Consider the following 144,179-nt stretch of genomic DNA (forward strand, 5'->3'; position numbering starts at 1 on the left):
CGTAGCCCTTTCCCAAAAAGTAGGAATCTAAACCCCAGAGTCCTGATGAAGTTCCACTAGGTCAGTAAAATCTGGCTGCCTTTATGTTCCCCTTTATTTTACTAGTGAAGCAGTTTCTCTCTTCTCCACCAGACCTGCGGTGCTGTGGGGCTGCTGTGTGTCGCCCAGTTGGGGGCCGGACTTCAGTGGGTCCCTTTCTTTATGCAAAGTGCTTTGAGATCCCTCGGGATTAAGAAAGCCATACCAACACTAGAAAATCATTCCGATTAGAATTATACCATTCTACAGCTTCCTTCCCTTCCCAGAGCCCTTCCTTCAGCTGCTCATAACCAACTCAAGGTTTCCTTGGCCCTGGCACTGGCCTTGTGGCAACAATGCTAAATGGAAATATCTGCAGCCGGCAAATTTGAGTGCAGCTGACTACAGGGCCTTTGGCTTTTAGCTGATGTGACATGTAAGATAAGAGGCTGAGGAGCGTGTCTGAGGACTTCTAGGTCTCGTCCTGACATCACTCTTCCCTGGACTAGTTCCAGGTACTGCAAATAAAGAAAAAAAAAGGACAGCAACATTTGAAAATTATAATTGGAACATCAACTGCACAGCGTTTTCACAGAGGTTGGCTTCCCAGGGGAAAGCAGGGGCTCTGTGCTGATGGATTCTGACAGGCAGTGCCGTCTCACCATTGTTAGAGACACGGATGAGAACAGAGATGCTCAGTGACACAAAGCGGAGGCAGCCTTGGGGCAGATCAGGGCACCGCTTTCTGTCAAGACCGGGGAGATATCCGACTTTGCTAAGGATACTATTGCCACAGATGGGGTCACCCCCACCACAGCCCCCCCTCTCCCTCAGGGGGGAAGCCTGCTGTATCCACTTGCCTGTTGGCTGCGTTTAAGGTTTCTGAGCACATCCTTGTAAAATCTGACAGTCATTAAGCCCATTTAGCAGCAATATTCAATTAAAACCAATTAACTAGTAAAATCATACTACCTTTTGAATTTTTCATAACTGCCAGCGAAAAAAGCAGATTTTCTTTAATCAGACATTCAGTACTGTACATTTCACCATTTTTAGTCCTATATTTTAAAAAATAAATGCACTTAAATTAAACTCTCTCGCCGTTTCCATGTCCATAAAGGTTTCTCTTACCATCTCCACTCGGGCACTAAGAATTGTAAATATAAATTCGGCAGGTAAAGCACGCAGGTGGGCTGATGGGGAAACTGTCCCGAGTCTCTCTTGGAGCAACACCCCAGCACCACCCAGCCATCTTGTTCCCGAGTGCTCAGGAATAAATCAGACACTGAGAAAAGCACGTTAGTGCACTGAGGGGCGAGGGGGCCGCTTGTAGAATAGGAGATGCAGGTTAAAGGTTAGTGACTCTCTTGTCAGAGCACACTTTACAAAGAGCCCAAAAGCTGAGCATGGAATCTGAAGGGCTGGAAGAGCAAAGCCGTAATTTATACACCTGCCAACAAGAAGCACATAGAAGCAGAGGTCATGCAGCAATTTGTTCAGTCATTGGGGATGGAGACCATTAGTCTCAAGGTGCAGAATGATATCTTTTTATTTCAGTCTCCTTTTCCCCCCAGGAGAAGCAGTCAGCGAAGTTAAAAATCGGGAGACTTCATGCAGACTGCTTTTTTGGTTCACTGACAGCAAGTGTGACGAGCAACAGCATTGAACGAGTTTAATTTTGTAGCTTTTGAAGCACTTTCAATGTAAAAGTTTAAAAGCGCCTAAGAAGAGAGAAAGCAAAAATAGAAGAAATGGAAAGAAAAAAACAAAAAAGTAATGAGTCCCAGTTCAGGTCTTTAACTCTCAACAAAATGATTCCAGGATTCAGGTGTGTCTATACCTGCCTTAATACCTAATAAGATCTTGAAGTAATTCAGTTCATGTGTGTACATTATTATCTTGGAGTTTATTTTGAGGATATTATGAACAGAGCATTACATTTTGAAAATCATCTATTGCTTGATACCAACAATAATTTATAAAGCTCTTTAGTGCCCTCTGGTGTTCATGTTCCTTATGTGTAAAATGGCCACAATCTCCTGTACTTTCATTGACAACCTGTTTCATGAGGGAAGAGAGGCCAGTTTCATGTACGAACTGCAAGACGTAAGTGCGATTACACAAACTAGATTTAAACACAGAACTGTAATTCAACTCTTGATTAAAATACGAACGCAGGAGAGTTCCAGGTCACCATCCAACTTCAAAGGAATTTTTTTTTAAAATAAAAAAAGCACTGGTATGTCATTAGTGGGGAGATAAAAAGGCCACTCCGCATGCTTTTACACAGACCGTGTTAGCACGACAGCACCAGGATGGACCACACGGTTTTAACTTGGAGAAAACTCAAGGATGTGGGACACAGCAAATAACGTGTTAGCAGTTAATTTAATTTTAGACTTTTGCTGATGCACAGCAAGCATTTTATTGCTACCTGTTGCATAAAAAGCATCTGGGTTTCTCCACTGAGGCCTCAAATCATATTAAGTGAAGGGTTTGCATCCTCCCTGTGAGGAAAAGCATGCTCTGATTCACTTCCGCTGGTGGCGCTCAGATGCCTTTGAAGTGGTCTTCGCCTGTATACAGCGCCAAGCTCCCATGTCACACAGTGCGTTTGCAGATAGCCACCTGCAGACTGCTCAGGAAACTGGTTGGAATCAATTTGAAGGCTTTTTCAGACCCAGGGCTCTTTGTGATACCATCTACTGTAACTGTTTGCAAACATATTTAAAGGACGTCTAGACAGGGGTTTCCAAGAGCAGCAGCTACTCATAAGCCACATCAGCAATCAAAGGAGTCTGAGTAGATTTAAACTTGTTTTGCACATCCATAGGGCCCACACTTAAGAGCTGCAGTTCTCGTAAAACACCAAAACACACTGACACAAAGAAAAATGTTATATTTTATATTGAGTTAAGGCACTGTGAACACTCTAAATATTATTAAACACAGCAGATCATGGAAGAGAAATCATGACACAGAACTATGGGTTCTATCCCTGCGACCTTTTTCACTATGATTTTGACATCTGAGTTCTTTACAAGTCTTAAGCATGTAATGGCCTTTCACAAAAATGAGAGAAGTGACCTGAAGGAGAGAGAGCTCCCTCTGTTGGGCCATAGGCACTTCTGCGTCTTCATGAGCTCTTGAGGTTATTATGCCTCAGAGTCACCAATGAGCCAGCAGGCGATGTTAACTCGTGTATATACACGTGCATATACAAGTGCACACAAAGGGACAAGTGAAATCTGACTGTATAAGATTCCAGACCCAGGGTCCCTCAAACTTAGTGACCGCCGCCAGAAGACATGCTTTATGTCAGTCAGCTTCCCTTAGGAGCCCCAGTTATAGATGAACTTGTGCTCACGTGAGAGGCGCTGAGCTGCACAGCCAGGAACCAAGGTTAAAGTATTAAGTCTTGGGACAGACTAGCTATTAAGAATCTTTAACACAGTTTTTCAGTCAAACCCAAATAAGAAAAGAATCTGCAAAACCTAATTTCTTCCAAGTTGAAAAAGAAACCCTTAAAACGTGTTGCTTATATACAAATACACGCATGAAGTGAAGTTCGGAAACACCATGTACAGTACAAGGAATCTGGGCAGAGAAAAAAAATGTTGTTCATTCTTTTGTGCTATAATCCCATTCATGTACATCTTTGCATCCAAAAACATCTTTTGTACAAAGACTTTTGAGTAAAATTTAAAAATATCTGTACTTAACTGTGCTTAAATAAAGGATAATCTCATGATAAACTGTTCTTATCATGTACTAAGGTATTAATGACCCTGGTGTTCAGCTGCATCAGGGTTAAAGCGGCTGTATGAGGGTTTCTTCTGAACCCAGCTTCTCATGACCTGCTGGAGACTCACAATAGCGTGCGGAAGAGCTCCCACTGTTATATGCAATACCATTTACGCAGAGCGGAGCACAATAAGGAAGGCAGCACTAGGAGACCTGTCTTTATCACTTTGATTTAATCCTCTTTTTCTAAAAACAACCTCACAGTGGCAGAGAACACTGAAAAGTTTCCCAGCAGAACCTGAGCCCGCCATGTGGTCAAATAAGACAACGCAATGAGGGAATGAGAGATTACAATGATTTTAAAAAAAAGATCACAAGTTTAATTAACTCTGCACGGCACCTGAAAACACACCCTCCTGAAGATTTTGCGCTTAATGTTTTTGTGTGCACATTTCACAACTGCCAAAGCCAGCTTTAGAATAGTTGTGGTTCTGAAATCTGCACTTTTTGCGTGTTTTGCAAAAATGGCCTTAAAATGCATAGTGCAAAGTTTGCATTGCAGCTATACACATTTTGAAAAATGCAGGATAGGAGGCCCTCTGTTTTGTGCAAGAACAGCCAAGGCTATCAGGGTAGAAGCACAACAGCAACAGAGTCGTGGCTTGAGAGAAAAAACATTTTTAAAAAGTTGATACATTGTCTGAACTGCTTGTAATTAAAGTATAAAGAATAAAATGTCACTTTCACCCAACAACAATAAGCCAAGCTTATTGATTTAATATCATTCATAAGAAAAGGGAATTCAGAAGCATCACCTCCTTTTCAACTCATTAAATGAATGTTAGTAAAACTGTAACACAATGGGATCCTGTACTCTTTACTCTAATATACAGAATTGTGTTCTGCACAGTAAGCTTTGAACAAATATATTTGTATGTAGAGTGTGTTAGTCAAATCTTTCCACCACAGAGAGCCTCTTTGTTGGAGACACTTGCGTCAACTATGCTTGTCCAAGCACTCGGAGCATCTCAGATTCAGAAAAAAATATTGTCTCTGTCCCTTAATGCTTACAGAGCTTGTAATTGATTAAGATAAACCACTTAAAAATTCCTTTAATTCTGGGAGTAAAGGCTTCCCAGAATTGCTCAATCATATCTGGTGTAAACTCCAGGAGGTTTAATGAAATCATTCTTACAGTACAGCACATCCCTTACTGTATAGGGGTCAAGCAAAACAAGCCCTTGGTTCATGAGAAAGGTGTGTGCTGATTCAGAATAAGCATTTTAGACTTCCGAGAGGCTGAGCAGCCGGCCCTGGGCTGTCCAGGAGACTCTGAAGATGGATGGCATGTTTCACAAGACTCGCAGTGACTCACCTCACACCCGACTCGGGTTAGACACCACAGCTTCTCCTGCCACCTGACGAGACTCCGCTTCCTTGTGAGCAGAAAGCAGCACTGTCGAAAGGAAATAAAACCACCATGAGAACATTGTCAAGACAGAATTCAGTTGAAAAAAATAACAATCGGCTGTCACAACTATTTAGAAGGTCTGAAACAAGCCTGCATAAACACGTCATTGTGTGTGTATATATATCACGGCGTTCAGCACGGAAAGTTAATAAACAAAAACGTTTCCATAGCACAGGAAAAACATCATAAATAACAGTTTATAAATACAGACGATGACTAATGTTATTAATAATATGATAATACAATTTTATTTATGAATGCTTTAGCAAACTCAAAGTGCTGTAATTAGGCTTATTAGGCCAAATATCACACAATATATGGCCTGACTAATGCTTGCTGACAATATAAATGGCTAATATGCTGTATATAAGCATGTTATTATAAAATAATTAACACGATGGAAACGAGTAAATAAAGATTTGACCATTGATGAGAAAATGTTCTCAGATCTACAACAGATTATGATTGCATTTTTCATATTATTTAATTCATGGCAGAGCAAGCTATTGGTATCGGATGCATTTGGAAAAACACTTGAGTTGAATTTTCTGTCCTACTAACACTTATGCCCCAGAATCCCTCAAATGTGCTTTGATGTGCTCCTAAGCTTTGATGAGCAACACAAAAAGTCATAGTGACTAGTGACAGCGGGGCTGAATGAAACACTGCTTCAGACACATGTGCTGAAGCAGAGGGCAGAGGAAGAAAACTGGTCAGACCCAGCACTGCGGTGAGGCCATCCTGACTCCGACAAGAAATCTCTAAAAGCAGAGGAGCTCACAAGTGAAATCCTTCATGGCAAACTCCTAGCTGTCTGTAACCCTGATAACTGTCTTCCTCTCAGACTGTCCACAGAGAGCTTTGGACACTGCGTATCATGACAGGACTAGCACAGCAATCCCCATGAGTCCCAACCACCTCTGGCTCAGATCCAGCGCTAGAACATTTGTAAACAGACGGCATTTTGCGATCTGTGGGAACTCCGTGGCTTGTGAATGAATAGATGACTGCAGTTTTTGCATATCCCTTTCACTGTTCCGAGAATTCCACTAACTTCCTCAAGTCACAGAACGACAGTGTGACTCAATTGTCCACCTGGTTTTGTTTAGCCCTAATCAGCTTCAATGTAAAAAACAACAAAATATATAATGTGCTCTAAATACATGAAAGTATTTTCTTTTATCCATGTCCAGCTGATGGTGTAGATAATTTAGCTCCACCTACAGGACTGAACAATGGTTTCATTTACTGAATTCAGATGCAATCCTTCAAATATTCCACGTTCCAATTCAGAACATCTGACACATTTATCTGTGTCTCTCCAGCCTGCCTTAGAGTGGAGAAGAACCCATTTCTAACCTTTCTTAAGTTTTATGTGGGAGATATTGAATGTAAGATACCAATGTGTTCACGTAAGGCTGTGCTACAGGGGTGTGGACTGATAGGGTTTAGTATTTCTGCGAGGCGATATATTGTACATCACAGCAGAGCAGCAAATACAGAGCTGTAATAACCTCTGGAGGTCCGGAACTGCAAAAGATGCATGAAGGTGCACAGCCTCCCACACAGAACAGGTCAAATAAACCAGGAAAATCCTGAAAATCAGTATTTCAGTCCTGATGTCCATCTAATGGTTGCCTGATGTTTCCTTTGGTGCAGTGCAATTTTGAACTCCTGCAGGTCTGATCTGGGAAAGGAGCAATGCCAATGGAGGTCACTGCAGGGCACAGGGCTGCACATCTTTATTTATTTCCCACGGCACATTAACTGCACCGGGGCCTCTACCTGGGACGGTCACTTCTCAGGGAAGCCCCCCCACACAGGGGGCCATGCCAGACCGAACCTTCACACATCTTCAATGCACGATGATGGCACGTCCAATACTCGCCTACCTCACAAGCCCCTACCTTGCAGGCAGGTGCCCTGCTCTGAAGAATGGACCAGGAGTACGCATTTAAATAAACACATAGCAGATATACTGTAAATTAATAGGGGAATGCTATTGGATATTGAAGGTCATGTGTAACACAGTTTGTGCAATGAAGATAATATTTTCCACGAAGGGGTAATTTATAAATCCCTTGTAAGAACTGTAACACAGAGGAAGCAGATCAGGAATGTGATGTGATATAGTGTAGGTCTACACTGTGAGAACATGTTCCAACCAACCTGTTCCTGGATGATGCACTCCAGTATGTTGGCATTAATCATCTCATCACAGTTACACTTGTGTCCTCACTACAGCCCCGCACAACACACACACACTTGTGTCCTCACTACAGCCCCGCACAACACACACACACACTTGTGTCTTCACTACAGCCCCACACAACACACACCAGTCCCTCTTACATAGTACAAAACCAGTAGGATTTGGAAAGGGATCTGTAAAAGACAAATGTTGGTGTGAGCACCAAATAATCAGAATAATAAAAAAAAACGTTTCCAAAAATTATTTGGTATTTTATATTTTTTATTCAGTGATATTAGAATAACGTTTTGAGGAATATTTTGTTAAAGTTCAGAGAGGCACAATCTTCTAATACTCGAAGTCAGAACTAGTTTGCCATTTGGCGTCACAGAAGGTGCTTTTCCACCAGTTACCACAAGGTGGCGTACATGCACCGGTATATTATTGTAACTGTAATGTAAGTGTGCTGTACAAGCACTATCTTCTTCCCTCTGCGTGCACCATGTAAAAATGTTTTTAAAAAATGTCAAAAAACAAATAAATTGACCTTAGGAATAAATACCGTCATTGCTGATGCTGTTTTTAAGGTGTTCTACACACAAAAAAACGTATCTTTCCAGAGATTTTCACAGTCCTTAACAAATAAGGACCTGATACAAGTATTCAAAGTTCTCAAGGGCACACACAAAGTGAGCCCAGTGGATTCCTTCAGAAAGAACAGCAAAACAGAGCGCACAAGAAGAAATTATGTGGAAGAGTATTTAAAAACGAGAATTTGAGGCACCTGATCTGAGATACCTTGGTTTCTTTAAAGAGATGGCTGAGTGAGACCATCACATCAGTTAACTACTAATTATCCAGCAGGCTAGATGAGTGAAATGACCTTCTCTTGTTTGTACGGTAACAATTCTAATGTTCTTACGCTAGTTTTATATGTTAAAATTCTAAAGGTGTGACAGCTGATACGCTATAAGCACATCATATTCTGAACATGTGGAAAACATGCAGTGAAGGTACATATAATCTCACGGATTGTTTTCTTATTCGCAAATACTAACCAGATGGCACCACTAAAACAAAAAACACCTAATGGACAGCCAAGCTTTGAGAAAGATGTCTTCATCAGAGTGTTTGCAAAGATGCAGAAAACATCCCTCTATATCTTCTCTTCAGCAGAAACTCCTGGTAACACATCTAACATTCTGTATATCAATTCAGTTTGGTGGACACTCGATCCAATGAGCAAGTAGGAGATAACGCTGTGCACCTGTGCAATGGATCAGGTAAATGGATCTTTGTGTTCATTTTTTCTTTATTTTTGTCTGTTCCATACATGACACATACAGTAACTGAAAAGAGTTAGCAGAAAACATAACTGCTGCATCCTGATTCAGAGAGAAATCCTGCCAGTCTACACAATGGGAAGGCTCAGAAAATAAGGACCTGTATGAGCGCGTTATTTTGGAAATCAAGCTTATGGTGTCCGTGTTTGAAGATGTGCTCATCTGCTGCTTTTGAGGAGGTAAAATACAAGTAAACTTTATCATGCGTATGCAGTTGTTACAGTATATTTTTTGTTTCTAAACATCTAGCCTCTATGAGGAAAATAAAGAGAAAAAGAATAAAATTTTTGTGTTTTTATGTAAAAATAAAAAAGAAATCATTTTTAATTTAGAACCCTTTTTTTATTTCCAAAGAGTAATGATTAGTATCGGTATAATTCATTTACTTTTACTGCATTAGGGTCGGTCTGGGGGTAGTTTGCTCTTTAAAGAATGTAGGAGAAAGTCTGGAAAATCTTAAAGCTATGATCTCACAACTAAAATTAGGAGAGGCTATTAGTGTTTCTCAGCTTTCTTCTGTGACCACGCCCCACATCCCAAATCCCCCCTCAAAAGGCTGAGCTTTTTACGAACAGGTCTGAAGCTTGCTCGTTAAAATTCCTGTTTTTAGGATCTACTGGCACAGGAACAAAAAAAAGCCCTGACGTTAGTATACAAGCCTTTAAAAACAAGCATGAGAATAAAAAAACTCTATGAACAACACACATTTGAGAGCTTGGTCCTTTTGGCCTCTCCAGTTTTTTTAAACATTAATATCGGAGAACGTTAATCTCTACCTTAAAGTGATTATGGGTAGCTGTACACTTGCTGCATTGAACAGCATAGTGCTGATGAAACTTTACAAAATGTTTTGATAGTTACTAAACCTTATATATTTAATGAGCCCTTTTCTCTTTGCAGGCATTTTCTTATTGCTAGGTAATCATCCAGGGGGGAAAACACAACCAAGATTAATGAGGAGTTTAAGCATTGCATAATTTAGGCGTGTTTCCGTTCACTTTAAAAACACCATTACTGACATGGCAACAAAAAACTAATAACAGATGTGACAAGTACAGGAAAGAAGAATTCCTCAGCAGACACAATGTGGAAGATAGGGGCAATAGGTGTGATTATGAATATTATATATTTTGCAATGCACTTGTAAGGAAGTATTTTGACTACTGTGTTCAGTTAAGGACACCCTAATGAAAAAAAAAAATGCTACTCCGGAAAACCAGGTATATTCCCAGGCTCCAGCGAACCAAATCTTTTTAGCTTTGAAAACAAGGGAACCCAATTCAAGCATCCTCAAAGGCACTGACAACATACACCCACAAGACTTCTTCAGAGGCAGCAGTGGAAACCAAGAAGAGGTGTGTTTAAAACAGAGGACAGGAGGCACTTCTTCCCCTGCCATGCTGGGGAAAGCTACCTTTGAAAAAGAATCTATTTTAGCTACAGGTTGCTTGTGTTAATAAGAATTTGGGGCAACATTATTTTAATAGGTAATGTATTGCTTCACATATTAACTGTACAGTACATACATTATATAGATCACTGTAACCGATGAGCTTTTAAAATTATATTCCCCAATGCCTAGTTAATTTTATAAAGCAATCCCTTACACGAGTAACTTGATGGGTCAAATGGCCTCCTCTCATGTGTAGCCTCTTTTATTCACATGTTCTTCCATAAGCGAGTGTCACCTCCAGCTTCCATCCCATAATATGACTAAATACACAACCAGCATGCAGGTCACATTCTTACAAAACCATCACATTTAATTATGATCATGAAGAACATTGTAAGCAATTTTATAAAACGGTCATTATTGCATGATTCGCATGGGAATAAAGCAATTCTTTATTAAAATATCCATGTTACGTCCAGATTCCTTTTAAATGTGAAATATTTAACTTATTGAAGTACACAACAATAAAAACTGATTCAAGGGATTCCCAGTCCTGGCCCTGAACGAATGCTCTCTCCCCTGGGTTTAGCTCCAGTTGAGTCTTTAATCACAGGCTCATTGATTTCAGTTTTCTGCTTGGGCATATTTTGGGAATTTGTTTTCAGCTCTTAAAAACTCCCAATGACAATTTTAATTGGTATCAACCCTTAACCAATTCCTGAGTTTCAGGACTGCTCTCATTCAGGTGTGCGGCCTGATAAGAAAGCAATTGGACCTGCAGAAGAAAGAGACGCTTGAGAAACACAAGCGGCCGATATAAAGTCATCCCCACCTGCTTCTGTTCAACATTGATTGATCAATTAGTAACAGCTGCTTAAGCAGACATAACACCAAGCCGTTTGAGAAAAAGCCGTGTAAAGTTATAAATACCCAACTTCAAGGGTACACGTAACACTCAGAAACAAATTATCTAAAAAATCTAAACAAGAAAGCAGATTGATTAAGACATTTTAAGCCTGCAGAGACGGTCCTGCTCCTTCAGGACCAGGGACGGGAACTTTTCACTTTTATTTAGCGAGTCATTTAATACATGCCATTGTCGCAGTATTCCGCCAGATGTCGCCGTTTCTAATTAAATTAACTGTTTTAGTTTTCAGCATTTCTTTCCAAAGCAAGTATTGGGAGAGATTTGTAACGTAGGAGTCAGTCCTCACTTGTAACTTTGACTTTGTTTGTCGCTGTTGTGTTATCTTTAGGAAAATGAACAGACAGTAAAATCGGTTAAGAAAGGTTCAACCACTGAAACTAAGGAAAAACACGAATAGATGAGCATCGCAGTATCGCAACAAAGTGAGGAAACCATATCAACAGGGTTTATTGAACACCATTATGAGCTACTGCGCGAATTTAATTTTGGAATACATTAATCACTCCTCTAAAAGCTCGGAACAGTCCTCATTTCTCCGAACAGGTTTCTAGCACACAGAAAAAAGCGGAGCCACCATAGTTAATTTGATCAATTAACTTGTTAAACGAGAACATACAATTTCATACATTAGACTATAGCTTACATTTAGAATGTAAAAGTCTATAGTGTAGGAATTTGTTTTTTTTCCCCAGTTCTAAAGAAACCATACCTTTTTATTCATACATTTAGGCTTTTGATATTCTTTTCAGACGTTCTGCTTGAACGACCAGTGAAGTTCGCAGAACGAACATTTAATCCTATATTTTAAAATTTACATTTGCTTGAGTTATTATTATGCTGAATTATACACAGACATAAAAATGCTGTAACAACTAAATAAATGACTTCAGAAACACAAACTGTTAACTGTTAGTTCTTAAAACAAAAAATATTTCGTTTCACTCTGGCTTGTGAATTTGCACTTTTGCCTTTTTTTCCCCCAACCAAAGTGGGGGAAAAAATCGTCTCTCATTTTCTCATTGTGAACATTTTAACTTACGTAAAACTGCGTTTCACCTTAACCGCTTTACAGCATTGCACTGCAATAAAACGATGTTATACCGTTTAATGAATTCAGTTTTAGTTAGGAATTATGCAAAGCAAAAGCGAATAAAAAATTGTAAGAATGACGTTTTCCTATATTCAGATATCCGTGCTATTATTACTACACAGGCAATCCTACAAATCTAATGTTTTTTTTTACTCGTAATCATTTCGTCCACTTCCCTACATACTTTGGAATGTAGTAATTAAAGGAAGCGGTCTCAGCAAGGACTTGGTCAAAACAACAGAGCCTAGCAGGTCCCCGCACTAGGCATTTGTGTATTTGAAAATTTGGCTTGACAATGAACAGAAGGTTAAAATTATCAATGCAATCTTGTTGCAATGTGGAATCCGGAAATAGTTGTGCTATAAATTGCATTATTGTAGCATGTATACTGTAGCTACACAGTCGTTTTTTTTTTTCAGGGTATCGGTTCTAAATTTCACTAAACGTGACGGAAAACGGAGTTGCTTCACCATTAAACATGCTTGAAATAGCTCTGTTGTTTTTTTGAAGACGAGCCACCCTTCAGGACGGGGGCATCGCGTTCCCGTTTGCTTTTCTTTTTTTGTGTGTGGAAAAATAAGAACAATAAAAACTTTCCTCTAACTTCACTGCATGATTCAGCAAGCCCATCCCATCTGGTGTAGCAAATGGTGGAACTCACCAGGGAAGTAGAGAGGAGTGAGATAGAGAGAGGGAGAGAGGGGGTCAGACTGAAAACAGATCGGGCTGGGGATTTCTGTAGTGGAACTCGTGTGAGAACAAGCGACAGACAGAAGTCGTCTCCGATACAGATTGCTCCATATTTTATAGCCTGTAAAACATACAACGCGAAGCCTTGTTTTTAAAGAAAAGGATTAGAAAACTTTGCCGAGTCGAGATGATGGACTGTGGAATGTAACAGCAGTACTCTTCTCCCTTAACTTTATGAATAATCCTGAGAAGCAAAGTTACACTGAACTTTCTCCAATCTTTCTTTCACCTTATCCCGAGTCCCCCTATGTTCTGATATGAGGTAGATGGATTTTCTCAGCACCTTAAACGGGACTTGCATCTTGTTACTTTCTGACCTACAAAGTATCCCGTAAAAGTAACTACTCGATCGCATTTAGACTGAAGATTTAATTGGACAAACTTAATTCTGCGACACCGGGGTCAAATCACCACCGACATTACACACCATCCTTGAGGTAGGTAAATGTAACGATTTCCTCTTGGTTTTACTAACGTTAATAGTTTAACATTTAAAAATTACCAACTAGTCTAAACTTGTTTTCATGTGGTATATTTTTAAAAGTTAAATGTAATCAAAAGTAATGTAAAGGGTGTGCTTGTCTAAGTGTATGCGAGGTGTCTCGTGTTGTCCTTTCAGCAATTGTATCCACATTTTCTGCAGTTCTACAGTTACTGTTGTTTGTATTCAACAAAAATGCATCAACAAAACACGAAAGGCGAGATGGCACCGACGTTACTTTTCAAATCTTATTTGCACTGTCCACTTATTTGGCACTGGAATCTCAAAAATGCGCTCTAGCAATGCAACCCATATGTGAAGTGATTTGATCAAAAACGTCTTGGGCGCCAATCTCATTAGCGGTTCGTACTACAGAAGTTTTCAGAGCGATCAGATGGATTCAGACCTTCTCGTAAGTAATCGCGAAACTAAAACAAACGCTCCTCTTAGAAATCTTTCCTCGATTTCCTTTTAATTTCCCATATATCCGGTGCACACAGCGTGTAGAGATAAAGTATCGGTAACTCCGGCTGCTCTGATAGAGATCACATGGTGCTTCAGTGTGCAGCGCGTTTGCATGTTTGTCCTACCTGTTCGGAATCAAGCCCGCTTGCCCGCGCACACCAGTTTCAAATCCAACACAGAGGACCTGCCCGGTTAGCTCTTAAGAAGATGTTGAAGCGCAACTTTCAAACAGCCTTAAAGTGCATCGTAATTAACTGAAATTAGCCGTTTTTGCATCGACAGGCTTGAAAAAAACAACAACAACAACAACAACAACACATTTGGCATTTCACATTAATCGTTGCAGAAAACGTTTTGCATTTCTGATTTCGTTAAAGACTTTCTTTGGATTAATGTACTGGTCTCCTGTTGCAGTTTCTTACACTTTAAATACCAGATAAACGTCCCGTAACCACCACATCGCAATTTAAGCATTATTTAACAAGACATGTTTATGCCTTCTACAGGGCATGTGGAGGGAGCCGTGTACTTGCTGAATATGATAGGGGAGACCAGGATAGTGTTTGACCACTTGCGGAATAAAGACTGACACAATTACGCCTGAAGTACTGCAGTTAAGGCCAATAAAAGCCGTCCGCTAAATCTCTCAGGTCAGGAAGATAGCAGGCTGATTGTTGAAAGTTGTTGAGCTTGCTGCTGGTTTGCTGTTTGCATTCCAGACCGTAAAACCAACAAACACTCGTGCGTTTTGTGTCGTTCAAGCACTGCCCTGTTTACTGAAGGTTTATTTTTTTCAAAACAGAGTAATGAATTGTAATGATTATACCCTTGAGAAGAGTAACGAAGTTTAGCCACCCTTTAGCCCGGTACAGACCTCCAGAAGACAGCCGGAGAGGTATCATTTGAATGTGGAGACGCTCAGTTTATTTTCATTTAACTTTTATTTGTGGGAGGGGTGACTGAATGGGACTGGCTAATGAAGCACTTCAGGGCACTAATGCTGAAATTTCCAACATCCTGCTTTCATGTGCCAATTTTGTAAACCAAGTTACAAGAGCTCTGGGTCATTAAAACTAGTGTACGTATGAATTATTAAAGAATTGCAAGTAGCCACAAGCTTGTTACTGCAAATGTTAGGAATAAAACCTATTTCGTTAAGATTTCTTCAGAAAAAAAGGGGACATCTCTTGAGCATAAACAGAGGTTTCAAAGATAAAAAAATGCGGAGAAAAGTTCTAAATGGCCAATTTAAGTCCTCAAGAAAGCTAGCTGGTGGGAAGTGTGTTTTTTTATGTCAGGGCCTGATTGCAGTGATTAGCATAAGAAAAAAAAGTTTTAGTGCATTTACTATTGTGCTCTATGAAGAGTTCCAGCAGTCAGGCAGAAGAGACTGAAAAGACGCAAAGAAATGATGGGCTATTCAGATTATTCAGCAGGCCAGATCTGGTCATCAGACTCCCGGATCTGTGATTAGGATGTTGCTTTCATCTCCCCAACCACCATTCTGCTGCGTTTTTCACACGTTCCTTTTTACTCGGGGGTGTATTGATTGGGTTTTCTTCTGTGGAAATCTGTGGAAAATTTAATGAACCAAATGCTGTAAAAGAGACTTTTTAAAACGTGTCAGAAAAACCGTGTAATACCGATGAAATCTGGCATGCATAAGGAGCCTCCGGGAGGTTTGAATGAAAACTGAGTAGAACTCCCCACTGGGTCAATTCAAAAGTTAAGACAAGAACCGGACTATTTTACCAGACAGACATGAACACAGTACCAATTAAGCTATTTAACATTAGATGTCATTTTTGGCATCCTCCCAAAATGAAATTCCTTGCTGGCCAGACCTGAGCTGGCCAGACTAGCCGACACTGAGTTTATTAAAAGTGCAGGCTGATGACTAGAGTTGCACTTAAGAATTTTCCAAAATAGCAGCTGATACATGATTAATCTGAAAGAAATGCCCCAAAGCTTTTACGTGCATAGCAATTTGTCTATAGTATAAACTCTCATTGTTTCCTACAACTGGAACAGTATAAATGCCAGTATACAGTATGTCAGTATTGAAATATTAAGAAGGCTAGATATATTATGACACATATTGCAAAACAAGAATGTATTTGCTATATTTATGTGCATAGCTTTTTTGTTTACTGCCCCAATTAGCTGTATTTTTTAATTTCTGAGGAATATCAGAAATCATAAATCAAATCACAAAATTTAACACACTCATCACTTATTAGATTGGAACCGTGCTCGAGATTTGGATGACAGTATTAATACTGTTCCTCTGTTTTGCACTGATTTGAAAAACCATATAATTAGGTAACTTAATGTTATACTTTCTCTTGATTTAACTGTTTGGAGAGACTTCTGTAAAAGAAACACCCTTAACTGGGGTAACATATTTCTCTAGATAATAGCAGTCTGTCTAACTGTTGCCACCTGAAAGCTGCTTTAAATTACGATGCTGCAGTGCCATCCTAAAATTGACCACATTCTCTCCAGGACCTCATTTATTATTTACTGCATCAGAATGAGAGACACTTGGTGTTCTGAAGGTTGCATGCAGAACTTCTGAGCAATCCCCCTTTCCCCTCCATCCCTTCTCTGGCGCAAGTTCGGCTTTGAAGCCCAGCTTTACGGCCTCTATAAAACAATGCCCCATTCAGCATTAATTTCACGTTTAATGAGAGGAACCTCTTCTTCAAATCAAAAGAGTCCCAGATCCACAGACAAAAAAAAAAATAGAGAAGAAAATGATCCCACTCCCGTGTCCCATTCATCTCATTCCTGAGCCTTAACGAACACTGAAGACAACACACCCGTAATAAAAAGCTTCTTGAAACAAGAGCCCCGCAGCAACTCGATTCTGTATGTACTGTAGAGGACGCAGGAGGACTGATACTGTAGAGGGAAAAGAGCATCATTCCTGAAGTGCACAGTAACCTCTTCATAGGGCTCATCTGCAGTGGCTCTTTGTGTGGCAAACAATGCAATATGTCAGACGGGACCTTTGTGTCTCTGTCCATGAAGAACTGTAAGAGCGACTGAAGTACACTTGTGTTAGGTTGAATTGATTGAAATTTAATGGCTATTAGGGATTGTGAAAGGCAGCGATGTTCAGGCTTGTCTTGGGGTGTTCTAGCAGCGTGCTCAACTTGAGTAAAACCCAGCAGTGGCAGTGGCTGTGCTCTTCTGCAGTTTCAAAGGTTGCTGTTTGAGACGCGTCTCCTCTGTGACTAGAAACGATTCCTGCGTTTCCCATCTAGTGCTGCATACTCCGGCTATCCTTTTCATTCTCACTGCAGCCTTTGAGGTTAATCAGAAGCACTTCACATTTGGTTCAGAAAAGCTTTTGGACAGAAGAAAAAAAAAACAATCTCATTTTTATCTTATTATAGACTGGATGTAGTTTTTGGAAAGGAAGTTGTGTCATAGGGGTAATATTAATGCCTCTGCAAACCAAGACAATGTGAATTTTATTGAGGTAAACAGAGATGAATATTAAATTAAAAAGAAATTTAAAAAAATACACCCGTATCGCAAGAGTGATTATAGACTTGACTTCTGATCTCATTAGTCCTTAGAGCCCTCACGAGCCCAAGCTCACTAAAAAAACAATGCGATTAAGAAAAAAATCTGCCAATCAGCTTCTCAAGAGGAGTTGCGTTACAGTTTGTTTTTCCTTCAAGGAGAAAATGTTATTGTTAATCTCATTCAAGATGAATATTTCCTTCAGAATTAAAAAGTACACCGTAGTCTGCTCATGAAGCAAAAAGATCTTTACTTACTTGGGTATCCTTCAGAGCACTAATATTTTTGTTTTCTGATAACTTCCCAAATCCCACCACTGACTGACTCCACGCTGAGAATATTTTCTTAAGACGTTGTGCACAGCTGCACTTTCTAAGAACATGTGCTGACAGTGATGTACAATTACAAGCTGACCATCACAACTCAAGTATAAACAGCTCCATTTTCAAACCAAACATTATAGTTCAAAGATCTTTTATATCATAATATTATAATTCTGTAGTGCAGATTTTTGTTACAGATGTAACATTAAATTGCGAAGTTTGAAAAAATGTGGAACAAAAACGTTTGTTACATCTTCTAACTCAATTGTTTGGTTGGCCTTAGGTACCTTGAGGTGTTAACAGCAGCTAATAAGTTATGTATCAGTAATTCACAGTAGGAAGCCCAATAATGGTCTGATAAGATAACAGGCATGTTTCTAACATTCTGTCAATAAAATAAAACCAAGTTTTGGGACTTTTTATTTAGGTAAAGATAAATTATTTTAGAGCTGGCTTTTTTAAAGCTAATTCTTCTTTTTAAAATAGCTTCCACATTTACATTTTAAAATTGATTTGTCTGTTTGGATTCAATCACCATGAAATGCAGTAGCAGGTTTACAGATTTAGGTTAAAGAAAGGGTTAGAGGCGACAGGCCCCACAGAGAACAATTAAAACTGAATCTACTCTATAAAGTCTTTCTTTTGAATCCAAACTAGTATGCACTAATTGTAACAGACATAACTCTCTTCAGGCACGTGAAGGTACTCCAAATCTAGAACAACATCTTTTGACTTGTAACTTGAATTAAAATCGAAAGATTTTCATAGCTTCTCTTTATAGGGGCAGCAGTTGATCATAGAAAAAACAACAACAACATTAAAATCACTTAATGGGGAAAAGGCATTTCCATTTCAGTATTCTTTGCCTCCTGTTAAACTGCCCTCTGTCAGAATTTTATCCTCAATTTTAGAAGTTCATTCCTTCCAAGACAATTGCTATACATGGGAGTGTTTTCTTTCATTCTGATCAGTGTCCTGCCAAAATAGGAATCTTTTTAATGACTAGAAACATGATGGTGAACAGAAGCAGCACCTGAACCAAATCTCAGGTTTCATTCTCAGATATAGGGCAGCGGTATGCAGATGCTTGTGTTTGTGAAGGAAGTGCAATTATTTATGTTAATCTCAAGAACTGTAGGCAAGGCAAGGGCCATGTGATTCATGGACAGATTAGAATCGAGAGCCATATCTCTACAGTGTGGAGAAAAGCAGATGGCGGGGAAAAAGATGATCAGGGTGTTTCTTGTCAACCTACATTCACTTTGTGTTTGGCTGATGCCAAAAATTTGGCCAAGGCTCAGGACTCACTGTGTTAGTCCCTCAATTTTTCAAATTCATGTAAACTGTAGTGAAACATTTTTAGCTAAGTCTGAAACACTGCAGCTTAGGTTGGAAGTAAAATAAAAATGAATGGTCCTTTTTCATTCCAGCTATTGAGAAAACTCATTTTTTAACTTTTGATTTTATAAAGGATTATAAAGAGTTGTTATTGACAGGGTTAAGGGATGCTTCTGGCTTAGGCAAATGTCTTTTGAAACACTTAGAAAAAAGTAATTCTGTTTGTGATTGTAACTATAGTATTTTCCTAATGATGCAATTTTCTGATGATGGGACAAACAGTGTGTTAGTCAAGGAAACTGTAGACTGTGGACAGTGAATGCCTGTGGAGAGGCTATTGTAATCTGGTAAAGTTTGTATGGTGAGGTCACAAAGGCACAAAGTGGATTTATATTAAATATAGTAATATTTAATATAATATTTAAATATAGTAATATTTAATATAATATGCAACTTCCATCTAAGAAAAAAATTAAATATGCTCAAACAGTAAGACACATGTACAGTACAAGCTGATACATTCTGTGAACAAAGCACACCTACAGTATCTGCTTTTTATGGATTGCATGCATTCAGCAGGAGTGTACTGTTCTACAAAATCTAAGTACTGTACATTTTGTAAAGATTTTGTAAAGAGAATGTAAAGCCATTCTCTTTGATAACAAAAGTTTTCTTTTACAGGGATACTGAGTTAATTTTCTTATGATCTCTCATGCAAATAACTATTAATGTGATTTATATTATATTTAGGTGATTTATATTGCATAATTGGCAGTCTTGTGATGCATTAAGAAAATAATCACATTGTATAGATTACTAACACACTGTATTTCTGGCCTCCTGCAAAAATTAGAAATACATTTCCAAATGCCTTCTCATAAAATCATGTTTTCCAGTTCCTCATAACTGTTGCTGAATATTTCATGCATTAATGGAAATAACAGCTTAGTTGCTATTGGTCCTGGATAGTAAAATAAGGGAAAGAGACTGAAGAGGAAGAATTTGAGATGTGAAAATCTAACATCGAACATCTAATATCTTTGGCACAGAAATGGTTAGATTCAGATAAACCTAGAACAAAAAAACCTGAAGCGTCTGGCTGGGAAGCAGAAATACCTGCTCTAGATCTTACCCATCCTCCCGGGAAAAGAAAATTAAAATTAAATGGATGTAATCTTGTACAGAGTTCACACAGTGTATAGTAGGTTTAATTGGTGAATTTAGCCACAATCCAATACACTGGTGTCAGAGTTCCACAATACTTGTCTTTAACAGTGATTTATAAGGTCATGGGGTTATAAGAACAGTTCATTGAGCGTAGACTTGGGTTTATTTCATTCGCTAATCTAAAATAAACAATGGCTAGCATTCCAGCGCGTTTTTCTCCCCCACTACAGAAGAGGAGTTGCAGATGTCCGCTCAGTGGACTAAACCTAAATGCCTTAGTGGTGACTGTGAAACCACAAGGCTGTGTCCTCGGCCACGTTTCTGCATCTCTACAGCAGACATCAGGCTCTGCTGTCGTACAGTCTACGTTAAAGTACAGTCAAGTTAGGCTCCCAATCCAGATCAATAAATAAAGCATGAATTATGGAGCTAGTCTCTGCTCTTGCCTCACATTATACTTTATATAGCGCCGAGTAAGTAAATACGATCAAGACCTCAGAGTTAGAAAATCAGACACTTAGAGAATCCAAGATTAGGTGTCTGCAAAATTGCTTTCAGCTGATAGGAAAAGACAGGGAAAGAGTGAGAGACCTATCTACTGTAGCATCATAAAGTAGAAAGGAACCTAGACTTGGCTTATAGGTACACTACTTGGAGTCTGTTAGATGTGCCCTTCAGAGGCTCAAAGGTCTGTTCCGTTTTGCTCTACTGCAGCAAACTGTCAGTCAAGGGTCCTCAGTTTTGGCCTCAGAGGGCCTGTGTGCCTGCAGGTTTTCTACAGTGGGCCTCTTTAGAGCACGAGCACCTGGAGAGGAGAGACGTGCTGAACTGGGGCAGTGAACAGTGAGACCTGAGTTGACGTGAAATCTGCCCTGCCGAATGGTTTATGGTCACTTTCAGCAGTCTGAGACTTGATATTGAATTCATCTCCTGAAGGCCTTCCTCACACTTTAATTCAGTGATCCACAATCGCATCTCAAGAGTAATGTGAGGGTAAAAATTATTTCCCTTATTGTGACTTTTAACTCTAAAAGTAATCACAGCCTTATTTTCATCAGTAATGAATTATAGACAGTTTTTTTTTAATTCCAGTGTTTGTTCCATTCTTCCTAGTTTAACAATTGTTTATTACTGACACCCTTTGATGGGCAGAAATGCAATTGCTGAGAATGCAATAAATAGATAAATAACCAATCACAGTAATGAAATATTTACATGTTTAAGACCTAACTATTGGTAGGGAAACCTCAGCAATGAAACGGTACTTTCTGAGCTGTAACAGGCCTCGCGTACTCGGAGAAGAATCATATGGTCCTGTTGCATTGTGCTTGTTCTGAGAGATATGTTCTTCATTATGTCCATACGTTATGATGAAATTGAAAAGCAGTGAAATGCTGCCAGACCACAGACTCCTTACTGACAGACTAGAAGACGAGCCTAACATGTGGTACTCCAGCACCATGTGTTAGTCTTTAGCAATCAACCCCCCCACACACCCCATCAACAGAACAGCCTACACAGAACACACTACAGGTCAGAGCACTGACGAAGCCAGTTCTGCACTCTTCACTCAGTGCAAAGTAGGGGGATTATTAGCTGTGATTGCAGTCTTCATTTTCTAGTCCATCAGAGTTTTCTGGTACCTTATAACTCAAGCTCATAACCCCAGAAGGTTTTCTACAATGTCTGCTCCCATTAGTACTTCCTTTAAGGAAAATTAAAGTCAGCTGCTGTTTGACAGTTCAGTTTGGTAAACTTGAGAAGTGGTAATGACAGGGGCAGAAAGGCTTTTAAAACGCAATCCTTTTGGAAGTACATTTCAGAGTACCTTCCCTTAATAGTGATGACAAAAGGAGATTAATTGATAGGTTAGGTTTAGCATAAAATGGAAAGATCAGGATGCTTTTGTCATCAAGTTGGAAGACTAATTATAATTTCCCGATGAACAGCTAAACACCTTTTCTACATGTATTGTAGCCTCTGGCTGTCAAGTGCTTCACGCGTAAAGAGGTGTTATTTAGAACATCCTAAATTATTCCATTTCCCTCGCTAAAGCACACTTCACAGAGGCCTGGGATTCGGGCCTTACTCCATTGTCACCACTATGGCTGCTGATCTGGTGCAGGAAGCAACTGACACAGACCTGACTAATGTAATTGACCGCTTACTGCTAGTCAAATGCTACTTGGAAGCTTAGCTCAGGTTAATAAAAAAGCTGGCAAATGGTGTTGAGTGCAAAGGACATGCAGCAAGTAAGCTCTTGTTGAGACCAGGGGTAACAGGAAAGGCATCCAAACTCCATTTTCACTCTCTGGGATAGTACAGTATTGAATGAATTCAGAAAGTATGGTTTTGCTTAATATACAAGATAACTCATTCACCTACCTACCTTCTGGACTTTACTGTGGGAGGATGACTTCTAGTATGATTACATGTAAGAATTCTGTAAAATAGCTTGATAGTAAGCAACTCATTAATTTCAATAGGAATTTAATCAAACTCCATGAAAGTCACAGATGAAAGTAGAATAAATCAAACACAAAGTTTACAGGCAGGGAATGGTGTAACTGAAATGTTGTGGGAATGGCTGATTCAGTGGTAAAATGAATAAAAGATCCACATCTTTTGTATATGAAATGTGTAAGCTTATTTTGATTACCATTGTAAACTAGTCTTAAACTGACAGAACTACAGTACTAGAAAAAAAATAGTCTTTTAAGGACATTTTAGTGTAAAACACAAATTTAAAAGTCAGTAATTAGAAATAAAACAGCTTTGAAAATATTGCAATTGTAAACTTCCAGCAAAGTAATTAGTTATTTTTGTTGCAGTTGGCTTTTGGAGCTGGTGGTACAGATATCAGTTTTCAGTCTCTGAAAGGGTTTAGTGACACCTATCCTTTCTGTGGGACTAAAGCATCATTCCACTCCTAAGAGCCAATGATCATAAGAAGGAGCTGTGTTCTAGGCACCATCATACAGCTTTGTTTTTAAGAACCTTGTCACCCTGCTTGCAGAAACTTTTTTCAGGTTTTCTTTAACCTGAAACTGAAATAGAATAGATCTCTCACGCTGGGCAGGGCGCAAGAAAGGCTGCAAACAAGAGGAGCCCATTTTGGTAGTTAGTATGGATTTGGTAGTTAGCTTATCGATCAGAGGATCGGGTCTAGCTGTTTCCTGAAAGAAGCCAAGGTGTCGGCTTTAACAACATGGCTGGGTAATTTGTTCCAGCCTCCCACTGCCCTTTTGGGTAAAGAAGTGCTTCTTGCTCTCCGTTTTAAATACTCTTCCCTGTAGTTTGTGATTCCGTCCTCCTATTTGTCTTTCACTTATTCTTTCTCGAGTACTCCACCGGGTTGAATCTGTCGGTGCCTTTGAGGATTTAGAACACTGGTTCCGGGACCCCTTGTAGTCTTCCGTGTTTGGACAAAGGTATTTTTAAAAACCTCCGCACGGCAGGAGGCGAGTCCGGAGAAGTGATTCTTCTTCCATGCCCACACATTTTGTATATAATGAAGCCAGGTTTTCTTACAAGACTGTTTGGCTACTTGTTCCAGCCAAATGGTATCATTAGCCACCCAGAAAACTAGTCTGTGCACCTTGGAGTTTGCCTTTGAAATAAGCACCACTGGAGAGTCAGTATCCAGCAGCTCCCCAATATTTTGTAACGATATAATTTTGGGGTAGGGTTATGTCCTTTATTTTTAACAGTGCATTTCAGTTTAGTTTGGTCTGACAAGCCAGTTGGCCCATATTTAAAGTAGTTATTGTGCTGGTTTATTCAGGGAGACGGAGTAAATCCAACTGCAAGGGATTTCATTCCACCACTATGGTGAAAACTGTGAACTTAACATCTGTTTGACATTCGCAGGGCCTGAGGAGATCACCCACAGGATATTACTTGCAGGGGGTGAGCTCATATCCATCGGGCTCCGCCTGCCCTTTACAAACTCCCCTCCTTTCTCATAGAAGCCTGTAAAGCTCGGCCTTCAGGCCTCTCTGGCCTGCTCATCTGGAAAGAAAACCCTAGCGTCTCTTGTCCTGTGGCCTCTCACTTTCATTTAAACTCCAGTGCATTCTTTTCAAAGCCTGGATATAGAATACTATGGTTTCTTTATGAATGCACCATTTAAGTATTAGTGTGTTCATTTGGTTGAATATCAGGAGCTTTATCGCCAACAAGTTGAGCTTTGGATGTTTCTTTGCTGATGCCAAACCACTGACTAATCAGGCCTTAGTTTTGCTTCCAGAAACGTAATTCCCTGCAAACACAGAAATTCAGTAATGTAGCATGACAAGACTAACGTTTCATAAAACTAATCACTGCTGGCCACACAGTGTCACTCAGGCTGCAGCTAGCATGCTCTGAGAATCTGCCTGATGTTAAGTGGAGGGCCTGCGTGTTGGCAAGGCCTGTAACCAGAGTATTCTATATTCAGAGGAGGATGGCCGGTTCTCAGGAAATTTTGCCGGTTTTTGTACTTCGAAACAAATTATATACGACCTTGTTGTTCTTGTTAAACCACTTGAAGGAAAGGGTGCATGTCGTATTTAGTTAGGCCAAAATTGAAGGGAAACACGATGAATAAGTGCCTGAAACTTAACTGTGGTTTTAACTATGTAAAGCACTGCAATCCATTCAAAATACTCCTGTCGACAAAAGGCAGAGGTTGCACTGTTCAACAACATGCGGCTCATATTGTCTTTCTCTGCCGGGAGAGGTACTGTACGTGTAAGAGTTACACACTTATACAAGTTTAGTTTAACATTGGAGGCATCAGCTAGATGTATCTGGAATACTGCTAAGTTAAAAAAAAATGGTTTGTTTTATTGATTTAATTTAAGAAGATCTTAAAAATACTCAGCAGTGTGATATATTCTTTGGCACGAGGAGCTGAACCTCAGTGTAAATTGAAAGAAGATGTTCACATTGAATACCAGTTCTGAGAATGTTCAGTCTTATTGCAGTCTAATACAGTGACAGGCCAAGCCCATGTAATGATTATTTATTAGCAAAGTAAACATAAAATGGTCAACAAGCCAAAAACTTTTTTTCTTATGACTTATGAATATACATTTATGTGAAATGAATACTCCTATGCCTGAAAAGATGTTAGCGCTGTTGTCTCTTAGCCAGACATATCATAGCGTGTCAAAGTGATCCAGGTATCTGATAGATTGTGCTACTGTTTGATATGCTGTAGGATTTACTCATTCATCTTTTTTTGATTGGCTGCATCCTTGTCTTCCAAAGTAACTTGGAAAGTGAAAATGCCTCATCAAGTAAAGGACATAACATTAGAGCTGGAAAAAACAATCTTCTGTGATGTGTTTATTTTTACTTAAGAAAATGGACAGGTTAACATATTTCTCTAATTTTACTTAAAGAGTAGGTATTAATTTATACAGAATTACACTGTCATTCTGGATCATTTTTTGCAAAATGATAACTTGCCCATTATTGTGACACAACATTTCCTAGGGACAAATGTCATTAATAAATTCTTAAGCGGTTTCGTTAGTTGAAAAAAAGTGAAGCAAAAATAAAATCTTGTAAGTAAAATTAAAGGTTTGCATGGTACTCTTAAAATCTGCAGAGGAAGTCTACATTGGTAAAGCCACAGTGGTAAACCTGGCTTTTTGAAACCAGCTGCGTTTTGTCTGAATGGACTTGTTGCTTTTTATACAGGAAATGGGTTGGACTGTGGCTAGTTGAATAGTTCCACTTACTCACACAGCACTGTCTTTAGGGGTATGTGATGGGGAATATCACAGTCCAGCAGATGTCCACCTGCAAATTAAACAGCAGTGACCTTATAATTTTCTATGTGGGGAGTGACTAATAGCCTTTAAAAACATTTTTGTTTTTGCCCAGCGAAGCATTTTTCACCATATATACTTCAAAGTTAAGACACAGTTTTTCAGGGCTGTATGTGAATGATTTGTAATCCAGATTGTAAATCTTTGCTGTGATGGCTAATTTTTCACCTCAGTTGTACATGCAACTGAAAAATTCAAGAAATGTACAGCACAGTTTGTATGAACTGCTTTTTTTAAATATTTGAAGCAAAATATGCCAACAACAGGAACACTTTCTATTTTGTTGCCTGCTCTTTTTTTCTAAATGTAATTTTCATTTTGTTCTCTTGCTGCTGTTTTGGTTTGCCCAACATTGCACAGCTTCCAGAGAGGAAGAAAACAAACTGAAAATAAAAAGGACTGGTAATTTCTGGCTCCCCTGCTGTTTATTTGCATCAAACACATGAAACCCAACGCAATGTGCGTTCTCTATTTTTTAAGCACCAAAGACACTGCTGCACCAGTAGGGCTGGTTGAAGACATTTAAGAGTCACACAAAGAGAGCATGGTTGCTTGGGAATGCTCCCCAGAGCTTTATCTCCAGTACATTGCCCAACTAAATCAAGCCTATTGAACAGCTTCCTGGACTGTATAGGATCATCATTGTGGTCCAGTCATGCGTTTAGGGCTCGTTTGGTAATTGTTGCAGTTTCCAACCACTTCTCAAAGAATGTGGCATTCCTTGCAATACCCTTTTCCTTTCACCCTGTCTAGCAGACACTAGCTGCTCCAACTGCTGCTGTTTCAGCTTGTAGTGGGCTAACACTGTCAGTATGCTGCAATGTTTGATGGAACTCTAAGTTACAGAGAACGCACAACCAGGTCAACTTTCGTCATGGATAAATCCCTAAGAATGATTTTTCCCCTAACAATTTTGAAAAGGCATGACACAGCGGGACATTGACATGTCGGAGAACTGCACAGCATATGCTGCTGGTCATGAAAAGGGGATTAGTCATACATCGATCAGTGTGAATATTTGCACTATACCCCCGTCAATAATGAAGCACGTGGAAACTTCCAGGCAAGTGTTTCCTGTGAATTCTTGCTTTTTCAAAGAGATGGATCCTGAAAAAAGTGAATGTATGTGGTGTACGATAAGCAAAAACATCAGATTGTTCCTTACAGAATTCTTTAATGTAGCGAGGGTCCACTAATGCTTGTGCAATCTTTAATTCCTGTTAGATCTCCACTAGAGATGATGAGGTTCTCTCCGGATTTCATGACCTAAAAAGTGCTCCATCTCAATCAAATTTACTAAGTTGCTTTTTCATTTCTGAAATGCAAACAGGATATCATAACTGCACAATCAAAATGTTTGATATGTGATCTATTACAACAAAGGACGAAATGTCTTGTGAAGCTGATCTAGTGGCTACAACAAGGTTGCCATCGAGTGTAAGTATCTTGATTGTTAGCTTTGTGTTTAAGGGACACAGGGGGATTTGAAACTTTACCTTTAGGAAACTACAGGGGCTAAGAAAGAATAGACACAGGGAGGCTGAACATCTTCAAACAAGAAGACCCTTTGATATCTGTTTGCATTCCTCAGCTCTGCTGAAAGGCAAGCTGAGGAACAGGATTGGAGGATCCCTTACAATGAAACAAAGTAGCAAAACAAACACGTTTCTTTTCAAATCTGAAGATGAGCAGAGAAGCAGTCTGAAGGGATGCCCTCAAAAATTGTTTCATGAAGCATTTTGATGTCTGAATGCAAGGTGCTGGCATGCTCAATTTAAACACCATTCATCTTCATAATGATAATGATGGCTTTCTTTAAATTATTCTGATTAAAGGTCATCCCTCAGCAAAGGTTAATCAACATTGGAAAGTACTAGAAATCTCAAGGAAAAAAAAGAAAATGAACTTTTTAAAGAAAAGCAAATTGAAAAAGAAAAGAAAGAAAATGTAACTTCTTTGAAACACACTGCATATTTTGCAGAGCTGTTAACACTTCCACACTTAAAGGTGCTCAGAACGGTGTATTGTTTCAGCATGCATTCATATCCAACTTATTATTGCATTTCAGATTCTCTTGATAAATGAACAGGAGAATGACATTATTGTTTTTGTTAGATTGACCTTATTATTAATGTCTTCCAATGCAAGCCTAGGATTAACTAGAGCTAACTGATAAAAGTGGTTATCCAGATGTAAATAAACAACGTTCATGAAAGTCATCTACACAGAATGTGTTTCTGAAACCAGTTTGAAAGATGGGCTGAAAGAAATGTAGTAGATTTGTCATGCATCTATTCTTAAAGCAGTTTTTCACTTTTAAACCATTCTAATTATATTTCCCCTTAAAAAGACCCTTTGCCGCACTGATCAGCAGTTACACAAGATCATCAAAAAAGCAGAGCAGATTATTCACCAAATAATGCTGTAGCCTAGTTTATCATCTTGATCCATTTCTCAAGTCATACACTTCAGGAAGGGTCACCAAAATCCACAGGAACCAAAGGGTGAGTGAAAATCTCACTGGTTAAAATGACTGAAGCCTTTAAGTAACATTTCTTTCTCTCCTCTGAAATGGTACTATAATATTAAATTAAATTGCCTGTACCACTTAGGTGTGTTTAACCAACTCATACTTGTCAAAGAAATGAGGAGTAAACACCCCATTTGCTGAACTGTTTGCTTTGGGAGCCTACATTTAACAAAAAACACCAGAGTGAGAGTTCCAGATAACGTATCAGATGAACACAGAAGATAAAGTTTCTCGGCCTCACTGATACTACAAAATAAACAGCTTTGCAAAACAAAAGTCTTTGTTCACCTGCACCCGTGAGGATAGGAATAGGTTTGATTGATCTGCAATGATTTTGTCTCTAATAAATCTGGAAAAATAACTTGAAAATTGCCTATATCGGCTATTCTGATTTTCTCAAAAGAGATCACGCGTATTTCAGAGTCAGACAGAGGTTTTACTTGAAGGGAAATGGGCTTGAATTGAACTACGGTCACATGCTGCATTTATCAAATTTGAAGAAGTGTGGATAATTGCTCTCACACCTGTTGTGTCACTCTCTTCAAAGTAATTACTACAATAAAGAAAACACTCAAAGCTGTCATGCATTCATATCCCAAACCTTTCTTGAAGAGCAGGTTTACTGGAAGGACCCAGAGTTAATATTTTACAAACTCACGTTCTTGGTGATTTCATGCTGCATTTATGAGTTAATGCTAGAAAAATGTAATCATATTTCACCAGGCAAAAATGCCTTGTTGATTAGTCAAAGAAGAGCATGTTAAGAGTTGTAAGGGGAGACATTACAAGAGGCGAAAGGATATTTATAAAAATAAATGGCCTTAATGCACGGAAAAAGGTTGAAACATCTGATTCCAATTTTGTAGAGTATAATTACTCTATCTTTGTGCAGAAAGCAGGGATAGGGGAACCGCTTGGAAAGAGAGGCTTATTTTTCACCTCATATGCATGTCTGTGCAAGGATCTGATTTTTATCTTGAAAATGAGATTTGGCTGTCTGTACTCAGTCTTTTAAGTCTGTCTCTTCTTGTATTTGAAGGTATGCGTTCTGCGTGCAGTATAAAAGCTCATTCATCTGCCATCTTCGAATCGGAGAGGGTGTCAAGTTTGTGTGCCGGTCGGGGTGTGTGCGTCTGTAGGGGGGGTCGCAGGGGGTATTTGTCTAAACCAGCATCTTAACTAAACTTTTCTTTTGAGAACAAAGCCAGGGTGTAATTACTGTTTTGCCAAGATGATCTGATGCAGAAATTGTCCTTGGATATTTTACGACTTCAAAACCTTTTGCAAGAAAAGAATTAGACTCAAGTCCTGAAGTGTAACTGGAGGAGGGAGGAACAGAGCTGTGCGCGGGGGCAGGAGCTCAATTTCCTTTAATAGCTGCCAGACCTCCGTTTTTTCTTCATTGTTATTCATCCACTAACTTCAAACATTACAGCACTTTACTGTACGAAACGTCTTGAAATCGACTGTGCCAGAAATGTTTTGATTAAGCCTTGTTTAAGTAGAGCCTTCATGTTTATTTACTGAGACTTTCCAGGGGCAGTCTACAGCATCTGCACCTGTCTGTAGTTTCATTTCTCTCCTGGTAAACAACCATTATCTGCGCTCTGCTGCCGTTCTGCGGAGAAACATGTCTGCCATACTGGCTGATTGGACATCCCTACAAAATAAAACAGCTCCTAGGAAGCATCCTAAAAGCATGTACTGTATAGGGGACATTAAGTAGTCTTGCATCATGTAGAAAGTCCATAACTGAAAATTAAGGTCTTTATCCCATATAAAACTAAAATAGCCCTCTACTTCATTTCCCCTTCTGTTGGAGAAAGCTTTTGGGTTTTTTTTAAAAAAAGCAGCTTTGTGAGTCATTAATTTGATTCCCTTGTCCATTTCCTGGCAATCAGCTTTGAAATTTGAGTCTCTTAAAAAGCTATTTTTAATGGAATAGTTACTTACCATGGCAATAATCTATGAAAAAAAACACAAAGCCTCACAGTGCACATAAGAGATGAAATAACAGCGAAGCACAGATATACTCTTCTGCTTTCATACCATTGATTTAAGATTTACAGACAATGGGCAAGACTGCATGACAAGGAAAACAGATACATCATGAAAGCAGGATGGTTTCTTTAAAGGCATTTTTGCATCTTTTAAACGGGTGTCTGTCCATAAGCATCATGTTTATTCTCACTTTCACAGAATTACATTTTTTTTTAAGGATGGACTTCAGATAAGCACAAGAGTGGAGTAAATGCAATGTAACTTGCGAATTTGTGTTTGCATTCTCAGTGCAACAACAAAGGAACTAAATTCTCATTTGAAAAAAAAACACCAAATCGTGGCTGAAGACAGAGCTTCCAAGAGCAATTAGTGGCAAAGGACACCTACTGGAAGTCACCATCCGATTTCGCCTTTTTAATCTTGGTTTTGGACACGTGAACTCTTGACTATGCCCCTCGGTGAGGGAAAGCACACCGGAGCTAGGAGCAGTGGGGATTATCCCGAGAATTTGCCTTGTTCTTCCTCCGAGTCACGTGATCCGGAGACTGATCCCATTCATGCGCCATGCTTGGCAGCGCCGCCGAATGGAGTGCAAAAGTCCTCTCTTGTTGTTTTGTTTGCTTTCTCTACCATCTGTTTGGTGAGCTCCTTGACACCTGTACTGTTCCATCAGTCCCCGGCTCCCTTGTCACCGGCCAGCCTGTCCAGCGTCTTTGAGAGCACATTTGTGGCTGTCCCTCGGAGAGGCGTGGGGGGGGGGCTGGTTCTGTCACACACAGCTTTCCTGCGCGGCTGGCTTTTCTTCGAAGGTGACTGCAGAGTGAAAGATGTCCCCCTGCCTTTGGGGGAGGAGGGGGGGGGGGTTTCAGTGAACTTCCTAAACAAATACAGCTGTTGCAACACCTGAAGGTTTTACTGACGAGTCCTGAGGTTATTTCAACCAAATGCTTAGTGAGACGCTGTACCTACTGTATGTCCGAGCCACTCCTGTGGTGAAATCACCATCCCTCTCTCCATCACCAATGTAACTAATGCAGAGGCAATCTGTAATGTGTGGTGTGCTCTAGGCAGTAGCCCTGGGGCTTGGATGAAATGAAGGCAAAGAGGCTGTATTTTAGTGTTAGTGAGCCAAGCTGTAATTTAAATATTGTAATTTTAAGTGCTTTTTAAATTGCAAATAGGATTTCCAACCAATAAGTCAACAAGATGGCTCTTTTGAAGGTAAAAACCATGCGGCATTGGCTTTTTACATGTCGCAGTGCTTGTGGTTTACACCACGTTTCCTTGATAAAAGACGTTTTATGTACAGTACTGTGACAGATTCTGTCAAAAAGTTCATAACAATTACAGGAAACGATCCAGCCTTGCTAAAACAGACTGTGATGTAGATGTCGGAGTTGGAATCTGTAAAAGAACAAGCAGGGGTTAATTCCGTGCTGAGTGGTAGAAAGAAAGAATCACAATATTTTCTTGTTTCTTTCTCCTTTCTAGCAAGGGAATTAACCTCTACTTGCGACTTGGAGCATTAACAACACAACACAAACTGGGGCCTGTTTTGTGACCTGATACAAACGGGGCTTCAGGAGGAGCCTAACTAAATCATAATGACTTCGAAATGCTCAGAGGTGACCGAAGGAGACTAAGTGTTTTGTCGAAAAGCAGTCTTGGTCGTCCTTGAAAAAGTACAGAAAGGGTGCGGCCACCCCTCTCCCTGTCCCAGTTCCATCTTTGTGTGAGCATCGCCGGCAGCGGTATACAGCAGAATGAAGAAGTGCTGTATGACTGTGCTGTGTAACATAAGGGAAGAGTTCGAGGTGTTTCAGCCCCTTTTCTTAGCATCTTGTTTGAAGTAAATATTGCGAATTGCGTGCCAGTGACAGAATGGAAAGGACTTCAGTCTTGGCCGTGGAAAAGTGAAACAGATGCCTTCTAACCCTGTTAGCTACCCACTTCTAATCGGCTTACCTTGGCAGGAGTACGGGCGACTGGCTTCACAGAGAGGGTGTCAGGACTGCTCCTCCTCTGCGTTTCAGCCAGGCTGCAGTACTGCGTGAACAGCACATTTGGAGTATTATGGTGATAGCTTCTGCATAAATGTGTGTTCATTTGTGTGGCCATGCAACCTTGGAATGCTAAGCTTCAGGAGGGAAAATCACGCTACCATTGAAAAGCAAGTTTAGGCACAAGTTAAACGACTCTAGGGCTGTCGGGTGTTAAATGATTGTACATTATAAGTTATAATGTATTAGACATTATAATGAAAACGTATCTTTTTGTGAAAGGGACATGTTTAGAAGTGACCCAGTTACACAGTTACTTCAGTTTTTGAGAAAAAAAAACAACAAAACCATGAACACTGGACTGTTGCATGTGAAATGTTTACTTTTAAGGATTTTAAGGATTCAGTTCTTAAGTGTAAAGCAAAGCTTAACGCAAACTTTTGATATGACATACTGTATTAAACACACCTAGTCTTGTTCCACACTGATGGGTTTCCCACGCCGGTGTCCAACAGCAGAAACAGAGCAGTCCCGGCCTATGTTTAAAATAACCTTGACTTCTCTCTGGTAATGTCAATTAGCTCCTCAAACTCGCCTGCGAGCCGTCTGAAGCAGCGAATGTATTACCCTACGTCCCCAGGATTACTTATGCAAAACATCACACACCTAAAATGTCATTTAAAAAAATAAAAGGGAAATGTCTAGGAATCGTTACTTCATTCAAAACGCTCGCCTAGCACGATAAAATCCTACTGCAGTTTTGTCAGGTGTAAACTTTTTAGTTTTTCACCGCTGTAGATCTTGTCTTTTATCGTTGCGTTTCTGTCAGGCGTGAACATGGTTTGGGGAGTGTAGGTGGTTGTTGTTGTTAAAACTGCGAGCTCCCCAGCGAGTGAAAAGCTGTGCATGAAGAGTAGTTCACAGAGAAGATGCTCACAGCTGTAACGGCCCGCCGTGTAAATTAGGGTACGTCTTCGTTTTAAAAAAATGACTCCCACGTATTACGCCCTATTACGTACGACATACATACTTACCTCTGAGTTGACCAGCAAAGTTCAGTGCGGCTCTCATCTGTACGGTTGGTGCAGAGCTGTCCTGAGCCGAGATCCCCTCACCTCGCACCTCGCACCTCGCACGCTGCTCCCTCCCGTAGGTACAGGGCGCGTCTGAGGCACAACGTCCAACACACACCGCTGACCGCTGCTGCAAGTCCGCTGCCTTTGTTCAAAAAATATTGGGAAAACACGAATGAACTACGGGTTGGTGAGCGGAATACAGAACGGATAACGCGCATTTTAAAGTCTGTGTTTTCTTTTTTTTTTCCTAATTAAAAAAAAAGCAAAATGATCAGAATTATATCGACTCTGAACATATGTACTCAAAGACTTAATCGTTACAAGGTCTGGGTTCAAGGTGCAGATTCACGGAGTAAACGCTCGTGGAAAGGAATACGCTTGTAGATAAAGCTTTTAATTCATTAATTTCCTTCTGAAATATAACTGATACTGTACAGTTGGAAACCACGGGGTTTCCATTGCAAAGCTAAAACTTCACACCACAATCTTCCGCATGTCTGTCTCTGTACCTGTAGCTGTGTTTATACTTGAGGACGTTCTGTTTATCCCAACCCTTTGACAGCAATACGAGAAAAACTGAATAACCTGTCAGTTCTGTTCCTTTTACTGCGCTTTATTTCAGGTTATGATCCAAATACAAGCTGTTTTAAACACGCAAAGAGAGAGCGAGGATTCTTCTGAAGTAACAAAATAAGTTTGACTTGCTCCGTGCTGCAGTCTAAATGAAAGGGGGAGAAAACACACAAAGCTGAGAAAATCCACTTAAAGTTATATACAAAAACTAAGCCCCCTTTGAAATGAAAAGTAAACGGAGCCTGCAATGCTGGGGTAACAGAAAAGGCCCTGGAATGGAGTTTTCTTTCAGGCAAAAACCACCACTTGTTTGCGCTGCACCAAGGATAATCTTGTAGGTTCCACAAAGTTAAACAGCCGACCTGCTGCCAAGTCGGCATCTATTTAGATGAGGATGCAAACATGTTAATAGACGGAGTGGAAGATCGGCAGGCAGGGTCTTGTTCTGTTAATTGCTTTGTGGCATTTTGCACATGCCTTCTTGTTTAATTAAATACCTGGTTGGATCTGGGTTCTCTCAGATATATCACATTAAAATTGAGCAGAATCAGAGGATGTTGTTTCTCGGGTAATTTTGAATACTAAGGAGTGGGGAGCATAAAGTACTGTAGGAAGTTTCACTTAATGAAAAAATGTTATCTGTTATAAGTGTGCTGTTTTTGCCTGCAAGTTTTAGTTGGTTTTTTTTTGTCCAAAGTTATGTATAGTCTCTTTGTCTCTTTGGTCTCCTAGGGGGTATAATTGATGTTGTTCTAGTATAAGGTTTGGCAGTGTGACTTAAGGAACTGTTTCATTATCTGACTTTTAAAACTTGTACTTTTTGCATCTCCGGGATCTGATGCAGTACTGTGAAAACCGTGCAGTTTGTGGATACAATGTCCTTACTTTTCTTTTTAAAAACAATTAAAAACTTTGCAACAATAATTTGCAACAGTATTTTTACATCTGCAGTGGGCAGTACAGGTGTTATTTTGGATTTGTACAAAATATTCCTTATTATTACCGAACTCTTCTTTACTCTGGAGTGCTTACCTTTACCATGCTGTTGGTCTGTTAACATGCAGTCAGTCCCACCAGGTTCACATTGTTTTCATCACAACTGATGGTGACATTGGCAGCTCCCTCTACTGGCTCCAGTGAGCAGTTCCTCTTCTCCTCTCTCCTGTGTAACTAGTCCCAGGGACACCGGTGCTCCAAGGCCCTGTTTTCAAACTTGTTCTTTAGGCAGCATTTGAGTAAACCGATTAAAATTGCTTACTTTTAACAAACGCCGATGTCTCGCTTCCTTCTGAAGCTCATTTGCAATGCTGCAAACAAAACCTTTGAGCACTAGTTCCCACTGTTCAGCCAGCATGTGATTTATCTTCAGCTTGGCTGTTTCCTTCTGTTTTGTGCAGGTCTCTGTCACTGCTGAGGTATCGTCATCCACGATGGAGACTTCAGCACCGACTACGGCAGAGAAGAAAGATGCCAAGGGAGCAAGCATAGAAGGAAATGGCTTCCCAGAGCTGAGCAAAAAGCCCTCTCCTTCAGCCATAGCAAGAGGTAAGGTACATCGGTGTCTTAGAACTAGGACTTCTTCCTTTCCGTTTTTAACATTCTTTCCCCACTTCATTATTTGTGAGGTGTACCAAGGCTCAGAGCAGCTGACCCTTTGCCTGAAGCATGAGTGTCAGTGTCATTCACAGGAGGGGTGTGCCTCACAGCCAGCCAGCGAAGACTGTAAAAGAAACGCCAGCTTGATATGTAATGACACAACCTAAATATCTGTAAAAAATACATCCAGATCAGGATGTTCATGCTTTATCTCAGGAGACACTGGCCTGACAGTTGTGCCTTTAAGCGGATGTAGCTTACACTGCAGAACTGATGAGGATTATTATTTATATTAGGTGATAAAGTGGAGCATTGTGCTTAGATTTGCAATTTTTTTTTCCAGTCGTGCACAGGCAGTGCCACCAAATTGTTCTGTTTGTTTGCAGTTTTTCAGCGAACTATGTTCACACCACCGTTCGCTTGCTCCAGAAATTCCACCGTCCTCTGAACTACAGTACATAAAATGCAAGACTTCACAGTACCTGCCTTCTCCTGCTAATTGTACAGCTGCACTGGACTTGGTTGGGAAACCTCAGCTAAGAGTTCGGGGGGACTGTGGTGTGGAATGAATAAGTGTTTCAAACAAAAAGTTTGGAGCTGTAACATTTTTAGAGGTGTGTTTATTTTGATACCAATCAAAACTAATTGGCACTTGTCCAATAAGAGTATAAAGACAGATGTTTTATACATCTGTATATAGTTGTATCTGTTGTAGATGTTTAAGAGATGTCAGTGAGTGCATGATGAAAGAATTGTGTAATGAGATTTAAAGACCTTGTTCTTACCTCTAGAGTATAAAAAGTAATAAATTACTTAAAACAGCTAGTAGTGGAGTATGCTGTGGATGGGCACTGACACAGAGTCCTTACAAGATTGACAAAGATGCTGACTGAAGGATACCTTTGAAATGGTAATCTGACTTCTGATATCATGGCCTTTTATAGTTTAATGAAGAGCTTGGTGGCCTGCCATGATATAGTAATAGTCATTAATTGTTTATTAGAGCAGTGGGTGAAATGGGACATCTAGTACTCACACTTATTATACCCAGAAATGAATCTTTCAAAACTTTTTTTTTAACTGTTCAGTAAAATTCTGTTTTTGTTTGTACACGATCTTTTAATAAAGACAATTAATATGTATACATATTAGAACACTGAATTATTAGTCATACTTGGTGACAGATCAGAGAATCATGCAGGAAGGTCTAATTATTTTTCATTTGTGTACATGGAGGGGCATTAATTACTGCTTGCATGTCATTCTTTATCTGCATCTAATGATCACTGTTTACTTGCTTCAGGATTCCCAGCACCTCTGGATCTACATCAGTTGTAATTATACTGTATGTGTGTAGCTTTCGGACACAGTGCTCAGAAATCGGGATGCAGTGGTGCAATTGCCAAAAATTAAAAGTAATAACGAGCGGCTGTAAGCTTTGTTTTTTAAGTGCTGTTTTTTTATACAAATCTAAAGCTACGTTTCCTTTTTTCTACAGAACTTGTGCTTGTCCAGTAAGAGTAAAAAAAAAACAGAGAGAATGCATGTTTAAGAGATGTCAGTGAGTGCATGATGAAAGAATTGTATAATAGGATTTAAAGACCTTGTTCTTACCTCCAGAGTATAAAAAGTAATAAATTACTTAAAACAGCTAGTAGTGGAGTGGACTGTTGGTGAGTGACATGTAGTCCATATGAGATTGATAAAGATGCTGACTGAAGAATACCTTTGAAATGGTAATCTGACTTCTGATATCATGGACTTTTGTAGTTTAATGAAGAGCTTGGTGGCCTGCCATGATATAGTAATAGTCATTAATTGTTTATTAGAGCAGTGGGTGAAATGGGACATCTGTTACCCACACAGGCTACTTATTCCCAAACAATCTTGCAATTTTTCTGGGTGAAATATACTGAAGCGTGAATAAAATGCAACACGAATGGATTTAATCCAGTGCTATAAACATAGATTTTAAAAAGCATGACAGGAAACATGAACATAATTACAGATAAAAGAAAGACAGTAAGTTTTTAGCATTAAATAATACTTAATATCAGAATGAAAGCATTCCAAGGCTGCTATGGGGAATAATCCAGTTGATCACTGATTGTGGCCGTGTTGAAGCACAGACCTGATCAGCCTCTGGACAGACGGCTGTGGGATGTTCTGCTACTCGTCCTGTGCAGCTGCAGACAGCTGGGGAACGTTGCCCAGTCATACTTGTCCCCTCTCAGCAGCGTTAGAGAGCTGGTCCCGGGTGTTCTTGGAAGTTATGCCTCTGCCAAATCATTTCTGTAGGGTCAGAAGCGCTGTTCCACTTCACCAATGATTTGCTGAGCAGTGAGGAAACTCTCAGTCTGCAGCAAACGGACTCTTGTGGTAAAGGAGTTTTCTCTGGTTGGTTTGGACAAAGCAACAGTCAGCATTCTGTCCACAGACAACCTTCCTAAAGGTCTGCCAAGAATAAAACAGCATTGAGCTGCGAATAAAATACTCTCCTCACGTTCTCCGCTGCCACTTCCACACAACATAAACATAAGAAGGTTTACAAGTGAGAGGAGGGAGTCCTGCTCATCCAGCTCGTCTGGTGGCTAGCAGCTGAGAGCTGTGAGGATCTCTTGAAGTAGCCAGGGTTTTCACTGCAACAGCATTTCTGGAAGCTTATCCCAGAGTCCCCAAAACCTCTGGTATTCTCCGACCTGTACAAAACATTGATTTGTATCACTGAGCTCTTCATCCTCTGAGAATGTTAATGATATTTAGCGCCACCCGTAGGGGAATCCTGGTCACAGCCCACCAGGGATTTGACCCACACTCGCACCTTTTGACATCTGGATGGTAGAGCCCAGCCTCTACCAGTTGAGCCACTCAGAAGGTCCCCGTTATGTCTCCTGGGTTTCATGGTTTCTCGTGTTGTAGCTGAACATCTCATTTCTGGGCAGCTGCTCTTGCAGTCAGGCTGCCTTCAGCCCTGAAGACCGTGTCTCGTACAGGGACACCGTGTCTTTACAGTAATGCGGTTTACACCTCTTCTTATTCACTCACTCCAGACAGTTCTAACTCAATTCAGAAAGAAAACATTGAGCACCTAGCATTTAAAGAGATCCCAAGACGTGAGCTCAGTACTTCGTCGTCCTAAGGAACAATGATACTCCAACCTATTTGTTCCTTGTTTAAGATATGATATGAATATATGAATGAAGATATGAATGAATGAATGCTTTGGATATAAAAAAAGTCTGTGAAGTAATGCTTTAATTTGTTCAATAGATTTGCAAAGGTAAATGATTCTATACTCACAAGTTAATATCTGAATCAATTGTATTGAAAATGTAAGTCAGTTTTTCATTCTAACTTACAATAATGGAGATTCTTGTTGTTCTTAATAAATACCATTTTATAGGACTCAAAAAGATATTGAATGATTATTGGTTGAAATAAAGAAGTAGTTGAATGGCATGAATTATATTATTTTTAGAAAGTTAGCTTTTGTTGTGCTTAATTCTTGGGAGATTGTTTTTGTCTCAAGATATGTCAAACCATTTTCACCTGTGGAGTGTTGCAGAATTTTTTAGGGTTGTTTATTTTGCATGTTATGTTCAAGGTAACAGTTTCTCATGGGGAAAGAGAGAACTGTGGTCCACTTAGAGAGCAGTGTGCGACAATGCATGTAATAAGTGGGAAAGTTAAATAGGACGTCCTACTTTTGAATCACATTGGAGTGGCATTAATCCTTTTTAATGATGACAGTTTCCACCCAAGTCTGCAATTTCTCATAATTATCTTACTCATGAATTTCAACTATAATTATCATTTTTAATAGACAACAGGCCCCGACATCCCTGTTTTCTTGTAAATAAAATGTACTTTAATTTGAAGTTCAGAAAAAAAAAACTTAGCCAGACTGAAGTCTTGGTTTGGTGAAATAAAGGCCCTAGCAATGTGTTCTGTAATAAGGAAATGTAGGGAAGACTTCAGTGTGCTTGTTGTGCAGTGAGGCTGTGTTATGTGCATTGAGGTGTTACCGAAACATGGAATTTAAGGAAAAAAAGTTAAAATTCAGTAGGAATTATTTTTGTTGTCGTCTGTTTTAAATTCTGTATATACTGTAGCAGTTCCTTTTCGCCCAAAAGAGACTTTAATGCCGAGAAAGAAAAGCAGCTGTGAAACATTGTTTTCTCATCCCAAAGCATGTGGAAGTAACATGTTAGCTGCCATTTAAAAAAAAAGAATCCCAAAGAATGTAGGTAATCTGTGGGATTCTGCAATTGATTTACAGGAATCAGTAATATACATTCAGTGAGCTTTGCATGCTATTGCACTAATCAGAAAAAGAAAGATCAACATGTTTTAATCATATGTCTGAACATGCCAGGTGCCAAGGCTTTAAAATAGACTTTTGAACCTTCAGTGTCTGAGGAAAGAGCCCTTTATATCAGTTTCAAAACACTTAAATTTAAAAGGCTTTACTGAAAACTTTGTGCTAGTGTACTGCAGTATGATACATTTCTAGAGTGCTACTTCTTCATTGGAGTTTGACAGTCTTGCTTTAAAGTTTATGGAAGCACCTCTCCACATTCACGGCCTGCATTCCACTTCCTTATGGTTTTTACTGTCAAACTGGCAAAGGTTTTACGGTATGAAACTGTCTGTGATATAGATAGCATGGGAGTCTGTCTGTCAAGTACTCGGTGCTAAAGGCAAGCAGCCTGTTCTGTTTTTCATTACAGGGGATGTGTAGGAGACTTATGCAATTGCGTGTTGAGATGAAGGGGGTCACAGCAAACATCTGACCCAGGCCAGTTTCACCCCGGCATGTGCAGCACACCTAGGGGAGAGATTAGAGCAGAGGGTAACTTCATGTGTTTGTTTGTTTTTTAATGGAGTTTTAAAATGTCAAAAATTCTCTTTTCTTTCTGGCAAATATGTGGAAAGAACATTCAATAAACTGTATTTTTGTTTCTAAAATGTATTTTGTAAAGTGTCTTCAAAAACAATTATGTCAATGCACTGTACTCCTTCTGTAGAAGTATATCCATATTCAGAAGTACTAAACTATAGCTGACTTAACCATATATTCCAAATATATTAACTTTATTTGGAAAGATACGTACAGTCTTTTTCTTTTAGCATAAGAATTCTTACAGATGAGAGGAGGCCATTCAGCCCATGTAGTATGCAGCTTACGTAGTTAAGCAGTTAATTCATGCTGGGATTATACAGCTGTTTCTTGACAGAAACCAGGCTATCGGCTTCAACAACATGGCTGGTCTGCTTGTTCCACTCTCCCACAGCCCTTTGAGTAAAGAAGTGCCTCCTGTTCTCATTTTTAAATGCACCTCCAAATAGTTTACTTGTGCCCTCTGGTTTGTGTGGCACGTCATTCTGAAGAAATCAGTATTATTGCCCTAGAGGAATTTGAATACTTGTATAAATTAATCAGAATAATCTTTTCAATTCAAGACTAAAAAAGATCAGTTCCTTTAGCCTGTCAGTGTAAGACATTTAAGCTCTGGAATGTTTCTGGTGGCTCTTCTCCGGACTGGTAACCAAACTCATACATACCTGTAGTATTCAGAATGAGGCCTTACAAGTGCATTATACAATTTTAACATAGCATCTCTCCATTTAAATTTTGTGCTTTCAACTACAGTATATATCATAACATTTTGTTTTTAATTGCTTTGCCAACTTACTGTGTGCGTTACTTTCTTGTTCAGAGTTTCGGCTAGCAGCTGGATGATAATTGTGAACCCTTCGGCTTGTTCACACAACAGAACCTAATCATCACCATTTTAGCTCCTACTGGCTGATTGCAAAGCTGTGAAACACAATACTCTGGTAGGACAGGACATACAGTAAAAACCAGAAGGCATTTAATACGCACAGCAGTGAGTGTCGACTAATCAATATAATTTCAAGTGCAGCCTGTGTCATTTTGACAATTGATTATTTCTCTAGACAGAAAAAGAAGAAAAAAGACACCAACCAAGACCTTGCTGATGTTTATTGGAACATCACAATCTGGTTTTGTCTAACAGCATCTCCAGAAATGCACATGCACCACTTAATAACATCATCTTAATGGAAAGCGTCTGCCTGAAGATGTAGACAGTGTAATCAGTTCCTACAATAATGCGCATTATTATTCGGCTTAAGCCCGGAGATAGGTGAACATGTGGGATAGGCTGAAGGAAAATGACTGCCTGCTGAAGTGGCAAAGTCCTTGACCTCAGGAAATATGGCAGCAGGTCTAAGCTCTTCACAGCCATTGTTAATATACAGCCCTGTTAGAGTAGTTTATTGTCAGCATGTAGTTTACAATTGGCTCTGGAATTCTGTCACTTCAGTCATGCCCACCGCGGTGAAAACCAGCCTGCTCTATTAAGTCATTGCTATTTTACATTCCTGTCCACTGTTATTTATTTGCAACAATTTCCTCTCTATCAAAGGACACAGCTAATGCAGAGTTTTAATATGTTATTTACACATAAAAACAAGCTATTTACAGCTCTGTATTTGCAGAAAGGAGAATGAATGGGGTGCTGCTTCCTCCGATCTGTTATATCACAGTTTAACAATCTGGATTGCTAATAGAACCATTTATCATGGGGCAGTCATTTATTTTGTGTTAGCAGGCAGGGTCCTGTTCCCAATGGTCTATGGAAATGGAGTGCATATAATGAACTCAAGTAAGTCACTTTGTTTAAAAGTGAAAACAATGTTAGAGTCAATTAAAACGGGACCAGGTGCACGCTGTCTTCCTTTTATCTTTTACAGCTGTATGAAATCCCCCCTTTTATATATTCCGTCTTTTCCCATTGCTTTCCTTTTTTGAGGAGGGTGTGAACTGTGCCGCGGAACCGGGACCGTCTAGAACTCTTCCCTGTCGGATCGCACTGATGGGCTGCTAGCTATTTAAAGAGCAGCCAAACACACATGGACTCTCGTGGTGTTAATTAATTCAAATGGGAGCCTTTATTTCTTCTGACAGCGTGCATCTGTCTGACTGGACAGGGTGTAACTGAAAGCCTTGTGGTGGTGCACACTGATACATTTCACAGCGTAAAGGACTTACAAAAATGTTTTATTCAGCCTTTTGAAGACAAAATAAAAGGATTTGTGTTGAATGTCTGCCATTTCAGGCAATAGGGCCGTCGTGCATTTTTGTCTGAATTAAAACAATTCTGTCAACTGCAAAAGTACCTGGGAAGCAGAATATATTTTTATCTAAACTTCTCAATGTCCAGGCCTCTTGCAGAGGCAGCATCACAGCTGTGCAGGTAGCAATATTATCACTTATATTTCCCCTGTGTTTTTAAATAGGTGATTTCCAGGAGATCAAGAAGGAAAAGGAACAGTAACATGTATACAGTATTTCTCTGTTTTTATTAGAATAAGTGGGGGAGTCTTCTTAAGTTAGATAAAGGGTTAATATTTTATTCTTCCCCTTCTTTCCCAGCAACTAAAATAGGCCAGTGGAGCTGTGTTAGTAATGATTTGATTAACTAGGTTTAGTGGCCCATCACATACATCTTGCTGAAAGTGAGTTTGTCATGCGGTGGTAGATTGATGTTGTGCAGTAAGCGCCGTTGCTTTCTAGAGACAAATTTCAGCTGAGTTTGGCGTTCTCTCCAGGGGGATGCAAGGTACTTAGCACCTCCCAGTCTGCCCCCAGGACAGAGTGAGAGACCTGAACAGGCTTTATGTTTTAGAGGAAGGGGAGAAAATGGAAAAGGGGATCTTTCACTGTCAGTCTCCTGCTTTCAAGGGTGCAAAGTGACCACACTTGTATAAAGAGGAATACTGTAGGATATTTCTATTGACAAGGCTGGAGCTCTCTGTGAAAACTGTGACTAGTAATCATTGGTGCATAACTGTATCTGTGCTGTAAAATGCTGACGTAACCAACAGTTTGCATTAAGTCGTTATTATGAATAGAATTGAATGTGCTGAAAGATGCTTGTGGTCCGTGCACAAGCTTCCTCCTACAATGAACTGGCTGTGCTATGTGTGTTCCCAGCTACTCCACCAATAGCAGGACAGTCTGTTCCTTGCATCAGATTCGATGCCTGGACAATTACAGTGTGAGCAGATGGATGGAGAAGGGACAGTCTGTGTAAATAGATTTTTAAGAGGAGTGAGTTAGCGATAAGGACAGTTTCTTTATCACTCTGATGAAGTCCTCTCAGTGACAGAAAATAATTGATAGGGTTTTGATACACAGCTACACAGCTGCACACGAAAAGCACAGGGAGTGCTCTCGGGGTCAGACGGTGGCAGAGAAAAATGTTCCCAAAAAAGCTCTGCATCCACCATACACTGTACAAGGACTGGGACTAATCTTCCTGAGAACAGATTTTTTTTTCCTCAATGAGGCCTCTCTCCGCCAAGTTCTGCACGCTGTGGAGAATAAGGCTGTACTTCTCTCAAAGTCAATGACTCTGAGGGGGGTGGGGGGTATTTATAGTCCGATAAGCCATTAGGAAATATTAGGAAAACAATAACAAATACAAAAAGGCACTCAGTCAAATGAGGGTTAGTAGAGCTGTAATGTTGGAAAAGTGATGCTTCCCTTTCAAACAAAGAAGATAAATTTAACAAGGTAGTGCAGTTCAGAATATGTATAAATCCTTGTTGTAATTATTGTGCAATATATTATTACACTTTCCAGTAAATACCAGTAGCACAAAATAAGTGAACTGTTTTAGTAGCTGCTATTTTTTAATATCTACTTTTCTGCTGTTTTGGTGTATTTACGTCTTTGTCAAAACAAATTGTGTAAAGGTTCCTTACTATGCAGCTATACACTTGTGTTGATTAAAAATATGTAGTGTCCATAAAGTTATTTTTGATATTGCTTAATTTGTGAAATTCTCCTTATTATTGGTATACATTTCTTTATTATTGGTATACATTAATTCTATAGACCACATCATTTTTTTCTTAGAAACAGCAAGACCAAGCATCAACCTTTTATTTGCTGCTGTACTCTTATACATACTGTACGCTACTTTGAAAAGTCTTAAACACTTTAATCCTGATAGGTATGCACATTGTAGTATATAAACTTGTTTTTAACTCTATGGATGTCTAGGGAGAAACACCTGACAATAAGTCAGTTATATCTGAATTGTAAAAAGGATTAGGTACTACAACACTTCATACTAGCTATTCAAGAATAGTTTACTTTTAGGAACTGAGATCTGTTTTTTGAAGAATGAGATCAGTGTGGCTTAAAGATTGTTAAATGACGGGCTGGGTTTCTTCTCGCCTTAAGCAGGTTGTGGAAGCACCAGTCAAAGTTGTTGTAATAGTCAAAAAGAGTCAGTTGTTGATGTTTGCAACATCTCTATTTTTTAACACTTTTGCTCAAAAGTGTGTGTCTATATGCTGAAAGGCCGCAAATGCTATTAGTTTTTAATACTCATTTGTAGCAGTTTTTAATGCCTCTCAGTGGATATATAATTATAAATATACATTAAAGAACACACGCACACACAGAAGAGGGTGTGCTGGTCGTTTCACAGACGTGTCTTCCCTGTAGGTATTCATGGGGGAAATCATTAATTCTATAGACTATCAAATGTTTCATGTCAGTGTATCAATAAATGTCTGTATGAATGGATACTTGAGAACTGTGCTGATTACAGGAAGGCCTATTGACTGAGATGATCTTCCCATCATTAGTACTGCCACACTGTATCTGGAACTGGCTCCTGTCCTGTAACAGGGAGAGAGAGTGTTCCATCTTCCCCACATGGAAACACTCATGAAGCAAGAAATAATATGAGTAATAGGATTCATGCTTATATTAATTTATGCGGCTTTATAAACATTTAGGTTGACAGCTTTCCAAGATGCCCCTTTCTATTCATCTTGGATTTCACTGGCAAACATGACAAGGTTTTTAAGAGGGACGCACAGAAAAATCAGAGCAAAGTTTTCTTCTTAACTCTTTATTTTTAGGTGGCTGATTGCAGCATAAAGTCAAACTGAAAGTCATTGAAGAGCACAGGCTTTAAGGGGAAGTGGCCTAGATACTGCCACTTAAAAAGAGTCACCTGGGTTTTAATTTTTTGAAGTGAGTTTTTAAAAAAAGCAGGGTGTTGTTTTAAACATTTTAGTTATCGAGTGACAGTTTACAGAACTGGTGTATGTAAGGAGATAAGATTATTCTTTTTTTTAAATTAAAAAAGTTGCTTTATGCTAAATGAAGGAGTGTTAAGCCATTAAATGCTATAGCTGTGAAGTAAAATTAGATAAAAATGTTTACTTTTCATTATTTCCCCCAACAAAACGAGCACCTCTTTTCAGACAGAATAATTGTATTAAATTTGGATTAGGAACATTATATTCAATTGTCCTGTTGGGTATGGTGATGTGTAGTTTTCAAGCGCACATTGCAAAGTATAAAAAAATGCAGTGAGGACTTATTGTATCTCTCGTTCTTCTGGCAAACAAGTTGCATTTTGTTCATTCAAAATCAGTGAAACAGAAATGCCTTTGAATGTCCAGGACATGCACGATTCCAAAATGTGGATCGCATGACAATAAAATACAAGGAATGTTATCTTTTGCTGTTGGAACTTTCTGGTGAGACTTCAACGCTATGAGTAAGGAAATAATAAAGTAAGCTTTGGGCAATGTCTGAACCATAAATCTCCGAAAACCGGGGGCAATCGTATCTACAGGGCCCAAAAACAACATGTGACATCCTAACGATTTATGAGCACTGTGAGAAAAGCAGAATGCCTTACAAAGATGTTCTGGGACTGGCTAAATGGCTTCCTTCCATATTTTTTTCAACGAACAAAATCTCTTCCCATTGCGTCATGCTGCTCTGGCTCATTTTGGGCTTTGGAAGTTAACCTTGAATTCATTGATAGGCTGAAAGACAGCACTGTGGTGGTGTTCGTGTGGGCTGTTTCCTTGCTCACCCTTTACAGTTCCATATGACTCCAGGTTTGCTCAGTCTTAGGTTGCGGAATAAGAAAGATGGGAGTCTGGGATGTCTGAGTGCCAGGAATCACCATATGGGGCATTGGTTGTTAGTACAAGTTACAGTCTTTGACAATGTTAGTTTACAGTCTGATGTTTCAACAACCGGCCTTGTGAAGTTAAAAAAGAAATGAGAGTGGCATATCACAGTAAAAGAATATATGTACGTTTAAGAACTGTGTACCTCTATGTGTTACTTACTGTACACACAAATAGCGCTCATTGTGTCGTACCCATGTTTTTTAATGAGGTATAGAGGACATGTATTTTTTCCAAGATTATGAAAAAACGTAAAGTGTGTATCATTGTAAGATGTGATGCAATGGTCAATGTGATGCAGTTCATCCGTGACAAGACGTGCATGCCTGGAGTAATCAAAGCATTAAATTAGCTTCACGAAAATAGAAAGGACAATATACAGCCTGATGCACCATATTGAGCATGTCTTCCCAAGCACAATTAAAATTAACTGGCTGTGTCTTTTATTGTGTGCAAAAGAATGTAAACACGTTCTGCAGGTCTTTGATATAAACTGTGGCGAAGAAGGAAAAACGTTTTGCTCTGATTTACTTGCACTAATATTTAATTTTCTCGCTTGCTGTGATTGCTTAACATGTATAAAGTGAACCGGAATGCAGATTATGTCAGGATAGAACTTTCAGAGGCTCCCCTTCACTGCTGCTAGTGTGTGTCTTGGGTTTGAAGAACTTTATTATTTGCTAGAACTTGAAACATTAAAAAATGAGCAGTAAACATTAAAAGAAGTTTAGAGATTCTATTTTTCCTTGCAATCCAACTGCTGAATCTGGCAGAGTTAAGTATGTTGTGGCTTCGCTACATTCAGCAAGAAAATTGATTCCCGTCGACTGCAAAAATCCCCTCAGGGACTTCATTTGCCAGTAATTACAGATCTAAGCTTGTATTAGTAATACAGTCTACCCTACAGTATTGTTTATCAGCAATTAACTTAATTATTGAGAACTGGAAACAACAGCTTTCCAAAGCTAGCCAATTACCATCACCTGTACCAAAACGCATTATGCTGAAAGCCATTTTCAATACTGGCAAATGATATAATCTTGATAAAATAACATACTTAAAAACGTAATAGCAAAAATTGGTTTTAATTATTACGTCTGCAATCAAACACAATGTAGCTGCTTTGAAAGCAGTGTGAAGCGGAGATCTTGAAAAGTTACAATGCTTCCCACAGACTTGACGTTACTGTGCAATTAGTGAGTTGTGTGGTGCTTGGTTTTAAAGTAGATGGAAGGGTGCTGACCCCAGCAGTCTTCACTGGAAACTCTCCAAGTCAGGGCCAGACGCTGGCTGAGAGAGCAAGCATCCAGCAGAATAAGCAAGAAATGTTTAAAGTTTAAAAACACGTGACCTAGAACAACAAATGAAAGTGTTTATCCACAAATATCCTATTGTTCTACAGTATGTGAGGTTTATAAAACGTATTTTTAGCCATATTCTTTCACTCTAAGATTTGTCTTCAGAGGTTAATCTAAGCAAAGGCAACAAACTAAAGACTGCTTGTAGCCTGTTAAACCCTGTACTGTACACCTCGTCCTTTAGTACCGTAATTAGCATTTTACTCTGCTAGTAAGTACAGTATAATTACTCATTTATTTCCAAATAGGCCCATATAATGTTTAGCAATGCTTCAAGAAACAAATGAGCGGCATTTAAAAACTAAACTTACGGAAAATTTCAACCCTAGGATTTGACAAAAGGATTCACTGAAGGTAGAGGATGGGAACAGAAAGTAAAATGGGTACTTAACTGCCAAACCATGCATATTCAATAAGACCCTTTCATAGACTCGCAAGTTGATTTTTTTATGCCAGTTTTTTTTTCTTTATGTGAGATGAGCACACCGAGAGAATTTTGACAAAGGCCATTTAGTCTCGCATTCTTAGACATTAAAACTGTCTTAGGTAAGGTATTGCTTGTTAATTAATGGTAACACGTTCTTGGATTTATAAAGTACTTTTCATCCCAAATAATTCCAAAATGCATCAGGTGTGGAATTCATTGATCCAGGCACAACCTGGGTGACATGTGGTAGACATTGTGCGCTAGCATTCGCAGCAGGTCAGGTGTAGGTGTGAGAAATTACTTCACCAGCTGAGTTAAGGGGGGACTTTATTTAGGCAAGATTTTGCAAGCCCAGAGCAGACTTTAGACAGTACACTGGGATTTACACATCTCCTGTGATGCACAGTGCCCATGAGTTCTTTAATAACTAAGCAGTCAGGGCTTTTGTCTTATGTCTCATTTAAAGGACAGCACTTCCTATGGTGCTGTTCCCTGACATGGGAGATTGGATTGCCGGTACGAACAGCGCTTATAGTAGTTCTCCGATCCCAGCACTAACTGGACCCGGTCCTGCTTAGCATGAGCTTTGACAAGATCAGGCTAAATGGCAGTGTTTACATTGACCATTTGTTTTGTTTTTTCAGAGAAAAAAAACCCAAGCAAATAGCTTCTACATTATACAGTTAGTGATTTCAAGAAATCGAGTACTGGACAGCTGAGAGAACATGTTCGGTCTGTAACCGAACTTGTAAACCTGAAACAACAAGCCTGGTTGATCTGGGTGTACACACATTTGTCTTGTCAGCCATCATTAATGAGAAGGGTTCATTCCAGCAGGACTCTGGACAATGCAGTGACAGATTACTATAATAATACCACACCCACCTTAGTAGATCAACTAAGCACTGCCTCTCTTTCAGCTTAGTGCCTGTTCTCTCATTGTGGGCTAGGGCCTGATCTAAACACTCTTAAAGAGATTCAGATTTAAACTCCTCATATATCCAGGCGATTATGGTGTCATCTTTGGCTCATTGTACGCTAGCTGCACAGGGGTATCATTACACAATGACAAACCATTGCTCACAGCATCTCCAGGCCTGGTAAAAGTTTATAGGTAGACATTTTGAACCCACATGCACTTAGAAGGATTTTGTAAGAGCATGCCATGTGCTTACTTTGTAACTTCTGTGTGGCCTACAAGCGGTTTCGGAGACTAAGCCAGAAACCAATAATCTCTCCTTTAGGAAATTCAGAAAGTATGTACTTTCCAAAAATATGAGATTGAAGCAACATTTTTCCTTCCTGACAAGACTTTTCATGTGATGCCAAATACTTTAACAGCGCTGGCCATTGTTTGCGGTTTTATTATGGACTTGTAATGATAATTCAGTATACCTAGTGTCCTATAAGCACACATACTAAATAAATTAATATTATAATTAGATAAAAATTAGATCAGTGGATAAACATAGGATTCTCTGTTCAATACGTCTTAGTAGCTGTTAACATCTACACATATACTGTTAGATCTCCCTTAAGGCCAGCATCAATGCAAGGTAAATGATAGGATCTGTTGCAAAGAAATATGGTTTAAACTGAGTTTTACCGCAAATGAAAAGGTGCATGGCAGTGTGAACTAAAACCCAATATTATTATGCAGGCCCTTTTATGTGGTTGGGTAACTCCTTGCAATGCAAAATATGTGTGCGCATTCTTGGCAACAGCTACAAAGATCTGTGGGGATGTCCTGTTGCTGCAGATAGAGACTTGTCCTGCACTACAAATCTGACTTTGTTGACTCCCTGCCAAACAAGCCAACATCTGTCTCTCCTGTTTGTAGGACCCTAGAGCTCCATGCACAAAGTAATACAACCTCCTTGCTTTTTTCTGATCTATGCTTGAGAGAATTTAAATAAAAACAGAACATGATTTAATGAGCTAGGCATTGTTTAACATGCTGAGACATGGAATGGCAAAATATGTCCATATAAAAAAGAAGTACCTGCGCAATGCTGTAAGAGTTTTATAAGATATTCCCTCAATAGTGATGTACAAATCTACAATGTTTTTCTGTTTCCAACTAATCTACAGACTCCACCTCAGGACTGCTGTGTTTTTTCTCAAGGGTCTTTGTAACTACAAATGGGATTTGATTTAGTGTTCAGGAAGTACAGCCTCTTGTTTGAACAAAAAAGGCCTGAAGGGTGTTATTTTATTCCTTGCTCAGAGCTCTCTCCAAGCAGACAGATGCAGTTGTCTCATTACATTAGATACTAGGAAAAACTTTTGAAGGCGGGATTTAGATTAATATAAATGAGAGGTTTGAGGTAACATGGAGCACTTAGCTGTTGCATAGTTTTTCTAAAATATTGTTATAAGATCCAGACAGGGACTTCATTATTCCTAATTGTGTCAATATGTGGGCCAGCACAAAAGTCAGGGCAATGAATGGGCATGTCTGAGAAAAAAATGTTGCAGAGTGAAAAGCTTAAATTCTGGTGTTATTTTTCAGATTTGCTATTCACATGGGGAGTACAGCACAGTGGTGGAGTTATTAACAATCAGGTTTAAGATCCAGGGCTTGTTTCCAGCATGGGTATCCTTCAGTGTGGAGTTTGCATGTTCTCATCAGCCGACATGGGGTTTCTCCTGGTGTTCCTAGATTAATTGCCCTTGTGTGGTCCTGACTAGATTTCCATGCTTCTTGGGCAGAAGGCTGGCCAAGCCAGTACTGTAGAGTACTGCAGTGGGCAGGGGCTCTGGACTCCCAATGGAAAGGTCAGGGGCTCAAATCCACGGAAGAGGGCTACTGTTCCAAACTTGAGCAAGGTACTTCAGGTGGTGTCAGTATAATACACAGCTGTATAAATGCATGCAAATGTTCGTTGCTCTTGATAAAATCATCCAACTAAATGAATGCTTAATATTCACAAAGCTCACTTGCCATGTGGCACTTTTTTAGCTTCTGTCCAGTCTCTTTAAACATACGCAGTTGCTGAATGCATAACTTTGGCGACTGCCATTTGTCTCATTAAAATTTTTAGGAGGAAAAGCTTTCTAAATCCCCATTATTCAGCCCAGCACAATTGTGGTTAAAAGAAAGATTAAGCCGGTGCTGAGATTCCCATGACACAAAAGACTCCTTTTATTTTGCATGAGAACTGGGGGAGAAACAATTGAACTGTAATGTTTTAGTTCAATTTCAACAAAACAATAATTTTGGGTTTACTCGTTTTAAGAGAGCTTATGCAATATTCTCTTGGAAAGGGCACAATCCCTTAATTAATTTTAATAAGTCTGTCTGTATCCTCTGACATATAATAGATGTCTGTTTCCAAAAGGCAGCACTTGCTTCTACCTGAGGCTTGTTATTAAACATCCTGCCCTTGCTTGGGAGCTGAGATACAGTATGTTTTCACAGGAAATTTCTCACAGTTGTTAGTGACAGCGTGGTAATTTGCGTATAGAGGGATGGGCTTTGGTCTTCCCTGAAGTCGGGACTAATTTTTGTTGCCTCCGGAAGCTCTGATGTCTCCTGAATCAACCATGATACCAGATCCAGAAACCTCCCAGCCACTAGTCCATCTCACCTAGACTGCATAACCAGCAGCACAGAATCACGCAAACAGGGCTGCCTTCAATGTCAGATTGGTGCTTGAACGCTCGCAGAAGTGTTTCATGAACTGGGATGCAGCATGAACTGCATTGTTTGTTTGTGCCAAGCAGTTAACCCTGAAGACACACGGGATGGTGTCCAGAGTTAGCCCTGCTTCTTTGCACTCTGTTTATGTATTTTTTATTTACAGTGATCCATGTACTGTAGGTCTTTAACAAACACCTTGATTGGCTATAATAACTGCATAGAACTGCAGACATCCATCCTTAGCTTTGAAGCCTGAGCACAGAATACAGAACCCTGCACAGGTTTCTGTGCACTTTTGTGGTAGAATGTTTTTTTAAGTACGATAGGAATGTTTTCTGTGTTCATTAGTGTTTGGCGGAGAGTCTGGACAGCAGCCAATTAATGCTATGCTTCAGGTAATATTTCCTTCCGTCCGTTGGGCCTCACCCTGCTCAATGAGACATTGAGGCGTCTGGTGCACCAGTGGGCTCTAGAATGATCTGTAGTTGGCAAGAAAAAAAAAGAAAACCCTTCATATGTCTGGCCTAGTCTAGGTGATCAGAAAGGAATCGATTCAGCTACAGTGCACCTCATTCATTCTGACTCCTCTCCCTCACAAACAGTCGTATAGTTTTTTCCATCTTTAGGTTAAATGCAATAAGCTAAAAGCAGAACACATTTACCACTGCCAATTGTCAAATATTCCTAAAATTACCATTTTAGTGTATTATAACCATTAAGTTTTAACAAGATGAAGAGAGAGATCTGAAGTTAGTGAAGAATTCACTAACTCCTCCATCTGGGCATGGGCTAACAAGCCATTAGTAAACTACACAACGACCACTGATTGCAAAGACCATACCTTTACCTAAAAAACATACATACTGTACACATACTTTCCTTACCATGTAGGAGCACAAAATAGATTTTAATCGTAGAAACATAGAAAACATTGTGTTCAGCCCTTTCTCTATCTTAGGCAGAAACATGGAGTAGCAGAGGTACTGGAACTACATAATCTCCGCTGGAATTGGGAATAAAAAATATGGAATCCAGCATCTGCATACTGCATAAAAAGGGGAACCTTTTTTTACCGAAAGAATGTTGATCTGCCAGGTCTTACACTTACCGTACAGATTTTCACATGGCAGAGGTCTGGGACATTGTGAAAATCAGAAACCGAGGAATTTATTAAACACTTCTGCTGGTAATTGACTGAGAGAAGCCAGCTGGCATGAAGTAGGCAGGGGGAAATGTTGGAGAAGCTTCATGTGGGCCTGTTTGTGATTCCGTCTGGCCAGGAGAGGAGAAGGAAGCACCTGAGTGCCGAGAGGGGCAAAGCCTTACCCTTAAAGTGGAGGGACTGGCTGAGTGATGACTGGTCAGTGCCAGTCTGTACTGCCTCGACCAGGGCTCCACGGAGAGATCCCTAAAACCTAAATCTATTTAATTCCTGCAGCTTTGGTTGTCCATCATAATGACACATGATTTTCTAAAGGATTTGCTATTAGTTAGCAGCACACAACTTTCTCCCTGGGGTACCAGCTACTCACCGAGAGGAAAATGTAGACTCGGTGTAGCAATTTGTCTTTCTTTATATATTTATTACAAGAACAAATGAGTTATTACAGGTAGATCTGATATTACAATAAATTAGATCCTGCCGCAGCGACACCAGTTGGGAACATTTGTTATTTCTAGTCACTGTGTCCATTGCGAAAGGATGAAAATTAAGTGGACTTCAAAGGGTCTTTCTTTGAGTGCATGTTTTTGAAACCACTTTCTTCTCTCTTTTTTTCTGCACCAGCATTACGCTCTGTTACAGAGAAAATAGCTAACTTTCTAGCAAACAAAAGCAGGTTTTATACAATATTGAAGTTGAAGTGAATGCTACCAAATCTGCTGTTTTTACTGCTCTGTTTTTTCGTTCTTTTAAGCGAGGAGTGTGGTGTGTGACAAAGTTCTTACATCTCTCATTGGTTGAAAACACTGTGCACATCTCTGTACAACTTGTTTCACACTGCAGAATGTGCAGTACTCATCTATTCATATACAGTGCAGATAGATTATATTAATCTTTTTCTGTGTGATTAACAAGGCAAGAGACAGATTGAGAACATTTTGTTAAAATCCCAGCTCATAGGACTCTCAGTTAGTCTTTGGTCTACTTAAATATTCATCTAACTTCATAAAATACCTCAATTTAACTTTCATTCCTTTTTTATAGTACACTATAGTGCTGTTTTGCTTGTCATTACTATTACTCTATGTGTGTGGGAATGTGCATCACAACTTGTGTGAGTCAGAATGTGCTTGTGGACCAAATATAGGGTTTGGAAAACAAAATGAAGTGCTTACTTGCTTACTGACCTATGAGTGTCAAGAACAAGAAAGCTGACCGTCACATAATAAGAAGGATGACTGTTTTTTTGATTATGTGGTCAGTTTCATTACTGATATATTTTTTTAATTTAAGACCACTTTAAGAAAATCGTGCCTTCACATGCTTATCTGTTTATATGCACTTGTTTCACATACCTAGTGGTTGAAATCACTAAAGGTGACTTTGGTATTCCATCAGTATTTTTATGGAAAAAATAGTATTCATTTTTTTTAACTTAAGCCATTGCCTTTCAAAGAGACTCTCACCTGTATCAGCAGTGTTCCTTGACACCCTTAAACATAACAGTATTCTGCAAGAGCGTTTTTTTTCCTATTTGCAATTGTGACTTAAAAGCTCTTGAAGGATGTCTGTCTTCATAAAAGCAAAGACATTAATGATTCCTTAAAAGCAAGCCTTCATTTAATTGTGAGAAGGAAGTGGAATTTTTTTCCCTTTTTGGTAAACGTCACTTAATAAGCTGTTTTTGATTTGTTACAGTTTATTGGATTTTGAATTGCTTTGTTGTTATAGATATGCCTCCTGCCTACTGTATCATTTTTGTCTGACATTTTCTGCAGTGTAGTGCAGCTGGAAATACCTCTGTGATTCCATGGAGTTTCACTGACATCTCACTGAAAGGGATCAATACCTAGAGTGTTAAAATACATATAAACCTGTCACTGCTTTGCCAGATGCTTGCCAACTGCCTCTCTTCAAAGAAGTTGACACGTCAGGTCCTACAGGGGTGATCAGTTTGCTGCAAACCACAGACATCTACCAGCCATTCCTTATGAAAGATCTGCTTCTAAAAGAAGCCTTTTGTGCTTTTTCCTTGAGGGATTTGAGCAGCTTGAATCATGCCTTTCCATTTGACCGTCTGAGCCCACGTCACTGATGCTAGCACAATTAATTTGTTTTTCAAAAGCACCAACCCTCGCAGTGCTGCGTCCTGAAAGGGTCTGTCATTAACTGGGAAGTACGAATCAAGAGAGGAGCACTAACCCGCTGCCTTCTTCAGTACAATGCTGCGTGCGGCACAAGTGGCTCCATCTGAAACCTGAAGCCCAATCATGGAAAAAAGGGAAGGATTGATCTGTTTGCACACACAGCTTGGCAACTTCAACAGTGTCCTGAATGAAGCCTGAAAAGTGCCTTTGTATGAACATTAAGCACTCATTTTTAAAGAAGTGAGTGATGTTCCTTTTTAATGCCAGGAATGTTTCAGTGTGTGGTGCCCATGGTCCACACTAAACATTATCCATATAACATCTATAACACATGTATTTTTATAAAGACATTTCTATAAATTTCAGTGCAAAATGGGACAGGACCCTTCTTTGATGTCCACAGAAATGGTGCACAATAAAGTACAATAAACCTAAAGGTAGACTTTGTCATTCCACTAATAAGGCATCTCCATCGGATTGCGATCATTTGTGCTTGTTATCATTTGTTTAGATCTATTTCTTAAAATGTTCTTTTTGAATCATGAAAAACATCAATTTTCCTATACAGTGTATATATTGCTCTTCAGCCCAATGCTCTGTGGTCAGTTGTACCCACTAATGACACAATATCTACAGTATATCTCTGGGGATGTCTTTTTTCAGTAGACTAAAAATAAAATAACAGACCTGTCAATTCCATATTCTGGAGGTAGGTTTAACAACATATTTCAATGTTCAACACCTGACTTTATTAAAAATCCCATTGAAATCTGTTTTACATTAAAGCAGTTGTCACCAACTTCAGAATTCAGGTGAACTGCTAAGGCCTGTGTTAGATTATGTACATTGCAGGCTGACTCTTCTTTAGAAGTCTGCACAGCGAACTGTGTTCATGTTTTTGTATTACAACCTTGGGGTTTTGATTCCCAAATTACTGTAATCATTACACTGGGCTGAGCATAATTGTTAGCCTCTATCAAGGCTATAGTTTAGGATTACACACAGCTGAGATTGGGAGTTGTATTTTGAGTCTTAATTAGAAAACCTACACTTTCTCTTTTTAAAAATATTGCTTACATTAAGGCTTTTTTGGGAAGAGATTTGATTACACTTCAATCAATCTTAGTCTTAAGAGCATGGCCTGGTGGAAAAGCTGATCATTGCTGTCTGTTCTTTTCATGTTCCCTTGCATCCAAATAAAACCAAACAATACAAGAAGTCTGTTTCTTGTTTCTTCTGTACTCTGTGATTTAAAGGGCTATTAGCAATGCACAAATTACTGGTGCTATAAACTCCTCAGTTGTATTCGGAAAAAAAAAGCTTATAATTAAGTAAATCAGGCCATGCCATGGACACGTCAGCAGAAACTGGGGTCAAAATTGGTTTTTAAATTCTGAGAACAATAATTTTCATTTAGCCGTCTGCAGTCATTTCTCTAATTGAACTAGGCACTAATGATCTAATTAGTTAATTAATATGTCTAAAATGATGTGTTACTGTATTGTGCTGTAATGAGTCTTAACGTTGCTGGGACACTAACCATTTATGTGTTTGATTTTCATTGTTAGGCACTGACCATTCCCTTCTGAACAGAAGTAAAATCCAGAAACTAATTTAGTGCAACAGACCAATGACATAAGAATGCAAAATTAAAATGCAATCCACTCTGTTCTCTGGAGGTCTCCATTGGACCCCGTACTGGATAACACCGTCATAGTTTTTATTGAAACAGATTTTGTTTTTTAGTGTCTCAAATTCCCTGTGTGATAAACCCAGCAGTCTACAAAGCCAACCTACAGCAAAATGCAGTGAAATAAAGATCATATCTTGATTTCACTCTATAATATTGCATCTTTAATTCGCTGCACTGCACTGGAATTTCATTTAATTGTTTTGCACATACTGTACAGTAAAATGACATCATGACCCCATTTCAGGCTCCCTCTTTACTAATGTACTGTTAGAAACTCCCGTTTGCAACCTGAGTAGCCTTTCTTAATTGAAGTACCTACCTGCAGTAATTATAAGAAAAGTATGCTGTAACTGGTGGTAAATCATAGTAATGTGCCTATACTGACATCCGTCTCCTACACCTTGATGAATTATACTTGGCTGCAAACCTCCATAGTGCTTGAACCTTTCTTGCCTGTTCGGCGCTTTTGGGGAAAGAGGGGGGCGGCAGAGGGAGTCATGTGTCTGATGTATTTCTGTACTCGACGTGTACCCTTTTCTCGGCCATTTCAAAAGCTGGGGGAAACCTCAGTCCATTCTGCCCAGTAATGAAAGTTTTGGGTTGGAGTTTAATTGTGTACACTGCAGTCATTGTTCGGCAAGCCCTTTCCCCGGCGAGCTCTTTATTATTAAACAGAGCACTGTTTGCCCGGTTTTGTCTGGGCCCCCATTTCGCATTCAGCTGCCTGAATTGGAGAGGTCGGGAGGTGCCCTTCTTGGGGAAACGCTCAAGGGCCATCTCGGCAGACTCTCAAGTGGGAAGGAAACACGGCACAAGTGTTTGTCCAAGCAGCTCGAGTCTCCTTAGGCTCTTTAGGCCACGCTAAGATCAATATTACAGTTTGCCGAGGGGCTCTGGGCGTGTAGGTGCAGTCACATCCCGTCTTGTCTGACATACCCACGCTTGTGTGCCAAGGAGACTTCAGCTGTGTGTGAACAAGGCCGGGGGAGTCCGGAGGCTAACCTTAATGTTTAGAAGACGAAGACATATCTGAGGTATGGGGACGATTAAAGTAAAAATGACAGCCATGGGTCTACGCTTGATTCGCGGCGGTGATGCTACTAGCGTCACACAGAGACCCAAACCCAGCACCCATCCAGCATGCTTTCCAAGTGGTCACCCGACCGAGTGAGGTCAGCACCCGTCCAGTGGGAGGCACCCCAGGCATGTCGTACTGTATCTACAGGTAGTGCCCAAACGGTGTGAGGGTCCTGCATTCACTGCGAAACACCCTTTACATTTCAGCGACGACGGGCCGCAGTTAATTGTGAATCCCCCCTCTGAAATATTCTGGATGGGTGTAATAGTATTGAAGAATATATTTTATTATAAGTCAAGTATAAAACAAGCAGTACCTTACCTTCCTCTTTGTGTTTTCTGTGTGTTTTTCTCATACTGTTTGTGGTTAATACCAGATTGCACTAAGGCTTCTCTAAGGAGAGATTCCAACTTACTTTGTGGTCCCAAGTGCCGTACAAACAGTTCAGAAGGTACATGCTGAGACTTTGTTACAGATACGTAGCACAGTAAATAACATTAAGCACTATATACTGTAAGTATGATATGTGATTAGGGGCTAAAGAGGTTAGGTGAAGTCTTTCTTCATTTAAATTAAATCCATGATGCTGCTGATGTCAATCAATGAGTGACAGATTTCAGCAGCTTGTAACTGCAGTTGCTATAAATACAAGAGGAATTTATTGAATATTTATGGGTAAATTCTTTCTTTTGTTCTGTTGTTGTCTTTGTCTTTTAAGCCTGACTTTCAAATTACAGTACATTTACAAATCCGCAATTTCTAGAGAATATTTACTGTCTTCATTAGCAGGTCAGATGTGAAATTAATATGCAGTATTTCCATTTTATACATGTTTGTTTATGAATAAAGAGCCAGATCAAGACACATATCAATAAAATACTACATTTGGGTGTGTTACCCCTATGTCACCATTCAGTATTTTAACTTGTTTGTTCATTCTTACAAGAATGCTGAGAAATGTATTATTCACACCTAGTGCTTTATTTAAATTCAATTTTAATTTGTTTATTTAATAGTTGCATTAAAGCAAAGAAAAAAGTAAGATCCCCCTCCTGAATTTACCAAACTGGCCCTTTACATTTTCACCTAAGAGATGCATAATTAGTTTCTCTGACTTTTCAAAAATGCAGCTAAAGTCTGAAATCATTGCAGTGAAACACCCCTGTGTGTATCAGTTACAGCACACCAACGACGCATGGTGGGGCTTCTCTTTCTGTTAGTACTGCATCCACTGGTGAAGGACCAGTCTCTAATTAATCACAGGTGCTCATGGATTAATCATGCTGCCCCTTTTGCGAATGAGACCTAAGGGTTTTCTGTCTTATCAATTAAGTCACTTAAACCTCTCAAAAACTAATCTGGTTTCTTGCGTCCTACTCATCGTCCAGAGTAACAGCTAGCTCTTTGGAAAGCCATATGCTGTTGTGAGGAAGAGGCACCTGGCTTCCTCAGCAGTAGCTGGGCAGGCGACAGTGTTCCACAGGGGCCCAGTGCAGCAGAGAGCCATCGGGCCCTGAAGCAGCATATCAGGTTACCTCGTCAGGAAATGGGAGGACCAGGCAGGGGACTATAGAATGACTATTCTTCTCTAACCCCCTTCTCTGAAGAACAGATTTAGAGTGGACTTTGGGAATGGACTTTAATAAATATCCATGCTGAGACTTCATTACACATAATTAGGTCAGTAAATAGCATTAAGCATTATATATGTATAATATGTGATTAGGGACTAATGAGTTTATAACCTGTTAATGATTCCAGCTTCATATTTTAAAGAAGATTGGTACAAGCTCTTTTTTAGTTAGAAAGAAGTTTATGTGAGAAATCATTTTTGAGATTTATGTACCTCAGAGCTATCCTGGCTTAAGCCACTTGAAAATTATTTCAAGTGAAATCATTTAGAGCAAACAGCAGTATCAGGTATTTAATTTTCTGAGGAGGAATCATGATGACTTCTGCAGGGCAGTTGTCAAATTTCTGACAGCTGTAAAGTCCTCTTGCTCTCCAACTGCAGCTCTGTGGGAGCTCATAGCTCTGGAGTGATCTCGAAAGGCACAGAGGCCAAATGTCACTAAGAATGGAAGAATATTAATTAACTAAAAATGTGAGAGGCAGGAAGTTTCAATAATGTTAAAATAGCCTATACAATGTGACTCATTAATGCTCATTACATATTTTCAAATGAAAATAAACACCCTCTCCTGTCCTTTGAATGTACTGTGCTTTTATTCTAAATTTTATTGTAATCTTTAAGAAATAAGGATTTTCCATTATTTATGATTGTTCTCAATGTGTTTAGTTTTCTTACAATTTCCTTTAAAAAAACCTGTTCTCAACTGCTGAAAATCAGGTCTTTTTAAATTAAGTTCCTGAATAATATTGTTAGTGTGAATTAGACCACTTTAAATACAGAAAGGCATCTTTACTTTGATGTAAAATTTAAAGCTTTATAATTTCAGTAAAATTTAAGTGGGATTCTTAACTTCCAAAATATGCTGTTAATGTACTGGGGCTCTGTTGGATTTAAAGAAACGAGCTTGGTGGTTTTGTGGTTGGAGAATCTAACACCAGCCAAGTAAATGTGTTCCTCTATGAAACAGCTCCACATATTTCAAAAGAAGTGTTTCTTCTGTAAACGAGTACAAGGCATTTACTTATGACTGACTTCTTCTATATAAACTCTGCAGTGTGCAGCCAAAGTGTTAACAGATAAGGTGATTGCAGGGAGAGTGACAGACTTGGAGTAACAGATTCCTATGGAGACTCCTATGAAGAATAGGAAATCAACTGCATTTAATTGATGGTTAAAACTACTATCTGAAACTAACTTTCTTACGTTGAGGTTAACCTTTTTTTGAAGAGGGTACTTTAACTATAAAAGTTTTACACTTTTAAAAACCAAACCTAAGCCAATTTTTATCACAAGCTTTCACTCGAATAAAAAGATAAGGCCTTTATGCCTTTCAGCACAACCTTCAGCGCAATGTAAAAAAAGGTTTGACAAGAATTCGAGCTCGCCAAACAGCACCAAGCCCGGAGGCTGCAGAAAGGTTCTGGCAATTTCCATTCAGGCTGATAAGAGCTTTAAGGGTGAAAGTGTGATGTCATTTTTACAGTATGTGGAGTAGCCAGGGCTTCCTTGTAATTCAGCAGTGCCAACAGCAGGGGTCCAGCAGCCACCAGGTCCTGCTGGATCTTGCCGCAGGTCAATAAGAACGTGGGTTTTGAAGACTGCCTTCTTTAAGATGCCCACACTCATGTAGTTCCACCACATATCAGCTTACATTTTCTCAAATGAGATCACCTGCCAAGCTACACTCAGCTGGCTCCTCTTAAACTTCACTACTGTACTGATGGATATTTGGGGTTGCAAACTGAGACATAACAGGGAAAGCATACAATAAAAGGCATTTAGAGGAGACATGGGGCAATAATATTTTCCCAAATGTGGGCTAAAGGTCTTCCTGAAGTAAATATATGATCTGGGCAATTTGCCAGAGGTGGAAAAAAGTTACAGCCAGCTCAGTTCTTTTTTTCAGTTCTGAGAATCAGTATTCTGGAGCCTGGGATGTTCCTGGATGTAAGACTGATTCTGAACAATATGTTTCAACGGGGCGAAGAGCAGTGGTTGCTTCGATTTAATCTCTTTTCTTTCTCCTTAACATCCAGGTCTGTTACTGTACTTTGCCTGGCAGCTGTGGAAGTCTGTCCTGCAGTTCGCTCTGTTGTCAGTGTTTGCTTCCTCCTCCTCCTCGCCCCCTTCCTCTTTTACCGCGGTCTGTAGTTAAGATGTTTATTTTGCACCACACTGGAGGGGAACCCCTTGGCCCTGCAGAAGTGATTGTGAGGGGATGACAGCAGTCTGATTTAATGATTAGGCACCTGACCCCAGAGCTCCAGGCTGCCTGGGCTACAAAGTTCTTCAGCACAAAGAGTGGGAATGGACTCCTGAAACACTGTTATTGTTAAGGGAAGAAGCTTTGAAAAACTCGGCCATCCCTCCCGGCTTTGTGAAAGCTCCATGCTGGGCTCTGGACACTCAAGTTTCACAGCTCCCTTTCTCGTAGACCAATGGAAATCATTGTTTCTAGTGAGTCCTAATTTATAGCATAATCTCCTTAAGGCCGAAGAGTTTAGGAAAAAGATTTTCTTTTTCGCATCCCTGGCAGCTCTGACATATGCTGTGTAATTCAATGCAATTTGAAAATACAATTAAGAAAAAAGATTATTTTGTCTTGTTTTCAAAAGCTAAGTGGTCCTGGTACAGCTGCTTTAGAAACAGGCGATCTGACACAAAGTACACAGGTTTATTGATTTCTATAGATCTTTCTATTATAGGTTTCAACATTTTTCAGTGTTGGTTCCAGTTATGCACAATGTCTATAATCACAGTTGAGTTAGCTTTGTTTTTTTATAGAGGCCCTACCTTTATATGTCCTATAGAAACTACAGAAAATGTAAATGAATCTGAAAAGTATGTTGAGTGCATATACTGTATATATACTGTATATTCTCAAAAGTATTATAAATGCATAGTATGTGTTATCACCTTCTTAAAAGCATTTCATATTCATAAGGGCTTGTAATACTCCCAATGATGATGGTGATGATTATTACTGAAATCTGTGACTCCTGACTCCTGAAACACTGTTATTGTTAAGGAAAGAAGCTTTGAAAAGCTCGGCTGCCCCTTTCTCTTTCTGTCATTAATTTGTTCTTTAGATTTATACAGATAAATCATCACACAGACACAGATATGAATTGGATGAAAGTGAAGAGATACTCACATACTGGGTCTATATACTGTACATTAAACAGTGGCAGGTGATCATCGCTGGTATACTAATAATTACGGGGAAAGATATACAGTAGGAACACATAAGTTTGCAAATGAGAGGGCCATCTAGCTCATGTGATTTTAGTAGACTGCAGTTTTAGCACATAGACATTTTAATTAGATGCATTTTTAATGTCATTTAATGGCACTGGAGGGTACGGGAAGCTAAAATGTAGAGTACTAAACAGAAATCAGCCAGGCACGAGGGTCTTCGTATTAGTTGGGTCTGGAAACTTAAAAATAAAAATCCGGCAGCCGTCTGAGGGGGGAAAAAACCACCCGGAGCTCAGATATTTTAAAGAACGGGGCGCTTTTCTAAAGCATACATGGTTTACGGGATTTCAAGACAAATTTCAGGGCCTGTAGCAGACAGTCAAGGAGAGGGTTCCCAACTGGGCAGACCGATTTCACAGCACCTCTACAAAGTCTGCAGGAGCCAGAAGCACTGGAGGCTTCGGCACCCTGCAGCTGTTCCTAATTTATGTTTTAGAAGAAAGTCCCTGGCGGAGATGGTTTCTCCAGAACTTGTGTTTGCCAGAGACGAGCGAGGAAAGGGAGGTGCCTTTTCATCTCGCATCCAACCAGCTTAATCTTTTCATCACCACACTGAAAGGCCACTTTCTCCAGATCGGGGTATAAATCAGAGCAGCGCAGCACAGCACTGGTAGTTATATTTACAGCACTGCAATCCTGTAATGGGACTTGACAGTAGATGTTTAACAATATCTTGCAGTATATTATTTCTTCAGCCTCAGCTGTGCTTTCATTACTGTTGCTTTGATAGTGAAACTGTAAGCGGTTCTTCAACCGTTAATTATATAGCAATGGTAAATTGAGAGAAACTTCACCTCCTTGCAGGACACTGTCTTTCGTGTGGGTCCGCAGGAACGCTCTTCTCTGCACTGTGATGTCTGATGACTCTTGGGTCCACTAGGCAAGGAGAGGGGGAGTGGGTTCCTGCTGTTTCGATCAGATCTCCCTGCTGGGCAGCTTATGAGATCTGGAAACTTCAAACATCAAAATTCACATTCTTGCAGATACCCCTCCACTGTGCTCATTGACTGCTGTCCTTAAAAGAGAATCGGCTAAAAAAGTAACAGACATAAAATTTCATAATAAACCTCTCTGTGCATGCTGCTCCTCTTTCTTCTCCTTTAATTAGAATTACTGAATATGTTCAATCCATGTTTGAACTCTTTACTGCCTAAAAATGACCTTGTGTTTCTTTTTTTTTGACTGGCTAATTAAAGCTGTACCTCAAAGTCCAAGTAATGCCTGATGTCTGTGAGTCCCTGGCTCTTCTGCTGGCAGATTTGTCTGAAGTTTTACACATGACGGTATACTCAGTCTTCTTATCCTACAAGCAGCATGTCTTATTTTTCGCTTTCAATGTCCATGTAACTAGCATGGCTACACACTGCTGAGATCTATCGCCCGATAAACTTAAACTAAGATATCTTTAAAATTGATTTCTACACTCCAGTTTCTTCTGCTACTTAATGCTTTGGCCATTTCCTAACTCGGCTAGTTTTGTTTTAAAAGTCTAGTAGTTTTATTGCCGAGAGTGCTGTGGGAGATTTAACTCACACCGCAGACATTTTCAGCAGGATTTTGAGAAAGACAGCCTTTGTACGAAGGGACAGAAATGAGATCAGCTGTGGTGGAGAGGTCAGAGGGCACCCACAGCAGAACATTGGGAAAGCCTGTGGAACAGACCTGAAAGACTTAAGTGATTCGTAAAACATCAGCATGACTCCTTCCTTCAGAAATTTTCACTTTGAACGGAGCTTCAAAATCAGGCCAGAAGTCTTAGAGGGGGTTCCTCTCAAGTCTTGCTCCAGACTTGTCTGCAAACGCACAGCATACAACTTTGGAGCCGGTGCAGGCAGAGACGAGAGTGGAACACAGGAGTAAAAAGTGAAGTTTCCCATTTTAGGAAGGAGGGCTGAGATTAATGACAGCGGAGGTGTTTTAAAATAAAGTCAGGGAACATCTGCTTTGCATCACATTGAATGTTGAAGTGCACATCGGCTGAAGTTTAAACAAGACCCCTTGCTGGAAGGCTGTGTTATGCTGTCATGTAAATAGAAATCTCTTTGTTCTTTAACATAACGCAGAAGAGTATTTTTCATTTGGAGAGGTAGTTTCCTATCTGCACAAGCTGCACATTTGAAAAGCATGGCAGCCACAGCCTGTCTTATGGGGGTGTGTGCTCGAGATGTTCCTGGTTCCAGAGGAAAAGGGAGTGTTTTCAAACAGTGGGAGGCAGGAAACCATGGTCATTTTGTGTTTCAAACTCATCAATCATGAAGAATGTTAAGCAATAAAAAGAGATATTGATGCGATTAAACTTAGTTTTGTTTTGTTTTTTTTGCTAATGAAAGGTTTTTTCTATACCTCCATTTCCTTTGTGCCAAGTTAGAAGAAACAGCCATTCGCAGAGATGGTCGCAGTTTAAAATATTAATTTAAAATAATTCTACTTGAGCTAAACCTTTCATTTTGCTTCCAAACACACCTGTGGCCCATCCATGATTCTTCTCTAACATCTGGCTACAAAGGACGCTAAACTAAACAGAGTCAGTACTGTATGTACGGTACAGTACCTTAAGACTGCGATGACAGCTATGGGTTGTGACAGATTTGTGGATATTTCGATATTTAAGAGAATGGGAATAAATTATAGAAATAATGTGTTCTTTTATTTGGCAGGTACTTTTCATTGAATTGACATTCGTACATCATTTCACTATCACAACCAGAAAGGTATGCCGTGGCTCCAGGTACAACATCAGTGCTCCACCAGGGATCTGTCTAGAGCATTAACATCACCCCACCGCTGGCAGTAGTTAGTATAGAATATAATTTAGTATAGTGCTTGATGAAAAGTCGAGCATGAGTTCAGAATGAAATCAGGCCAATGTTAGCATGTTAGATATAGGGGAATAATCAAACCTTCATGTCTGTCCAGACCAATGGTAGTTAATTGCTCATCAAGACCTTTGCGTTGGTGAAGGGAGTTTACAGTGCCCTCCAAAAGTTATATTATATATTATGGCTTCCTCAGGAACTGGCACACTCATCTTATCTGGGTGATGTGACGAGTGATGGCGGCATTGGGCTGAATTCTGATTTTCACAGCAATGTTTTGTCTGCTTGTGTGGAAAAACGTGCTTCTGTGGGTACTGGGCAGGGCTTCACCACGCAGTCTGATGGTGACGTACAGCCTGCAGGAGTAAGGAGTCTGCTGGGTGGAAAATCTTACATAAGCCAAGTCAGCCTCCAAATTTAAATCCCGTTGAGCGTGTATTTTACGCCCTGAAGAAAATACATCACAATACCCCAAGAATGGGCAAACACTCCAAGTGGCAGTAGCAACGCGTCTCAAATAATTACATTAAGAGTTGGGGGAGCTCAGTGGGTCTCAGACATCATGCTGTTACCACCTGACTAGGAGGAGCACACAGTACTGTATGTTGTCGTTCTAACTTGAACAATGTAAAAATAGCACTGCCCAAGAATACAAACTATATATTGTACTTATTTATATTTATCTTGTGATCTCAAATACAGAATAATGGTTTTGACTTTGCTGTCCAAGTACTTTTGGAAAGCTGTAAATACAGCAAAGAACCCACAATGTCGCCTGACAGTAATTATTCCTGGGGGTTGTGTTGGCTCAGAGTGAACGTGACACTCTCAGCCCACTTAATGACCATTTCAGAAGAGCAAATCTGTTGGATTGGCTATCGCAGTACAGTGACTTGACTCTGGCTAAGGTGTAGGGAGATCTAGAAAGGAGCATGAGTTCTGTGAATTCCACTCCAACCTTACAACCATTTTTTCACGTTGAATTAAACCACAAATAAGATATCCTAAGCACTGGTTTAGTGTGTGAATTTATTTCTAGTGATGTGTTGCCCATGTAATTTTTAATTATGGTGTGTTATATTGTGATATTGAAGTGTTCTAAAAGTAATTTAAGCATGTGACTTTGTGAATGTGATTTTATATACTGTACATACTGCATAATATATTCTGAAGGCTGAATACTTGTCTTGACTTATGCAAATCTTTTCATCTGAAGACAATTCATTTCTAGTGTACTGTAGGTACTGTAATAATTTCAGTGTAACAATACACTTCTAAGGACATAACTACAGTTCTGCTTCATTTGTATGACTGTAACTCACAATATTAATACAGAAGAAAATAATATGTTACAGAAATAGTTGTTTTGTAGTAAAGTTAAATGCCTGTGTTCACCCTGGAGATTAATGAATGGGCTGTTCTTGCTATAATCTTTCATATTTGGGATGAAGTCGAAGACTAAAGTGTAAAGAAAGTGTGATTTTAAAGAATACCCTTTGTCTGAGATTGTTGCTCGTCTATGTGCATTTGGAAGAAATCGATGTGACTTCTTATTCAGACATTCAAAGACTGTGCTGCCTTATCTTCTGGAAATGGTTTGGTTTTAAGTTGAGCTTGCGATAGCTGTGGCAGAATAATCTCTCTGTTCAGCCGGCCCTTCAGCTGAGCAGAATTCTAGCAGCCCCCTAGCAAGGGTGCCAATGGGGTAATATGGATGTAACCGCAGGAACAGAACGACAGCACAGGTAACTCTAATTTAATTTATTGTATTTTAATTATTGCTTTCGTTCACTAGATGCAGTTCTAGCCCAGGTTTTCCCGACAGCCAACCTTTTATCATCCTGGTCTTAAAGATAATAAACTTTTTGTTTAAGGTAATTACTTAATCTCGACAAACTCCTGCGTTAAGCAGAGCTATTAACTGAGCTGGCAATAAATCAGCGCATAGCCAGGTGGGTGATTACTCTGAACTGTAATCACTCTTCAGGACCTACGCGAGACCCTTGCAGTCTTAAGTACCCAAATTACACAAACAGCATGCTAACAACAAGCTGTTTGTAGGCAGCACAATGAGGAGTGTAGTGAAAGAGCACCCAGTCCATTTTTAATGCCAGCCTGAGCATTTTCATACAGAGCAGAATGATGCATGGAGGTTATTAGCAGGCACCACAAACACAGCTGCTGAAAGCTGATAACTTCCCATGTGCTCTCACCATACCTATTGCCTTTCTGGTTCATCCTGATCTCTCACTTTCTGTGCAAAGGGTCCAGACTTCACTCCTTTTCCAAGGGAACAAGGTTGACAAAAAGTGTAGCTGCATTTTTTAAATAAAATACTATAAAATGGTGAAAATCCCAAAACACGTTATAGACTGAAGTGGACTGATTTTTTTTTTTTTTAAAGCCGTGCACCTTGAATGATGTTCAAATACTGAAATGCTCTGAAAGAGTCGGGTCTGTGTGATTTTGCATTAAAGAAAATTGCCACAAAGTGAAATTAATTGTGATTAATTGTAAAACATTTCAGAAAGCAGTCTAAGCCAAAACAAAAAACATGCTTCACTGTTACACAGTGTTTAGAAACATTTTCCCTGATGCTTATAGTTCTCAATCTCTTAGTAAAACATTCAGGAAGACATTTCAAGATGGTCACCTTGAAAAAAAATTACTATCAGCCACAGTTACTTGTTTTAACATGTCTTGGTACTTTTGTATCCAGTAGTACAATTTGGAATGATTTACAAATGTACAGCATGAACTGGCTGACTCCTGTTCACTGCAGAACTGGACTGTAGACCCAGTCTACCTGTGTCATGGGCCTTCCATCTGCACTGACTTGCAAGCAGTTCATATTTCCACAATGAAGACCCAGCTTACTTCAGCAGTAATTGTTGTAATTCAGGATTAACGTGTACAGTCATGGGTTCGTTCTCAGCTTTGATGAATTTGATTCAGCGATGAAGGCGCTAACAGAGAGAAGTACAGCAGGAATGTGTATAGTTAGGCTGTTCAGTCATTGCTGGGTTTTTTAAATGGCTTTGATTCAGAGATCGGAATGTTTTGCAACTTCGTGTTGGATCTCAACCCTGTGGCCTTGATAACCCAGAGGTATGGTATAACGTTGTCAAGAAGCAGCTGAGACGGATAAGTCTGCATTGTTCAGAATTATTGTATTTACGATTGTGCTCCAAAAATTGTGGTTTTTCATATGCAGTAGTGAGGACTGGACAAATAGGGACATTTGATTTGGACAACTGAAAAAAAAACAAGTTGGACGTACAGTATTCATATTCCTTGTTGCGACGCTAACTCGTTTCGGACCTGTTTATGTTGTTGAATGTACTGTAGAGTGTAGCTGTGGCTCATAAGCAGTATACATTAGTCTAGTATTGCATTAGTTAAACCGAGCAGAGTAGAATGGATACACAAAGCATTACCTGGCAGGATAGAAAGTGCCAAAAAAAGCCAAAGATGTTGTGTTTTGAAAGTAGCCTGAGTTAAACTTAAAATGTAAATTACATGCTGAAACGTTCTGTATAATATGTTAGGGTTGTGAAGGATATTGGACCAATTAGGCTATAAAGATGGAATGTGTTTGAGCAGAAACCAGCCAGCATTTCCAGCATTTCGGTCCAGCTCTGTAAACATGGACAGGAAAACACTTGTGATACTTATAGAAGATGTAAAACATCTGGGATTAGAAAAAAAATGACAGTATTTGCTATAAATATAGTAACTTGTCCTTTTTGCTCTCAAATACTGCTTATCTAGCCTAAAAAATCCATGGTTCTATGAAATCCATTATTTTAGGTACCTGCTAAATGTGTTTAGCAAATAAAAAATGGTTTGATGAACAGCAATTCCAATGTGCACTATAATTACGTGTATAAATAATTGTTCTTCATTGTTGTAATTATCTGGGACACTTCGGTCTTTGGTATTTCCTCTACTTGTACTGTACAATATGCATAAAAATGTTTTAATTAAAAATACTTTAATCCAAATGGAAAAAAAGTTAGAGCCATTATTCATTTTCCATTTTCTGTAGTTTAACTTGCTATTTTACTTATATCCTAGAGAATAATCCCATCCTTTTAAATTGAATATAAATCCTTTTTAAGATCATTAGAGACTAAATGTAGTCATAGACATTAGTTTCTTAATCCCTTTAAAAACACCTTTGAAGGATAACTACCAAAGTAGGGACATTTTAAGAGCTTAACTTGGGGCTTTTCAACACAAGTTTAAGGGAAACCAGGCAGACATTTAGCCACGAAGTGAAGATTTACTTTCTGCAGGTTCAAACAGCTCATTTCTGCAAACTGTCCCTAATGGAACAGTAAAAAACCAACGTGCCTTAACACAGCTTTTACAGCTGTAGAAAATCCAAATGAAAACTGCTAATGTAATATACCCACATTGAGCCTTAAAAACTCGTACCTACTGTAGAGACATTTGTCTCACAACCAGTAAAAAGAACCTAAACATGTCTGTGTATTTTCTTTAAAAATAAGTAGCCTTCTGTTTTTAGCTGACTGAAAGTAAAATAGAATAAAAAATATTTCCGAAACAACAACAATGGGAGAGCAAATGTGTTGGGGTAGTTTCTAGTTTTGGGAGGACGTGAAAAAAAAAATTAACATGTAGTCTCTGGCGTTGGGCTCTTCTATAGGGTAGTGTGTTATTTCTTCTCGACAGTCTATCTCTGAAATTTACAGAGAGTGCCACGTCAAAGTATTCTAGCGTGTTCTGTTTACCTCTATGCTTCACCTGCAACGCCAAACTTTCTTTCTAAAGGAGGAGGCCCTAACTTAATCCTCTCGACTTTTGCCTGAAACACCACATCAATTACAAAAAATGTATCGTTTTACAAACCCTTGTGGTATTCAAAGAAAAGATCCGTCCGCTTAATCCCTCCTTTCATTTCACAGTGTGGTTACGCACACTATCTTAAACCATAATCCCTTTGTCGCCACCAATCACAAAAGCCTTAAGAAAGTGTATCTCTGCAGACTAAATATGTACCGTATGCAGCTCGTGATGTTGAGGACAGTCAATGATAATGCTGACCTTAGAATCTGATAACAGCTGTAGGTGGTGGTAAGATTCGTAATAAGAAAAACCTCCCTTTTACAGAAACAAACTGGTACAAATTGCGTGCTACTGAAAGCCCCTGTAACCATCAAACACCGCAAGCAGACCTGTCAATCCCTTGACAGTTCAGAGCAGCAGTTGGCATGGATCTGTGTAGTTAGGACAGAAGCCAGCTTATTCTAGAGGAATTTCCTGTCTGATTTTAATTTCCCCCCTCGTTCTCCAAGCTAGACAGAAAAGCTTTTTAATTACACTGCAGAGGGTTAGCCTTTCAGGATATTATTATTGTTATTGAGTACTTCCTCTGAGGATGAGGCACTTCAGTACAAAGTAACAAGGCTTTTGGCTAGGTTGCGATATGAAAGGGGAAGTGTTTTTCTGTTGTGTTTAACATTTAGAGGGCCTTTCTAATATTTAACACCTGGCGTTGTCTACACAAGGAGATTGAGCTGTAAAGAGTAAAAACTTTCCCATCAGTGACTTCCGGGATATGCTGAACCTACAATATGTATTAGTAGCAAAGGAGAAGGTTTGAGCAGGATTCTGTTTGATCCTCAGTCCAAATGTTTATTAGCAACACTCAGTAAGGTTCATTTCAATTGTTTACTTTCTATTCTTATTCGGAGCAAATGGCATTACTCTAAAAAATATTTTTTGCAGTGATGATTCATGAAGTTGATTTGAACACATTTTAAATAAATGCTAGCTCCTAGACCTTAAAGGCTTGCAGATTTCACAAATGGCAAAGTGCCATTTCGGCAACATTGTTGGAAAAACCATTAATTTAGAAGACGAAAATCACAGTAACAGGAAAAACGTCAGAAATCTGTGCACTTGAAACAGCCTTTTTTTATCTGTTATGTACTGTACACAATTTGGAGCCCCCCAAGCTGCTGTGTGGCCTTACTGTTTCTTCCAGAAAAGCACAAAAAGCACCAAAGCGCTTGCTTTGTACTGCTAGGAACAGCTCCAACAATCCCGTGCAAGTTAGTGGCACTGTGGCAGCAGATGTGAAAGCAAATGTTATCACCTGAAGACTAATAGATGTGAGGGCCTGAGCACGACATTCCAGCGCAGCCTGCCCAGGGGGGATGAGGCCTCGGTAAATCAGGTAAACGCGGCTCTTGAACTCTCTGGAGCGTTCCCCTTTTGTTCTTCCTGTGGCGTGCGAACAATGGAGCTGTCTGGGTGATGGAATAAGCTTGCTCGGTCGGTCCCCCATCGCGGGGTCTGCTGACCAGCCCCGGACGTCCGAGCCCTGCCAAAGTGTCCCGGGGGTGCCCGCACAGCACGGCACATATCCACGCAGGATGCACCGAGGCGACAGCGGCGTCTTAACGCCATGCAACAGCCGTGTGTAGAGTATATCATTCCAGAGGCACCGTGCCGCCTTACACGGGGCAGGAAAGTGGGGAGCTCTACCTTGGCGCTGGTTTTGTCTCGACAGGCCTGCTGCAAGCAGTGTTTCTGTCTGTGTCCTGCTTCTACTACGACTGCCAGCTGTCTATAGCAGTAGTGCCTGAAAGGTATCAAGTAACGTGCCCGTGAGGACGTAAGTTCTTACTTAGAAAAGAGTTCAGGATCTTAAAAAATCTTTATAATTGCTCAAAGAAGCAGAGGAGAACCAGAGGAAAAGAGGAGAGGAGAACCATGTTGAACTCCTCCCGATTATGTTGTGAAGTTTGAATGTGAAACGTGAATTGCATAAAAAGGCTTCATTGTTCTTCTTTTTAAAGCCATCCAGGCTCCTACAGGACGTTTCTATTTCATCACACGAAAGGTTTTGTTTTGTTTTGTTTTGTTTTTCCTGCTGCCTAGATAGTCTTGAACAAATCCTCCCCCTCCCCCCCCCCCAAACAAAAAAAAAAACCTTTGCCTGTGACTTTCCTAATTTTGCCAGGAAGAAACTCTTCAGCCTGACCGTATTCCCCTGGAGTCAGAGGGCTTTTCAACTTTCCCGGAGCCGGTTAATATGCAGCGCAGTAGCGCATGACTTCAGTTTAAGAGAATTCCAGTGGTGTTCTGGGCTGATCTGCTCTGTCATGTTTTCATGACCCAGTTCTCGCCGGTCTTTGTCTTAGACCTTCCTCGACCCCTCTTCCCTATTATCCCCTCCGATAATTCACCCTGACCATTATTAATGGTGCATTAACTTCAGCCACGCTTTGAATAAAGCTGTTTTGCTAGCGCCCACTCATCCACCCAGTGCACTTAAACAGTGGGCTATTATACTGGTTACTCCTCATCACCATAAAAAGTGTCAGCTCCCCCAGCATACAAAGAAAGGGCTGGGGGCAGGGGCAGTGTCTTTGGGTATGTCATCAGCTACAACATTTAAAGAGATGAAATTATTACATTTTCTATCCGGCAAAGACAGTCCTGCCACTGTTTTCCTGCTTTGTTCTCGGCAGCCGCTGTGCACGACAGTGGTTCTGTCTGGGTCCTCCTTACTACGTGTTTTAGATCAATTCAACACAACCCAGGCCTTTTCCAGGATAAACACGCAAAAGTCAGACATGTCTGCAATAATAAAGCAATAAACAGGTTACCTGTATGATGCGTTTGCACAATTTCATTATTTACTATTCAATAGTAATGAGATTGCTAACAACATGATGAAATGACAAGTATGCTAGTTGGAGATGGGGATAAACTTACTTTATTTCCTACATCATAATATTTTTCTTGTATTCAATTCTGAGAAGGAAATGTATTGCAAAACAGATCTTAATTTAGAGGGGATTTTTCTAGTTTTGCATATTGTCTTTTGAAATGCAGCTTATCCCTTTTAAAATGCATGTGTCTTTTTCTAGTCTGTAGCTACTAAAATATCGTTTGAATCCTTGCATTAATAAGTGTGAACTAAGAAGTGACTATTTTTAAAACATTTAATATAAATATTAAAATTAAAATAGTTATTGTATTATTTCACTAATAAGATTGAAAATTGCTTGCCTGTCTTCTTTAAGTAAAAGTGCTAGTGACCAACATACAGAATATATTTTATCTGCAGGTTGGGGTTTCATTGAAACTCTCTGTTTTCAGATAAACACTAAAACACAAACAGCTTCAAGAGCTGGAATATTGACTTGAGAGCACACAGAATTGCTAACACTATCAAAATGCTAGTCAGACTAGTGTGGGTTTGATTATACACCAAATGTACTTATTAATGAAGAAGTACAGGGAAACAGGCCTGAGTGGCTTCCTCTCATTGTCAGAAGTAAGTGAAAAGAATTGTGCTGGAATGCTGGCTCACACTGGGCTTCTTTAGCAGTTTTGCGGGCTCTGAACTGCTCAGGTACAGATAATGATCTGAATCCCTGACCCCTGAATTTTTCACTTTCGAGGTCAAACCTGACTCATTGATGCATGTGATGCTGAAAGAATTTTAATACAGTCCAGTAACAATAATTCCTCATCTCTTCTAAAGAAAATGTCACCTAGGTTTATAATTAGAAGCAGTGAAATAGTAATAACGGGAAATGTTCAGTGTTCAAGGAGGTGGAGAGTTTGAAAAAAGGCTGTGATGGAAATTCTTCAAAACCAGAAAGTTATAGGAGGAAAAGTCTTAATGAGAAGCAAACTGCAGTTAAAACAATTTCTAAGATGCTTAAGCACACTTCATACGGTTATAAAATGTAGCATAACTTTACTAAGGATCAGTTGCGGTTTCTTGTAATCCCAACAATTAATGAATGCTTGTTGCCATCAAACCGGGGTTTTAATGAGATGTGCAAGGCCAGGCGTTTTTTTATAGTTCTATTGTGGGAAGACCTTTTTTTGCTATTCAAATAAAAAAGCCTATCATCTACAAAAAATTCACCCAGTATAAATTGAACACTAATTGGCTAGGACCTGTTTAACAGCTTGACTTGGTAAAAGGTTCCAATTACTAAGCCATAAAGCAACTTCAAATAAATACAGCGGTATTTCATTTTAAAAGGGGTCGGAAATATTGACCAAATCTGGCCTGCGCATGGCTGGTGTTAATTATTCTCTGCGTCCTGAGCAATTTGTGTTTTAGGTCTTGTAGGCATTTAGGTTTTTTTGCTGTTAGCCATTAACCATTGTTTACAAGCTGTTATTGCATTACGCTGTTTTAATAAAAACATGGCTGGATACCCTGGGCGAGTCCATATTCTTTCCTGCACACTTTCCCCTGAAGAGAGATGGTTTGCAGTTGCAGCTCGTGATGGAGCAGCTAGAAAAGGATTCTCCCACTGCTGTCAGCTCCTGTTTGCATTCAGGCTGCAGTTTTCCTTGATATTTTCCATCATCTCCCCCAGTTCAAAGACTGTCTAGCTGCAGGTCTTTGTCAAAAGCCCAGTTGGAGATCTTTTATGTTTGAGATGTAGGATTTCTTAGGATGACTTTGATTATTTATTTATTCCACTTCTCTTGTGTGATAGTGCCAATATTTTACACGAAACTGCTCAGCTTGCTCTGAAATTCATGTTGCTTTTATTGTAGCGCTTTTGCCTTTGAAAAAATGTTTTTGAAAGTCCAGCTTTTTTGAAGTCGGTCTCTCTCTTTTCTGCTCTGTTCCACAGCTCCACACCATATATTCCCAACATTCCACACCCCTATTCCGATCGACATGCGTCACCATGAGGGACGGTACCATTACGAGCCACATGCTCTGCACGCTATGCATGGGTAAGTCTGAGACTTGTGTTGCTGTTGGTAAGGAGTCTAGTGTTTCAGTTTTAAGAGCTGAAGAATGACCAAGCAGTCTAAGCCTCTGTGGTTGGGTGCTCATCTTTTCTGGAGGCGTAGGTTTAATTCTCACACCCTCACAGCTCAGTATGTCTTAACGTTTTCACATCTGTATCACAAGGTTGTGAAAAGATAGGCACTGCCATTGGAAAAGGTTTTTCTACTTTGCCCATTATGCGGGCGATTTCCTCTCTGTCTTGCCAGTTGTCCCGTTTATTAACAATAAAATGTTAACACCCCCCCATGACTCCCATCTCTAACACTGTCCGTGTAGGACAGGTTCATGATCTGGCAGGAAGAGAGAGAGGGATTGTTGCCCAGTAGAGACCTGTGTGCCATTCATGTTCGTTTCATGAGTTAAGGGTTACAAATCCATTCTTGAGCTTCAGACTAATGTTGAAATATTTTGTCATATTTTATCTTTAGATTATTTGCTGCATTTTTTCTTTGTTCCTTTCCCATGCTGCTGATGATTGTATCCCATTGCTTCTATTAATCTTTACAATATCCTGACAATGTTACGATAGATATCGGTGAACTATTACAGGGGAGCATATAGGGTGAGTTATTAAAATTCTGTTCAACAGATCTTGGCCCGTCTGAGATTCTTTAAGCTGCAAAAAGAAAACAAATCAATACAATTGTGGAACTAGTGCTGTTACATTGAAATTCACATATTTGATGGTGATACATACTGGGTGCTGGGCAAAAGCAGGGCTATTCATCAAAAAGCCTGGAAAGTAGGAAAAATTCTGTCTCTGTACTTCGCCTCGTTGATTAATGTGATTTGATCTTGACAGAGGACCCCTAATTCATCAAGACCTTGATCTAGCTGTCTTTTTCTCTGCCTGTGCCAAATTTATCTAATTACATGAACATTGCACAGCAAATTAAGTGTGGTGTCATTTGTTGTGAGCCAGAAAGGTTTATTATCCACTACCAGCTTCATGTCAAAGGTTTGCTTCTTGATTACTAAACATGACATCTCAGTACATTCCCCTTTATCATTGTTTGCATATAACATAATGAGGGCATGGGTTATTTTGTTATAGCTGTCATAAAAGAAACAGTGAGATGCTTCTTATAACCCTTGGAGTGCTCTCACAGGACAGCTCCTTTATAACTGCAGAGATGACAGGGGACCTCAGATGTAACATGAGATCTGAAGACCATACCTATCATGAATAATCACATCCTCACATTCTGCCCAAAGGCAAGCTTGGGGGAAAAGGATTAGAAACCACGAAGGATCCTTAACCCCTAAATCTGCATGCCCGTTTCACACCATATTGCACAATTGCAAAGTCTTTCATATTGCAAACCTACGTGGCCCAATACATAGTCATGTCTTTTATCCCGGACACCTTTTTTTCTGTGTGCTGTTTTGCTTTTTACACTACAAGGATTTGATTAGAACAAGGATTTATCCTGTTTCCAGACAGCTCTTTTTTTTTCATTCCAGATGGCATTGAACATCTTTTTCTCACTCTTTTTCCTCATATACAGGTGGTTCTCAGTTATGTCCTCTTATTTTGTGCATTCATTTATGATTTCACATCCCATAAGAATATGCACCACTTATTATTTTAGGACAAATTGCTTTCCCTTTAGCACACTTTGCCCCAGTTAGCAACAGGCTACTTGACGGAGTGTGTGAGAAGTGCATGCTGGGATGGATTGTCACCTGGGTGACACACAGGCGGCTGGACGAACTCTGTCACAGTGTTCATCCAACCAGCATTAAAAAATACTTACAAAACCAAAATCGTCATCTTTAACATCCAATACATCATAAAAATAAAAGGGTTTACAATTAATAATTCCCTGTCTAAACCCACACCTCCCACTAACATGCATTCTTAAAGGAAAGGACATTTTTCAGGAATGTACAGTGTGTAAATTGAGAGCTGTATGGATGGAATTCACTACAGCCAAAGATAAGAGAATCTCGGAGAATTTTGTAAATGGCTTTTTTAGGGTGCTTTGAGTTTTTGGAAGTATAAGTTTTGGAGGTGAGAGTTAGTAATGGAGTTTTTTTTTCTTAAACAGTTCCTTCAGTATACAAAGGAAATACAAAAGACCCAATTAAGAATTCAGAGTCAGTGCATTAAATATTGCAATATTAAAGACTATCAGCATTTTAGTAAATCTCCAAACCTATAGCATATGTTTATGAAGTAGACACAGATAGATACAGATTTCTTACTGAAAACAGCATGCAGTTTAGAGTGACAACTCAGTATATTAGTAAAGAGGATTGTGTCTGCAAAATGGCCTCAGGGCTATATGGGATAGTCGCTGTGATTGGGTCTATTTATATTCCTGTGTTAAACAAAGAAAGTATTCTTTCTGAATGGAGCTTTGAAATGATACTGGGTTCTCAGTAGGTCATTGTTTATTCAGTTCTGTCTGGGACATGTCTATAAACGTAACTCCTTGTCTCAGTGCATTTGCATTGCTTTTACAGGAGCTTGTACAGTGTGACAGAAACAACTGAGAATTAATGTTTTGCTTGATGACCGGCATTACCGTTCTGTCACTATTTCTTTGGACTCCAGAAGGTAATATTAAACACACATGATAAAAAAGTATTTTGTTGGCACATGATATTGTTGCTAGTAGGATTTCCTTTGAGCTTTGTCAAAACTGCAGACTCTGATCATGGCTATATCTTGCCAGTCATGTGCTGCATGAAAACCATAAGAGGAGACAGACACTTTATCATCAACAATAAGAGTAATTCCTTATTTACTGTACATAGCGTTTTGAATCCCAGTGCTCTTCACACATGGAAGGGAACCCTCATTGACCACTGCATCAAAAGTTCAGCCTCACCTGGGTGATGCAGAGGATTCTCGGGGGAGGAGTGAGAAACTATAACAGAGTGAACTAAGAGGGAAGGAAAAGCAGATCACATTGTTCAAGGCCAGAGTGGATTTTAACCAAGAAACCAGGGTCACTACCCCTGCTCTGTTGAAAGGTGCCATGAGATCTTTAATGACAGAGTAGTCAGGACATCGCAGCCTAAGTACAGCTTCTCCTACAGCACTCACAGCGCCCCCTGTCTGCACACCACAAGTTGTGATCCAGGGGGAAAAGCTCCACCTACTGGGGTACCAACACCAGTTGCAGCAGCAAGCTGGATCTCCCCAGTAGCCCCAGTCCTGACCAGACCAACCTTACTTGGCTGCTGAGGAGCTCAGACTATGAAGCAGTAAAGGTGGAGCACTAGTACAGTGTAGTGTTAGTTTATACAATTGCAGTTAACTCTTATCAGTAATTATTGAGTATTTTAAACAAACAGAATTAATGGAAAGCTGAAAAGGTTTAAAGAATACCCGTAGTGGCTCGGCTAACGGAAAACAGACTGTGGAGAACAGACAGTCTTTATACAGTATGAACTCAGAGTAGGAGTTTTCTTGGGAGGCCCAGCACTTTTGTTTATGTGCTGATTAATGCTCCCCTTTGGACACATACTGACATTTTCTTGAGGAAATTAATGAAAATCCCAAACTTCCCTTGACCATTGCAGGATTTCAGCTGTGATAATACAGAATATGAAAAAACATTTTCTCGCTTTTCATCCAGTTAGCTTGATGTGCAATTGAAAACCTCTCAAGGCTTTTGCACTGTGGCGCAATTTTCTCCTACATTCCTCTTGTATAAGAATGCAGGTTTGTATCATCTTGTATCATCTGCAGGATTTGAGTTTTTATTAAACATCTTTAGCATGCATCCATTATCAGAATGCCACCTTTCCTGGTAAAGGGTCCAGTAACAGCCCATTCTGGGGTCAAGGCAGTCCAACATACCACAAATTAGCCACCCTTACATTCAAAATATAAATAAGTTAATGCATTGTTAGCACTTACAATGTATGGAATAATGCATCATATGAAAATAATATGAATCCTATCAAAAGTTCTAAGATTTATTTTCAGGTGTGTCTAGTGCTTAGAATTAACGCCAAACGGCTTGACAACGACATAAAACAGTCAGCCCCAATTTGCAGTTCACATGTCATTGTTATTTTAAAATCTGTTTGTCAGTGAATGTTGCTCACATATATTTTCTTTGGTTTATTTGAACATTGTAAATGCAATTCCTATTCAACTATACATATTTATGTACTACATTGCAGAGCAGCTTGTGGTCATAAACGCCAAACCACAAGATTCTACATTTAAATTTTCTCTTTTTTAATCTAGGTCACTATGTTGTATTTATGTAACGGAGCACAAAGGTATTGCCTCATAAATTCAAGTCCAGATCATCCATATCTAGGTACCAAAAACCCTCCAACTCGCTTCAGTCTTACTTTATATGACATGATTTATCTGAACCATAGAGTCGCCCAGAGCTAGAGACTAGTCTGTGTCATGATGTAATTCATTTCCACTGTCGTCTGACTGCACTGGGAAGAGCATACCAGAAAGGCAAATACAAACTTGTTGGCAGGCCGAGCAGCAATCCACTTAAGCAATCTTTTGCCTAACCCCAGGAGTTTGGGTTTGCGGGCCCCATCTAGGAGGCTAAAAATTTTCTGCGAATGCTCAGCACAGAGGAGGCCACTTCAGAACAAAGAATCGATGAAAGCAGATTCCTGGCAGGGCTGCACTCGGAACAGGTGTAAGAGCTGGTGGATATCGGGGTTTAAAGACATTTACTGCACCCCTGTGTTAGCCACGTTGCATCCATCTGCTGTGTGCTTCAGTCTGGTCCGAAACTGGAGCATGTTCAGGTGTCTGGTGTTCAAGCCTGGTTAGACAATAGCTCAGTCTTTGCCAGTGGCTTGCAAATAACCTGACAAAATCCTTTTTTCCATCAGTGTAAAAGTGAAAATCTTTTTTTTTTTTACTGGAAGCCTTTTGGTGTCAGACGTGTTTGTTTGTCTGTAACGTAGTACAAACTAGGTCTAGGAATTGGTCCTTCAGTCGTTTGCCATAGACTGTATTTATCTGAAAACTGAAAGTTAATAAGTCCCTGGGTTGTAAAACATCACAAAACAGCCGTTCAGAACTGGCTATTACCGTACTCACTGTTCCCGTGCCTCATGGATATCCGTGGTGTGTGCTGGCTGTCACGGTACAAGTTGGATATAAGCTCACTTACTGCTGAGGAGTTGAACACCTGGTAAATAGAGCCTTTGTTATCAGTTTCCTTTGTATCAGACAATGACCTAATAAGCAATGCCTCCGGATTTGATGTTAATGTTACAGGAGGGTTTTTTTTTTTAATCTTAATAAAAAGAAAGTTATTTGAGAGGCTTTTTTTTTGGTGCTTGCCACCCATGGTGATATGATGGAAGTCGTTGTAATGACAGGTACTGATTAGGGTGCATCTTCCCAAGTTCCTCTGCTGAGAGCCAAGTACTGTGTGTCTTGCCTGTGACGGGTCTGATCTCTAATAGAAGAGTTCAAGTAATATCTTGTCAAAGGGGTGGATCAGCTGGGCTTTAATAATAGTATCTGTCAAAGTGGTCTCACATTTGCGGCTCCTACCAGAGCGCATTCTGTAATAAATTACAACTGGTTGTCTGACACATCAAACACAGAGCCGTTTCTTTTGTTTTTTTCTGAACTTTTAGTTTTGGACTAGAGTGAAAAGGGAATAAAGTGTTGCAATATGAGCGTGCCAAGGTTTTTTTTGTAGTTATACTGTAGACTAATTGGCGTTTGCTTTGCCGCACATTGCAATCTACATATTTTTTAAACAGAAATCGGGGGGGAGGAATGGAGGAGCTTTGCAGGGAGAGTGATATGTGATTTTAGTGACTTTCATCACTAACTTGCAACATTGTTTAAAAAAAATTAAGATTTGGCCTGAAGAGAACTTTGAAATTAAAATTCAGTCTCTTCATTTTAAAGAACATACTTTACTTTGAGCAGTTTGGAAGTATATAAAAGGACGACATCTATGACATACGTCATAAACCCAGTGGATAACAGTTCAACATTGTGTAGAAGCACCCCAAACTTTTAGCTTCAGAGACATTCTCAGAACCATTGATTATTCTTAATTTTTTTTTTCTCAAAGAAATCACTCTATGCAAATAATTTTCTTCAGACCGTGGCATTCTTTCGTAAAACCACTACAAAAACACACCACAAAATCAGAATAACCACATAAAACGACAAAGAACACCAAAGATTATCTAATGCTGAAAGGGTAATGTTCCCTGTAGCGCAGTTTAATGACTGTCAGAATACCACAGTGACTCATATAAATTTTTTATGCTGAATTTCTTACGTGCACCTACTAGACATGAATATAGAAACTTTCCCCTGCAGTTACAGAAGACAAATTGAAATTAGGTAATGTCTCTCTGTTATTGTAAGCATCTTCATTTGTGCAGTATGTTATTCAGAAACAGTATGGTAATTAAAATGAGTTTTGCTGCACTCTCAAGTTTTAGCTAGTCATTCAACTTATTTTTAAGTACTTGGACATTATGTAGCGAGTAGACAATATGCACTTCAAACATGTCAAGATATTCAGATCATCCAGACATCTGTATCATAAAATGAAAATATACTTTTTAATCTAGCCACACATAAAAGTATACAGCGTATGACTTCAGCAAGTAACCTGTTGGTAAGAATTCACAGTTTGACAAAGTGTAAGAAAAACAATACTCCTTACAAGCTGATGTTGCAAAACCACTTTTCGTATCTGCTAAAATTAGTCAGAAGGTCTTTTAAAAACGTTAAAAGAAATATAGCCTGATCTCTAATGTGAACCAGGCCTCCTGTTTCTATTGTCAAATCACAAATAGTAGATTTGTTTGCCAGGATTGAAAGTTTGAAAAAAGTATAATTAGATGATACACAAAGCTCTTACTAGTGTTACTGAATGGCTGCCTTCAGCACATAGATAATCATAGATAATCATCATATCGAGTTACCAGCATGCTAAAACTAGAAAAGGCACTTTCCCAACATGACAGGAGGTGAGTAGTGCACCCTGAGAAGTCCATTCTGGACTGATGGAAAGTACAATTATTTAAATTACGTAGTATACTGATGAGTCTAGTAAATCTTGAATCCCATTTTATTTCAGAAAGTTAAACTGTGAGTGTTATGTTACATACAGTATTTAGGGATTTTGCTTCTGTTTTTTCAGCTTTTCTAAGCATGCTCTGGGATTTCTTACTGTGACTTTTCTTCTTACTGTGACTCTGCAGGGAGGTTTCAATGTACAGTACAGTATATTGTACATTTAAATACGTGGGTTTAAGTAATACTCTGTACAAATGGTGCACATTGCCAGATTTATGCTTTTACCATGACATTTGCTGTGTTTAAATATACTATTCCATACCTTCACTTAGTGCTGTATTTATGAACAATTTACCGTGCTTTTTTGCAATGAACCTTCTGGTTAAAGCGCTGTATAACCAGCTCATGTCACGTAAGGGTTTTTATTGTGAAATTAAAGCCAGCTGGAGTGACACAGAGAACCACAGAGATGTTAAACGGCAGGATAAAAACTCCAGGAATTCCTCTGAAAACTGCCTGTTTACAGCCAGTAACTGTTTAATAATGTTAGCTTTTTTATGTCATGCTCTTTTCGGAAGCGTTTTTGTCTGGTCTTGCTACTAAAACAGTGTAAAAGGTGTAAGAAAAAAACAAGAACATTTAAAAGCCTGTAAGTGCGTAAGCACTCAGGATGTAGCCGTGTGGATAAGGCCCACGTGCAATTGAGTTTAAGCTGAGCCCAGAAGAACCCATTCCATTGCAACCCCTCTTGCTGTCACTGTGATCTGTTTCCAGAGAGCACAGTCTGAAGCCTGTCAGAGATAAAAGAGCACATGGCCGGAGGGGGAAGGGAAACACCACTGCACTAACAATTTTAGCAATAAATAATTCAGACAGATAAGAGCATTTTGTTGCCTTTTGCAAAATCACAGAGATATTCGTGAAAGACACCCTCTTTTATATAGCCCTCTCTGTAATGAGTGGAAATCGCAGCGTGCTGTGTGTGAGGGAGCCTGTTTCTTCTCAGTGTTAAACAGAGATTTCTTTATTGGTCATCCATTTCCGGGTCTGATGGCAGAAAATTGGCCCTTTAACAAGGCTGGTAGTCTACAGCAGTTTACTGGAAACTTAGCATGTGTTGGGTCAAGCGCTGTCTGGCCTCTGGTCAGTGTTTTTTGATAAATGAGAAATTCAGGTTAATCAGACTTTGGTAAATCATCTGGGATTTCATAGCAGCCTTAGCCCCAGAGAGGGTCATAATTAGTTTGCCAAAGGAATATGGTCTTCATTTATTAAATGCCTTTCATTTAAAAGGGGGACAGCATTTAAAAATCCATGCAATTTTATAGAATTTTTTGTCTCCTGAGGTTTTTGCATAAAATAGAAACAATCCTAGCGAAGTCGCAATTGTTTTGTAGTACCGTATATACTCCATTAAGTGCACTTGCAATATATACTGTAGTAAAATTAGTAGAAAGTTCCTTGCTGCTCCACTTCATTTGTTGTATCACAAAAACTGTATTTACACAAATAGAAATGCATTAATGGAAAATAAGTCTGAAATCTTTTGAGTTCTGCACTGTGCTATCAAGGATCTGTTACTGTGTGTAATAGTTGACGTCCAATGCTATGGAAGTCATCAGAGATCTGAATGACTAATCAGCGTCAGGTTTCCTGCTGGTTTCCTTTTGTATAGTGAGGGGCTCAACCTTTCTCTGCATCTCCGTGAAGTATGTTCCCACAGAACCGACAGAGAAAATATGTTGTGGTTTTTACTGCACGCTGTTCAGAAGGGAATTCTTGGTTGCAAAATAAAATCAGGAAAAGAATGAACCCAGTCTCTGTACCGTCAGCCGTTCACCAACACCAGTGCAGTCAGTCATGTCCCGTCAGAACGCAGCGTAGACCTCTCCTCTTTAAATACCGCAAGAAAGAAACATGGCGGTAAGACCCTGTCTGTGACAGCCCAGTCTGCTGTCTTTCATGGCGACTGGCAACTCTTTATTAAAACTGTTAGAAGAACAGAGTGCTCCCTTCACCCAGGGCTACCGTGCCTCTGCTGTGGTTCTCTTTAAACATGTCTGTTAGAGTTCGGGTTCTGAGCTTTCTCATCTCTGCTGGAAGAAAGTAAATCTCTGATCTCCTTGAAGCTGTATATCTTTCTACACAGCTTTCCCACTGGCTTGTCATCCTTGCGCTGGAAAGCTCCTCTCCGCTCTGTATTCAATGTGACATTAGATACACAGCGCACATCTTCAAAGACTATTGGCAGGGTGCTCGGGGTGTATACTGTAGCTCCGCGCTAAAAGCACTGAGGCATGTCACGCACTTCCGAGGGCGGGTGACTGAAAACAGCCGCCTGGCGGAGTAGTTAGAAAGGCAGGTCAATTACCTGCCAGAGGAGCACAGTTTATCCCTCATCGGGAAATCCCGAGATCCTGTTACGCTCTTTCTCTCGCACAGCGAGGCAGCGAGCTCGGTTTTCTGGAGGTGCACTGCTGTGCGCTGTCGTGTTCCACTTAGCAAGTGGACACCCAGAATCTCTTTCTGAGCCGGTCTTTCTGGTCATCCTCATCACTCTTCATAAACCTGTTGCTCGACACGCCATTGATACGCCATTGTCTGCTGACCGATGAAAAAGGAGGATCGTTGTTTTTTTTTTTTACGATGTGAAATTCCCCTGAAATGTAACGTACTGTATTTATTCAGCTCAACGCAAACTTCCACAATTTCGGAATGAGCAGTTTCTCTGTGTCTCCCTTATTCGAAGTTCACGTCCGAAGTCAAATACAGTCCAACTTCTCCTGATTTCCAGCCATACTTGTGTTATCCTTATCTTCTTTTAATTGTTTAAACTTATTTCCCGTGCTTTATTACATACACCTAGAAATGAACATTGAAAAGCCACATTTAGCATGGAGCACAAGTTTTGAAAGTCTCCCATGAATAGATCATTGCTTCCATTTTGGGTTGACCTGAAAACAGCCCTAGAAACATGGATTGTGAGTTCTTAATGTGCACTTTAAAATCTAATTATTAATTAAGCAGTGACTTGTGTTTATTCATATGGTTAGACAACCGAATTGTATTCGGATTAATGAAAGCAGTGGCCTAGCTGTGTTTCTGTAATAAAATCTTGTTGACAGATGCAGAAGACCTGATGTGCTTCATTGCTGAGTGATCACAAAAAAAATCAGCCGTGTCCTCGGTGCTGCGGTGTGAGTAGCATTGTTGTTGCTCGGTGCGGGCAGGAAATCAGAAATCAAGAAATGCTACCTGCTTGAGGACCGACGGAGCGTGTACAGATAGAAATCTGAGAAACCAGAACTAGGGTACTCGGAGGTTTAGTCATACCTGAAGCTGCTTTCCTGCATTAATTAAACCCGATTCTAATGTTACTTTTTCCATAGCCTTAGCTACAGTATGAATTGCTCTCTGGGAGGGAAGTGCATGACTTGAAAACGTGCCACGGGCAAGCAAACAGGGCAGGCCAGACCGGAGGTCTCCTACAAATATGCGACACTGCCCGCGTTCTCTTGCTTGTTTGCTTACCTTAAATGAGATGTAAAATCTGGGGTCGCTCTAGAGAGTGTGTGCAGGCCCTGTAAGTGCCTCGCTCTTCACTCAGTAGGGTCCGGATGAAATGCCATAAAATGACGCTCTCCTTGCAGAAGAGGAAAAGGGGAAGGGTCCCAGCAGCGGTGGGTAATCTTGTGAGCTGCTTCGAAACTCTCGCCTCACATCGATAGCTTCACGCTGCTGGGCCTCAGTGAACAGAAAGGCACATGTTAATGAATATGATTTTGCATGAACCCCAGTGCGTTGTAAATAATATTAATAAAATATGGCTACGTAAATAATAAATCAGGTTAATAAAACGTTGCATGCATCCTGGGACGTATTAATAACGAATGAGCAATAAAGTTTTGATGGCTTTCTGAAGTAATCGCCCCTCCCTCTTTCTTTCCCCCAGCCCCCCCGGATTAGCAGGTAGCCCAGTCATCTCCGACATCTCGCTGATCCGGCTGTCCCCCCACCCGGCAGGCGCGGGGGAGTCTCCCTTCAACCCCCCGCACCCCTACGTCAACCCCCACATGGAGCACTACCTGCGCTCCATGCACAGCAGCCCCACGCTGTCCGTCATCTCCGCTGCCCGAGGCCTGAGCCCCGCGGACGGTGAGTAACCGGGTTCAGAATCTGGGGGCAGGGTTGTCCTGAACAAAGAAGGTGGGCTGTGCGCATTGCCTCACGCGCCGGAGCTCCGAGCATGGCTGCGTCCGGTCTGCAGGCTCCCCAGGTGGAGACAGGCGAGTCTCGGAAAGAGAGACAGGCAGGCACGATTTGGAGACGTTCTCACAACTGAAGGGTTTAAAACGGTCTCTTTGAGCTTGTCTTGAAAAGCAAAGAAATATTTTCCCTGGGCACGCAGGGTCTCGGGTCGCATCTATATTTATGTACAGTAGGAGACCTGCCTGGCCAGCACGGAGCTGGGTCAGGTCTTCCCAGTGCTCACCCACAGAGGTCCGCGGTGTGAGGAGCAACCTTCTGTGGGACCACGGCTGCCAGACACTGCGCTCTGGAAGGGCACAGGCACTGCTCTTTTATGTCTCTTACGTCTGTGCTTGGTGTCTGCACGCAGTGCCTTGCAGACGTATTCAGAGCCTTTCCATGGTGTCACATTCTGTGAAGTTAAAAAAACGACGCATGCGCGTTTTTAAGCTTAGTTATTCCAAACCCGAACGCTCAAACTGAGGAACACTAAAGGACAGATAAGTTGCAGTAAATGTCAGCAAAAGCTAAGCAGAACAAAACTGAAATATGTTGATTGTAAGTATTACAAGTATTACAATATTTTTTATTGTATTACTTATTACAAGTTATTACAAGTTATAAGTATTCTTTCGTGAAAGTACCTTTGGTAGCAATTTCAGTCGCAAGTCTTTCTGGGTAAGATTCTGTCCGCCTTACACACCAGCTTGCTGCAATGTCTGCCCATTCGTCTTGGGAGATTTGCTCAAGCTCTCCCAAGTTGAATGAGGAACATTATAGAGATACTGTAGTTGTATTTATTCTGAAATCATGAGAACCACTATTAATGAACAGAAACCACTCACCTAATTGTGTAATTTGTTAAAGTAATTTGGTTATGAATTTGTTAAATTCATTTTAATTTTTTATATCAAAGAGTTTGAATACTTATACAATCATTACCTTTTTCATATTGATTGTCTATTTACCACTTTTTGTATTTTGTTTTGATTGCATGGAGAAAGTGTGTAACACATTAATTGCTACTTCAAGGTATTATGACTGTAAGCTTTGAAGAGACAAAATGTGAAAAATGTGCCAGGGGCTGGGTATTTTTGCAAAGCAGTGCGCCTACAGTATTATTTCCATCAGTGTTGCTGATTTGTAAACAGCATGGCTCTGTGGAAATGGTGTGTGCGGAAAAACCAGGAACTCAATGTCTTGACTGTTGTTGTTTTTTTGCGGGGTTCAGGAGCACACACACACACACACAAATCAGTGCAGTAAAAGAAAGGTGGAACACCCCCTCCAAATTTTCTGAGATGTGATGAGGGCACTTTCTGCAGAACTGTGTTCCAGTAACAGGTTGGGACAGAGAGGCAAAACGGGAAATAAATCATCTTCTCAGTCTGTCAAAAGTAATATGCTCAGGCTTTTAAAGTTAAATAGCCAATGCGGCACTGATCTGACCAACGACAGAGTGGAGGAGGTGAGAAAATGGAGGCTGGCTGAGCCCGAGGTGCTGACGTGCAGAAGCAGCAGGCAGGCTTAGAGCCTGCCATTGCGTTGCAGTTTACCAACGCTCGTTCTTCAGCACATTAAAAAACGAAGACAAAATGTTACTAGCTGCTACCTCTTTATCAAATGCACACCTGCTGTGTACAAAACGATAAGCCGGTGCTGTACGTCATAGTAAGTATTCCCTCAAAGAAAAGGTGCATTTTCTTGTTGTGCGACAGGTTTTCTGCCTGTTGTCGGTACCTTTCAGGGGCTGACTCTCGCCGACCAACAAGAGCTGCCCCGAGGTGCAACTCAGGCGTTGTCTGGAATTGATTTCTGTAAATGTTTCTGAAAAGTGTTGGCCATCCTACCTATAGCTAACAGCCAATAATCTAGCAAATTATATTAAATTTCCTGATCATATTGCCATAAATTGACGTGAAGTAAGTGCAAGTTTTTTATATGCATCCAACTAAAGTCTCCAGTCCTTATCTGGCGTCTGTTAGTGAAATGCATGTTTTAAGAAAAGATCTGCGTTCCACTGGGGTTTATCTGCTACTTCCAAGCATGCTACTCGCTGAGCAGATACAAAGTGACTCAATTTAAGTAGCTATATGATACGGGGAAGGAAAAATCTGGTTTGGCCATGAAGCCAATACAAACACAAGCCTGTTCTCTTTTATTGCTTCAGCATGTAATTGTTTCTGAAAGATCACTTAGGCAGTGAAAGGTGATGGAGGCAAGAGAGAAGCACTTCACAGCTGCCCTGCACTGCCGTTAGGCCCTTACCTTAAACAGAACGGACATTTCCTATAACTTTTAAAGGAGCAGATGGAGAAAGAAGCTGTGTGGGTAGAGTGGCTTGCTGTTAAACTTTCGGCCGTGCAAAACAAATTCATATCTCAGCCTTATTGCCTCTGACACGCTCAGAGCGGGTTTAGTGGGTGCAGATGTTAACACCGTTACATCACTGTTGCGGCAGCTCTCCGGATCGCTCCCTGCCGCGGGGGTCCTGCTCCTGCCCTGGAAAAAGCTTTCGAGGGACCTTGTTTGTAAGTTTGAGGAGACAGAGGAATGTGGGGGCCCCAGCTCTGCTCTCCTCGGTCGGCGGAAAGAGGGCCCCCAGCAGTCCCACCTGGGAGCTGACGTCAGTGCAGTCGCGGGGCTTCTGACTCGCTAGGGACAGAGCGCTTATTTGTTCCCCTTGCTGTTTTCTACCCGTCCCTGCAGTCACGCATGAGCACTTGAAGGAGCGCGGGCTTTTCGGCCTGCCCCCCCCCCCTCCCGGGGCGAACCCGGCTGAGTACTACCACCTGATGGCCAGCCACCGCAACCCCTACGGGGACATCCTCATGCAGGCCGGGGCGGCCACGGCGCCTGCTCACCTCCCCGACTACATCAACCCCGTGGATGGTGAGTGTCGCCCGCCCGGCCTCGCGAGGCCTGGGCTGTGTCCCGCAGGCAAGATGAGGCTCTGGCTGGCTAGGGAGGGGCGCTGCGCCGCCGTAGACTGTCACCGAGAGCGTGGTTAGAGTATCCAAGTCTATCGTTAGAAATGATGCGTGGAGCTCTCCGGGTTTAGAGATTTTCCTGTTGTAGCCTGTGTGGCTTACTTTCAGCCCCGATCACAGCTGTTGTACTTGGGTGTCAAAACATGGAAAGAGTTGGAGGGGAAGGTGAGAGTTAATGAAACTTTAAAGAAACCTAAAAATACTTTCTTCTTCACAACATTTCTACACTGATATTTTTAGCTTTTATCTGCTGCCTGTCAGGGCCGGAATTAATTTTTTCGTAGGATTTACCCCCTACGATTGTCTCACAGAACTGCATTTATGAAGTGGTTTTTGATTTTAGGAGAAGTACTTGCAAATGTAGGGTTAGATGTGTTTATTTTGGCCAGAAATGACCTCTATAATCCCCTGCATCCTTTGACATGTTCAAATGTTTGAATTTTGTCCAAAAAGCCACAAATTGTTTTGATATGGGTATTAAAACCTTGTAAATGATTTTTTCGGTCAGCACACTCATACTGTACTGTACATAAATATATTGCTCAAGCAAAAATATATTTAAATTTTGCATTTAGAATAAAACCAAATTAAAAAAAATTACTGCAATTGGTGAAATGATTAATTCTGAAAAGAAATGACGCCCATTTATTTGGAAATAGAGGCACATGTGGAAATCTACATGATTACCGTGACAAAGGACCCAAAGTCAGTCAGGATTTGTGCTTCTACCTTCAGCTTTTCTGAAGAGAAAGCTAAGCAAAAGCTGGAGTTGACCGCCACTAGACAGAGGTGCAGAATCCATCCCAGCGCTTGCTTCAGCTTTTTAAAATGGTTAAAAATTAACTTCTCCTTCCTGGGATTTCAATGATCATGAAGCTAAAGATGATCTGAAATCCAGATGAAGTACAGTAAAAGTGACTGTCATGGTTCCAACAGAGCTGGCCTTGAATAAATAAGCACCAAGAAAAACAAATTAAGATCCAAATTGCTAGAATAAACTAATTGTCAAAGACTGACCTGCTCTGGAGAAAAAGCCAGTTGACCTCTGTAGTACTGCGTTTGGAACAGAGCAGAGCACTGAACTGAGCATAATGTTCAGTTTACTTCTGACTTTCAATCAGACATTCAAACATCCGTTTGCCATCCATCACTGGGGATGTGAAGGCCCTCAGTAATATCTTGTTGGATTCTCGGTAATGTTTAACGCCATGATTTTGGTTGGAAAAACCAGCTCTCCCACACTTGTGTGCTTAGGTAGCCTATGTACAGTTTACTTAAACACCCACAGACACCAAACATACAGCCTTTTTTCTTTGGGGTTGTTATTTTGTTTTTCTCTCGGTTGGTTTGATGTTGTTTGGCACTGGTTTGTTGAAACTGTGGCCCTGGAGTCCTCTGTGAATGCTTGAAACACAGAACGGTTATTGAACAAGCTGCACAGCTAATTGCTTTATAGGGCAAATCTGGAAAACCTGGAATGAAAGGTTTTATTTATTACGATGAAAGCTGCATATGCATGTACAGTAGATATTAATTCCTTGGGATTTGTGTATTGATAAATATGTACAGTATGTTTAAAATCACTCTTTAAAATGCAAAGTTACAACATTGACACCTTTTGTACATTTTAAATTACTGTAAGTTACTGTATAATTCAGTGAAATTATTTAGGATCATTTTGATATGAAATTATGAAAATATTTTATGATAATACTAATTTTGTTTTAAAATGATGAAGCATTTACTGACATCTAACTAACAATACAAATTGCTATATTCAACATGGTTCATACATGGGATCGTACAACTTCTTTATAAACATACTATAGGGGGAAAAACACTTTTGATAAACTTTGACATAGTCTTTAAAGTTTAGAGGTCAGTTGGTTAAACTGCTTTTTAAGCGAAATTACACTAAAGAAAACTCTCTGGTTCGAGTAGATATTCATTCCTCTATTTTACTTCAGTGCTAAAAATCTGTACTTGCCCTGAGCTAGCTCCAAGGTAATGTTTCAGTTCTCCCCACGAAGTGTGTTATTAACCAGGAAGAATATCCAAAATGATATGAGGAGCCCTGCTGTTAATATAGCCAAGCTTGTCAACAAGCGTTTTTAAAAGCAGTTCTCCAGTTTCATACAAATTCTGTGTTTCATTTAGCCTTATGGCACTATGCACTTGTTAGTCTTGCGATCTCAAAAAATGCTTTCAATTGAAGAAGCCTTCTACGGCTCTTGCCCAATGTGCAAAATCATGCAAATAGCACGTTATCACCACTTGACTGTCCTTCTTTCTAAAACGCTTTGTCAGTGATTTATGTAAAAGGAAGAGTAAGAGCTAATATCAGTTTTCCGACCTCAAAGTAATAAATGGCAAAAATAAAAAATGCATAAATAAATAGGGAATCAGAGATTTACTAGTTCTAAGATCGCTGCACAGGCAGGGTGCTGCTCATTTGAATACCCAGAAGGAAAATGGCGGATATGATAATGTGTCGTCCAGACACCACAACATTTACATAAGTCTTTTCCTAGCTTCCCCCCCTCCAATCGAACTAAAAGAAGGCTACCTTGTCTTTCATTAAGAAGCTTAAAGGAACAGGCAAAAAAAGTCACTAAATAATCGGTGCCTTGGAGCCTGTGGGAAAACGTCTTGGGTCCCTGGACAATAGCCAGTGCCAGCAAAAATGTCTGACATCCAGGCACTATTGGATTTCTGTGCAAGAATAGGGGTTTAGAGAGAGGAGCCCTGTTGTCGTCACATTACCCAAGCAGCTGGCTCAAGTCAGTAGCTGAGGGCTCGGAGTGGATCCAGCAAAAGCCCCTTCTAATAAAATTTGCAGTCATGGTATTAGTTAGATTTTACCAGAGAAAATAAACATTTCTCTACAGCAGTGTGTTATTTTTCCTTTTATTACTGGCGAACGACCAGGCCAGAGTGCTGTGTGAGCGTGACTCGTGCTGATTATTTGCCTTCTGTACAGATATCTTAATGAAGCGCAGTGTGAAAAAGTGGCTGAGCTCTGGCCCACTTCTTTGTCATTTCTGGGGATGAGCAGCAAAGGACTCTTTCACTCAGGGGAAGGGGTTGTGCTCACATAACTTCTGCAGCACAAACGACGCATTCTGACAAAAGACGGGATCTGGTGCCTGTTTAGATGAAGTATGATACAGACTGTAGATCGGTGTGAGTATGCATCTGTTTGTGTTTACAGACACACACTTTGAATAGCTCAAACACGTGAGCTACAGTAGGTGGCTGTCACTGAATTCAAAGCTTTTGAAACCAAGATTAGTTTTGTGTTTCTAATTTTTTGACCATGCAACATTCAAAGAAAAGCTTTGTTGTCATTATAATAATAAAGTAGATAATACCGCAATAAAACAATATTACTGGAGACTGATTCCGGGCATTTTACCTTGGATGTGAGCGCCTGTGTCTTTCCTCTTGCAACAGTAAAGAAATGAAATGGCCAAAGGACTTATCAATCCCAATTTTTTCAACATCTGTTTCCGGGCTCTCATTGGCCCAGAAGATCTAAATGAAGGCAGCCACTGATAAAATGCGCATTACAGGCTGTGTGCTTGAGTGGTCCCAGGTCAGGGAGACGTGACAGCCCCCAGTAGTTCTTCAGCTGTGGAAACAAGATGTACACCTCCTGAGCAGGCCAGCAGACAATGCACCAATAAACAGAGCCCTGCCTCTGCACGGCACGCCTGTTTCCACCAGCAAATTAATGGGGGCCAATGGCTGAGCAGTCATTGCTGACATAAATCATGGGGGAACCAAGGGAGGAACGAGTACAAGGCTTTGCTTTCTATTTAGTAATTTATCAAGGGAAGTGGCACATTAATAAACAGATCTCCCCTGAGGTGAGGGAGTAACAGAGATAAATAACACTGCCAATTGTGAATGGCTTCTCCCAGTCACAGAAAGAAAACGATTAAAGGAATGCAAATTTGGGCGAAATTCAGTCCAGGTTTTTTTTTTTAAGGTTCTTCATGTCTGTGTATATTCCTGTATGTGCTCGATTTCTTTAAACCCACCACCGTCTTTGTGCACATACAAATGTGTTGAACAAACTAACATTTTTACAAATTTGTCCGTTGTTTTCGGCAAACGTGGATATCTTTCTAGATCATCCAAACCGGAGGGCTGTCAAGTCCTGGACTGGTCACTGTACACTTACGGCACAGCTGGGTTTCAATACACATCAGAACCGTTAAACACAGAGACCCATGGAGCAAAGATGAGAAAAAAGTTTAAAGTCACTGTGACCTACAAGCTCTGTGTGAAAGATAGTAGTCAGAGTCATAAAGCTGGATAACCCCTAATGAAGAGCTAATAACCTACAGAGGAATAGTCTCTGTGCCCTTTGGGTTCTGGCAGACATTTGCTCTGTTGTTCTGGCAAGACATGTGATGACACAAGTGGATTTCCGGTACCCAGAGCCTTTGTTCGTGTTCATTTAGCCCCTTTCCTCTGTATGTCACACTCTTCCTCCTCCTGGGCTCCTCTGTCAGCCGGCCTAATGCACAGCACCTGTTGAGCCTGTAGCAGCCGGTGGCCTTATCCAGCTGCTGCTCTCGGAGGAGCAGTGTGCCCTGGCTGAGCTGGGCTGGGAGATCTCGCTTCGGAAGGAGCTTTCCTTCCTGGGGGCACAAGTAGCCACCCAGTCAAACCCCTGACAGCATGCCTTTTCTAGCAGAGAACAAAAGTAGGCACCAGATCTTCAACACACGGTTTCCGGTTTGTTATCACGAGACAGGTTAGTTCTCCCCCTTGCCAAGTTTATCCTGACGCTGTCAGCACAAGAGCATTTTATGCTCAGTGACGTGCTGCAGCAGGAGCTCAGGAAAGGATGTACAGCAGCAGAAGAAAGTAAAAGAGTTGCCCCCTTTTTGTGTCGTCGAGCAGTTTAATTGAATGAAATCCTGAAACCCTGCACATGCATCACACAGATAGGAGTATAACTTTCACATATTACAATAATGAGGCTGAAAGGAACTTGTGCTGAGGGAGAAGAAAGATTAAAGGGTTGTGTTGTGTGTTGATGGAGACTAAATAAGTAATTACTAGGTGCTTAAGGTCCAATCAGGAAGAGGCTGCTGTGATGAGGATACTCAGAACAGGTTATTGTCTCAGGGGAATTTACACAGAGGCCATATCACCTAAGCTCTCCGTGCCGAAGGTTTTGTGTTTCTCTTCATTAGATGGATTACTGGGGACTTCCCACTTTGTACTTTTAAAAACAAAGCCCAGAAAATGAAACTATTGTGTATTCCCTTGGCACAACGCCAACCCAATGCGGTGCAGGGTAGACACGTTTCTGGTGTAATTTATTTATTTGGTAATGACATTTTTATCTCACCATGGATCCACAGAGGTCCCAGGGACCTGTAGGCAGGCCGCATCTCAATCACAAAGAAATAATGCCAGCTAAAATTTCAAACATGAAAAAAACACATTTAAAAGGCAGCTGCTGGTCCTTCTCTTACTGCAGTACAAATTATTTACAGACATATAGGATAGAGTGCCTTAGAAATATAGTCTAGACTGTAGATTGTCAGTTTGAGGAAAAATAAATTGCAGGAAGATATCATTCTAATCGGGAATATGCACTCCAAAACTTAGACTACTTCCTGTGTGCAATGAGTGCAAATGCAGATGGCTTTGCTTTTGTATAGTGCATTTCATCCCACAGGATCCCAGAGCTCCTTACTTATAGGAAGGGACCTATCTGCACCGGCAGATCAGGTGGTAAAACGAAAACTTCCTTCACCAACTGAATCAAGGGGGTACTTTAGGGAGGACAAGCTATATCTGGAGGATCACATCTAAAGCAAGCTTCACGCTCACAGCTTGTAAACGTAAACCATGCTTTATTTCTGGGTTAATTCAGAACAAACAACATTTTTCCAAAGTAAAAATAAAGGATAGGAGGCAAAAAATACCAGTAAGTAGATTAAAGCAAATTCCTACCCTTTTAAAAATCTAGAAACACACTCCATGAAGGGTTTTGTTGTATTTTTAGTTTATTTCTCTTAATTGTAATCCGCTTACAAAATTACCTCTATTACAGAAATACGCTACTCCATTGCAGAAATACAACAGCTGTAATTAGATTTTTATCACAGTAATTACGGCAAATTATTGAGTGCAATTAATTATCCATCGGAAGGTCAAAACTGAGCGCAAACGTGGTTTGTGAAAGATCTCAGAGATAGTAAACAAATAACGGTAAATGTAACTGGTAAAGAAATAACTTTCAAGTTCACGTGCAACAACCTTCCTTCTTATCCAGAATGTTTTCCTATTCTTAGGAGTGTGCGCAGTGAATGTATTTAAAATGCTTTATTGCAAAAAAAACATTATCTTTTAGACGTCAGAGAATCCCATAATGGCTTCAGGAAATTCTGGGAATGATATTTTATTAAATGATTTTTAGAATTTTTAGAAAATATTTTTTTTCCTGGAGAAGTTTCATTGTTGTGTAGCATTATGTAGGCTAAAAGGGCACGGGTCTTTCAAGAAACATAACTTTTAACAAGGTAGGAGGCAAATGAACTACACTGGTGTAATGACCTTTTGTGACATTAGTAAAACTTGATTCAGGACCGCAACTACTGTAGGTTTTAAATAAGAGCTCCATGTACATTAAGACATCAGTATTATGAGTCTGGTTCTGGTTTCCTTCCTATATTAAAGATGTTACCCCAGGTACTGACTGCTGAAAATACCCAGGATATTACCAGAATTTCCCACAGTTCTGCCAGTTACAGCTTCTTCAGTTTACACAGTCAGTGTTAGCTTCAAATCAATCCTGAGCGGTTATTGATAGGTACTGCTGTTGTCAAGAGCTTTGAGTGTCTCACAGACAGCCCGTGAGCATCAATCACACTGTCCCAGCTGGAATATTCCGCTAGACTTCTGCCTCCGAAAATAGCCTACCAGTGGGAAGCACTCAGAAGTGACACAATGCTACAGGTGATGTTGCTCCTTAGATGTTCCTTTTAAAAAGGATACCCTGCTGTAAGTGGGCGCCCCTGTCAGGACTAAGCGCGAGGGGGCTGTGTGCACCGCTGCAGAGCTTGTCTCTCTCTGTCCCGCAGTGTCGCGGTTCTCCAGCCCCAGGCTGACTCCCCGTCTCAGCCGGAAGAGGGCTCTGTCCATCTCGCCCCTCTCCGACGCCAGCATTGATCTCCAGACCATGATCCGGACGTCTCCCAACTCTCTCGTGGCCTACATCAACAACTCCCGCAGCAGCTCCGCGGCCAGCGGATCCTACGGACACCTCTCCGCCGGAGGGATCAGGTAAGGTGCAGCGTGGGTTTGGGCCGTGTGCTTTCCCAGCATCTGCTTACAGACGGGAGCTGGCCTTTCTGCCCATCTACAGTAGCTCTTTGGTAGTAGATAAGTGATCCGTCTGTCTCATCTGGTGGTTTCTGGAAAGAAACCGTGGTTTCTATCGGCATTAAAAGCAGGGCTGGGTAGCTTGTTCCACACTCCCACCCCCCTCTGAGTAAAGAAGTGCCTCTCATTCTCAGTTTTAAAGGCATGTCCATATAACTTCTGGGATGACTTTGTCGATGCCTTTGAGGATTTTGAATACTTGTATCAGATCTCCTTGTAGTCTTCTCTGCTCAAGAATAACAAGGCTCAGGTCCTTCAGCCTGACAGGGCAGGACATTATTCCTTTAAGCCCCAGCATCTGTTTGCTTTTCATTGGAACGACTCCAGAGCAGCAGTATCTTTTCTGTTAAGAGGTGAACTGAGGGAATGTCCTGGAGAATACTCCCAGGACTTTCAACCTGAGTTTCCCCAGTGTCCACATTCGGTTATGCCAGCCCACCTGTCTCGTGTGGCTTTACACATATGAAAACCTCACTTTAGTTTCCTGCTGTGAGTATCGGAGGAGCCCCAGCTGGGCTGTGGAAGTTTATGAGGTGATAGTTGTCTGTCTGACAGTATGTAAACACCTGGTCTCTTCCCCCCCCTCCATCCTTGTCTCTTTCAGTCCCGCCTTTACCTTCCCTCACCCCATCAATCCCATGGCGTACCAACAGATCCTGAGCCAGCAGCGGGGCCTGAGCTCCGCGTTCGGACACACCCCGCCTCTCATCCATCCCTCGCCGACATTCGTCCCCCGCCAGCATGCCACGGGCATCCCCTCGCTGCCCACCGCGGCGCACGGCAACAGCACCGCCGAATCCACGCAGGTGAGCCGGGCAGGGACGGAACAGGCTTGGGGCCCGGGCTTCACTCCTCTCCTGAGATGGTCTTTCCCTCCAGAGGCACCAGGCTCGCCTTAGACCCAGAGTTATTGGCGAAACACCATCAGGCAAAGCAGTAGCAGGCTAGCAGCACCTCCCACGTGGTCCCTTTATTTAACACGTTGGAATGATCCCGTGGCAAAGTAAACAATGTTTTCTGTATCCTTGTCTCCTTATAAAGTAAAACAAAATGTGAAAGCAGAAACGTTAAGTACTGTGTATGGTCTGGCATTGTAAAAAATACAAAAAGGCAAATTTGCTTTTTCTAACTGACTTCAGATTGTTGGCTCTAAAATATCCTGTCTTCCTTCACTGTTGACATTATATCTGACTTTTGTGGTCATGTGTGTTTATTCTGTTATATACACTATTGTAGTGGTTTTTCGCTGAAGATAAACCCACCCAGGACAAGTATAGGATAAAGTTCTTACCCATTCGTTCCCCTCTGACCCACATACCCTCTTCTCTGTCTGTCTACACACTCCACTGAAGAGTACTTGAAGCCACTTGCCTGTGATCAGAAACACATTTTGCTGGTTAACAGTCCGCACAGTAAGCAATATTGAAATCAAAAGCTGGAGATCTTGTGTTCCACGAATGGCCAGGGGTCAGGATGTTATACAAATACGAGGGAGCATCTCCCCTGTCTTAAAAATAGCTACTGGGTAATTAAATACACGGAGAGAGGGCACAGACTGAAAGAATTCTTTTAATACTCTTTCTGTGACATGCTCTTTGATGTATTGTGTATAATACTTATTGCATATTCGGGCTATTCCACATTTGGAGCCTAAACTGTTTAGTCTCTGTGGCAGAGCTCCTCTGAAATACAGGCACGATGAGTTCAGGACAGAGCAATCATGCACCATCAAAGCAAAATATTGATGTTGGTCCCGTTCCAATTGGTTTCATCTGTTTCGTTCCAGAACGCAAGTGGTGACTCAGCTGTGAGCAGCACAGTGAATCCAATGATCACCAAGAGATCCAAGGTGAAGACGGAGGGGGACAGCCCACGGCCCACCTCTCCCCGCTCTCAGGTAGCAGTGAGGAGGGACTATTGAGTATGGATGAATGAGTCTTTCCGGCGGGGCTGATATGGTAGAGCCGTGGTCGAGCAACGCCTGGGCTGGGCTGTACTGGAGTCATTCAGATGCAGGGATACTGCCGCAACACCAGCTACCTTTTCATTCATTCTTTCAAAAATGATGTTCCTGCCGAGAACAAAAACATTAAAAGGGAACTGTCAGCACTTGTCCTCTGCCAGCATAAAGACCCAGCAGACCTGGCTAACAGTGTTTAATATAGCCAGATTTAAACGTACTGTGTCCAAACTGCTGCATGGCCCGGGCAGCAATAGTCTAGCAGGAAACAGTTCATCAGTAAAGAGTCACCTAGGCTCGAGGGCATCAAAACACTCATTTTGTTACACAGCTTACCTAGGAGTTTGCAAAACTGCATTCAAAAAGAAATTTTAGTGAAAGCGCAATTTGTTTTTTGTGTATTTCGGTGCAACAGAAGCACTTTTTTGTATGCTTTTTTGGATGCAGTTATATTTTTAGGGACTTTATTTTTTTTTCTTCTCTTGTACAGACAAAAGGGTGTTTGAACATTTCTGCTAGAGGAGCAGCGCAAAAAAAAAAGCTAGATACTTAATGGCTAGGTTCTCACGCATCCATGCAGTGTTATCTACCGAGAGTCATTTTTTTATGCATATTTCTTTCTGATCAATGGCACAATATTTGACCCTAGGGAAACGAGAAATCCCCTGACCCCCTTTTTTGTGAGCTCCTGAAAGAAAAACTCCTGGTGATAAGAGCTTTGCATTCATTCATTTTTTTTTTCAACCACTGTAAACTGTGTCGGAGCACTTAATTTTAATGAAATATTGGCTGGTGTTATTGTCATCTGAGGGTTTTTTTTTTATTCTGTCTTTTGACAAATTCCCTGCTCCTCTCAGAATCAGAGGCAGGTTTCAGCATGATGCATGGGGACGGCTGCGAATGGAAACATCTAGGGACCGGAGAATTGATGAAGATAGCATATCAGGGAAAGATAAACATGCTGTAGTCAGCATGTTGGGGGCGAAGAGCTGCATCTCCAGAGCACGGAGCTTAGGTGCACGTCAACAGTTATGAAACCGCACAGCCTGAAAACAATTTTAGCTGCCTCAGGGGGAGGCCTCTATCAAGGCAAGTTTTTTTTAAAGAGCCTCCAACAGAACTGCCTTATCGTACCAAGACTTTATGCTGTTTCCATTGGAGCAGATGAATTCCTTTTCATCACAGGCATGAAACACAACTTTGGTCTTAAAGAAGTGAGATAAAACAGTTTCCATTTCCACATTAAGGAGTTTAACTCCTTTATACCTCAAAACTCTCAGTAGCTGTCTTGATGTTGGTTTCTGTCTGCCAAATCTAACAGAAGGAAAAAAAAGCCTTTAAAAGAATGTATGTACTGTATATACAGTATATTCAGGAATCTTCTGAAGCTTTAACAGGCATGCAGCCTTATCACACAGCAGTATGGAAAACATGAGGTTAGAATGTTGTCTTAAAACCCTAACTCCAAAAATCCCATTCTGTGCATATGAGATGGTGCAATATGCCGGTGAGTCATTTCTGCAGCTCTCTTGTGGTGGATTAGGAGAACTGACCACTGATAGTGGTCACTCCTGTGCCCACTTCACTAGCCCGAACATGATTCCCTCACCAGCCTTGCGATTACTGGATTCCTTTTACTGTAGATGACGACTGTTGTGTTTGTTGTCAGGGCATTGTGGTAAAAAAGGCAGTGATCGGGCTGAATGTTCTTGACCATTAAAAGCTTGTTTTTTGTGGCACTTCTGCATGTTAAACAGGACCATCTAGGTGGTGTTCTGGACCTGAAAGAAGATATGGATAAAGATGAGTGCAAGCAAGAGCCTGAAGTCATCTACGAGACCAACTGCCACTGGGAAGGTTGTTCGAAAGAGTACGATACTCAGGACCAGCTCGTGCATGTAAGTGTGATGCCACTGCTCCCTGTGACACTCCTGCCATCCGTGAAACAACAGTCACATTAGAACTGAGGGTACAAACAGAGGTGGAACTAACTCTGCTCCTCCCTTCAATCCGATGAGAAACAGGAGAAATCCACCTTTCAAAATGGAACAAAGTGTCTTAGATTTTTATTAACCTCAAGGCCGCCGTTTTAGTTTTTATTATAGAGTATCCCAATCTGGAATCTCATAGGAATAATCTTGGTGCCCACATGGGGAGAATGAGGAAGTGTATACAGGCTCCTCCCACCCAGTGGAGCCTTCATCTTTTGACTCAGGGCAAGCTCTGTAGTGACAAACAGGGGGCTCAGTGCCAACTGGAGAAGAGAGCTGTCCCTCACTGACATCTCTGCAAGTGCAAATCACTGGGTATCATTGCTTCACGTGCTCAAGAGAGACCTGTCCAGCTCTAGGATGTCCCAGCCACACAGGGTCTTAGCCAGATACACTATACTATCCACTGCTACCTGGCAAATCTCAGTCACAGTCAGCCGGTGGTGTGGTCCAGGCTTGAACACGCGATGGCTGGATCACAGAGCCATGAGACTGCACAAGGGAGCAAAACATTTCACCCCTGAGCCTAGCAGTGTGTACAATCTACACAATCTAGCCCTGGCTGCAGATGGGATCACACTGCGCCGATGAGCATTTCTTAGAATGAACGGTGGCTGCATTTATACTGATTAGGTAATTACACTGAATATTCTGTCATTAAATGCCTCTACTCTGGTTGTCATTAGTATACCAAGGAATCTTTTGCTCGGTCTCTTGTTTCATTCAGTCCCCTTGAAGCCCGTAACACAGTGTCAGCCAAGCCATGCGGATGTCTAAAACGTTGCAGTCAGTGGTCTCCGTGCTCTCTTTTCTCTCTTAAAAAAACACTGCCGACAATGCACAAACAAATGAGTCACTAAAGTTTGTTTTTAGTAATTGGAGATATGTTATTGATGATGATTTTTGTGTTTTGTGAGCCTGTTGACTTTAGTAGTGAGACTTAAACTCTGACACTAGCACAGCTGCATGGGAAAAAAATCTTACTGACCCTTGAACTCTGCAACTGTGACCACCCTGAACTTTAACCTCAAGGGCCCGGTGTAAATCTCTCATCATGCAGAGAGTGCTGAATCCCACAGCACCATTGCATTTTAGTTTCAAAAGCTGCCTGATTAACTAGAAAGCTTTTTGGCTGAGACTGACAGAACCCATGTAGCTGGAAGTTTAAGGCTAAACCTCTGAGCCTAAACAGGTCAATATTAAATTTCTTCCAGGAAGATTTAACTAGTGAGAACATTAATGTGTGGAGTCACTCGCACCAATCCTGTTTTATTTTTATTTGCAGCAAGTTATAACCAGTTTTTGTCATGAATGTTATAATCTTTTTTTGTTTTCAAAACATTTAAAAGGATTAAACTTAATGCCAGGCTGATGTGGTCTAAGCTAAGCATCAATACTGTGTTGAAACAAATGCCATGAGATTCCGAATGGTAATGAGAAAGTAAAGCCCATCAGGTTGAGTTATTACATTAATAGATATACTGGCGATGACAATAATAATGGTTACAGCCGGGGAGTTTGTTTTTCAAAAGCTCCTGAAAAAGTTATTATGCTGAGTGCATGTTATTCAGTGGACTATAAGAAAGATATTTGGTTCAAAAGATTTTTTACTCTTTGGGTTATGGAAAAAAACACTGACTTTTTGAAAGGTTTTGCATTATGAATGTGCTCTTTTCTTTGGCATGTGAAAATGTGAATAAGAATGTGGTTGAATGACCTCACAGGACAGCTCTGTTAATTGCAAAATCAAAGATCAAAATGGTTTTGTGGCAAATTTCATTAAAGGTATATGAAATACTTGGTCCTCAAAGCCCGTTTATATGATTTAATCAGACCTGCCTGTTTTTAAGCTTAAATTATTCTTGCTGAGTGATACTGCTGTGATTTTCAGGCATTTTTAAACTAAGTTATAACTTTGAAAGCTGATTAGAGCAAATAACAATGCAGGTTATTTCACCAGGCAGCAGTTTCAGAGAAATACATTGATTAATTCCAATGTATTAATGTAATTAATGCGTTAATTCCAAACCAGGTCCCTCAGAAGATGAGGCTGTTATGCAAAAGGTTTACCAGCATGCGGTCCGAATTTGCTCAATTCTATTGTCAGTTGACACAAATGGCCTTCTACTACATAAAGTGTTTGAACTAGACCCATTTAAAATGTTAAGAGTGAGTGCTTTTCACTGCACCTAGTAAATAATCTTGCAGGCAGGGGAACAGTAGCTGTTTGGAAGTAATTCATTAATTTGCCAGGCTCTTGCTCGCTCTGGTCCCTTTGATGTCTGGCACCTGAAAGACACAAGAGTTTCACGCAGGGCTTTAACTGACTCGCAGCATGTCCAGCGTCACTTAAACAGGTCTAGTCTATAGGGCACCTTTTCTCTGCATTCCAGCAGGTCAGTGGAGCAGAGAAAAATGACTGGGCCTGTGGTCTCTTCTGCGGCACTGTCACACCACGAGTCTCTGTCCCAGGAGCTCCACTGGCATTTTCTTCTCTCTGCTTTTCCTCTGTTTTTGTCCTTCTTTTTTCTACCAGCAATTCAGATGAGCTCTAATTTTGATACCCTTATTTTGTATTGTTGCTGCCCCTGAAGGATTTGTGGTCTTTGCGTTGAGACATTTGCCGTACTCTGTTTAAAAGGGGCACTGTCATGGCACGACGCAGCAATAATCCGGTTATTGTGTTTCTGAAACTTTGTCATTATGGTGTTGCTGGAAATCCCAGGTTTTAATAACAGCGCATGATGTCCTAGCAAAACATTTGAGGTCTTTGATTAGCGGAACGCGGTTAACAGGTTATTAACAGGGTGCCACCTGGAGTGCTGTACAAATGTAGAGAAATGGATGTCGAAATGAGTGTGTGAGTGTGTTAAACTACAGAATCTCAGCTCATTATGCCTGAACTTCATTGGACCCTCTAACCTTTCATGGGATTTGGGGAAGACTGTAAGGGTGCCAATTAAAGGATCTAAGCCTCTGGTCTGGGTGTGAATAATCTTGCCACACTGGCCTTCACTCGGGGCTTGTTCTGCAAGCTGAAACAGGCAGTGCCTGGCAGTTGTCTCTAGTTTTGAAGCAAAAGTTTGACATATTGTGGAGTCTTTATTTTTTCATTTCCGATATTAGGTATAGTATTTTCTTAATAGCTTCTTTAAAAAAAAAAATTCCAAACCCAGTGTGACTCATAGGCAACTATCCTGCAACTATAAACAATCCTTGAGCTAAGGCAGCCTTCCCATTTTGTAAGAGAGATTCCAGGCCATATTGGTGGGGCATGTTTGTGTAAGGTATCTGGCAGACAAAGCATTTGATCACCAACGAGTTTCCTCAGCTTGACGTTGTATCAATAAGGCCTTTCATTTAGGCACAGGCTCTTAAAATTTTAATACAGAGCAAAAAAAAAAAATATGGCAATCATAAAACCTTTTGTCAAATAAGTCAGGCTTTCACCTCCTGATCTACAAAAAAGAGTAAATTTAAAATCCTCCCATATCACGGAGACTGACAAATTGAAATCTACCAGGAGCTTTGATTGATGACATGGCCTTTCATATCCAAGATAATTCACTTCTTTGTCAAAACCTGAAATTAAAGGCTGTTTTCCCAAGCCCTTATTAGCCAGAATCTTTGACTGTTCACCGTTACCTTGGCTAAGGCTGTGTTTCTTCCAGCACAAACAGGATTCTGAGGAAAAGCACAGACCAATCCACCTCAAGGAAACGTGATTTATAGCGATTTATAACGATTTATAACGTTCACCACAGCACGTTGTTCTATACCGAAATAGTGCGGGGTTGCGTTATAGCCTGTTGAGGACCTGTGCACTAACTATTTACTGATTTTATTCCCCCTTGGTGGTTTGGGATCTTGCAGCACATCAATAACGACCACATCCATGGGGAGAAGAAGGAGTTTGTGTGCCGGTGGGAGGAGTGCTCCCGGGAGCAGAAGCCCTTCAAGGCTCAGTACATGCTGGTGGTGCACATGAGGCGCCACACAGGGGAGAAGCCACACAAGTGCACTGTGAGTCACCAGCCCGTATTGCTCCCCTCACAGCGCAGCGCAGGCAGGGCGTGGCACTGAGCACAGCACCCACACAAACACCCCACACTGAGCACAGCACGGAGCACAGCCCCCACACAAACACCCCGCACTGAGCACAGCACGGAGCACAGCACCCACACAAACACCCCACACTGAGCACAGCACCCACACAAACACCCCGCACTGAGCACAACACTGAGCACAACACCCACACAAACACCCTGCACTGAGCACAGCACCCACACAAACACCCCGCACTGAGCACAGCACTGAGCACAGCCCCCACACAAACACCTGGCACTGAGCAGAGCACGGAGCACAGCACCCACACAAACACCCGCACTGAGCACAGCCCCCACACAAACACCCCGCACTGAGCACAGCCCCCACACAAACACCCCGCACTGAGCACAGCCCCCACACAAACACCCCGCACTGAGCACAACACTGAGCACAACACTGAGCACAACACTGAGCACAACACTGAGCACAGTACCCACACAAACACCCCGCACTGAGCACAGCACCCACACAAACACCCCGCACTGAGCACAACACTGAGCACAACACTGAGCACAACACTGAGCACAACACTGAGCACAACACTGAGCACAACACTGAGCACAACACTGAGCACAGTACCCACACAAACACCCTGCACTGAGCACAGCACCCACACAAACACCCGCACTGAGCACAGCCCCCACACAAACACCCCACACTGAGCACAGCACTGAGCACCCCGCACTGAGTACAGCACAGCACTGAGCACCCCACACTGAACACCCATGCTGAGCACAGCACATCACACTTAAAAAATCATACACAAATTTCAGCACCCTGACAGTGTGGTTTTCCAGTGTGGTGGCCAGGGAGAAGGAGAAAACCCAGCCTTTGGGCAGGTTCATAGGTGGAAACAGTTGAGTATAGAGACATGGAGTTTAACAGCACTCCTACATACACTCTTTCTTTGCTTTCTGCAAAGCTGCTATAGTTGTGCTGGAGACATTCATGAAATGTTGCAGACAGTATGGTAATAGTGGCCAAGGGGCAGGGAATCTCACACACTCTTTCACCTTGTTTCATATGTTACTGCTGACACACCCCATTTTACTCACTCTGTAAAATTCTCTGTGTTGGTGCTGTTTTCTGCTGAAAGTCCCATCTGCCATGCTAACTTACTTTTCAGTTAAAGCAGCTTCTGAAAGTGTTTCTCAAAGCTGACTGGCAGGGAGTGAGCAGGGAAAACTAATTAGTATTGGAGATCGACCAACAGTCCATTGGTACTTATTAAGACCAATAGCTGGACTGGCTCTCCCTTATGTACCCCTCCACTTCATTGCCTGCTCACTCAGATTTGAAAAGTATTTTTTGAAGACGTTTCTTTTGCTCTTATTTCAGCTCGGTGCAATGCTAATTTGCCTACCCTGTACACTGGCTGGTAATTATCTTCAAGGAGTCTTTTTAGAAGTTAGTTTTAAAGGAATACCAAATCATGGCTTATAATAAACTGAGGAAAAACAAAAACAGACTTGCGCACCACTCATGTCGTATGACGAGAGAAGTAATAAATGAAATACCCGAAGAGGGCTGCTATTGGAAATGGACCGCTTGATCAAGCGATGCAGGCCTCATGTTTTTGGGGGTCCATGAGAGGCTTCCAGTTTTTGAGTCTTCCACTCACATCCCTGTTGATTTTCAGTTCGAGGGTTGCTCCAAAGCCTACTCCCGCCTGGAGAATTTAAAGACGCACCTACGGTCCCATACGGGAGAGAAGCCCTACGTCTGTGAGCACGAGGGCTGCAACAAGGCCTTCTCCAACGCTTCGGATCGCGCCAAGCACCAGAACAGGACCCACTCCAATGAGGTACCCCCCCACCCTTCCCCCTGTGTGTGCGGCGTCGGTCTCTGCACAGCTCAGAGAGGGACCAGGCCTTGAGCACTCATTCAGCACCCCACACTGAGCACAGAGCACACTGTACACCCCCCACTGAGCACAGCACCAGAACAGGACCCACTCCAATGAGGTACCTCCCCACCCTTCCCCTTGTGTGTGCGGCGTCGGTCTCTGCACAGCTCAGAGAGGGACCAGGCCATAGGCGTCCTTGGTGTTCTGCTGCTCAGAATGAGCTGTCACAGCGCAGGACGTCAGATACTCAGGTGTTTAGGGCAGGCCTTCTTTGGACACTCCTGCTCACCTAACGCTCAGTTATAAGGCTGTGCATGGTTTGGCACCTCAGTACCAGTCTGAGTTACTATCTTCCTACTCCCCAACTCACAGCCCCCTTTATTCTAATTCTGGTCTCCTGTCTGTCCTCCGAGCACACCTACACCACTCAGGGGTGTCGGGGTCTTCTCCTGCTGCGCCCCAAAGCTCTGGAATTCAGTTCCTAAGAATATCAGAGTCCCCTTCCCTGAGCTCTTTCACACCCCAACTCCAAACCTTCATTAGAAAGGCTATTACTTACCTGGTTCTGTGTCTATATTGTATATAGTGTATTCTACTATACTGTATTCCAAACCCTTGTTGTAATTGTTTAATCCTGCTGTCTCCTTTCGTTGTGTAACTATTTTCTTACTGTAAAGCACTTTGAGATGCCACTTGTAAAGATGCTATATAAATGTATTATTATTATTATTATTATTATTATTATTATTATTATTATTATTATTATTATTATTATTATTATTATTATTATTATTGAGGGATGAGGAGCATTTCAATTTCCTGAAGAACCACCAAAGCTAATTAGTACACAAAACCTATTACTGTATATAATTTCCTCACTACACTACCATTTACAAGCAGGTGATTCCCAAGAACCATTAACAGACTGTTCATTAACACTCATTGAAATGATGTATTCCATATTATTTCATTTAACAAAAAAGGGGATTCCAGATAATGTGAATGTGTCTTAATCTGATGAAAACAGGTTCTTGTAGAAGCACTGTTCAGAGGGAGTATCTATGTTCTGCCACCTCATCCTCACAATTGTATTGCAGAGGTCACATTCTGGCTGTTTTTTTGTTTTTCATTTTTTGAAGAATTTGTTAGACGTTGTTGTAAAGGGGGCAGATGTTCATTCCAGTGGGCCACCAGTCCTTACCAAGTCCTGATGTTTTCAATATGGGACACCTGGGTCTGTGCTGGCAGAGCCGATGAAGGTTTCAGTGACTTAAGGTGCTCAGCTCACTCTCTGTGTGTGCAGGTTCTGTACTCACGAGACATCTTGTTTACTTAAATGCAAATGGAAGCCAATCGCGTCTCCAGAGAGCACACTCTCCGTCACTTCAGGCAACATTTGAGCAGCCCTGTGACATGAACTCCTTGCACTGTCCACATGCACAGTGCTACTGGTTGTAGTGCAGGATCACTTAGCCTGGAGACTACATTAGCCTTCAAAGAACAGCTTTCATTTATATACCAAAGGAACTGTTAAATTACATTGGTCAAAGTCTCCAGGTTGGAGGCTTTTTGTGTTTTGTTAGAGGGCAATCAGAGCTTTTAAAGACATCATCCTGCTAACGAGAAACAACTCTGAACTTTGATTGATCGGCTTGAATATTGCTTGTCTTTGCTTTGTAATTAGTAGTCACAGCAGGAGCACAGTGCAGGTCTGCGAGTGATCAATTGCTCCGCTGTCCCAATGTACATTAAAACCCTTACAAATTTCACTTCCAGCTACGAATCAAATTGTCTACCTCCTTGGGATTTCTCTGGCTCAGTAATTGTTCTTGTGAGTCCTTCTCCTGTCCCATTAAGAAGCGTGTTTTATAACGAATGAAGCATAGATTTAAAAAGAGTCCTTGGTCCCCAAAAATGCATTAAGAGAGAATCAACTGCACCCCTGTGGTGTTTGGACCACCTGCAGCATGTGAATACATTATCAGACCTGGAAACATTTCAAATCCCCAAATATGCAGGTGGTCTGTGATGCCAAAGAAGTTATCATCAGTGTCTTTAGTAATTACCCCAGTGTAGCATGTGTTTTACTTGCACTTATCTGAAGCTGGTTGTCTTGTGACCTGATTTGCCTGCCCATTCACACCTGTTTTAGGCCCATATAATGATCCATAGGAGCTCCCTCTTCTGCAGTGTCTCTACAGGGATCTGAAATCCATTGTCTATGATCCATAGAACACTACCTCATAGGTGCCAACGTCTCATGTTTTAGGTCATCTGAAAATAGATTCACATTGGCCAAACATTTATGAATGTTTCACTTATAATAAGAATAGGTTATGAAGAACTTGTTCTTGGGCATTGAGTTCTTGTTATTGAAGATGTCTTCACTGTCCAGTGAAATGGAATTTCTGAGAATGCAGGGCATAAAAATGCACTTTGTGTTTTTTTTTTCAGAACTTGTCACTGCGCACATGTTTTGTGCAATCATTATTTTCTAGAGGCGGTGACAGTCAGATTACTCTTGATACATTTCCATCACAAGATCTCACCCTTCCAATCCATTCGTGATGAATAATATTGAGCCCCTAGCTTTTGTACAGTATCTTCATTTTTGCAACAAGTCAATCTCTTCTCATCATTAACAATTAACCACATAAGTATCCATATTTTTGCAGTCCTCAGTTTTGCTGCAGTGCTTGTGCTGACCTCCTCACCATCATTAAGCTCAATGTAATTTTGCTTTCTGTTACTAGGAGAAGTCAAATTAAGTGCAGGTAATGGGTGTGTGATAATTTGATACGTTTGTAGGGCTGGATTTTCAAATGACAAATCTATTTCTGAAATTTACAATAGCCATCCTGCAGAGTTAATGATCAAACAACAGTTACCTGTGATTCACAGATAGATAAGTAACAAATCAAAGAATTAACTAACAAGTCAGACAAGCTGACTATGGAGTCCAGAACAAGACATAATAGTTACTTAGCACTGTAGAATTCTGCTATGATCTCCCAGACATGTACAAAATGGAAATACATTCACCACTGCTGTAACAACAATGTGATTAAAAATACTATGGCACCCGTAGAACTGGCACCAGTGCATCGTCTTGGTGATGCTTAAGAAAATATTGTTATATCTGAAACCGATGCCACGACATTACACAATATACCAGAATGCACACATCATTCACACACTGCATTGCTGCGTTGTTGCTGCAGAAACCCTACGTGTGCAAAATTCCCGGCTGTACAAAGCGCTACACGGACCCCAGCTCTCTCAGGAAGCACGTGAAGACTGTCCACGGGCCGGACGCTCACGTCACGAAGAAGCAGCGCAACGACGGTCACCCCAGGCCTCAGCCGCAGAAGGAGAACGGGGAGAATGAAGCCAGCACCAAGCAGGGCGGCAGAGGCCCGGAGGAAAAGGCAGAAGCCAACAGCACCACCAGAGGCGTGGAGGACTGCCTGCAAGTCAAGTCAATTAAAACGGAGAACTCGGTGGTAAGATTTGTTCATATCAGTAGACCTGTGGCTGAGGCAACACATGGGCCGCAGTATGCAAATACCAGACAGCAAACAGTGTTTCACTGCCAGTGCTAGCTCATCGTTACAAGGAAAGAAAGGGAAAGCACTTCCATATGAACAGATTCATTATGACTGGTGATTCACGGCAGAATCGAATAATAATCTTAACCCTGAGCAGTATGATTATAATCAAAGGCAGGCTGGCTATTTAACATAAGGTGCACATATGCCTCATATCCTAGCTACTTTTATTTGCCCTTTTTTATCTTGAAATGCAGTATGCTGTTGTTTCTAATAGCTTACAGATTTTGCTTGCTAACCTTAACTTAAAATTTGATTTGTTCTAATGAGCATACTTAAAGTAGTGACTTTTCAAATTTCTGTACAATAAAAAAAAAACATTTCTTACTATTTCCAAGTTTTGCCTGTTATACTAACACCCATTTGTTGTTCTGTACGTGTCGGTCTTAATTATCTTTTTCTTTTCTATTGTGTCTTCTAACACATTTCTCTGGTTGTTACTTCAATGTCTCTTTTTCTCTTTCAATGTACCTTCCTTAAGGACAGACATTACTAAGGTGAGCACAGCTCTAATCTGGCTTTTCACACTCTGTAAAATGTTTTTTTGGAGTAAAAAACTAAAAATTAAGGGGTTTCATACTGAACTTGTACCTCTGCTTTTGTAAACAAGAGTGTCTGACACTACTTTTTGAGTGATAGAAATGCTTATTCAGAACTTACATTATTACACAAGAGAAGCACTGTATTTTCTGAGATAATACTTTATTAATCCCGTAGGGATTATAAAAAAATTATATAAAGCACTATAGTCACTACCTTGTAAGCTTTATCAATTACACATATATAATTTGTCTCCCTGAGAGCTCGCCCTGTCAGCTCCATTGTGCTACCATAAAAAGATTAGGAGCAGCACAATGATAAAAGCCATTAGTGAATTAATATTCAAAAATAGATTATTCTTTCTGTTTAACAGCCATAGTCTTCGGTCAAGAAGTAATCAAGAACTTGATTCTCCTATTTTTTATTCAGCTCAGGACAGAGTAAATTATTTTAATCAAAGCCTTGAAAAACGTGAGCTCAGGAGAATAAAAATTCACGTGATTTCTCCGTTGCCTTTAGATCAGTGTCTCTCTGTACTGTACTTCTGCACAGCATCTTAACATGGCTTTAAAAGATGTTTTTCCTTCTGCATTAGAAGTTCTGCTTCATAACCCTGAGCCTGAAAGAATGTAGTAAAGGTTGCGCTACAGTCTGTATAAGGATGCATGCTCCTGACATGAAAACGTGTAGCTCACGGTCTGCTCACCATGGCTTTGGAGCTGCTCTGTGAGGTTCCTGTGTAGGGAGACCTAACAACTGCAGACAAGTTAATTGCCCTATGGAGGCAACAGTTCATAGCGTACCAAATAACACGTTACAGTGTTACAGAAAACTGACTCAGACAAACTGCTATTGTAGACACAGCCATGTACAGAACTTCCAGACCACTGACTGTTTCGGACAAGACCTTCCACAGGGGATGGGTTGGGAAGGGCTGGATTTTCCTTTCTTCAACCTTTTTTAGAAAGCAGAACATACTGAAACGAGCACGGATATAGAATCAAGCCGCAGTTAGGTTTTACGGACACGTTATTGTGGGTTTTCCTATTCTAGCCAAGAGACCTGTGTCATGTAATGGAAGGTAAGGCCCTAAAGTAAACCCGGATCTTGTCTCCACACCAGATGTATCAGTCCAGCCCTGGTGGTCAGTCATCATGCAGCAGTGAGCCATCCCCGCTTGGCAGTGCCACCAACAATGACAGTGGAGTAGAGATGAACATGAACAGTGGAGGCAGTCTGGGAGACCTGACTGCCCTGGACGAGCAGCCTGTGGTGGACTCCACCGTTTCCTCGGGAACCTCGACAGTCAGCCTGCAGCTTCGCAAGAACATGTCAGCAACCCACAGACTTGAACAGCTCAAGAAGGAGAAACTGAAGACGGTGAGGGATTCTTGTTCCTGGGCCAACCCAGCTCCTCAAGTGCGAAACACCAAGTTGCCACCCATACCAGCAACTGGTAAGTAAAGACATGGATACGGTACATGTTGCAGATCCTAAAAATGCATGACTTAGAAAATTCAGGAAGGTCATTTGACTTTAGAATAAGAAAGTACACATTCATGGGTGAATAAAAATCAACTAGTTGTTAAAACTTAAAACCAAAGCTACAGCTCCCCAGATGACTGGAACCCTAGCTAACAAAGCAAGAAAATAGCATTTAACAGTGAGACTGCCCCCTTCCCCCTGTTTTGCAAGAATTGCTAAGAATTTAAAAGAAATTGAAAGAAGCAGGGCCTGTTGTTTTGAACCTTATTCACATATCTGTTGAGCTTGCAATATTCTGAATTTGTATTTTCACCTGTCTAGGTTCTTTGCTGGAGAGTTCAAGTGTCAGTGGGCCCCCAGCTGTGTTCTCCAACCTGAGGATAAGCGAACTGTCTTCCAGCGACGTCACGATCCTCAACCAGCTGAACGAGCGCAGAGACAGCACGACGAGCACCGTCAGCTCGGCCTTCACCCTCAGCCGCAGGTCTTCGGGAATATCGCCCTGCTGTTCCAGCCGCCGATCCAGCGAGGCGTCCCAGTTTGGCGGCCGCCTCAACAACGTCAGCTCGGCAGACTCCTATGACCCTATCTCCACGGACCTGTCGCGGCGATCCAGCGAGGCGTCCCAGTGTGGGGGGCTGCCCAGCCTCCTCAACCTGACCCCGGCCCAGCACTACCGGCTGAAGGCCAAGTATGCTGCCGCCACCGGAGGGCCTCCGCCGACCCCTCTGCCCAACATGGACCGCATGGGTCTTAAGACCAGGATGGCCTTGTTCAGGGACGCGCAGGAGTCCTCAGCTCCCTCATTTCCTCTTCCCGCCGTGCCAAGAAGATGCAGTGACACCAGTTACGCTGCATCCAGCATGATGCCTCATGAAGTGCCGGGAAATGTTGTCCGTCGTGCCAGCGATCCCGTCCGCAGGCCAGCAGCCGATCCCCTGTCCCTCTCTAGAGTCCAGCGCTTCAACAGCATGAACAGCATGATCCCCATCCCACCAGCGACAGAGAGGCGGAACTTCAGCCTGCAAAATTACACACGCTCAGACGGCAGTCTTCACAGGCAGTCTTACTCTTCTAGGCCACCCAGCATCTCTGAAAACATTGTTATGGAAACAATGGCTGGAGACATGGACAACAGGAACGTGGAGGATGACATAGTGCTGCCAGATGATGTTGTGCAGTACATCAAATCCCAGAATGATGGATCTTATCAGGACATCAGCGCACCAGGGTACAACAGCCAGGCACAAGGTTTCCAAGGAAATATGGCTTCACAGCAACAGCAGCAATTTTATGGTCAGCGAAGAATGGCTATGGTGGACGCCAACATGAACTCTACAGGGCCAGTGCTGCCATCATGCCAGCTGAGTCCAGGAAATCAACAGCAGTTCCCCGGTTCACCCAATGTGAACAAAAATAACATGCCCGTCCAGTGGAATGAGGTCAGCTCAGGTACTGGCAATAGCAACGTGACTCCAAGCCAAACAAAGCAGATGTTCGTTCGGGGAAATTTAGCCGTCGTGCAGCAGAAACAAAACTTCGGTCAGTTTCAGAACCTCAGTGCAAACCAGCAAATCATGCAAATGAATCAAAGCATTGCACATGCAGCACACCAGAGTTATATACAGAGGAACTCCAGCTTAAACTCCCAAAGGATGGCTTGTATGCAACAGAGACAACAGGTAATGAACCCTTGTCAAAATCTTAATGAGCAAGTGAGCCCCCAACAGGGGTACATCCAGAACAACTCACTCCTCGTTCCTCATGCCACAGATGGAAATACTGGCCAGCTGTCCTCCTGTAGTACTACGCCAGGCAGTACTCCAGGGATGTTAAATGGAAATAGCAGAGGAACGGCAGCTCAGACTCAGGAACTGAAGACTTACAGGTCTCGGCCCCAGCCTGGAGTAGGTCAGAACCACGTGACATTTGCCAGTGAGCATGAAAGTTACAGTTCAATGTCTTCCCAGATGAATCCCAACCAGCAGAATTACATCAGACAGCCACAGCCTGCGACAATGAGTCCATGTCAAAATTTCAATCGCGGGTTGGTGCAACCTAGGCCACCCTTAGTACCCAATGCCTTGAACAGACAGCTCTCAGGGCAGAGTACAATGCAGCAACAAGGATTTTTGACAAGTCCTCATTCTACCTACAGTACAAGCCCACGCCACACTACATCAGAGGCAAGCCCAAAAAGATCCAGTAATATGACCCTTGCAGATAACCAACAGCATGCAAATGAAAACCGGGACAGCAATCTGATGTTCTATACAGGGCAGATCCACATGTATGAGCGCAACGGGAGCTTTGAGGCCCAGGTTTCCTGTGCTGGGCAGCCCCCACCACCCCAGCAATGCGCCTCAGATACACTGGCCACAGCCATGGCCTCTCCAGGGAGCAATCAAGTGACCAGCACAGTGGACTCGCACGGCATGGAGCACACTCAGATAGATTTTGATGCCATGATGGACGATGGAGACCACTCCAGCTTGATCTCTGGGACCCTGAGCCCCAGTATCCTTCAGAACCTCTCCCAGAACTCCTCCCGACTCACCACACCTCGCAACTCCTTAACATTACCTTCTGTGCCCGCTGGCATTAGCAACATGGCGATTGGAGACATGAGCTCTATGCTGACGGCTCTTGCCGAGGAGAGCAAGTTCCTCAACATGATGTCTTAATCACATGGATGAGAAAAGGATGTCATAACAATAAGAATGGAAACAGTATCAATAAGAGACAAGAGAGGCTAGAAAGTCTCCTCCTGAGTGTGTGAAATGACTGCAACATTTCTCAGTGGTTGTATAACAGATTTAAGCAGGAGGACGTGACCTCATGCCTGACAGCTTCCCTGAGGAAAAATGTTTTAGTGTTTTTTTCTGAAAAAAAAGCACTGATCTTTACTGCACCGTGTGGACCTCGAACCATTTATAACAGCTTCTCCAGAGGCTGAGAGTTGAAATTCAAATTTTATGTCTCCTTCCACATGTGTTTTGTTGCATATTACCTATTAGGAAACAAATTAAGATGCCAATCTTTTGTTACACAAAAGCCATACTTTACAATTATAGTAAAGTCTTGTGACCGGGGTGTAAATAAGCCACTGCAAAGTATTTACAACGTTGCTCTTTGTGAGGGATAAGTGTGATAAGTGCCTTGCTATAATGTATCTTGGACTATTAGTAAGAGCTTACACATTCTTAACATTAACTTGTAATATACTGCCAGAAAACAAAAGGATTTTTAGAAAGTTTTTTATTGTTATTACAGTACTTTCCTGCTTAAAGATATTCAATATACATAATCTAAATTATGTTAAGGATTCTGTCATGAATTGTTGCTGGTCGTTGCTTGTAAAAAGTACAGAGTAGCAGTTTTTCTACGAAGGGGAGCACCAACATGTCCCTAGAAAGAGACACCTGTAAAAGATACCTAGAGGAGGAACAGCATTTGTTATTTAGTTTGTTTTTACTACAGATGCACTATCAGAGCTCTAATAATCTGGTTTTGATGTTCATGTTATAGAATTAAAGAAAGGAGAGGCATATCTCATGTCAGGCAGCAAAGTACATGAAATGTGACTGGAAGTATCCTTCACTGATTTTCAAATGAATACTCAAGCGAGTACTCAGTATGGATTCTGTGAAGATTAAAAACCAATTAAACTCTAGATTGTGAAGTCAAAGGCTTTAAAGAATTCTACCACAAAAATGGCACAATAGGATATTTTAAAGGACAACATTATAAACGCGTTGGTTTTGTTTGTTGGAATTAAAAACATTTTGTACACTACGAAACGTTTTACTGTTCCGGGTATGTATATAGCTTTTGTACATTTTCTAAAATACAGTAACACTTTTTTTACTTAACTCCTGTGTGGCAAGTTTTTTGAAATCACATGGTTCTTACCCTTGGGATGTATGAAAGCAAGCATCATTATTTTAGGTCTCCAGTAATCCCTAATGAATCCAAGGAGCAAAAAGGAAAATACATTGGATTACACGCACAAGAAGATTCATCTTAATCCAAGACTCACTCGTAAGGTATTATGGTTTTGTTATTATGTATTTTTGTGCTCGTCCTGGCAAAACAAAAGCAACAATGAAGAACTCAAAATTTTATATCGTGGGAACAGTTTCAGCAACACCTTAATGATCTAAAACCGAGAAAATAATTCCAGAAGCCTGATATGTCGTAAACATCACAGTTTGGTGCTTAATTTATGTATAAGAATGCAGAAAGAAAAAACTGAAAAAGCTGTGGATGATATTGAAAACAGAACAAAGAACATTACAGACCTGTTAATCTGCAGGGATTTGTTTTGGGGTTTGGGGTCCCTGTGTACAGTGGACAGGAGACTCCATGTGTACCGTATATCTTCTCCACGCTCTGCCTCAGTACTGTTCACTGCAGACCTCCTATTTCATTTTACACAGGATCTCTGCCAAGAGAAATGAACAGAATATTTAACATTATGCTAAGTTCTGCAGCTCTTTCTGTGCTACTCAGTGCTGAATGAAAGGATACTGCCACATTTACCAAGCTTCAACCTCACCATCCCCACATATAAGCAGTTAGCCTTTCTCTAGGCACACACAGAGGTAACAAAACCAAGAACACCTCCACCACCGTGAACAGTAATGCATGGAACTCCTCAGGCATCTGGAGCTTGAATCTTCCAGAATCTCAGTCTGATGTGTAATGATGCTCCCAAACCTACGTCAATGTATTAGATGTTTCTTATAATAATTCTTAATGTGTTAATGTACTATAAAAGTCTCCTGAGCTGTTTCAAAGGTTGGTTTATGGATGTCTGAACTGAAACAGGAACAGGATACTTGACTATTTTCCAATGACTATAACTATGAAGTTAGAACCGTCAGTTTACACTAAGTACAGTACCTAGCAATGCAATCAGCTGCACCAAGTATTAGTTCAGCACTTGTTGATATGCATCTACTGAAGCAGTCTTTATATTGGGGCAACTTATTCTGCAGATATCATAAACAGTATCTGACCTAAGGTTTACCTTTTCACATTTTTCTTTAATGATGCACAAACACTGTGATTTTCTACAACTGCAAACTTCTATCACTGGTTCTTTGTTAAGGGCAGTGTAGTGGGTAAGTCTCTGAATTCATACTATAACTGGTGGGATGTGGGTTTGAGTCCCTGCTGTGGACACAGGTACAGTACTTTACCCCAGTGGCTCCAGTCCGCCCAGCTTTTAGCGTGGCCCAGCATTGCAGGGAGTCATCCCTGTAAATGGCCAGTGTCCTATCAAGGGGGAAGACACTTATCTCATCTGCTTAACATTGTGGGAACCAGGATAGGTTCTGTCTTGATGAGCTGCAGTAACGCAAATATGGAAATTACCTTACCAGGATTAGAGCTAATTAGATTTCTTTAGGAAAAACAAAGTTTCTCCATAATGTTGGCAAAGGCTTTATCCCTGATTTTCTTCCCCAGAAAAAAAAAAAACAGATGAAATGAAGGATACTCTAAAAACCAAAATGCAAACACTAAGCAGTTTCTAAAGTTAGCTCGAATGTTGTCCAAAATTAACAATGGCAGATTGGCCCCAAGGAAATGGTTTCTGAAACCACATGAAACAGAGGGTGGCTTTGGGATTCAGCAATTTATTTAAGCAAAGGGAACAAATGATTTTATTTTGACAGTGAATTCAGCAGAGAATGTGTTTGATCCTAATATACTGATTGCTTCTGCCACTAGAATCCCTTATTCTTTCTGAGAAAAGAAGAGGTAGGAAAAAATAGCCCCAGGACAAGTTCTAGAAAGCACTGAACAACAGGGTAGAATGAGAACTGACTCGTTCAAAAACGTACGAGACTAATGCTAATGGAGCAAAATAAGTTAAGATGGTAAAAATACCTATGGCGTGCATGGTGAATAAAGAATATACAAACATTTCTTCAGCCCATTAGCCCAGCATTTGAACTGCTCATTTTCAGCAAAACTTAACAGATGAAATGAGGTAGACAGTAAGACTTTGAAAACAATGTAACACGGTCACTATATATTGCAGGAAATAAAGGTTGCAACCATGATTTTAAAACTCTGTCCTAAATATTTACCATCTCAGACAACGTGGCACACAATGTGGTGTGGTTTTGAATGTGCCTGTATATATATTGCGTGTTCTGCACATTGTTTTACAAACCACAATTAATGGGTCCAGCATTTATTTACAAAAACACAGTAGCAGTAGGTGAGGTCTGTAATATAGCTGTGTTTGCGGTACCAGAGCATTGGCTCAGAGCGGTAGCATCTAGACATTACTTGAATGTTCATCATCTGTCCATGTTCCAACTGCTTTATCCAATATAGTGTCATGGGGGAGCCTATTCCAGCAAGGAAGGGGCTCAAGGCAGGATACACCCTGGATGGGACGCCAGTCCATCTCAGGTTGCACTCACACCAGGGACCTTTTCCTCAGAAACTGATTAACCTACAGTACTGTACCAGCAAGTCTTTGGACTCTGTGAGGAAACCGGAGCACCTGGAGGAACATTACTGGAGTTTGATTTTTGGAATTCTGAAGATCCAAACCTCTCTGGAAATATAGTACAGTATGTAACAAAGCATGTGACTTGTAGGGACCTACAGAATAGTACAGTATACTACATTACTACACTATACTACACTCAAAAACACATAGGAAGCGGCAGATCTCCTTGTCAGGGACACACAGTACAATACCATAACTCGGACTGCTGTGGCAGGGAGAATGGAGTGGTACAGTGAAAATAAAGTTAGCCCACTACTAAAGTTTTTTGTCAACTCAGGGTTATTCTGATGTCCTTTAACAATACTACAAAACAAAACGAATGCATAAAGTGTACAATCGAAAGAATACTAAAGTTCTGTATATCTTTTGGAAAAGAGGATTGACTTAGATGTAAGGACACCCAAAGTTATTTATTTAAGTGAACATAAAATATTGCTAAGCAATTCAGCCTCTGGTTCTGTTCATCTGGTTCCCAAATTACCAACATCAGCTTTTCACTTTCTTTTTGTTTTTAAAACAGTACTGTCCCTAAAAGTGCTCCAACACCCTCTGCAGGAAAATCTACCGTATCCTTCTGGAGACCCTTCATATTCCACCTAAGAAACATCACCTGATATCCGACCTTAGAGGTGAGCTGTGTAACAGGCTTCTCAAGGAAATAAATCAGCTTTGTAAAGTGTAAAGGGTACACATACTGTATAGTAGCGCGGCTCCCGCTTCAAACATTGTAATTTGTCCATCAAATACTGTACAGTAGGTCTCTGACTGGGAGAGAAACTTCTTATCACATCATAGTTTTTATTGTCCCATTTTAGCCCGATAACAAATACAAGTTGTTGAAAGTATCGGACTTCAGAGAGCCGGTTTCATTTTTTAAAGTTTTTCTTTTGCAACGTGTTGCCGTCTCCCTGAAGCTGTGAAGTGTAAAGGCCGCTTTGTTAGCGCCGATAGCTCGCTTCCGACGGCCCCTCGGCAGCTGTCGCTAGTAATCGCCACCGGACAGCTGGGACACAACCGCAGCTGACAGACTGTTTTCTGGGGCTAGACAGAGTGGAAGAAAAAACTTTTTAAAAAAAAAAATGGAAACGTGATTTCCGCGGCACACGGTTATTTAAAACAATATCACGATTATTTCAGCTCCACAAACAAAACGCGCGGTAAGCTCCTCAGTGTCCGACACCATTTGCCACCGCACATCAGCTCAAAACGTCGGAGGTCGAAGCACGACGACTCGGTGCTTCAGGTGTCGGCGGCTTCGGCACGTTTCAACAGCCGTGTTCACAAGGGGAAAGCCCAGCCCGGCTGCGATACTGCGGGATGCTCATCTGATCAACCGAAACCGACTTTGTGGAGGGCGGTGATCGCTCTTGCAGAGTAAACACGTCGGGGGGGACAAATAACTAAACTGCTCTCACTGTACAAGGCTGTATTTAACTCGTGGTACTGTATAAAATATTTAGCTAGGAAAATACATCGAATTGATCTACAGAGGATTGGTTTTTAATACGTAATGCAGTGAAATGTCATATTTCATTTAGTTTAGTTTTCATTTGGCGCTAGCAAGCTGTGTAATTTTTACTGCCCTAACCAACTCCATCTAGTTTGAGACAAACATAAGACCTTTGCTGGTGGTAACAGTTCTGCACTGACCAGTTACCAGCAGGAGACAAAGTATAGGCGGCAATGAGATCTCAAGTCAGGCACATCTAACATAAAACATAAAATCGCTTCTAATGCATGCATTCCTTAGAAATGTAAGTAAATCTGAAAAATAAGACGTCAGGCTCAAGTCAACAAAGTGCAACGGGATGCTTTTGAGTTCCTGTACAGATTCTCCATGATGTTTCTTTTACGGGCCTTTTAAAATAGACCTTTTTATTGAGACTGCTATTTTAAGGAACAAACTCATGCCATTCTTTACTCTTTGACCTGTGCAGGCAGGTCATCATAACCCACAAGGTCGCATAGCTGGCCTTTATCACAGGCTAAACAGTGACCAGCATCAAAGGACCAGAGAAGAGAGAAGCCCATTGAGAGAGCTGAATTATGACCTGGGCCGCAGAAAGGGAAACTTGCTCTTTTGATACGAGATCCCTGTTGTGCCCACAGCTCTATAACTGCCCCTTTTATTGGTTCGCAATCTTCTGTAAAGGGGCAGATTGAGATTTGCCACATTTGTTCTCCGACCTTTGACCCAAAAATCTATAACCAGAACATAGAAAGGTCACAGTCAGTTGGTCCCCCTGCACAAGCTCTTAAGAAATGTCATGGTTTCTTCTGATGTTGGGATTGAACTGCTGTGCAATACTGACACACATCTGCCTTTTTTTTCCTTGTCCGGTCCTGTTTGAAGGGTTAGCAAGCAATGTTTTAATGTTCATTTTTCCTGAGTGATGCACCTGGCTGCATCCCTGTTAATGCTGTTCATCGGGAAGACCCTGACCTATATGGAAGGACCCCATACCTTATAAACGGAAAGCTTGAAAACCCTATTAAACACTACTGCCCAAAAACCTAACACTGGAAAAGGAGTCTTGCTAATGCTGTGCTGATGTCAACTGATTATATGAGAGCTATCACATACCTTGTACTGGGTTCTTTATGTGAACACACAACAAAGATGTGTGTTGTACACTTCTTTGAATGATTTAAACAACCCCTGCAATTATATTGGTCCCCTAAATCCAAATTCTATTACTAAGTCCTGTACAATCTCCTGACTCATACCATTCCCATAGCCTTTTGGCCATTACAATGAAGTACTGTAAAATTGTAGGTCACAGTGTGTGATATGACATGCGTGTAACATCTTTGTTTTTCTGAAAAAGGAAAGATGCTGCAGCCTGGTCACTATTTACTGGAGCAACTCAGGGCAGAAACAAATGATACCAGAGGGCAAACATACTGGCCAGATCAAATAAAACTTTCCTTTGAAGACTTGGAGTCTGAAATTATTTTGCCAGTAGCACACTACCAGCTGAGGGAGGCATGTCTTTATGGACAGGTCCAGAGAGGCAATTACTTTTTTTCCTTCTCAGAATGTCCAGCCCTACTATGCTGAAATAACAGCTTAATTATAATCGCTGCTGTTAACATTTGATTTGGAACCAGCAGCTTTGCAGTTTACTGGCTTGACATTTCTGAAGATCTCTTACCAGAAGGTTTGCCTTTTTTTCACTCTTATTATTGTTGAAAAGCGCATCATTGAGCATTTGGGTTCGTGGCTGATCCACTTTGAGAATCATCTGCAATGTTAGTCAGTTTGCTTTAGAGTCAGGCTTAGGAGATGTCACTGGGTTTCGAATGCAACCTCAGATGCAGCTCTTCACCAACATCCCTATCTATTAAAATCCTCATTTGAGGGTGATGTGAAGCAGAGGGGGGTTGGCCAAGGAGGGATCTCCAGGGTCTGATACTGGAGATCCTGTCAGTTTCAACAAGGAGATGAATTGCAGTAGTGCGCCAAGGAGACTTTAAAAACGTGCCCTGGTCTTTTCAGCAGTTCGATGGCCTGCTCAAGTTAATTGCTTATAAAATAAAACATTAAGGCATTAACACTTTGACTTTGCATTATTACATATGTCACATGCTAACAAGACTGAATCTTCACAGAAAATTGTATTCTGCTTGGTAAAGTGAGGCTGCCTTATTTGTTATGAATAGAATTTACAAGCGGAGCCAGTCTTGATGGATCATGCTTTAAAATTCTTGATAGGTCATTCATTTTTATTATAATAATATGAAGCAAATTCTATAGAATTTCAGCCGCCTCTGTACAGTGAAAGACAAAATTAATTTATGAATCAATTTGAATCCCCAGTCAAAACTGAGCTTTCCTGTCATAAGCCTGCTGATACATAATGTGTGGAGATTAGTAATATTTTGCTGTTCCAATTGAACAACATTAGAAAATCCCGTTTATAGCCGATTCATTTGAGAAAAAAAAAGCTGCATTTTTTTGTGTAAAGCCAGTATTTTACAGTGATGCAATGCAAGCTAGCCAGAGGGAAAAGCTTTTACATACAGCATTTGCAGGTTCATTTTTTTATTATACAGTACACTTTTACAAACCACTTTAAAATAGCTCCGACAGCAGCTTCTAACAATGTGTTTGAGATGAGTGCCCTGGTATTGTACTATATTTAATTAATAGGGTTAGGAAAACTGAAGTACTTCAAGTACATTTGGACTCATGCAGCTTTATGTAAATGTGCTTCAGGCTGCTACTTAAATGAATAAGAGTAGTTACTGCCCTCATCCCTCTCAGGCATGAAGCCCAGTGAGAGTCAAGAGACTCTTAGATCTCTGCCTGATTACAAAAAGACATCTGTAAGTCCATCGATAGGGGAATAAATCTAAATATGCAGATAAGTTGAGGCGAGATGGCTAATGCTTTAGCAGTGATCTTCCTATCTGAAGACGAATGATGAAAGATTTTCTGAAGGACTGGTGTGATACAAAGCAATTGGATATAAAACTCTCTTTTTAAAGCAGGTGTGCACAGTGTTATCGAAACCCATTTCAATCTTTGTTTCTCCACAGCATACAAAGACAGCATTCTGCCACAAGTGCAAGAAAACATTAAATTCTTACTGAGAGAAGAAGAATTACCATGAAACCCAATACTTTTTTCTGGCAGGTCGAAAAGGAGTATGTTATGGCAAAACCAAATACAAACTTAGTCTGAAAATTAAGATCAGTATCTGAAGAGGGAATTTAAAAGGAATACTTACTAAACACTGGAAATAAACCTAACCGCATACTAGGACAAGTACATAATTTATTATAAGTGAACTGTTTCAGGAAAAACCCGGAATTGCTTGATAAGTCAGGAATTACTTTAATGAACTCTGAAATTACACTTCACCATCTTTTACCTTCATGGTAAAATAAGTAAGATTACACTTTTATCACAGGAAAACCCTGCTGCTCATGTTAGTCAGAGCCAGACAGTTTCAGCTTGAAAAGTGACATCTGACTCCTAACAGGTTAACTGAAGCATTTCAACAGCCAGAGGACTGGCTGAAGACAGTCATGCATGTTTGAAGCACTCAGCGAAAACAGGGGTAAGATTTCATTTTGAAATTCATTTGACTGTTTGTAAAAGGAATCAATGGTTTTAGGCTTCTAACACAATTTTAATACCAGGATCTTACAACAGTTATTTAGCACCACTACAAAGTACTTTGCAAACATAAAAAAATTGTCCTTTCAAAAAACAAAAACAGCACTGCTGCATAAACGTAAATTGTGTTCCAGCACAACTTCATTCTTTATTTTGTGTTTGTTATCCTTTTTCAGTGTTATCAGAGAAACTAACTACGAACATGATATAAACGTTACCAAAACACACGTGATAAAATGTTTAGTTATTACAATTGCAGATTCTGTGGATGCACAGGAAAAATCCTTCCTTTTGCCTTCATTTTAATTGTGTCTGAGCTTCATTTCACTGCTCAGTTGGAATGCATTCTGCATGCAAGACTGAAAAAATATTCCTTCCATGATTATGTCTTACAAGCAGCCCTGCAATTTTACATTTCTCTTTGCCCATGGCCCTATGTTCAGCCACTGGTTGTGTGGTCCTTTTTTAAGTTACAAATTCAATAAAGTTGCTTATTTTTATAAACCATTCCACCCTGGTGCTGAATTGTTCTTGGGAGGAGCTGAGATTCTTTTCCAGACAAACTCTCATTTCAGCAATATTTCTTCACCACAGAACATACGCTGCAATGAAACCATCCAGGCAGGATGCGAAACAGATCGACTGGACTCCAGCGCTCAAATGCTACTGCTGTGCCAGAGGGACGCAGCTCACTTGGCAGAGATGTAGAGACATTTATTTTGCAGCATTGAGTTAAACGCAGGGGCGTCCGGCTCAGTTCCTGCAGGGCCTGGTGTTTTTTTTTTATTCCAACCTGCGTAGCCAATTAAGCAATTAGTCTAATTATTTTCCCAGATATATATACTGTAGGATGCTATTCAAGGCTTGGGGGTTTATCACTTGAAAATTTCACTTCATTAGTGGTAACAGTTACCGGTGAAACACCTCAGAAGGTTATACATATTACTATTATTTCAAATTTAATTATGAAGTTCATAAAAATAATTAAACCAACTGTGTAACTCAGAGCTCAAGTAGAATATATTTTTTTAAATCCTCCAGGAACAGTATGCAGTAGCAGCACAGTAGTACACAGTAGTCTGATAGTCCTGATATTACCAACCAATAACATGTAAAACCAGGGCATTTGGAGTAATTCAGTCGACATCCTCTGACTTTTAAATGAGCAATCTGACACTTAGGACCTTAGTGTATTAACCTTAGTCATATTAGAATTTAACTTAAGAAAAGTCTGATGCATTCATGTGGTCACGTGAACTAAATGAATAAGTAACAAAGGAAATTTCTTCCTGGGTAAAAAGACAGAATTTAATGATAGTGATGCGCCACAAGAATGTTAATGCAAGGAGAGCCTCTCAATTTTTAAAATCCAGCACTGAGGTCCAATAAGTTAACCGCTGGAGGTGGGATGTAAGGTGTATTAATAACTAATGGGAATGTCCTACTGACTTATGATCCCAACATAATACAAACGCCACAGCAAATCAGCAGCCAGGATTATTAACACAGGGGAAGCAAGAGGCTATATGTCTTTACCTTGTGAATATTAATATTCCATCCTGCAGAGTCCTATACCCCAAAGGTTACAGTATGTAAAGAAATCCTCTGGCTTAGTTAGTGATGAACTGCCATGGCCTAGATCAAAGCTGAAATTAATTCTTCCATGTTTTGCTAGATTGTGTGAACCAAATACAAGTTACCTACTTAAATGTGAGTGTCCCTGCTATGATGGTAGGATCTCCAGAAGGTATACGGTGTGGAGGCAGAAACACACACACACACACTTCTCCAGACTTCTATTGCACACAGCGCATCCAACACGCGTTAAAGCCGACCGGCCATTACGGCCGGCCCGAGCGTTCGGGAGTTAACGGGAGCTTCTCCGCTGCCTGCGCGTGCTCCCGTACGGTTACGGCTTTAGAAGGAATGCGAAATGAAACGTTTTTTTTTTTAACCAGAAATGCACTCCAGCTGCAGACAAACAATCCCCATCTGCCCCCCAGCACCCTGGCGGTGATGACAGCCTCTATCCATTCAGAGCAGCCACGCGCCCTCATACAGGAAGGCCGCGTTCCAATGAACAAACAGCCAGATCAGCCGTCGGCATCCGATCGCCGATCCTGCCAGTCCCCCATCATCTTTTATTTTATCAACACGCCGCTACCGGGACCCAGGAGAACAGAGCTGCTGTTTGTACAGGAGTCTGTCAAAACACATCAGGGATGGTGGTTGTTTCCTTACTGCTAAATGTACAGGGCTGGTTTCTCAACTAATCTGTCATGAAGTACACTACCTCATACAGTGTAGTGGGATCGTTCGTCTCTCACTGTATGTAAATGTGGAGCTCTTGCAGTTCTCCAAGCTAGGTTGTTCTCCTCTAGTCTCTGTCTGGGTAAATTCTGATTTCTTCTTACTCCATAGATGTTTATGTCTCATGTTACCAACAGAGAATAGAATTTTACCACAATTACCACAATTTCCGGTAGAAAATGAAAATGGTGGGGGGTTTCTACAAGACTTCCTGAACAATGAATAAAAAAGGAAATCACACTTAGATTTTTGAAGATTTTACAGCTCAATCTCAGTACTGTCAAGTTACCCAAGTTCCAGGTTTTGCTCAACAGAGGAAACCCTTCAGAAAACCTAGGAACAGCAAATGAGTTCTGTTTTACTTAACTGTAGATTCAATCTGGATTTTCAACACTAGCTTGAAAGCTTCCTTCCTTTCTACAATTCAAATTTTATGTTTTATGGGGGTTAAAATCTAAAACTCTATATAGATATACGAATGCATTTGGCTATGAATGTGTCCTTTGGGATTAGGAAATGCAACCAACGTTGTAATTGCAGTAGGCAATATTTGATGAATGATCTATTTTCTACAAATACCTCAGGGCTATATCTCTGATAGCCTTATTAAGATCATTAACAGAATAGTCAAAAAGATCATGATTAAACTAAAGTATCACTCTTTATGCTCAAGGAAAAATGTTTTTGTGATACTTCATCCACTCCTTCCACAGATTCCGTTGCGGTAGTTGATATTAGGCCAAACACAGCCTGCAGTGACCACAGAATTCATGGATTCCCTCCTCATATACACTTTCAGCAATACAAAGACCACTTGTGCCTTCATAACCCGGCTCATAAATCTGCAGATTTCTTATAACACACTACCCGTTCAAACTGATTTAAGGCCATTGCAAAAAACAGCAAGAGTGTTGTTGCCACGACCAAAGACATTTTTAGGAATGGATGGTTTTTGTAAATATAAATCAACATAAATGTCCTAAAAAAGATCATCTTTAAACTCTGATCATTTGTCAGCTATGGACCTTCTCAATGTCAAATGGTTCTACTTCTTATGAATTTAAGTCTTACGGTTTTGCCGCTGTCTTGTATACTTAAACGAAAACTCACAAATGAATACTCGAAAAAGTTATTTTTTGAAATACAGTACATTAACATTTTTTGGCATTACCTGGGTTACAGTCCTAAGAAAATCTTGGAGGAACTCTGAGATGCACCAATGCCTAAAGGCATAATCTCCAGCAATCATCAGGGCAGCGTTCTGGGACAAATGTGGATCACAGTTATACAGTTATGCTCCGCAAAACAGGAATGTAGGATCAAGCATATTCCTGAACACCCACCAAGGAAAATGTAAAACAATTCAATAGGTACTGCGTATACCATTTGAGCCTTTTCCCTCAACATTTGATCATGGCTAAAGAGCGTTACCTAAAAGCTAATAATATTATCAGTCTAATGAAATAATCACCTATGAATATTCATGATGCGTTACTGTGCAAAATGGCATCTGTTTTTAAATAACTTGCCATCTGTTTTTAGGATTTCACTACAATTTTTTGGTTAATTAGCCAATAACAGATACAGTAAGCTTATATTAAGTATAATTGAAACACCAATTATGAGTTTATATTTCTCAAAACAAGTGCCTATAGGTTTCGTAACAGAATGTCAATAAAGCAATAAAACTGGATATATTTATTGTAAGTCATGTTTTATCTGGTCATATTTACAAATAAATACTGTATAGATGATAGATATATCTTCTTATTTAGTCTACAGATAGCCAAGAGGAAAGCTCTACATTGTTTGTCTGAGTGGAAATTCATCTGTGGTTAAAAAACTGACGTAAAAGCTGATGCTTCGCTTGTTAGACAGACAAGGCCAAAGTAATTTTCAATCCAAGCTAGAAATACAGGAGAACAAAGCTGCTGAGAAAGGCACAATGGGACCACACTCACATCTGGTTTGAACCTAAAATAAATGACATGAAGAGGTAATTCAGGCATTTCTAAGACTCCTTAAAGGTATCTATGGTTCTGGTGAATTTCCGTCACAAGTACTTGCCAAAGTTAGTGGCACAACGTGTGCTAGCCTTTCTGCTGATCACTTTCCTGCCTCCTGCTCACTCTTTGGTAACTCAGATCTGTCATGGAGTCCGAGCCTTTAAGGACTGGTCAGTCCTAGAACACCACCGTATGAAGAGAGAAACTGGCTCCATCACCAGGAAGATGGTCACGCTGAGCCCAAACCACATCCAAGTAAACCAACACTACATTCGCTCCTCACCGACTTGTGATACTGAAGTATACAAACATTTCAATACAACTGCTTTCCACGGGGGACAGAAAAAAAATATTGAACACCCTTTTAGTTTAATTTGGGGCACTGTTAATCCTCACAGCAGTTTCTCGGCTTTTAGCACTTCAAATGTGTTAAACCACCACATTTTAGGTGGTAAAAGATTCCCAGTATCCCCAAACATGCAGTGCTTTGTGGTAGGAAAATATTTCCCTCCTCAAAAGAGCTCTCAGCACAGGCTAATGCATCAGTTTTCTGAATGCTGGGGTTTTTGTATGCAGAGACTAAATACGCCCAGCTTGTGAAACTTCTGGATCCTTTAAACCGAGAGGACATGTTAAATCTTTGAAGCAATAGGTCTATCAAAGTCAGGAAGCCAAGATTACAGTGCAGCTCAAGAAGGCCACAAATACCAACTCGCTGTACTGAGGGCCTGGAGGACATCCGTCTCCAGGGTCTGCAACTCCGCTCATTAAAATCCATTTCCTCGTCTTTATCGGCATCTGAGCCATTTTAGCATATTCTGAGGAGACCTGCATTTTCTTCTCTGTCCCCCAGATAAGTCTCTTCGACTACATATAGTAGATGCCCTTCTAGTGCTTCGGTCCTTTAGTCCACTGACATTGTCGCGTGCACTCTGAGGAAAATCTGTTTTACAGGACAGTTACAGGCAGTCTACAAACCCAAACCTAACGGCACTCCACCGAAACCAGCCAGCTGGGAAATTCAGAGTCAGACAGAGCAGAATCATGAATGTGATAAAGGTTAAGAAAAGAGGATGGCGTCCATTTTAAATGCCACATTCTTAGTTTTACTCAGGTCAAAACCCAAAGTATATGTAAATAAAATATTTAGCTATATATTATATAATGTACAATAAATACATATATCAATTGGGACTGATACCTTGTTCAGAATGTACAGTAGGTGAGCCTCACTCAGACAATGGGAACAAAAGACCTACATTAAGCAAAAAGAATTTCTGGTGCAATTCAACCTTTAAAGAAAAGGGGAACAGTTTTCTAAAAGCCCGTTCCAGGGTCTCTGTGGGCTGTGTTGAGGAGCTGTGGGTCATTCTGCTGCTAATTTAGCTGTGTCATCTGGAGAAAAGCTGCGAGACGCCCTCTTCCTACACGACAGGCGCTTCCACAGAGGAGAAGAGGAGCTCTCTCAATGAGAACAAGCACCGAAACACAAGAGAATGAGCCTTTGATCTCCTCGGAAGAAAAAATCAACAATGAAATGGTGGTTTGAGCATAAATAATATATTTTTACATCTTCAGAAGGAATGCTGGTTTTCAGAGTGTTCTCCGTTGTGGTCAGAGTTCAGACATGCACTCCTGGAGGGAAGTTCAGCTCCACACAGCATTTCAAAATAAAAACGCTCAGGCGCACAGAACAAAGGATTTCAGATGCTGCTTCACTGCTTGCATGTGTATGTTTATACGTACACACTGAAAGGCATTAAACTATATATACACCACGAGACTATTGGATCTTAATGTCTCTCTGTACAGTATATAATGTAATTCTAAAGTCATTTAGAAAATAGCTAGATTGATTTAAAACTTCCACTCAGTTTAAATTAATTTGACTATTTTAATTTATCTGCTGCTTGAAACAGCTTTAAAGCAATACAAGGACTACAGGGCCAACGACTGTATTCAAAACCACTCTGCAGACTCTCTTTCGCTGACCCTATATCAAGTGGCCCAGGACTTCAACATTTCAAACACACTATACTACTTCAAAAATGTAAGAAGACAGAAAATAGTATTATCGAATTTAAATTAGAAGGCAATTCAATAATTAAATTACTTGTTTTAACTTTGATCAGACACAGAATAATTATTTTTTGGATCTTATACTAAATTCAGAGCTTGCACACTGTAGAATAATTATTTTACTTCTTCTCATTCAGAATTACTTTAAATGCTTTAAAACTACGAAGCATTAAAATGCACTGTAGATCTAGATTTTGCTTCATTTTAACGGGTAAGAAAATCCTATCCTGAACTCTGGAAAGACGTCTCAGATGTAACAGATGAGACTATAGACGTCCACTGTCTCTGTGTTGCTGCCCTGGACCCAGCAGTTGGTCACTTTATAGCAACCTCCAAGCACTGGGAGGGGTCATGTGACCACGTAAATGTTCTTCAAAGAACGAAAAGTACAGATCACACACCTGTATAAGCTGTCTAAGTCTTATGGGTCTATTTTAATATTTACAACCTTGCAGCTGTTTCAAGTTGCAACATTTTATAGCTTTTAACAAGCTTTCCAAGTTCTGTGTCATCGGAAGCTATTAGACAAAATCAGGAGGCCGCTTACAGTTCTAAGGCCTGTGCTGTGCATTTTATAACCTGCCTTGAAGGACTTTATTAGGCATTCCTGGTGCAATGCAAGGTTTTGCTGGAACGACATACATATACATACTGTATATAGTGCAGGGGCGTGTGATCCAAAGGAATGCTTTACTGCAGCTCTATCCGATGAAAGCTATCTTGCTTCTCTGGAGAAACGCATTTCCCAGTTGATTATCATCCTGGTAACAACCTCACATAAAGCTCTGAAGACAACATCTAATCTTCGCTATGAAAAATAGGCTGCTCCCTCTCCCTTTCCAGATACAGTTTGCATTAGTACCCATTTATGCAAAGCAGGGCCCAAGCTGTCAGTGGTTAATCATTACAAGGATGATAAATGATGTTTATTTTGAGATGATGGAGCGAAACCCCCTGGCTGATGATAATTGTAATAAAAAGGACAGATCAAGCCAGTATAGTTATTAAATTATCAGACCATAATTTGCATTAATGTCTCGTGTTGGGCCCTGATGGGAGTCTTGCTCAGGAGCTTGGTGTCAGCTTGTTAGAATGTGTCCACCTTCAAGCACACTGCCTGTCCTTCACCCTGCAGACCCATGCCTCCTGGGCTCCGTCCTCTTCCCCAGGCATTCCAGCTCGACTTTCTTGTTCCCTAGGAGGTCACCCCAAATCCTGAACTTAAGCCAACAGAAGACGGTGTACATGGTGCACTCAGGTGCTCCGGATACATCTATGCTTTGCGGAAATCTTTTGCATAATCATTGATAAGTCAAACTCACCATTGCATCGACTCTCGTAAAAATGAAATTCAGCCATCTTTTCAGGGAATAGGCTTTGTTGTCATTTTTTTTGTATTCAAAACAGTAGCATTTGTACTTGAAGATGTTTTTTTTAATTATTCACACCGCATAACTGAATTTAGTCCCCCAGATCTGTTTTCCAGAGGGGTACCCTCCAACAGGCTTCTGCGATTAGGATACAATTAAAAAATGGTCTGTACAACACTTTTCACATCAAAGTAAACTATATTGCTCTAACAGGCAAATCATTTTTTCTACTGTTACTCAAATCTTTCGTGTCTGACAGCACAGTGTGTCTGATATTTCACATCTGTGAGCCACATACCCCTGAACTCGTCTTGTTTGCACTCCACATAGTCCTTGAACCCACGAGGAGAATAATGTTCATTAGGCAGCCGGAGACTTGGAACCATTTGACTCAGTTGTCCTTTTCTAAAGAAGTGTTTGAACGGGTGTCTCGGGGGAATCTAGCTTCTGGTACACAGCCAGCTGGACAGAAAAGACTCACTGAAAAAGGGTTAGGTCTAATGGGGTTCTGCTTCTTTCAAGTGTGATCTGCCACAGGAACACAAATGTGCATATTTGCATGCTTCTGTAAGTACAGTATCTTTTTTTGCAAAGAGTTTACAGAATCTCAGAAACAAGCACGACAGAAATGATGGAACTGTTACCTTTACATCAGCGTGACATGACCATATGACTAGAGTGGTTATGATTTGTGACCACTACAACTGTATGCTGTGAAAGAATACTAACTCCTCAATATTAACTCCTCCTTATTTTCACAGATTTACAGTAGAATGTCCTGACAAAGTACCATTCTTCATTCTCAGAAGAGCACTAAGCTCTACAGAGACAAATTCTAGAAGTATTTACAATGTGGGGTATAGACATACTGCAGGTCGCTTGTACTGTATTTTCATTGTACCTTCTTGTAATAAGATACAGTACATTCCTGTAAAAGCATCTCCGCACGTTTTCCTCTCGATTGTGATGCACAAGGCTGATTCAGTATTCATTTTCCGCTGCGTCCGACTCGCTCGGGGACTTTCAGAACAGCAAATAAAACAAAATTCAATATGCAATTATTTTAAATTGCAACTTCCAAAAGATGTCAGGAGGAGCTGGCCAGCTGCCTGTGTCCTATCCAATTCAGTATCCTCTGGAAATATGTATTCCTCACCAAAATGCACAAAAACATTTGCGCTTTCTGGGACGCGTGATTTTTTTTTTTCATCATCCTCTATTAAACGAATTTAGATGTAAAACATAAGGACAGAAGATAGACATGGGCTTTTTCTGGGGCTCCCCCGTCTTGTGTAAAGATCATTTAAATGTTTTATTCACTGGGTGGCGGTAAAAAAAAAATACAGTACATGACTCTAATTTCTAGCAAACGTATTAATTACAACCAGAAACCGCTATAGACTCGCACAAACAACAGGCTCTTCTTTATGTATATCGTGATAAGCGAGATCACAAACTGCAAGCATCCCCGTCCCCACCGATATCATTAGTTAACCCCGCAAGTTTTGCGGAGCGCTTACACATTTCGGCGGGGGGGCGTACATATTTCTAGCAGATACAGAACTGGAAACGACACCCGTTCATGTTAAAGTGCTTCATAGAGATAGATATAAGCAAGCGATGGCCAAATCCGCGATCAAGATACTGTGTCGAGCGTACTTCTTGGGTCTGAGCAGCCAGAGGTCAGCGGCGTCACGGGTGTGAGGAGACGGCGCGACATTGTGCCAGAGAAAGCCTCCATAAATCCCTCTTCTGAGGAATTCGTCTATTTTTCCCCTCCCATCTTCAGATTTAAACACAATTACAATTCCTTCATTGTTCGCCTATCCAGAGAGAGATGTGTGATGTCAGGGGAAATCGATTAGGTCATGCTTTAAATTAGGCCAGGAGCAGCGGTTCCTTGGCTTCGACACGGCTGATCATTCTGGCCCACAGCTGGTCAGCGGGGTGTAGGAGCCGAGCGATTCAGTCCAATTATACTGTACATATACCTTCTTAAAAGTGTAATACTATATTTGGAAACATCGGTTAGACACACTTTAACTGTTCTGGCCCTTGGTTTCTCTCCCGTTTTTTTACGTATGATCGACAAAAGACGGGGCGAAGTTAAAACAAGAAATAAAAACCCGCAAAATATACCGTATATACTGTATATACATTTCTCTTTTATTTTACAAGTGACAGGACTTTGGAATAATATTTAAAAGCAAAAGCCTACTGTTTCAAGGTCTTGCACAAACTATTCTCTTAACTACATTTTAAAACCAAGATATCCATAAACTCTCTGCAGCCCTCCAGAAATAATACCGCACAGACGCAGAGGACTGCATGACAAAATTATTTCCTAATCACATAATTTTCTGCGCACTGCTTCATTCTATTATGAAGCTGGCTGTTTAAATTTCAATCTTTTTCTTTAGCACATTGTGCAGAAATGCTTACAGCTGAACAAAACCTTGACTGTGAATTCATCACCACTGCACAAGCAAAATATTCTTTTGCTCTATGCACAGCTGAGGCCATCTGCAAAATGTGAGTTCGCCGCAATCTGCAGTACATAACCCACCGTAGTCCAGCTACACTCTTTGCTAGCGAAGACAAAGATATTGAAAAGACTGAATTCAATGATCGAGAATGAGCCCATTCAATTGAATCTATATGGAAACACAATTCTGTATATATATATATTAGTTTTCTAAATAAACATATTATACCCCAGTTGCTGTCTAGAGCACACGCAACAGGTCTGAGGAAGGAATTCAATGCCTCCACTGTGACGCCCGCTTTCATGCCACTGAACAGCCTTAAAGCTCCCCCTTGTGGACACGTGTGTCGTTGTCAAATACTTTCTAGTGCCAACCAATTCATTACACTACGTGGATCGTTAAAATAAACACATTTGAGCAGTTCACGGATATTCCAGAAATTCGCAATTAGATCGAGCACAGGGAATAAGACCGTAGAAGGTGACAGCATATCTACACACAGAAAATACATGAAAAACACAGGATCTAAAACTAGCCCTTATGTACATTTTATATGACCAGGTCCTGCTTGTGCTTGTTTTTGAGAAAGGAATTGCTATCGTACTAATCCTGTCAAAACACCCAGCACACGGCAGGGAAAAAAACACGAAATAGCAGAGCGCCTGAAAGCAGGTGTTGCATAGACCTACTGTAGCTTTAGGCTGTGAAGTACTGTAGCTTTGCGTGAAACTTTACATCTAATAGAAGCTCATAAAAGTACCCACTCCAGCAAATAACAGATGGGCGAGTCGGCTTTGTTTCTGAAAAGAAAACTGAAAGAAAGTCAATGCCTGGCATTTGTTTCTGTCTGCTGTTGTGAAAGAAAGGTCACTAATCAGACCAAAGTAAAATATGGAATTAAAAAACTCAGACTCTGCATTGGAAACAATTTTAAGAGAAATATAGTTTTGGAATTGTGGAGCAGTAAGTCAGCCCTTGATGCTAGCTTTTCTTAATCAAGACTATTTTTATACAGGCGACAGTGCAAACACGGACATTGCTTGCGATCAGAGCCTAATTGTCCTTGGGAATTACATTGATTCAAATATTTGAAAGAAAAAACAATGACAAGCTGTTTAAATATCCTTGTAGACCAAAATGTTTTCAAGAATCTGGAAAGTTAACTCAGACATCCAATATGAAGAACAAGACCGCACACTTATTATCTGTCTAGATGAGATTTGCAATTCTAAAGCTTGGACAAAAAATGCCATTTGCACTTACCTTGTCTAAATACTATACTGAAGTTATAGTATTTAGGAAAAATGGAAGGTCATTTTCTTTAAAGGCCTTAAGGGTGGTTGAAACTAATACGTCTTATTTACCATCAGTTACAGAAAAGAAGCATGTTTTGCACCTAAATGAATCAATGTCAAAGACATTTTGGAAAAATTATTAGATTTGAAATCAAGGGGAATAAAAGCTCTTCCTGCAGTGCATTTTCTAATCTCGCAGTCGAAAAAGAGCTGAAAACTGCTGGGAATCAAAGTGATCCAATGACCCCCTAAGGAGAGAATTTAGTTTGTATGGAAATTCCAAGCCCATGTGACAGAGTGATCTAGGCAGAAACATATAAATGCACTTAAATGGCTTTAAATAACAGGAATGACTGATCCATAAAACACAATTCAGTTTTTTTAACAGGGTGAGAGCACAACTTATGTAACTGTGAGAAAGACTTTGTCCAGTCTAATTCTGCTGTCAAACAACGTTCCGTTTCTAGCTTGCCGTTTTTTAAGGTGACACAACCAAAATAACTAAATAACCCAGTAAAACGAATCATGGCATTGTGTCATGGATTATGACTCAAAGATATCACACTACAAGAGTGAGGCAGTACTTCGCTATTTGATTGCAAAGAAGCTGTGTGTGTGGTCACAGGGCAGCTGGAGCCTATCCCAGCACGCAACAGGCACAAGGCAGGGTACACCCTGGACAGGAGACACACACACACACCGGGGCCAGTTTTCCCAGAAGCCATATAACATACCAGTATGTCTTTGTGGGAGAAAACCCACGCAGACAGCACCCTCTTAGGTCCAGAATTGATCTCGGAGCTCCAGTGCTGCCCCACCATGATGCCCACCTCCAAGAACAGTTCAGCATTTACATTTTCGGCTGATAACTATGCAATGTAGTGCACTGGATCAATTCTGCATCTCTTCGTTAGTCATAAGAATTCTTCTAAGCACATCTACTGTACCGCTGTAGACAAGCAAATGCGATCAAGCAGGACAAACATCATCCATCCCTGATGTCTCCTGAAATTTAAGCATTACATTAAAGACACAAAAATATCAGATATTTACTATGTGTATGACAAGCCTGTAGTTATAGCAGGTTCCTGAAACGATAATTAAATAAGTGAGGAGAGGGCACAGTGCTGCACCTTGTTTCTATTTTTGTATCAGTCCGCAGAGCTGTGCCTCATCAGTGTGGTTTCACTCCAAGCCCCTGTGGGTTTAAGCTATTGCTGTGGCCAGTCTTCCGCTTAACCAACAGCTTTACAACGAGCCAGCACGCCCCAGTCTCCCATGCTGACTTTTTGCTAAGTCGGATTTACCGACTCTGAATTCTCACCCCTGACCTTTAGCCTTTGACCCCAACAGAAACGCAGAGAAGATTCCTTCTGGCTTACTTTCTGGTGCTATGTTCCCAGTTCATCAGAGACCACACTTTCAAATTTCTACACTCACATGCATTTCTAACACCGAAAACAGTCTCTCTGTACACGTTTAAGCTAGAGAACTGGAAGCACAGCCTTCCGTATTTCTTTAAAGTTAGCAAATTCCCCATGGTTCCAGTATTATTTTTGTGCACTGTTTTGTTATGTTTTTGGGAAAATAAAACTTAACTGAACAGACTTTTTTGATTATGCAGAGTATTTTGCTGCTCCTGCAGATTTCTACTCTATGCGACTATGCGTATGTTTAATTCTCTCTTATCTCAAGTGAAAAACTGAGCTAGCATTCATAATAATGCATTACAGTACTCTCCTCATTTTTTGTCTACATAGTGTGATCTTTTTAACGCATTCCACAAAACTTTATTTCAGTATAAGTATATACATAATTTTTCAAATCTCTGGCTTTGCTCATTTTAATCTGAGGAAAAAACGTCCTTAAAAATGCACACTTGTCCTTCTGGTAACTAGTACAGCCATTACAGCTCACAAACAGTAGTTAAGCCCATTTAGTTTCTAACTTCACAGCATGTGGCACAACGCTACAACCTTTCAGTTTCAGGTTGATAACTCTTTAGGCAGAATTATCAGATCAGTCTCAAAAATAAATTAAAAAAAGCAGAGATGGTGGTACGACACAGCAGAACGGGAACGGAAATCAATATTTTACCAGGAACACGTAAAGCTGGTCTGACTGCATTCATCGCTGCAGGAAGATTAGAATACTAAAATTTATGCATAATAACCAGATGGATTTGAAAAAAATAAATAACGGGAAGTCTGGAGGGCTCCTGGTTCAGAGACCCAAGGGTCCCTATTGTGTCTTTCCAAGAAGCGCTACTGAAAGGTGGACCACAGGTAGGGGTAAGGTTTCCACTCTAAGCTGACTCCCGTCTTCTGTGTGGTGACCCCTTAGTCTGCCAACGTCTGCTGCTCTACACCATTCCCATCATGCACGGAACATGCCCGTTCCCATGAGTCCCCGCTCGCTCCTGCCATCTGCCATGATTTATAGAAAATGGGCAATGATTTATGGCCCAGTCATCCCACAATGAAGCCATTTTCTTTCATTTGCTTGGCCTCTGACTTTCCCAGCACTCCTAGCCAGGTTGGGGAAATATGCACTAATCATACACTAAAATTATATTTAAACAGGGGGACTGGCTGGGAATTGAGGCCTTTAATAAAATTAATTTTCAACAGAGGGTGAATGCTAATCATGAGACGGAGCTTGCTGGCGATTCTGAGACAGGAACTGGCCACCAGAGAGATTTCATGTTTGATAACACAGACTGCAGGAAGGGAAAGCATATACAAGATCAAACGGCCAGCTTAGGTAGCTTGATTTCAAGGGATAGGGGCTAGAGATATTTGCTCCAGGAAGAACATGAATATCAGGGCAGGTCTATAATAGTTAGGTAAAGGAAAGTGAAGTGAATAACCACTTTATACCAGAAACACATACTGTAGATCTTAAGCATTATGGTACATCACAGTTTTCCTCCTGAACATCCATTATACAGTATCTAGCCTGAAAAATCCAAATATTCTTATCCCATCCAGGAAGCATTAGACCTCTGCATACACCAGCCATCTCCTCTAACAAGCTGTAGTTACAGTATTTTCTGACGACAAAAGCAGAAGCGTTTTTTCTTTCATAGCCCACTTCCTTAGGACAAAAAATGTTCCTCAAAACCACAGAATGCAGAATTTATACCAGACAGGAGAGAGAGCTATGAGCCATCCCGATCCAGGAAATCGACAATGACTTCTGTAAGGAATGCATTCCACAAAAGGGGGATTCTACAGACAGACAGTGCAGAGCACGAACAATAAGAAGTTAGTTTGAAAAAATAATTAACTCCATCATGATAATATGGGTTGCCAGTGACATAAATATCAAGCTATTAGACTGTTTTATAAGAGTCAGTAAAAACTACAGAAAGAACAATGCTTGTGCATGGTACACATCACTGAGTTTTGCAATCATGGTTTTAAAGAACCTGTATTTTCAGCTCCAACGATCCTACTTTATCACTCTCCACCCCACAGAAGCAATGGAGATGAGACTCCCTCTGATTAATATCTCATTGTGTCGATATTTCCATAAGCCCAGGGCTATTACAAGTTGTCACATATCCTTTCACTGTTTTGACAGGTGACGTGATGATGCATACAAAGCAGCCCAGATGTTGCAGTGAAGGCTAGAGTGCTCTAGGCACTGTCCCGTTCCTCGCAGGGAAAGTCAGGAGCCCGCTGTCCCTGCTGCGGCAGCCTGCATACGCAACATTTACTGATCCTGATTAAACTCAGCTGGGGGCCCAGGTCAGGGAGCTCTGCCAAACATTACACTGGCCACCAAGCAGAGAGCTGAACCACAGGAGGGTGCTGATACAGCTACAGTGGCAGTGTGTTTCACCTGGTCTCTCCTGGGTAGATTCAGACTGGAATTAAGGAAGATACCCCTGGAATTAGCACAGTGTAATATTCCCATTACACTGTGTTTAGCAAGCTAGAGATGGACTGAATGACCTCTTTGCGTTTGTAACTGTTCATTTTTTTTTAATGTGCTGTGCCAGAAGCTATTGGAAAATCCCTCGGAAGTCTGCAACAGTACGTTAATATAAAGCTACAGTATTCAGAGTTTGAATATAAAGCCTGATTTCAAAATAAAATCCTGATCTTTTCAAAACCAGATAGAAATCACCATAATAGCATCTATTTCCATGACTGCAATGGTAATAATAATATCTATTAAATTTGGGATCACACCCATATGCTACAAATACTACCACTGGTGACATTAAGGTGACATTGGTATTCAACAGTATCATATCACTCTGGATGGTACAGTATTCCAGATTTTCTCTATATCCATCAACCAGAGATATAGTATAGTGTGCATACTAATGCAAGACTTCACTTGTTCACGTTACATTACTTGTAGCCCTCACATATGGATAAAAAAACTACTTTAACTTTCACTCTTTAATATTTTCTACTCTAAACCCACATGACATAAATGTGCCATGATGATCAAATAATTTTGCAAAGGCAACTCTTGAATTACAAATCTCCCATTAACTTATTTCAAAAGAGCTGCAAAAGTAACAATCAACCTTTAAATTATTTTTTGTAGCACTTGGCATCAAAGGTTTTGCATAAATGTATTATAACCATAATTACAATTATCAGACCAGACAGCAGGGAATGATTCAATGGATCATCTCCAATTAAATTCAAGTTACAGGCTTGACATGTAGCATTCAGGTGAAAATGTTCCCTCATAAATCCATATAGCCTCTTCTTCCGTTGAAGAACATTCCTTGAAGTACTGTAAAAAAATGGGGGTGATTAAACTCTCCTTGCAGAAGGTTATTTTAAGGCAAAGGAGACTTTTATGATGTTTTCCACTAGCTTAGTAAAAGCAAAAGCTTTGCACGTTTCCTCTGAGATGGAAGCACCAGGGGTTCACACTGAGCATCCGGACAAAAGTGAAAAAATGGCCTTTAATATTTTAGGTATTTAATTCTACAGTAAAATTAAGTTTTGACAAGTTATATCTGCTGATCAACAGTGCACCTTATCAACAAGAGGCCAAGGTTTTGAGAAAAAAGGGCAGATTCAACTCCCTCTTTAATCGCAAATCCCTTTGTTACGATCAAGCCCCAGTTGCCCTGACTGATCTCACAGTAGTGTAGGGTCACACATGTTGCGTTAGTTCGTCCTGCAGTGCTTCTTAATCCCACTTGATTCTGCTTGACAAGGGCAGAGCACCTGAGAGCTCCTGCACAATAAACAATGATTGTTCAGCATCAGTATTTCTTAGCTTCCCAGTATTGCAACATAAATGTTTTCTAAATAATAAAGAAGTTAATATGCGAAGCGACTGATCCCAAGGACATTACAAAGGTTCCAATGACTGCTACAAAAAGAAAATATCTTACTGCTCATAACACAGCAGTTCTTGAACTGCTCTTCACACTGCAAACAGTACTGCACAGTACTTCGTTTTGTTTTAAAGTGTGCTTATAGCACCCTCTTGTGTGAATGATCTGTAAGGACTCACTTGAAGCTCAAAACCACTGTAGTTGCATTTAACCGAACATCAGCTAATATACTGTTAAGATATCCCATCCAAATAAATATATTAAAACATGGTAATGCCCACTGGTAGATCCATGACAAGAAATGAACAAAGCTAGCAAGGTTGATCCTGGCCAGGATTAGGATGGGAAACCTAAGGTAAGCCAGGTTGTTAGTGTAAGTGGACAGTAGGAGGCGCTCAACCCTCTGGACTGTAATTTCGAACCCACTGCCCCATTACCACAGCCCGCCAGGGTTAGCAAACTAGTATGGGTGCTGGAGAAACCGTGTTGTAGGAGATGCTGTCTTTCTGGCAAACGGAGAATGCTTGACTACAGTGTCATTTCTAAGAGTAGGAGATTAACCTAACAGTCCTAACTAATTTCCACTCTGGGTTTGTACAACTTGGCATCCCTAAACTTTCTCCTTGGCTCCACTGCTTGGTGCAGCAGTTCCTCTCTCCTCCCCGCTGTCGGCTGCGCAGGCGAGCTGCTGGTGTCTCACAGTTGGGGCAGCACTCCAGTGGGGGCGACGTGGGTCCCCTCCTCTATGTGATCTTTCTTTGTGATACGATGGAATGAAAAGTCTGACATAAATGCAAGAAACAATGCTACCGTATTGCCGAGAGCACAAATTAAGATATATCATGCACAAAAATAAACTATAAACATAATCAGAAAATATGGTCTCTTGTGCTCTGTCAATTACTTCAGAGTAAAGACATTTTAGATAATAGACCATTTTAGTCATTGTTTCACGCAGTAAACATCAGTACTCTCTCTGGTCACTGTACTATAAACTTCTTCTACCCCAAGTGATGTGGTAATGGTCACATCTTCTTTACCTGTAAATGTGCACAATGATTGAAGTTTGGAAACATACAAGTATTTGCCACACTATTTTCCCTCATCCTCATAGTATGAATTCATTTTGAGAAGAAGTTTTCTTTTTTGTTGTTGTTCTACAGATGCTTCAACATATGCTCCATTCAAGGAGGCTAAACGTCAAACCTTTTCTCCAGCCCTCTAGGATTCTGCTGGGAGAGAATGGGATAGAAAAGCTGCAGTCTTCTGGACCCAATACAGTTCAGATTCATTAATCAAATCATGACCCAAATCCCTTGTCTTTACCAGCAGGCATCACTCTCACCAGCACTGAATGCATCAGTGGAAAACATTACAGCCGGTGTACTACTGTACACAGTCTCTCAAACACAGGAAAAACAATAGAGACTGCCAACACAAATCCTCAATACAAAATAACAGCTTCACTTCCTGTGTGTGGGCCAAATACCAAAACATATTCAAAACGGACACAAAATAAAGGTCCAGTAGGCTTAACAAATCCCATATAGCTCCGTGTTGGAATAAACAGAATTAGGAGAAGACAAGTTGTGGATTTCATACATGGGTTAATATGTGAAAGTTGTTTATTTCATAAGACATCAGCTGACAACAAAGAAAAGCAAAACAAAATATAGCTCTTATCCAAGTTCCAACGAGACTTCTTAAATCCCTCTCTCTAGAAATACAATAGTACAACCAAAACATCTCTCTCTCTCTCCCCAAGAAGAAAACTCATTTTATTTGTCCAGGGGCTTGATGATCAGTCACTAATAAGAACGACAACAACAACTATTAATATACCCATAATTATGTCAACAACCTTCTGTAATCTATTAATCAAAATGTTAGGATCAGCCGTATCAAGGGCAGCACTACAGTTCAGCAGGAGAACAATGGCTGAATCTCAGCAGCAAGCATTTGATCAATAGTAAGCTGAACAACAGGTGTTACAATCCTATACATTGATCTCATACTGGACTGGTCTTCACAGCGTACTTACAGATAAGTAACCACATTCTAGGTGCTTTGTCAAGAAAGTTAGACAAAGGGGAAGAATAACTGGGAAGGATGGAGTCTAAAGTTACAGTACATGTTCTAACAGATGAATTGTAACTACAACTTCAAGGCCAAAAAAAAAAAAATAGTTCCAGATCTTAAATTTGTGATGATGAAATGTGTGACAATGGGGTAAACATTTTTTTTTTATTTAAAAGGGGCAAGTCTGTATTTAAATTAGTATCCTTGGAACACGTGGTGGGTTTAATTTTTGTTGATGATATCAGAGAACTGCTGAGGAAAGACTGGATCTCTGGATCTCAGCAAAGTGACACACTCCAAGACTGAAAGTACGGAAACTGCTCTCAGAAGCAGGTTCACAAGGTGGCGTCTGGCTTCTGATATTAGCAATTGTAGAGTGAAAAAATCAAAACCTATTATACTGGACAACAGACTCCTCTTGAAAATATATTCTCGACTGGATTCATGAGATCCTGAATGTGCTTTGGAACAGGAAATGGATGTGTACCTGGAAGGTTG

The 144,179-nt window shown here is 40.7% G+C and overlaps 1 protein-coding gene and 1 long non-coding RNA gene across 3 annotated transcripts; one reads left to right on the forward strand and one right to left on the reverse strand.

Annotated features, from left to right (window-relative positions):
* The first annotated feature begins 12,867 nt into the window (after positions 1–12,867).
* Positions 12,868–116,954, forward strand: gli2a (GLI family zinc finger 2a). 2 transcript variants are annotated; one of them, XM_015358629.2, is made up of 14 exons: positions 12,868–13,365; positions 35,633–35,780; positions 75,734–75,839; positions 86,850–87,052; positions 89,855–90,037; positions 97,245–97,446; positions 98,150–98,351; positions 99,332–99,442; positions 101,263–101,403; positions 105,370–105,519; positions 107,243–107,407; positions 110,671–110,952; positions 112,720–113,053; positions 113,404–116,954. In XM_015358629.2, the coding sequence occupies exons 2-14, from the start codon at positions 35,666–35,668 to the stop codon at positions 115,764–115,766; spliced, it is 4,557 nt and encodes a 1,518-aa protein (XP_015214115.2). In that variant the 5' UTR covers positions 12,868–13,365; positions 35,633–35,665; the 3' UTR covers positions 115,767–116,954. The 2 variants fall into 2 exon arrangements, with proteins under 2 accessions (XP_015214115.2, XP_015214114.2); XM_015358628.2 differs by lacking the exon at positions 12,868–13,365 and adding an exon at positions 33,712–33,849.
* On the reverse strand, positions 30,582–33,709 carry LOC107078764 (uncharacterized). Its single transcript, XR_001479733.2, has 3 exons — positions 33,621–33,709; positions 32,552–32,632; positions 30,582–31,425 (listed from the first exon to the last, which is right to left on the reverse strand). It is a non-coding gene; the product is annotated as an uncharacterized lncRNA (long non-coding RNA).
* Positions 116,955–144,179: the final 27,225 nt, after the last annotated feature.

Source organism: Lepisosteus oculatus, chromosome 12 (genome assembly GCF_040954835.1).
Source record: "Lepisosteus oculatus isolate fLepOcu1 chromosome 12, fLepOcu1.hap2, whole genome shotgun sequence".
Classification (NCBI taxonomy): domain Eukaryota; kingdom Metazoa; phylum Chordata; class Actinopteri; order Semionotiformes; family Lepisosteidae; genus Lepisosteus; species Lepisosteus oculatus.

Excerpts from the sequence above, each read along its gene's own strand:
- gli2a (XM_015358628.2), top strand. Across the intron at positions 90,038-97,244 it reads CTACATCAACCCCGTGGATG|TGTCGCGGTTCTCCAGCCCC; the intron begins GTGAGTGTCGCC and ends TCTGTCCCGCAG. Across the intron at positions 105,520-107,242 it reads AGAAGCCACACAAGTGCACT|TTCGAGGGTTGCTCCAAAGC; the intron begins GTGAGTCACCAG and ends GTTGATTTTCAG.